Genomic DNA, 144,179 nt, shown 5'->3' with positions numbered 1-144,179 from the left:
GTGATAAAGGTGGACTATATATATATATATATAGTTTGTATTAGGTGATCTAAGCTTTATGGCAGATGCAATATGTACTTACACACATACATACGTTTGAAAGTGCGCAGGGCTATTTTTTTTTCAATTAAAACTTAAAATAACAACGTTAAAGATACTAAAAATAGCAAACAGTTTACCTTTAGCATTTTCCCCTCGCGTATACGCCACGAGTTTTTCATACATTGCTCCAGAAGCTTCAGACAAAGAATGGCTTTCCATTGTTGTACTAATCCACGTGCTAGCAGCATATTGTCGTTCTTCGTATTCCTAATTAAGCAGAGCACCAATATTAGATAACAATTTACATAATTGTGTTATGAAGTGGTAACAAGATTTTTTTTATTATTATTTTAGTTTTTCATCCCGAAAAATAAGCAAACCGACTCTGAACTCGTAGCTTTAGATGCTTTGGTCATAACTCCAAACAGCACAATCCTAATAAAAATTCAGGTTATAAAATCCAAAGACACTTGGCAGGATGTTGGTTTGCAAAGGCTTGTAAGTGCAACTGACGAAAAACTAATTGGTATTAAGTTAAGTTTTCTTATGTTTTCTTATGTTTATTATCATCATTAGAGTTGTAACTCTTCTATATTAAAAAGATTAAGAAATATGTGAAACATTATATTTAACTGCTGAAAACGTGCTTTAATAGGCGTTATAAATAACTGACCAACTTAAGAGTTTAAATATGCATGGAAATGCTTACCGAACTCCTGCTAATCACTTGGTAGGTGGGACATTCGACTCCTCGTCTCAAACAAACAGCGAGACATCCAAGGATCTAAAAAAATGTTAAATAAGTTGCAAATAAATTAAAACCAAAAAAAAAAAGATTCTGCTAGAAATTCAAGCCATTGTGTACATAAAATATAAACGCTTGACTACCACGAAGGCATTCTGAAAGTAATTCTATCGTCATGATAGTTCCTCACCCAAAACAGACATGTCAATGAAATACAAAAACACAAACAAAAGATACTTGATTTTCATACAGTATTTCTCAACATAATCTCCCTTCTTCTTTCATACATTTCTTATACTAATTCACAAGTTTTTCAAGGCTTTCGTAGCAACCTGAATTTCTTTGGGTTGTTTCCGAAGCCATTCTCTCACTGAGGGGCGAATTCTCCATGCTTGCTATGCTTTGTGCGCAAGCTCATTACTTGAGAAAGAAATAATATTTATTTGTTAATAAAATGCATGCATTTATAAGTTCCATTTAGGCTTTTATTTTTGTAGACAGAAGAAGTCTTAAGCTTGCGCGGCAATATTTGAGCTTTGTGTTGTGTATCGAATGCCGATGCTTGTTCGTCTAGTCCATAGGTTCCCAAAGTGGGCGGTACCGCCCCCCCCAGTGGGCGCTGAAGCCTTCTAGGGGGATATAGTCGGATCAGAAGCATTTGGGGGGGGCGTTCAGGCGGTCTAGGGATCGGTGGCTCTTTATAGAAGAAATGAATAATATATATTTAAAAATTAATTATTTTCGTGATTTTGCGATTAGATAATTATTTAAAATTTAAATATTGCATTTTAATTCATCTTATGCCCGTCTTACACGATCAATTTTTTTATCAATTTTCTATTTCAATTATTTAATCATTTGAAAATTTACCATGTCAGATAGAAATAGATGTTAATTTTCTATGTCAATGAGAAAATTGAACGTGTCATACAGGATATTTTAACTTCTATTTTTTTATATACTTAAACAATTTATTCAATTTTTGCTATTGTAAAAATTGATCATGCCATACAGGCTTTAGTCTCATCCACGCAGATGAGTCTTAACTAGTAGTATGTCGGTCAACTATTACGTAGGTAATTCACTCAATTCAGCATGTTTTGAGAGGAATATGGGTGCTTGCAGTGACTTGTTCAAAGCACGAGTACGATTGTATCGCAATCAAGTCAATGCATGCAAGTCGATTCGGACGAGATTTCAAATCTATAAATACCAGGGGTTTAGGAATAAGTTTCATTATTTTTTGTGTGCTTTGCCAACAATCATCAGTCGAAAGTGTGATAGATAAGTGGAGTCATACAAAGTGTAAATTAAATCTTTTATTTTGTGAATATTTTTGTGCAAATTTTATTACTTCATTATGTCTGAATATAAGAAGAAATGTCGACAGTACAGTTACTGAGTATTTGAAATATGGTTTTATTCAAACTGTTATAATGGGGGGGGGGGAGGCGTTATAAAATTTATGTCTTGCAAAGTGGGCGGTGGCCCGAAAAAGTTTGACAACCTATGGTCTAGTCAAAGCTACCTTGGCTTGCTCGGTTGTCGGAGCTTCCAGGTCCTCGCTCCAGCACTGTAATTTCATGCGTGCACATAGCCATTTCCGCTCCCTTCACGTCGTCTTAAACACAGGCCATATGTAGTCAAAGTAGCTCTAGCCAGCCTTTACAAGCGTGCTCGGGAAAATTAAGTTACAACCAACTTTTTATGACGATGTTATTGATCAGTTCATAAAGAAGAACCGTGGAGTAGAATTTGTATTCAAGTAGCTAAATTGAAAAAGACTGAATAAAAATATAAAAAATCAGCTAACGTCTTTTATTCCCTTTATAGGGAGTAGGTGAGGCCTTTATACCCTATCTAGCTTTTGGAGACTGAGTGGGCTGTTCAATCTCCACCAGTAGCCAATCAGAGATAGCTGGCCCATGTCTATTACTAATTATAGCAGCCACCGATGAAGAGACTGGCAAACAAGTGCTGCCATCTCTTGGTACCTAACCCTAACAAGATATGTTACTGTCTAAAATAATGTGGGTACTACGGTCGATTTTCTTCAGTTAACGGGATAAAAAAGCCGAGTTTCCGGGAGGAAAAACCCGCTTGCCCATGCCAGAAATCGACTAACTCGGGAATCGGTCGAAGAATGGCTTAGAAAAAGTTCCTCCAGTCGGCGACTAGACTTGAACTTAAGTCTGACTTCAAGCGACCAAGCGCAGAGGACGCAAGCGCCACTTCCACTGAGCTACACAGGCCTCAAAGACTGAATATTATTTGTAAAATAAATGTTGCATTTGTATGATTAAATGTACATAAATTTCTAAATATATAGTTTTAAATGGTCAGTAATTCATTATTTCGCTAATCAGACTTCAATCATACCTCTCACTCCCTGAATAATAACAAGAGCAAGCGTGAATTTCAAGACCAGCATTCGCCCCTGCTCTCTTCTGCTTGGAACGATTCGTCATTGTCAAAATGGATAGTCTTGAGCAGTGTCTTCAGTTCAGGAAATAGAAGTACAATGGAACCTAACCCGGCCTCTACAGAGGATGTTTGATCATTTCAAATCTGATTATTTTCGCAAACGCAATGCCTACCCCTCAGTCTGAAATAACGATTTATTCGTTATTTCACTTTTCAAGGTCTTCAAGCATAGTTTTGCGAATGTATTGTTTCCACTCTCATCTAACAGTACTAGTGAATGACATCTTTACTTCCCAAAAGACAGTGGGCATACATCTTCATGGGAAAGTTCAAGTTTTTAACTTTTTTTGACTTTCCGTGAACTTCATTCTCTTCTCCTTGACCTTTTCCATTGACTAAATCCCAAATCGTTCAAGGCCCTTTTACTCGTAACCATTTAATGTTTACAGCAAGAATAGAAGAAAGATATCTGCAAAAAACTCTTTCTTCATTTGTTTGAACATTAGCTATGACCATCACAAACTTGTTAATCTTTATCGTTAAATAAGCATCAGTGCACCTCAATATTTCAAAAGATGTTCTAAAATTAACTTAATAACGTTCTGAGCGATTTAAGCAAAAAATCGTCACTTACTGGAACAAAAAGAACATTTCACTGCCGAATTCGAACCTGTAGACCCCCTTTTTTTTTGTTGGGAAACAGCCAAAACACTAGTGGAGCCTTTTTTTTTTTAAATAAAAAAAATTAAGGCCAGAAATGGAATGACCCCGTAGTCCTCGTGCACTCTAATAGCAAAACGGTTAAAATTTCTGGCTTCTAATAAAAAGTAAACGAAAAAAATTCAAGCAATCGCCAAACGTAGGGTTCGAACCCACAAACTCTGTGCTCTACCGACTGAGCTAGCCGGGCGCATGGCGTAACACACTCTGATAATTGTTCAATTAATAAAAATAAACATAACAAATAATCGATTAGTTAGCTTAAGTTTAGGAATTTTACATTTTAAAATTAAAATTTAAGTTCTAGAGGAAGAGGAAGTGACAAGAAAATTGGGAGCAATTAGGAGACCATGGCGTTTTTCTTTTTCTTTTTTGTTTCTTGTGGATGGGGGCGGAGTAACCTTTAAGAAATATATGTCAGTTTTTTTAGAATTCCTTGTTTGATTGAAACATATGTCCATAGTAACATTTATTTATTTTTAATTAGAATTATAACCCAAATATATAACTAGGTTTGCCTTTTTATTTTTCATCGAAACGATCTTTTTCTCCCTAGGCTTCTAATAAAAAGTGACATAAAAAGAACACCTTTCAGTGGACCCTGTAACCTCTAGAGTGCGCGTCCCCTGGGTGGCGGATAGGGGAGCTCACCAAATATTGGTGGGTGGTCCGAATATAAACTATAAGGACTCGTTGACCAACAAGACCATAAGGGGCAATCATCTTGATTGTAAAGGGAAGTGGATCTACCCTCTTCTTCCTCTACTTTGAGTAAGATCCACTCACTTTAATCTTTCCTCTAAGGCCTTATCAGCTAACTCTTCTTATTTTAACCCTTATGCTATTAGAATACTCGAGGACTATGGGGTCTTTCCATTTCTGGCCCATATTTATGTCCCTCTAAAATCGATTCTTTCCGCTTCAATATACCGTATTCCTCCTATGGGTTTAAATTTGGAAGAAGGCTACTTCAGAAGCCTTAAGGTAGCCTTATTACTGGACTATCCATCGCTAGGCTAGCCACCTGACATGGAGAACATCAATCTACTTTTAAGCCAACAGAGAAAGGTAATCGAAATGAATATATGGAAAACGATCCTGGAAATGGAAAAGGTAAAACGAAAATGGAAACGACAATATATAATACATATAGCAAACTGAAACGCAAGAGGAATAGCATGTAAAGAAATAGAATTAGACCAAATATTAAAAGAAAGAAATTTTCAAATAGCAGTAATCACTGAAACAAAAAAGAAATTAATCAAAAGGAACCATTAGAAGTGGAAATTTTAATATAATAGTAGAGTCGACAGAGACCAAAGAGCACAAGCAGCAGTTATGATTTCGATTCATAATTCCCTTTCAAAACATTTAAAATATTATAAATTATGGAATGAACGAATAATAGAAGCTAGAATAAAAATAGATAGATAGAGGTTATTTAACAATAATTGGTTTATATGCCCCAGAAGAAGGAAGAGAACAGGATAATATTGAATTTTATACTCAGTTACATAATATATATAATAAAATTAATAAAAATGATTATGTATTAGCAGGAGACTTAAATGCAAGAATTGGAAACACGAAAATTAATAATAATACAGGAACATATGTAGAACATACTCTAAACAGGAATGGTAAAAAATTGATCGACTTTGTAGTTTATAATAACCTAAAAATAATGAATTCTTTTTATAAACATAAAGACATACATGAATATACTTGGGCAACAAGAGAATGGAAATCAAAATTAGATTATTTTATCTTAAATGAAAAGACATCAAAGTTCTCTTTAGATGTGAGAGTTCACAGAGGATATGAAATAAGTAGTGACCACTTCCTAGTTAAAATAAAATTAAGATTACCACCTAAAGGGCTACAAATAACAAGAACAGAAAGAAAATTTAAGGCATTTGTTCATAAAACTAGATTATTAAATGACACAAATATACAATGGCTATATGAACAAAGAATTAACCAATATCTAGATAAAATAAAACAAAATGAATAAGTAGAAATAGAATGCTTAATATAAAAACGATATTAAATGCAGCAGCAAATGAAAGCATAGGAAATACCAAAAAATTCATTAAAAATAAAAAAAAACTGAAGATATTGGACGATACAATCAAAGAAATAATCGAAATGAAAAAACAAGCCTATCATAAATGGTTAAGCAGTAAAAGATTAGAAGATAAAATAGAATTTAAAAGAATAAGAACCATATCTAAAAGAGAAGTCAGAAAAGACATAGAGAGAGTTATGGAAGAAATGTGTTTCTAATTTAGAACATGACTTATATAAAATAAGACCCAGCATTTAAGTACAGATACTAAAGAAAACGTAAAATTAAACACCGAATTGAAATTAGAAGAATTTCTAGAATTGTGGACAGATAAATATTTAAAAAAAAGATAACTGGCAAACATTTAATGAAAATGAAAAGGAAATAACTAAAGAAGAATTAGAAATCAGCCTGAAAGAAACAAGAAACGGAAAATCACCTGGAGAAGATAAGCTAGGTTCAGAATTATATAAATATGCAGGAATAAGGTTCAAAGAAAGACTCCCATTATTTTTAAATAAAATCTACTCAACAAGTAACCCACCAATAGAATAGAAAAAAGCAATTTTGATCCATATCTTTAAAAAGGTAATAGAGATGACACTAAAATTAAACAGGTATAAATATTCTTAATTCCTGTTACAAAATATATAGCAGAATTTTAAATAACAAGCTAATAAAATATTCTGAAAACTTAATTTTAAAAGTAGAGAATGGATTTAGAAAAGGACGATCATGTATAGACCCGGCCTTTTGCCTAAAATTAATAATAGAGAAAAGAAGAGAATACAATTTAGAAACATATATTACATTTATTGACTTTGAAAAAGCATTTGACAAAGTTAAAAGCATTTTATTTAACATATTAAAAGAAAGACAAATACCAAATAATATCCTAAAAGCTATCATAAGTATATATGAAAATAATCAAATACAAATAAGATTAAATTATGAACTATCATATATGAGTGAGATAAACCAAGGGGTACAATAGGGATGTCCCCCTTTCAGTAACTCTGTTTAATATTTATCTAAATTAAATAATAATAAAATGGAATAAAAATTTCCATCAAGATATTAAACTTTCACCAACCGTGAACTTAAACAAGCTCCTTTTTGCTGATGATTAAATAATAATTACAAATTCTTAAGTAATAAGATTACAAATTCTAACTTACAGGAAGATATTTTAAATTTAAATGAGATAGCCAAAGATTATGGTATGATAATATCAACAGAAAAATCAAAAATATGGTCTTTAAAGGAAAAGATCCAGTAACAACTAAAATAGTCGTATATAACAAGATTTTAGAGCAGCTGAATTCATTTAACTTCCTAGGATATATGATCACATATGAAAATGAAAAAGATATAAATCTAAAAATTGCAAAATATTTAAAAATAAAGATGTAATTAACTCTATATTTAAACCTAACCTAGTACAAAAACAAACCAGACTAAAAGTATACAATACGTTAGGCCTACCAGTCTTAATGTATGGAGGAGAAATCTGGATAATAAAACAAAAAAAAAAAAAAAAAAAAAAAAAAACGAAGATTAATAACAGCTGAAATGAAGTTTATGAGAAAAACTGTAAAGTGTACTGTATTCGGTCACAAAAGAAATGAAGAAACGATGAAATAATTAAACCAGGAATCAGGTAATAGAAAAAATTAAAAAATACAGTAATCCCTCGATTAATGCGTCCCCGATTAGTCTGCCATTTTTTTTCGATACCCAAATTCGATTAGTGAGCCTATATACATCTTAAAAATAAATGTTACAGATGTAAAAAATTTTCTGTCTATACATTTTTATGGCTAACTATTTTAAAAAAATCACTCACCAGAATGAAATAATTTAGTTACCGATTTAAAACATTTTACAAAATTATTTTTAATGGCATACCACATTACTTCCATGCACACTATGTATACTATTTTCCAAATTTTTGCCGCCAAAATTTATGTCGTCTGCTATAGTACGCCCACAGATTCGAGACCCTTCGACACTTCTGCGCATGTCACAAAAAGGAGAATCCATTCTGATAATAGGGTATCAATCCGTCTTGTGGAATGAGTTGTTTATTATTACACGTTGGAAAATTAACTTCTCTTTTATGATCATTGTAGTTTTTATAGTGGTAACTATTTTGCTTGTATAACAGTTGAGAAATTTTATCTATAAAGCATGATTTCGCGTCTTGGCGACCAATTTGTACTTCTTTCATCACCTTCAATGATAACGTCCAAGAGTTAATTAAATCTCATTCTGAAGAATTGAGTGATTCCGACCTGCTAAATTTAGATGCACAGCGGGAAGATCCAAAATAATATGAAGAAAATTTAACTACTGATAGTCAGCCAAAAGAGATTTCACAGAAACAATTTGAAAATATTTTTCGTACAATCGAAGTTTTTAAGCAGCAATGCTTAGAGGCTGACCCTGATGAAGAGAGAAGCAGTAAAATTTGCAGAAGACTAGAAGAGGCAACAGGGCCATACCGTCCGTTGTATGAAAAAAAGAAACAAATTACCCGCCAAACTACGTTAGCTCAATTCTTTGTTAAGAAGTAGAATAACAAAATTTATATTCTGAATATGTTTTATGGTCTTCCAACTTCATGGTTTTCCTTTAACTAGGCCCTGAAACATACCTTAATTCTTTTATAAAAAAATTAAGGTTCAAAAAAGAAATTTGAAGAACGAATTATACTTTTTCGTTCCTCAAAATGGATGGAACACGTTGAAAGAATGAAAACAGAAAGATTACCAAAACAAGCCTTAAAGTACATATTACAAACCATTAGGAAATAGAAACAGGACTTCCTCTTAAGAGATTCAACGATGATTTCGAAGACCGGATCTTGCCACTCTAGGCCTAAATCCTTGAAAAGCATGATGATGATAAAAAGAAAACGAAAATAAATGCCAGCGATCGCTCAATGTGGTGTTCGAACACACAACCCCGAGATTAAGATTTTCGCGCTCTACCGAATGAGCTAACCTGGCGCCTAGGAATAGTACTCTGATAACTGATATTATTTAAATAATAAATAATCGATTAGTTAATTTAATTTTAGAAATTTAAAATTTTAAAATTAAAATTTCTTGTCACTTCTAGAGGAAGTTACAAGAAAATCGAGAGGAACTAGGAGACGATTTATTTTCATTTTAATTTTTCATTAAATGAAAAAAGCATATTTTCATTTTAATTTCTCTTAAAGAAGTAAGGGACAGAGTTAAAGAATATGTACCGAACACCTTCCACCTCGAGAACTACAGCTGAGGTAGATAAGTTCACTAGGTAAATATGGGAACTGTAATCAGTAATAAATGAATAACTGTCTGGTTAGTACTGACGGTGGAACGCAGGATTCTTAATCTCGGGCTCGAATCCTACGTTGTGTGTTTTAATTCGTTTTGTTTTTATTACAACCCTGACAAAAAAAAAAAAGTAGAAAAAATGTAATCATCGGCGGAACACCAATTCAAGTACCGTAGGTTTTTCTTTCGACTTTCTTGATGGAGAGATAGTTGTAAAATAATTTCTTTTCATTCAAGCCTAATCACTTTACTGGATAATCTGGACAAATTATCCAGTAATGTGATAATTTTCAGGATATAATAGCTAAAAAGTAAAGAAAAAACTGTGATACAGAATAACTATCTGCCTTTTGCCAATCAATTTCTTGTTCTATCGAATGGAAAAGAAGTTTGGGTTCGTTAGAAAGAGTTCTATATTAAAATAATTAATTATTTATGATCAACCATTTTCCACCTATTTTTTCTCTTGTAATCGTGTTTATATGCAATATCTTATAGAGATTATAAAACTCTTTAAATTCTTATTCTTTTAGCTGATTATTTTAATAAAAATTTTAATATTTGGCTAAATAAAAGAACATACCATAATTTTTCTGGTATAAATGACATATAATAAAACAACACTGAATTCTTGCATTCTTGAGAGATCATCATAGAAGAAGAGTTCTTTTTAGGACTTCCAGGGTAACGAATGGTAATGCTGTAGCCAATGAAGTTTCAACTGAGGCTCGGCTATTGCCGTTACCCAGCCATGACTAGAGCTTTTAGCTCAATAACACTCCATCCACACAGATTTTCTTCATTCAGATGACGGGATAAAGAGTCAAGGACTCAGTCCATCTCCCAGTTCTTTTAAGAACTTTAAGAACTTGCATTCTTGAGGATTGATTGATTTAATCCAATACAGTCGCACTTTTCCTTTTCTTACTTATAGAACTGTCACCGGCTTCTCGGCCGTTTGGCTTACTTAGATAAAGTGTATAGTTTCTGTTCTTAACCGTTAATATCGGTACGAGTCCCATCGGGTTTCACGATATTTAACCGGAAATTTACAGAACTTCGTAAACCCCGGACTGGGGAAATATCAAACACTTGGTGGTGGTGGGAATAGTTAGGCTCCCCATCTGATCATGCCCTCCATTCTGCCGCGTGTGCGTATCCTCGGAATTGAGGTTGACGCCACAATACTGGTAAGGGCGATGGCGAAAGCCATCATAGACTGCGTTGGCGCAGAGAACATTTTTGGATTTACCCCTTATGGGGGAGGAAGATACCAGGTAGTGACCAAAAATATGGAGATCCAAGGGTTTGACTGTGGTAAAGTAAAAGTATCTCCCTTCATGGTTGGGAGCATCTTGAGAACCCTTAAGATACCACGATTTCCCCTAGAATATGCAGAGAACAACGATATAATTCGTAGCGTATTCTCTAAGTGGGGAGTTGTACGGGAAATCCAGGTTCACAATGACGCCGACAATCCTGAGTGGAAGTCAGGGGAGGTAACCATCTCTCTTGAAATGAGGACAAAAGTTCCTAACTTTGTCCTCATAGGATCTGCCCGGGTAATGGTAAATTACCCAGGCGTCAAAAAGCAATGCTTTAGATGTGGTGCCTTCAATCATCTTGGGGCAGACTGCCCTCGCACAAAATGCAAGAACTGCCTGAAAATTGGCCACAACCAAGAAAAATGTGAGGCAGCTTGTTTGAAATGTGGGGTCACTGACCACAGAGTCGACACCTGCCCATCCAGAACCCTCGCAGAGAGGATGGGTGGTGCAGTCACATCAGCAACAAAACCAAGTAATGAAAAGGTCACAACACAGGAAGAGTTGTGACAAGGCGGCATGATCAGGAGTGGCCTCTTGAGGCCACTCCTGATCATGCCGCCATGTCTAAGACAACGAAAAGGTCCCGTAAGGGAGGGAAACCTACCAGAATTGCAGAGACCAGCAATACGATCCCAACAGAAGAGAATGACAATGCAGAAACCATCATGGTAACTCTCACGGACGAAAGCGGAGCTACCACTGCCAATATAGACATCGCCAATTCAGATACAGTAGAAGAAGCTGAAGTAGAGATGGAGACGAACACCAAAACTTCCAAACGGCCATTAAGTCCGCAGGAAGAAGAGCTGACAAATCTCAAAACAGCAAAAGTATCTGAAACCGAACAACCAGAAGTCCCTCATGCAAAAGCAGGGGAGACTCTAAAACATCTCCTTAGAGGTATGCCTGGGGTAGCAGAAAAGTTTAAAGAGGCAATAGATAAAGTAGGAGAACCTGAACTCCTCCTCACAGGGAAATATGGACCCGACATCGTCAGTGCAAAATGGGGTGACCTCTTCGTTGATGATATCAGCAAAATCACCCCTGAGCAAGTAGAGGTAGCCCTGGATATAGACGAGGAGGCAGTTTCGGCGTTCTACATAGCTCTCTGCAAACTAGACATGGCCAAGGGAAGTGAGGTGGCTAAAAGAATCATAACAGCCCACAACAAAAGAAAGGAACAGTAACCACCTTGTGGATTTCTGTGCTCAGCTTCACTGGTTTTTAGCTCCCACAGGTGGGGGAGGACCTGAGAACCCGAGCAGCGAAGGCTTACAGCGAGGCGGTGCAGTTCCTTGTGAGCTGCATCACTCAGGCCAGATCCTTCCTCCATCTCTAAGTTTACCTTTCCATTCCTTCTCCAGATTTATTCTTCTTTGTTTTGTTACATGTTTCCTTTTTAGGATTTTTCCTTTTTTTTTTTAAAGTGAAAAATCAACGACCGTTTTAGAAGCGCCCCTGGGGGGCAAACAGCTAAAACAGGTCAACTGAGGCCTCTTTTACCTACCCTACCACTATGCACTCTATCTTTATTTCCTCTCCTACTATCTGCTGACTCTCAGCCTATCTTACTCTACAGGCCAATGATGAAGTTTGTTGAACTCACAAAATATATAATAATGATTAGCAATGCTGTAGCTAATGAAGTTCTAACTGAGGCTCGGCTATTGCTGTTATAACCCTCCTACGCCATGATCAGAGCATTAATAGCTGAATAACACCTTATCCCTATACTGTCCTCTACAGATAACGGGGAAGATGAAAAGCATTCTTGCTTCTCCCCTTTAAGCCAGTCCTTATAAGGACTACATTCTTGGTTGCAATGTCGGCGTGAGAAAAAAGAGTAGAGTCATTTTTAGGTCTTCCAGAGTAACAGATGGTAATGCTATAGCCAATGAAGTTTTAACTGAGACTCAGCTAATGCCGTTACTCAGCCATGACTAGAGCTTTTAGTTCAATAACACCCCATCCACATTCATTTTTCTTCATTCAGATGAAGGGATAAAGAGTCTAGGACTCGGTCCATCTCCCAGTCTTACATATTCTTGAGGAGAATCGTTGTTGAGGAGATCGTTCCCCCTCCCTGCGAATATTGTTCAGGAGGATCGTTTTTTTTTTTTCCCGCGAATAGTGCGAGGAATTTCTATTGCGTTAAGGATATATTAGGATTTGTTTGCAAAATGCCTTCAAAGATCATGGTGGTGGTGGAATTTGATTATTGATGGTGAATTGTGATAGCAATAAAAGTGATTAAATTGTGAATCTCAAGCTGAGATAAATGCGGGTAAGAAAATCTTTTTTTTTTTTTTTAATTCTTAACAAATAATCATTGATAGGAATATAGACATAGAAAAACTAATAGATGAAACGAAATTCGAAGAAGTATATATCGCGAGTTTCTCAGATTAGGGAGAGTACTTAATAATAACTGACCAGGAAAAATAAAGCTGTATGACACGTTTCCCCGATAACTGTGTCTGATATAATGTCGGCATCGATTTGGAGTTTTGCCGCATCTTCGGGATTTAGTGATTGCTCTGATCCCTGTGGATTAATGTTTAATGCCTGCATGTTCTCATGGTTACGGTCATCGGGACTTTTTCCTTGACAATTATGGGGGAAACATGTCATAGAGCTTTATTTTTCCTGGCCAGTTATACGTTCTCATGGTTACGGTCATCGGGACTTTCTTCCGTGATAGTTTTCAGGGTGTGAGCCTCCGCAATTTGCACACTTTGCAGGTTGTGTGCGTGGTTTTTGGCATTTACTTTATGCATGTTTTCCACCACATTTTAACGCATCGATAATCTGCTTTGCAACAGCGTTGTGAGTGGCCAAATTTTTGGCAGCGATGGCATTGCGTCGCTATTGATTTGTGTTTTAATGATTCAGTGTTTATGACTAAATCACAGATAGTTTGAAGATCAGAGATGTGTTTCTGATCTTTGCTGATTTCTACCAATACTAAAATATATGGTGTTTTCATCAGCTCTGTGAATAGGCTGACTTTGGTAGGTCTGAAGCCTCTGTTTTGGAGATCTGCTTGAATTTCGTCTGTTGTAATTGATTCTGTTACCCCTCTGGGCACAACTTTGAGGTCTTTTCACTATTGAGTGCAAAGGTATGGAATGGTAGCAAAGGTTGCTATTATCCAGTAATTTTGTTAGTTGTCTGTAATCGGTAGAAGTTTTTGGTTGGATGCGAATTCCTTTTTCTATGTTGGTGGCTATCGTAAATGATATTTTTAGAGTTCAGAGTGTGGTGGCAATTGATGTTTAATGATGTTTGTTCCTTAGGATGACTGAAGATATTCTTTCTTTTGGATTTGTATTATTATCAGTCTCCATTTCCACTGGTTTGGGAGTGTCTCTAGCAGCGGATATTTTCCTGTTTTATTTTTAACTATTTGGAAATCCTCTTGTGCGATAGCTGTGTCTGATATAATGCGGCATCGATTTGGAGTTTTGCCGCATCTTCGGGATTTAATGATTGCTCTGATCTGCATAGCATTTCTTCAAAACCAGAAGATACAATTCCAAAACAGCAGACCCATACAAGAACCCACGTCCTCCCATCAAGCCACAACAATCTCCACAACGGACGAAAAGACGGACGCTGAAGTAGCAAGACCAACCTATCTAAATGACCCAAAGCCAAGAATAAACTCAGAAAACCTATCCTAGAACATAACAAGCTGTATAGGAGAAAAGCTTGCTGAACTCCGACAAAACAACCCAACTCAAGAAGCCAAGGATATCATCCTAAAACACACACAGTCACTATTCTCTGAAATCCTTAATGAAGTCTAAAAGAAAATCTACTTCATTATAAATTATCAGCTGGATTGCTAACGGTCTTACCAGCAAAATACAATAATTACAGGAGTTTGTAGCAGAAACCCAAGCAGACATCATTCTCGTAAATGAATCACACCTCCGTCCAAGTGACAAGATCAGAATCAATAGTTATATTATATACCGTACAGACAGATCATATGCAAGAGTAGGAAGCACCGCCATCTTTGTCAAAAGAAACATAAACCATAATACAAACAACCGCAAACAGCACACACATGGCAACTATAGGAATAGAAATACATGTGGAAAACACAATCAGTATCACGATCTTCGCAGTCTACAATCCCACGAATAAAAAACTCCTTGAATCAGACTTAGATGTGATACTAAACGCAGGCAAAGCAGTAATCATACCGGGAGATTTTAATGCCAAACGTTCAGTCTGGAATAGCAGAAACTCAAATATCAACGGAAGAATACTCAACTCTTATACTACTGCACGAAATATAACAGTAATAGGACCCACAGAACCCGCAAACTACGGAGCAAACCCGCCGTCCTGATGTACTCGATATAGTATAGCTAAAAACATAGTGCACAGCTACCAAATACAAGCAATTAACGACTTGAGTTCTGACCACAACCATATCATATTGCAACTAGGCACCATACAGGGGTTAAGTGAAAATACCACCTCAACTGTTAATTGGAATCTATTTCCCTCAGCCCTTCAAGAAAATCTTGGCACAGTACCACATATTACATCCCCTGAAGAAATAGAAATGGCAGTGACATCCTACGAAAAGCAAATATTAACAGCAATATCACAGGTAACAAATATAACCAACCGTACACCGCAAAATGGTCGCCCAGAGGACAACTTCTTATACTGGAAAAAAAACAGGTTACGTAGACAATATCACAGAATAATGGATCCCGCAGATAAACAGGCAGTCGACAGAGATGAACCAGATTCGGTATGCTCTGAAGGATCACCGAAACCATCTCTGGAACAGCAAAATACAACAACTAAACACGGACGATCAATCCTTGTGGAAAATTATGAGATCGCTACATTCAAAACAAAACACTCCTCCTCCAATCCAAGATGAAAGTGGAATAGCTTACAGTGATGAAGAAAAAGCAGAAGCTTTTGCAGACAGCTTGGAAAAATACATCCCTATCGCCAGTAGTGTCTCTTGCTTCACCTCAAGTGATCATTCAAATTATCACTTGAGTTTCCAGCTTTACTCAGCTAATTACTACTTCTTCGTTTACACTACTGAATGAAATGAAATCACACGACAGTAACTGCAGAATAATAATTTTTTAACTGTACCAAGTAGTTAAGTTAATCATATACTAACCTGTGCTGATAGCAGTAATACAGAAACTAATTCCTTCATCTTTTCCGTCTGCAAGGAATTGCCTGTGAATAAATAACAAAAAAATAGTTCCTTATTACACGGGATTACATATTATACAACAATAGCACATCGAACTAATTTATTTTTAACAATATCAGTCACGTATCCTATTACAGATCGTTCAACAAATAAAAACAAATGAATAAAATAATAAACTTATGATTTCAGTTAGGGTACATTTCGCGATGACATATCCAATTGGTCTAAGTATAACATTCAATTTAAAATGAAAATTAAAACCTACCTTAACAGAAAAACAATAATTTTTTAACCCTATATGCAAACTAAGTTAATTTAATTTATAAAGTGTTTAATATGATATTAAAACTTATACAAGTTGAAAAATCGAGGATGTTAAGAAAATTGATGCCTCTGGTTATAATAGTTTTTCGTATTTGCATCGTTCTCTCCATTGTTATTTGGTCACTTTGAATGCAGCGTCCAAAATTTCCTAGTACCTCTTTATCGCCAACATTTGCGCGTAAGTATTTACTGTCGTATTTACCATTTGGACAAGGATAAGAACTCCATCAATCTATCCAAAAGTTGGGATGGTTACGGTTCAAATGATCGGATTGGTCAAAAAAGTGCAGTAGAGCTTCATACTGATGAAGTATGAAGCGCTACTGCACGAAGAAGGAACAAAAAGTCCCGGTAACTCATTCAGCAAAAGAAAAAAAAAGTAAAGTGTGTTTTTTCCACTGCGATCGTTGAATATGTATGCTCTGATTATTTGGTTCCCAATAGGTCTTCGCCATACAATTCCCAAAAAAACAAAATATGAGTATCTGCCCTCTTCTTGTAGATGGCACTGATGAAATATCACTCTTCAAATAGTCGTTTAAGAAACTGCGAAGAGTGTAGATATCTACAAAGTACTTTTTCAAGCGTGCACTATGGTGGCCGAAATATTACTTAAGCTTTTAATTAACATCAGATTCAAATACAACACCATATAATCCAATTTCCCACAGATAACTGTAAATCAATAAAAATTTGTTAATTATCAATAATACTGTGGTCGTCACCAATAGATCTCACATTGGGTCACAAAAATCATAGACGAAGCACATGTTCACCACACCTCGTTTGAAGTATGTTAGTGTTGAACTGCATCTTTTTAGTAAATGTACTCAGTTAATTAGCATCGTCAGCCAATTAAAACATTGGTTACAAGCTCCGAGATCTTAGAACGCTCGCAAAAACTAGACAATTAACTAGACCACTATACATATGCGCTGTCTGAGAGCACCGAAGTTACTAAAAGCCATATAGTGAAATGATCGCATCTCTCGCATTCTTTTCCTATTTTACCAAAAAACAGAATCGTTGACTTAAATCTCCTAGAACCTTGTTCAAAAAAGTATTCGCAGCAAGAAAATAAAAGAAAAGGACTTGACACTATACATCACTTAAATAATCTAAACCTTGTCATTGCCACACTGATGGATCACCTGATGAAGCACTCAACCAAGGAGGAGGAGCAGGGATTTTTATAACTCTACTTGGAGGCGAGGAAACGCAAATCAAAACTACAGCTGGCAAAATAGCTTCAAACTTCACTTGTGAATTAATAGTCACACAAACAGCTCTCAAGTTCTATCTCTCAAATCCAGTAATAAACATTACAGAAGGAATAACAATCTACAGCGACTCAAAATCTGCACTTAAGGCATTAAAAAAATGAAAAAAAAATGAAAAAAACTCACACAGGAAATTCATGAATAACTAACAACTTTAAATTTGAAAAATAAGAACTGTACAGTGAAATGGATACCAGCTTATTTAAATATTGAAGGCAATGAGAGAGCAGAGAGACTAGCCAAAGGAGCAAGATACTTACCTCAAAATTTACACTCACTATCACTAACTGATGCTAACTCTGTCGCCAAAATAATATTGGTAAAACATACAATCAATAAGAAGAATAAAATCAGCGAAATTAATGAAAGTAGATAAATAACCACAATCCTTACCAGACTAAGGATGGAGCATTTTAATGGCATGAAAATTCAGCCAGACAGTTGTAAGAGCTACGAAAGATGCACGAATTGTCCAGGAGTTGAACTAACACCTGCCCACGTCTATTCTTGTCCAGCAATTACCGCTGCTTGACAGAAAATTGACGATTACCTTAGAGAAAAGCTCTACTCCATCAAAGTTCAACAGATTTCCAAAGCAGTTCTACAGATCTACGGGCATATTTAGACGCTCTTCAACGGAATCAACAACGACAACATCACATCTCTCTCTCTCTCTCTCTCTCTCTCTCTCTCTCTCTCTCTCTCTCTCTCTCTCTCTCATAAACAAGAAGGTTCTCTCTCTCTGTTCGGAAAATCAAGTTGATATCGACGTTTTTTTTTTTTTTTTTTGCTTAACATCTAAAGGAATCAACTCCCGAAGTTTGGCAGATTGAAGAAAGTAATTCAAGAAATGGTCTATACATTACCTGTATTAATATTTTGAAGAAATATTAATATTTTATGCTAGTAGGACGAAAGAATCAAACCAGAATAATATAAATTCTGAACCGATTGAGGTTCGCTACAAAGATGTCTAACCAGACCTCAAAGTAAAAGATGATTATTGGAATAAAATGCAGTAATACTCTAATACAATAATAATACACTAAGATCAATAAAGAGCCATATATATATATATATATATATATATATTTTTTTTTTTTTTTTTTACCAAGGAAGACAAATTAGTACTAAGAAATAGAATTTCTTAAGGTGTTAATATTGTAATAATATACAAAACTTGCTCGACCGTTTCCAAGAATTGTCTTGGTATTTCATTTCTTAAAAGAATCGCGAAAGGGAACGTATTTCCAACATTCATTCAGAATGTTTTTCAGAGGTGACACCTAACCGTAATGCTTGCCATAATGGATCAAAATGTATTTTCGTAAACGAATTTTGAGCCTTAAAAAAAAGCTTCGGTTCTTTCTTCAAAATGGTGATTTTATCATTATAATACTCATTTCATGCAAGTAAAAACATATCGGTGACAAGATTATATAAATATTTGCTAAACATTGCTGTCAGTAATGTTTTGCAACTACACTGCATTATACATTAGTAAGAGAGAGAGAGAGAGAGAGAGAGATTTGGGAACTTTACTTACCACCAGCATAGACCGAATCCTTCTGTTTAGCATCCTCTGAAAGAAACTATATATAGTCAAGTCATTTCTTGTTGTCAACAGAAGGTCACATCTAATAAGTGGGATGTTCACGGCCATTCTCTCATGGGTCATCGAACAATTCTTAAATCTCCGGAAGATAACATTTACACAAGCCCCAAGGCGGGACACGAACGGGAGAAATTTGTATTAATTTACTTTTCCTTCCTTCTGTTCCTTGTTGACCGAACAAATATGGCACCGAGTGTGAAAGTATAATGGATGTAAGTTGTTATAAGAACTAAGATGCAGGAGGGGTACATTCTTTAAACAAAAGCCTGCAGCAAACAAGTCAGACGAGTTTTGCTTCTCTAACAACGAGAAAGTATACCTGCACACTAAGAAGATGAAAGCATTGCAGTTTCTTCTTAGAGTCAATAACCTGAGCTGACCAAGAACTTCGGTCTACTTAAAACAAATATTTCCTTAACTGTCTACCCCTTTTTCTTTCCCTCACTTCTGTGCTTTGTTTTCTAAAACTTTTACTTGCCAACTTCCGGATTTAAGAAGCCGCGAAACGTTTCTATAGAGAACGTTTTGCTAATAGAGTAATTGTTAGATTCAAACCCTATAATCGAAGTTATATTTATCACAGCTGGAGATGGGAATTAATATTCAGACATTAATGAAGGTATTTCTGAACATCTAATTAACTCTAGTAGAAACTGAAAATGAATGTATGTGTGTTTGAATAGGGTCATTCTTTGCTTAGTTAACAACGAAAGAGATAAAAAAAAAAAGTAAGAATTTACTTTCTCGGCGAAATATCTCTTGTTTGAGTTGCCTGGTTAATCCCAAATCACTGGAGGGAAAAGAAACAATTTGAATAAATGAATATAAAGAGCTCTAAAATTAATCTGTCAGAATTATTAATCAACCTCTAAAGGCTTTTGTAAATTTTCGGTGTAACATTTATTATTTATTTTTAAAGCGTCACATGGTATGTGTATCATAATTCTTTTAGTGTACTGTTTGTTCAAGAACACCTGAACTCATTTTTTTTTATTTTGTGACCAGAGGGAATTCACGAAAAGATCATCAAACGTTTGCTTAATTAACATGACAAACAATTACTTTTAAGAAAAGGAATGAGTAAAACTATTTTGATATCACCTAGAAAAAAAAAAAGCAAAAGTTCTAAAGTTTCAAAAATGTAAAAATATTTTATGTGCCATTACATAAAAAACTCAGAAAATATCATTGTAAATGTGTGCATTTAATTCATGCATGCTGCCTTAATAATTTCTTAGAGAAATACCTTTAGTGTTATCATAAAACAACACTCGTTTTCTGTATATATATTAAATCTGAGACACATGAGGAATAAAAAATGAAATATCCCAGTGTGATTATTTGGTATGACTATTATTTTTCTTATCCCCCTTTGTACAATAAGCTTTAAGTGAGTCCCTTGGCAACTTAAAATTAGCTTCGCAGTTGAACATCTGTAATTCAGTCGACATCTATGATGTCCTTTGATTCGAAAGACTTGGCTTCCAATCCAGTCTAAAACGCGAAGTTCTTTTATGCAGGATACTGAATTCATATACTGCTACGAAAAATATGACAGAAATAGGACCCACAGAAACCACTCACTACGGAACAACCGACCGTCCAGATGTCGTTGATATAACAATACTCAAAAACATAGCGCACGGCTATCAAATTCAATCAATTAGTGACTTGAGTTCTGATCACAACCCCATCATATTGCAATTAGACACCATACAAGATCTAACTGAAGACACTACCATCTTTATTAATTGGAAACAACTCCAGCTTTATTTTTTCAGCTTTATTTTTCCTGGCTAGTTATTATTAAGTATAATACTTCCCTTAATCTGATGAACTCCCGATATACGTCTTCGAATTTTGTTTCATCTATTCGTTTTTCCATGCCTATATTCCTATTAGATGTTATTTGTTAAGATTAAAAAAGACTTCCTTACCTGAGTTTATCGCAGCTGCTTTTCTATTGCGATTAGATATTCAAACACTTTAATTGCTATCACAATTCACCATCAATCCGACAATTCACTTAAAACAATCAAATCGCGACCATTCCTTTTTCTTCTACGTGTGCTTTCTATACCCAGTGACTACATTATAAACAGCTATTACAAGTATTTTCTGCAACTGAAAATTTGAAAGCGCATGTTATTTTTTGGGAGTTCATGTCCCCCCATCATCGGCCTTTATATTACAAAAGAGTGCTGAGGGTCAGCAAGTAGTGAGACGGGAAGAGATCAAAAGTTTGAGTGGGATAGTAGGAGGCTATAAGGGGTCTCAGTCGACCAATTTAGCTATATAACCGTGAGGTTGCGGCTAAGTCTTTAGACATCATTCTCATCACATCTGTCCTAAAAAAAATGCTAAAAATAAAAATTCGAACATAAATTATCCAAAATAAATAAACAAAAGAGACAAAACGATCACGAAGACATAATGTAATAATGAATTCATTTGGTTCTCTAATCAATACAGAAAAATGGGGGAAGAACATGGCCTGAGTGTGTCATTTTCGTTCTGGTTTCCAGAATATAAAATGCATTTGTTTGTTGTTAATTGAATTTCTCCGCTACCATTCCATCTTGTCTCGTTTAGACCTAGTATTTCTATTTTGGATCTGTCCATTTCTCTGGTTAGTAAGTTAGCTTTTCCACTTTCGTTCAAAGTCCTAATATTCCAGAATCCAATTTTGGTTAAACGTTTTGGGCTAAAGAGGTTTTTTTCTTGGGGTTTCCTCCTGTCAGGAAGAAAAAAAAAGCCAGTGAAAGCCCAATGAGGCTTTCACTGGCTTGCTTCATTTCCCCCAGTACTTCTCCCTCTTGGTTTTGTGTCGGTTTTTCAACAATGGTTGAGGTTTCTGTAGGAATATGTTTTTTTTCCATATTGTGGTTGCTAGCCACAAGTACAACCCTCCTTTTTTCTCACCCGGGCTTGGGACCGGCAATAGCGGAGTTATAATCAGTAAAGCGCCAATTATTTTAGGTAAATGGTTGAAATATGTGAATCCTATTCTTGACTAAAATGTTGATACAAATGCTGATCAAAAATGTTTGTCTTTCCGTCAGGGTTTCCTGTATTAAGCATAAGGAATTTTCAACAGAAAATGATCGTTTTGATTTCATTAATAATTTTTTTTTCACAAATGTGATTAAATTATTCAAGAAAAGCCTTCATATTTTCATAAGTTTACATTTATTTCACCTCTCGGAGTTCAATGTTCGTGACACCACATATTTTACTTTTGAAATATCGCTTTGTTGAAGTCAGCTTATATTTCTTCTTTGACCACTTAAAGTAATTTTATAATCTTCAGTTGATTAGGTCTATACAAGGGAAGGTCATATAGCCGGTCTCATATGGAGTTGGCTAGGTTTTGCATCTTCCTGTTAAAATGCAGACTGGCTGCAATTTAAAAGTTGCTATTTGGCCAGCAATATATTTGAATTGCTAAAAATATAAATTCCTCATTGAAAGTCGAGAAATACCATATAAAACAGTCTCTCCTTCAATTGCAGCCAATCTCCTGCTTTCTATTTCTTATAAATTTGAAACTTTAGATATTATGTCAAAGATTAATACTAAGTAATCAAATAAGAAACTATTGCGTTTTTGCATCAAATAAAGTCGTAATACTTATTTATAACGTGTTATGGCAGTATGAATAAATCTTAGAAAAATAAAACACCCAAAAAGAAAGTTAGCATCTTTCGTTGCATTGAACAATAAATTAGGGATTATATCTCACAACGCAAGTTAGTTAAAAAAAAGTTTGAAATTTACTCAAAGAACATATATTTACATTACGTAAAGTTTCCTTGTACAGCACATCATTAATTTAAAATCTATAACTGTGAACAAAATGTGGTTAAACAGCTGTTATAAGAAGTTATAAAAGAATTTGGAAAAAAAATGGAAGCTTGCAGTTTGTACTTGGTGTAGAAACAAATAAGATCAGAAAAGAAGACCCTTACTTTGCAATTAATCATCACAGTGAGACTTCTGATGCCTCGCATCTCTGCTTCCTTGCAGCAAAATAAAAGAAAAAGTGAATGTCTGGAGTATTTATATTTGCCACTTGCCAGTGGAAAATAAAAACGCCCAGAAATTCTAAGTGCTTTCATAAATATGATAATTAGTTGTTTTAAGGATAGAGGAGAAAAGTATTTTCTAAGCGATTGCAGGGATGTGGGTGTTTTAAGAGTAAGTTTTTTCTATCATACATCGTTTTATTATTTAAGAGCGAAAAAAATAATAATAAACCAACATACTGAAGAACATCTTCATTTATTACTAAAGCAATGAAGTTAGACAGACAATCTTTTTGTTATTATATATGTATGAAAAAGTATGGTGTATGAGGAAAATAGCTGGGAAACTGAAAAGAAAAAAGTGCAGTCTCCATCAGAAGTTTAAAGCGAGAAGCTTAAACTAAACTCATAAATAAATAAATAATAAAAACCATTTATGTCAATAATAGAGCAAAGCATAACTTTTAAAGTACATTTATTAAAACACACACACACACACACACACACACACACACTGCTTGCAAAGAAGTCAACGGACACCATAGTGCGAAGAAAAACAGCCATGGCGCCCACTTTAATAATATGTAGGACCTCCTTTCGCTGCGATAACTGGCAATATCAATAGGAAAATAGCAATCCTACGGGGTATACTTTCCACAAGTATACGATAGCGATCAATGGGAATTTTGGACCATTCTTCCTTCCTTTACGCATGTAATGAGGTCCTGGACTGTTGTGAGGCGGACGTCCCTTGACCTCACCCGATGCTCCAGTTCTTCCCACAGAAATCAATAGTGTTGAGATCAGGGCGCTGTGAAGACCAGTCAAGTGTGGTGAGTTTCGTGTCCGCAAACCACAGTTACAGCAGCCGTATGACACAGTGCATTGTCTTGCTGAAAGAGACAATGATCAGTTCGTAGAAATGCCACAGAGTAGGACGTACGGCGTCCTGTTCTCTGGGGTTGTCCAGAATGTCAAGATACCTCTCAAAGTTCAATGTTTATGACATCACAAACAGAAGTCCGAGGTCAAACCAGGAAAAAATAGGACAGGATCATCACACTGCCACCTCCAAATTTTATAGTTTAGGTAATACACTCTGGTAAAGACGTTCACTAGGCATCCGCCACACCCACATCGTCCATCTGCTCGGTAGTGAGTGCAGCTCCATAACACAGCTTTCCAAGCTTCCACGTCCCACTCCACACGCCCTTAGCACCACTGAAAACCACGCATCATGTTGATTCGGGTAATATGCGCCTTGCATATTGCTAGCCTGCCGTGGAAACCATGTTGTGAGCCTCGATTCAGAATTTTGTGTGCAAATTCATGTTCCAGTAGATGCCCAGAACTTTGCATTCAACGCGTCGGCCGACGAATGGGGTTTTTTACATATTATCCTTCGTAGCACACTAGGGTTACGCTCGGTGAGTCTTCCACTGCGGTTAGCACAGATGCGGGCAGTTGATTCCCTGAGCTTCCATCTCAGTATGTATCACTGATTTTTGACCTGGGATGGCTTTGAACTCTGAACTGAAAAGGTATATACTTATTCAATACCGGAAAGAAATGGACAATGAACATAAGATTGACAACTAGGCGGAAGCTTACGGAAGAAGGTGTGTGTGTGTGTGTGTGTGTGTGTGTGTGTGTGTGTGTGTGTGTGTGTGTGTGTGTGTGTGTGTGTGTGTGTGTGTGTGTGTGTGTGTGTGTGTGTGTGTGTGTGTGTGTGTGTGTGTGTGTGTGTGTGTGCTTATTTTTGCAAATTTAGAAATAAGTGATTATTTACATTCCTGTACGCCCCTCGAGGGCACATATCTGGAATTTGATAATGATGATAATGATATTTACGTAATGAAAAGGATTGGAAGGACACAGATTTTGCTTGTGCACCACATCGCATGATAGGCTAGCGTATCATGCTAGCGTATCGCTTGATACGCTAGCAGCTGAAGAAATAAGAATTTTAATATAGATTTTGTAAGTGAATTTACGTTGCTAATTAATTAAATTAACAATCTTGTAATAGAGAATAAATAAATGATTTAATGTATATGTGCATTAGTCGATATTTACATTCTTTCTACCATACATCGATCCCTTCCCTAATAAATGGAACTGCTACTCCCTGTTCCGGCAACTGGCGCTTCTGATTCTGATGTCATCCTCTCCCCCCAGATATCGGAGTTGATTTTAATCATAGGCATGCAAATAAATGAAACTAGCTGATTATACAGAAGTGCAAAATGACTGCCGATTTGTGTTTCGTTTATTGGTATATACAGAGGTGAGATATTTTACGATTACATAATACAGTGTTCTTTACAGCTTACCCGAGATTTGGGAAACATTAATTCCAAGACCGCCGCCCAACAGCCAAGGATAGCCAACCACACCCATAGAGATCGTCCTTCATAGAACTTTCGGCTTCTAGTCTAACTTCTTCTTCCACATATAGTTTCGTGTGATTTTTTTGTAAGTGTTATTACAATTTTTATATATATACAGAAGATGTTTCTCTGACAGAGACGAAATATCGGAACGATTAAACATGTGTTTAATTATTTCTCTGTACTTTATTTATTATTATTATTATTATTATTATTATTATTATTATTATTATTATTATTATTATTATTATTATTATTATTATTATTATTATTATTTATTTATTTATTTATTTAATTCCATTAAACCTAATTATGGGCTAAAACCACACCTAAGCCTTAATGTCCGTTCTGAAACATATAATTTTCAAACTTCTTTCCAAATTACGAATCAGGCAGAATTTTTACGTTATATCTTTAAAGTACCACATCTACTGATTGTATGCAGTGATTCCTCATTTTTTGCTGGTTAGCTCTGTTCGGAAATTTTCTCAGTTACATTCCTCATATCTTCTTGATCGCTTGCCTACACACAGCACTTCTGATTTTTCGACAAGAATATATATATATTTCTTATTCTCTCCTCAGCCTGGTTGCTGGATTTTTTTTTTTTTTTTTTTTTTTTTGAATATGCAAATATGTGTATACATGGAGCGGTTTGTCTGTTCGTCTGTTTGCGGGATGAAAAATCCCAATTCCCTGACGAAAAACCTCTCCCTCTTCCGTATGAGACTCGCTAACTCTCATTCTTTAAATGTCCTGATAGTGGTTCTTTGCATCCTAGCCCGGATTCGAACCCAAGTCTTTCCAACCAAAAGGCTTTTAAACTGGTTCAGTCTTTAATGTGTCTTTAGAAAAATTATAGACAGAAACAGTAGCAGCATCATACAAAAAATGAAGATAGAAACTTAACATTATTAGCATTCGACAATGCTAATAATGTTAAGCCTTGTTCTACATTCTACATAACACCTGATCTAAGGTGTTATGTAGAACATTATGTTCTACCTAACATTACATCGAAATGTTATGTAGAACTGAAATAGAATGGAAGATTAAAGGTTAGCAAAACAGATATTTCATATGGAGATGGTAAGAAAAAGCCCAAGAGGAAGACCAAGATCTATGTGGATTGATGTGGTGTTAGAACTATTCTAAAAGACTGAAATATAATCTTTGACAGTATTGAAGTTTTGACAAACAGCAGAATAATTCTGAGTATAATTACTAATAGGAGGTTACTAATAATGTAAACTTAATCATGTAGTACTATCATAATGATGAGGTTGATGAAGAAGACAATGATGATTTTTATATCAATCCCACCGAACACAAGTTGGTGGGATTGATATAACCTATGCTATCATTAGTATTTTGAGAAGAGTAAGAATTGGATAATCCAACAACCCTACTCTAGAGACCAAACATGTAACTTGTCAAGTCACTTTAGATCTTCAATAAGAAGGATGATGATGGTGGTGGTCGTACATTGGGTAATGAAAATCAACTACCACTTAAATATTGTTTGGAAGAGTGGAGACTCTATTTTTAATTGGCCAACCAGAAAGGTAATTGTTTTTTAAATGCGAATTCCATCTATAAAAGGTTGTGAACTAGTAGCACTTGACCATGTTAGACTTCCACAACCAATTTGCTTTTTTTGTCGATAAAAAATAGAGAACTCACCTTTATTTGAACGGGCGTTATGAAAGATTTTTCATGTCCCAGATTGGATTCAAATCTGAACATTAATACAGTAACGAGGGTATGAAGCGCCAGTGGCAAGTGTCTAACTTGCGCCCCTTAACCCAAAAATGACAAAAGTTTTGAAAAAGTTAAATGTAACAAGTTATATTTTACTAAATGCAATATGTTAAATACTTACTATTAACCCCATCAAAATGAGTTGCAGTGTGTTGCAGAATTTGTGTGTCTAAAGCGCCGTATTGCCGAAATTTAAAAATACAATAGAAAATAGTGGACTTTTATATCTATTTATTTATTTTAATTTTTTACATTTTGAGCCTCAAAACCTAGTTGCGCCCGTGGCGGGTGCCTCTTTTGCCATACCCTTGTTACGGCACTGCTGAACATTTCCACTGAAGGAAATATCCAGGTTCGAATCAAGTCGCCCTCAGGACTACGCTGCCCCTATTATTACGGCAGGGAATTAACTACGTACGAGTAGATGCTGTGCTTGTATAAGGAATCCTAAACGCTCAGGGCTGCATGGTAAGAGCCTCCATAGCTCAGTCGGAGGCTTTTACCATGCAGCCGGTCTCATACGGAGGTAGATGGTTTTATCACAAGTAAACTCAGTTTTGTCGTCCCTCAGAACAGGCATACCGGTCCGTGAACACACACACGGATCTACAGTCGCAAATACATACTTTATCCGTCATGTTTTTGCACTAGGAGGGCTCAACCTGTCGATTAAGGAACGGGGGAAAACTCCATACGAATATTAAATATATATATATATTGCTTGGTATCATGATGTACTGTTCGTGGTGCAGAAACCAAGTGACAGAAGACTATTTGGGATACCATTTTCGCGAACCAACTACTGAAAAGCGTTGAAGATTGCTCCTGTAGACAATCTTGATTTAATTACTAAGTAATTATAATTTTATGAATTTCCTGTGATATTGAATCCTGTTTTCGGTTTTCAGTACAGAACATATATTACATTTCGTAATATGGAGTATATTATATATTTATCCATCATGTTTTTGCACAAATAATAAAGCTGAAAACTGACTTTTCAAAACTTTCACAAGTAAAAATGGAGCTAAGAAATTTATTACAAAGCTTTTAAAGCCATGCATTACTAATACATTTTAAATGAAATAGTGGACTGGGTTGACAGACGCTTCGATTTTCCGAGATGAATATAAGTCTGAATCTTAACAATTATCATAAAACAAGTAAACAAATTTTTATTTATTTATTTATTGCCAAAATACTAGCTGTAAGAATAAATCTTAACCTTTTCGGGGGAGAAGGAATGTTCGTGTTTTCTTATATAAAATTATACTTTAAAAATAGGATGCTGTAGCATAGAAGTGAGAAATCTGAAAAATAACGAGAAACATAACTTCGATACTGCTGATATCAATTCGCCATATGGCAACCTTTTCATGACCGTTTTTTTTTTTTTTTTCCCTCTCCCGACACAGCTCTGAAGAATATGCGATGATTTTAACAGGTTTTGTATAACTTAACCATGTCGTAAATGTAATAAATAGTTCATCGATTATATTTAACTACATAGTACTAAGGTGCATAGTCTTGTTAAAATCATCAGCATTTTTCAGAGTTGTATAGCCGGGAAAGTGGGGGGGGGATTGTTACTGCATATGGCCTTTTTTTTTACCCAGAACACGTATTTTTCATAGACAAATGATCAAAATAACTGAATTTAAAAAAATACAAATTGTTGCGACAATCCAAGTTGCAATTAGCCTGTTTCTTCATCTGTATCATCAAATTCGCTTTCGGTTTCTTTTACTAACTTTTATTTTGAAAATCGCGCGGAAACATAGATTTTTCATTTCATAATAATAGGCAAATCGTCTATCAAAAATATGTTACTTTTTTTTAACAATCAGCTATCTCTAACGATTGTGGCACCACACATATTCAGATGTATCTTCTTTCTTTTCGTATGAAGCCCAGTGGACTATTATGGCCAAGTAACTTGGCTTCTTATGATCCTCATATTGCCTATGATAGGGGAAGCTGAGGGATAAAAACCCCAAGTTTCCGGGAGGAAACCCTTGCCCCTCTGTATGAGACTGGCTACATTTATCTGAACGACTATCTCGCACCCAATCAGAATATTTCTACAACACTCGATACATTCTGTAGAGATTTTTAAATAGATTTGTCTGTGCAGTTCAGTCCGATTGGCCTGTTGTACTTTGAAAAGACATTTTGGTCAGCATATAAAACACAAAAAATGCCAGAACTTTGTAGAGTAATTTGAAAACTGTTATCTGTGTAACTGTGAAATTTGTAGTAGGTCTTGCTTTATGTTACTGCATATGGCCTTTTTTTTTTTTTTTTTGCGCAGAACACGTACAGGGTACAATATAGACCAGTGCTTCCCAAACTTATGGATGTAAAGGGCCCATTGAAAAAATTAAAATATTTCAATGCCCAAATCGAAAAAAAAAAAAAAATCGCAATACAGATATATATTATTATAATATTTATTGTATTTATATTCAATACAAAACATACACAGCGAATATTGCAAAAATCAAATGCAAATATTATATTTTTAGCATCTTACAAACACATTTGACATGGCACACACTTTCTAAAAACATTTTTAATTTATTTTCATTATTTCACGTTCCCCTCTCAACAAAACTGATTGGGAAGCGCTGATATAGACTAATCCACATTGTACCACATCGTGTAATGCGGAGTACTGCATAGGCGACCACAGCAAAGGAACTATAATAAAAAAATAAATAAATAAAAATAATAAATTCACTAAACTGCTGTTATTCTTCAAAGGAAGAAGCCAGAATATGTTTAGCCTAAATAAATTTTGAAAACTGGTAGGTAGCTCGACTATTAGTAGTCATCAATACTTGAATTCATACCTACGAATGCTTTTGATAACTATGGTGAAGGTATAACAGATAACTGCATCTATATTCTGATCCTAATCTCTAACGGGTATTATTATCCGAATTTTCAGAGCTACAATTGAGTTTCCACAAGGGAAAGGAAACAGTCAGAAACAGATAAACAGATCATATAATTGATGAAAAGTCTGTGCCTATTTCTATTGTGTATCTGTGTATTTTCTCTCTGTCCCTAGGAATTCAGGACATGGAAAACAGTTCAACTTTATTACATTGAACATTACCTAATGAGTACAATAATAGAGTATCTACGAATGGGTGCCAAACATTATCCCAATCTCTGCTCTAGTTTGATGAATGGAAATAAATTTCAGTGGACAATAAACCTTGGAAAGCTATAGCACGGAAGAATAAATGGTCAAATCAGATGGACATGTTTGGGGAATATCAGAACAACGTTATTTATCAGAATGTATCATGTATTTTGTAAGTGTCATGGCGGTGCGGCTTTCCAAACTATGAACCGCGGTCCCCTTGGGAGTCGTAAGTTTTGTTGAGGGGGGGCCCGTGAAATAATGAAAACAAATTTAAAATGTTTTAAGACTAAGTATTTTTTTTAATCTTAAAAGAAACGTACTTAATTTTTATTATTTATTTTTTTATATTTTAATGGAAAAAATCACACATTGGTGTTGGTTCACAAATATTTCTTCCTGCGTATTTCGGCGCTTAATGAATATTAGTAAATACATGCTTATTCATATAAGTTTCATTTCAAAGATATTGATAAGAATCACAATAAAAGCTTACAAACCAAACGCAAAATCTTGAATACAAATTGTATTGAATATAAATACAATAAATATTATAATAATATATGTCTGTGTTACGATTTTTTTTTCGATGGGGGCCGTGAAATATTTTAATTTTTCCAAGGGGGCCTTTACATCCTTAAGTTTGGGAAGCATGGTGTAGAGGATTGGACTATAATATTCCGTTTCTTATTTGCTAAATGATTTGTAATTGTATGGAAGAATTATATTTTATTATTTTATATTGTTAAGTTTTTTTATTATTCACTAGAACAATGTCTCTAAAATAATAAATAAATTATTTATATGGACTTTTTCAATTGAAGGTAAGTTTGCTGATATCATACGGAGGTAGAAGGGTTTTTTTCACCTGGAAACTCGGGTTTTTCATCCCGTGTACAGACAAATCGGCCCTTCAGAACAGACGCAATTTTCAGACAAAAAATACTTGTGGTAGTTGTGGGCGGCATGGCGCTGATGTAGATGATTTGTAGTAACGACTCGGTAGTGGTGGAGACGGAGAGTTGTACAGTGGGTGTCCTCCTGCGATGAGTCTTCGGACTCCTTGGAGGTGTCACGAATAGTAATAATAATTATGTTTAATATGTATGCCGTGCATTCACGTCGTCGTCTCGTTAAAGGTTTTTTTTTTTTTTTTTTTTTAGTGAGCCGGGGGTTAAGTGCTATTCATATATTTAATTCATTTATTTCTATAATCATCTACTTTCGGAAGGTTCACTTTTGCAAATTTTACTGTTTGTTTATTTATTTAGTTAGTTCCTGGCTTATTAACATTAACTTTATTCTGATATCATATTTAATAAATTTTTGTCTAGGCTATACCACAAACTGAATCAAAAATTCACTTATTTTCCATTGTTGGGGAATGGGGAATAAGCCCGGGCTAACTATTTTATTTACAAAGTGGGAAAACAAAGGTTTTATGAACACTCGAGTGCACAAGAGCTCATCTTCAACAGATCATACATTAGGAAATTCTTCTCATAATCTTTCCGATTTCCATTTATGCCGCTAGATGGCGATCGTCATCATTTTGCTTGTTACTTTGCTTTTCTTTGATGGCTGCTTCTTTAAGATCTCGCGTAGTAATAGGTTGGTTACACTCGATTTCTCAACGAATTTGCTCCTCAAAAAATTCTTACCGTATTATACACAGTGCGGTTGAACGGTACCAAGGTAAGTAACTGCAGACAATTCGTTTGTTCAGCGAATATCATTCCATATAGCATTTTTTTTTTTTTTTTTTACTAAGAAGCACGCGGAAAAATGCTTTAGATTACTGGGAGTTTTATAAAACATTTTGAGGAGTAAATATGTTTCTTTTCCGTATCATTTCCCCAGTTGATTGCCGAATAGCTGTGCGTTGATTGTATCTGATTACTTAACAAATATGATCATAAAGTTAATTTATGGAGGTAAGTGAACAGCTTACGACAGTTAATGCATTTCCGCATATTATTTGTTTATACTAAATATGGAGAAAGCATTTTCCTGCTTTACGCATGCTTGAATTTCGAAGTTTCATGTTAACGCATTTGAAAATTTATGCGAAACTTAATGCATTTTAGCAGATATCTTGCCAGATTTTTAGTCAGTATCTTCAGAGTACAAACTACGATTGTTATTATTACGTGACATTTCCATGGGATGCAGGGATTCACGTGCGAATTCATTCTACTGCACAAGACTACATAATCTGTCTAATTCACCACATAACCCACAATCTGCACTATGCTCAATGCGGAAACAGTTCGATTTGTAGCTGAAAACAAGTAATTTAGTGTCATATCATGGCACCCTTTGATGTTCAAATAGGTGATTAATTCAGTAATTAACCCGCCTTTTATGCATATTACGTATTTATGCTTATAATATAACAATTGTAATTTGTACCTGGAGATACTGATTAGAATTCCAGCGAAATATTAGAAACGATAGTTCCATTTGCATCTTGGACAGATTACTCTCTGTTGCAGAATAAAGAAAAAAAATTCGGAAGCTAACAAAGTAATGGGAGGGGTTTGCAACAACAATACTGTGTGCATATGTGTTTTAAATAAAACAGGGAAATTGGTAGTATCAGTCTGAACACTTTGAAACTTTTATTTAGAATTTTGACATTATTTTCATAAACCACAGGAAGTAAATTTCATTGTAGCAAGTGCATCGCCTGATTGCATGTACTTTACCAGGTTTCAGTACTTTTATTATGATTGACAGGACATTTATAGATCATTGTAGCATTCTCATATATATATATATATATATATATATATAATCTGAAAACAAACCCCAACTCAACATCACCAGAGTTAAAGATCGGTACTATCAACGTAAGAAGCCTGAATGGCAAAGAAATGGAGCTAGCTGAGGAATTAGATAAGTACCAGATCGACATAATAGGGGTGACTGAAACAAAAAAGACCAAAACTGGTGAGATCTTTCTGAGCAATAAATACAAAATGTTATATTCAGGCAATGACAATCAAGGAAAAGAATGAGTAGCCATAGTATTCAACACAAAATACGAGGCTAATCTTCTTGAATGGCAGTCAGTCTCAAGTAGAGTAATGTGGGCAAATATGAGAATGGGGAACTGGACAATGAGACTTATTTGTGCCTATGGTCCCACAGAAGGTTCTACTAAGGTAGAAGTGGAGGAATTTTTTGAGGCTTTAGAAAAAGCAACTGACACGATGAAAAAGGAAAAGTTGGTCCTTGTTGGGGATCTAAATAGTAGAGTAGGAAATGATTGTGAGACATACAAAAATATTTTGGGAAAATTTGGAGAAAAGAGCAAAGCTAATAATAATGGCAAATATCTGTTGGACTTCTGCTCAGGACATGGACTGGTTATTACTAACACCATGTTCCAACATAAAAATGTGCACAAATTCACATGGAGAGAAGAGGCTAGGAATAAGAAAAGTCTCATTGACTATGTTATTGTTGATAGTGATGTTTTCTCCCTGTGCAGGACACCAGAGTGTACAGAGGATTTGAAATTGGAAGTGATCACTATTTAGTCTTGAGCAGGATAAAATTGAATTTCATATTGAAAAGAATAACATGTAAGAAAGTTTTAAAGCGAATAAAAGTTGAGCAGCTCTCAGATGTGAACTGTAGACTAAAATACAGAAATATTATTGAAGAAAAAATGAAAGAGTTTGAGAACAGGAATCAAACCTTGGAGATTCAGTGGCAAACTCTGAAGGAAACATTGATTGATTCTGCCAGAGAGGCATGTGGTGAGGTTGTGTGCAAGGATAAAAAAATCAGAACTCCCTGGTGGACACAGGAAGTTAAAGAGGCAGTGAAGGAAAAGAAGAAAGCATATCAAAAGTTCCTGGCAAATAAGTCAGCTTTTACAGAATACAGAGACAAATGTAAGAAAGCTAAACAGTGTGTAAAACTAGCTAAACAAAAGTCATGGGAGGACTTTGGCAAGAATATAGAAAATAAATATCAAGAAGGTGGCAAAATATTCTGGAGGTTGTTGAAGAAGCTTAGGAATGGAGGAAAGAGTGCTGTAAAAGGAATTAGAGATGATAAAGGTGAAATGAAAACAGGAGAAAAAGATATCCTTGAAGTATGGAGTAATTACTTTGAAAAACTGCTAAATGAAACAAGCAGTGATGACAGCACAGTGATAAAAAACACTGACCAGGCATGCAGTCAGGAATACATATCCATACTTGAAGTAGAAAAAGCCATCAAAGGCTTGAAATGTGGAAAGGCAGCAGGAGTAGATGATATTCGACCAGAAATGCTGAAGTATGGTGGTATAAGAGTCTTACAGTGGCTGCACTGCATAGTTCAGAAAGCCTGGACAGAGGGACGAATTCCCGATGATTGGAGTAGAGCTCTCATAGTACCCATATATAAAAAGGGCAATAAAACTGAATGTGAGAATTACAGAGGTATTTCCCTACTGAGTGTTCCTGGCAAGATCTATGCAAGTATACTTGAGAAACAGTTGAGAAGAATTGTGGAAGAACAAGCTGGATTCAGGCCAAATAGAGGTTGTCAGGATCAGATCTTCACTTTACGACAAATAGTCGAGAAAGCATGGGAATATAACAAAGATCTGTATTTAAGTTTTGTTGATTTGGAAAAGGCATATGACAAAGTGCCAAGAGAGAAGCTATTCAATACGCTGCAGTTATATGGTGTCGATGGGGCATTATATCAAGCAATACTTAGTCTTTATTTGAGTTGTGAGTCAGCAGTTAGAATTGAAGGAAGTACAGGAAGATGGTTTAATGTTAAATCTGGTGTGAGACAAGGATGTACATTATCCCCTCTGTTATTCATTATCTATATGGATCACATTATGAAGGAATGTGGTATTAAACCTGATATCAAAATTGGAGATGTTAATGTCAGCTCTTTGCTTTATGCGGATGATGTTATACTTCTAAATAAATCCGCTACAAGTCTGCAAGATTCTCTGACTAAATTGAATAGCTGTTGTAATAGATATGGTATGAAGGTCAGCAATAAAAAGACAAAGACAATGAAAATAGGCAGAATCATTGAAAATGTCAACTGTGTTGTGAATGGAGAACCTGTGGAACAAGTAAAACATTTTAGCTACTTAGGCACAGTTTTTACTGAAGATGGTAAACTAAATATAGAAATAGACAACAGAATCAGCAGAGCTGGTATCGTGGGAAGTCAATTGAATAAATTCATATGGAATAAGAAAGAAATTAGTCGGAAGACTAAATTAGCTGTATACAAGACTGTGTTCAAACCAATTTTAACTTATGGATCTGAGAGCTGGGTCAGAAGTAAAACACTTGACCAAAGACTAGAGACCACAGATATGAGAGTCCTGAGAAAGATTAGAGGCGTGAACAGATGGCATCAATGGCAATATCATATTAAAAATGAGGATATTAGGAAAGAACTTGACATTGTCAGCATCCAGGAATGCGTTAGCAGAGCTAATCTCAGATGGTATGGTCACTTAAATAGAATGGGAGAGGAAAGATTAGCAAAACAAGTGTTCTCTGCCAGGTTGGCAGCAAAACGACCCAGAGGAAGACCAAGATATAGGTGGATTGATACGGTACAAAGTGCCTTAGACGATAGAAATATAAGATCTGATAATGTTGGAGTCTTGACAAGTAACAGACTGATTTGGAGGAAAATTGTAGATAGGAAGTTAGTAATGATGTAATTTTTTCATGTAGTACTGTCATATCCTGTACACCCCTTGAGGGTACATGGCAGGAATTTGATGATGATGATGATATATATATATTAATTCAGTAATTAACCCTCCTTTTATGCATATTATGTATTTATGCTTATAATATAACAATTGATTAACATAAATTAACTTTCCCTCTTTGGAGATATCTGTAGCTAAAACTAATACATGGAATGAGACCACATTTTATATTGAGACTTTCGAAGGCATGGGGAGATGAATTCTGCAAAAAAAAAAAGATTTAGTACCAAAAGTCTGTGATAGGGGAAATTTTGGTGCTGCCGGAGCCAAAAGCAGTCAAATATTTGCAGTAAATGTAGGCAAAAAGGATTATGCAAATTTTACTGTGCATACCATACGTGACAGCAGCGCCACCAATTCCACTTAAAAGGGATTGGGAACGTTCAGGCAGTTATTCGAATGACTGGTGATTTGTTCTCAATATACGTCCTACCTCGCCTCTTTTAAGTTAAAACAACTTAACAAGTAAAGTTGTTTTAACTTAAACAGTGCAATACCGTGGTGGTGGTGGCCCTTCGGGAATTTAGAGGGCTTCATAACCTGCGTACAGGTCCTATGTCAGCTGTAGCACTAAGAGCTATGATTAAGAAGTTCATAGAAACTGGATCACTAGGAGTTAGACCTGGCAGGGGACGGAAAGCAGTGCAAGAAGAGACAGTAACAGATGTTGCTACTATGTTTGATGACACACAGACCAGTACTGGTCCAAGCTCGTGCTATAGCTCGTAAACTTGATATGGCTTATGGTACATTCTGGAAAATCTTATGGAAAATGCTTCACTTCTATTTGTATAAGTTGAGTCGTGTGCAAGCACTAACTACTGCAGATTATGATAAGCGCATGACCTTCACTCTAAAGTTTCTTGCCCGAATGGAGGTCGATAATGACTGGCCTTGGAGAATATTGTGGGGTGATGAGGCTCATTTTTATCGGAATGGGTTGGTCAACACTCACAACTGCAGAATTTGGACATCTGAACATCCTCAACCGATCCAGCAAGTACCACTGCATTCTCCAAAAGTAACCTTGTGGTGTGTGGCTTCACAGCCAATTTCATAATAGGACCATACTTTTTTGAGTGTATTACCCCTATGGGTCTTGTAACCTGCTCCATTACTGGAGAGATTTATTGATGAATGCTGGAAAATTTTGTCATTCCTGCATTACAGCAAAGACAATGTTTGGACTCCATAATTTTTATGTAGGATGGAGTATGGCCACACATTGAACGTTCAGTACAGTGCCTTTTATGCCAGCATTTCAGTAATGAGAGGATTATCAGTCAGTTCTTTCTGACAGCATGGCTACCTCGATCCCCGGACATCACTCCATGTGACTTTTGGCTGTTGGGGGTATTTGAAATCCATTGTGTATGTTGGTGGCGTTCCCAACTTGCATATCTTGAAAGAGAACATAAAACGGGCTGTTATGAACATCCAATCTGACTCTCTACACTCAGCTGGAGAGCATGTCGCAAACTGGATGCAATTTGTTGTACATAAGAGAGGTCAGCACATTGAAAATCGTGTATGTGGTCCAGGGGACCCTGATTCTGATGAATAAAACATTTCCATATTTTCCATCAATCACTGCATTAATTTCTGTGTCTCTCACAAGTTGTTGTTGTTTTAGTTTAATTATTAGTATTATTCTTATTATCATTGTAATGTGCCACATATCCAGCTGGAATAAGTGGCATGGCTGTCACTTACACCGTCGAAATGTTATTATTCCATTTTATCTGCCTTTAATGCAATCATGGGGAGATGATTTCCACGAAATCATCTCCCCACATCTTCAAAAGTCTCGATATAAAATTTGGTCTCATTCCGTTTATTGGTTTTAGCTACAGATGCCTCCAAAGAGGAAAAGTTATTTTATGGCCACCCTGTATATATACACACACACACACACACACACACACTAGTGGCCATAATTGTGGAAACCTTTTGGAAAAAGTGTATTTCTGAGGTTTGATGGCTCATAACACCACTTTTGTTTGGAGTAATATCATAAAATTATATATCGATGGAAAGTTAATTTTATCAAGAATGCAGTGGCGTACTCAGGATTTAATCTTGGAGGGGCCGAGTTGAGTAGACGTTTTGCGAATACACACTACATGTGAATACACACGCATACGACCTATAACTGAGCATCTGCAGTGATCGCTAATTCATAAGTAGCACACAACATAAATAAAAAAAATGAATTTTAATTAGGAAAAGCTTTTTGGAACTTTTTTTAGTGTTTCTTCCTTTTCTTTGGGGGGTGCCCGGGTCCCTTGCCCCCCCCCCCCCCCCCCTCTGGGTGCGCCACTGCAAGAATGTAATGCAATAACTTTTATGAAGGATTTTTTTTATTAGAACAGCAGTTATAAAGAAGAAAAGTGAAACACATAAAAAAACGAAATATACAAAAATTCTCACAATGGGAGTTAATGCTTAGCTGGGTAACCGTTAGCATTAATTGCGGCCTTACAACGCCTTCCCATGGAGTGAACCAAGTTTTTTAGTTCTGCAGCTGTTATAATGTGAAACCAAGATTGAATTATTGCTTCTATTAATTGGGTTTTATTGGCAAGTTGCTTCTGACTAACAAGTTTCATTAGTCGGCTCCATAGATTTTCGATTGGGTTAAGGTCTGGGCTATTCTCAGGCCATTCCAGCAGTGGAACATGATCATCTTGAAACCACTTTTTGCACACAGCAGCAGCAGCAACATGACATGGAGCTGAATCCTGTTGAAATATAAATGCTTCATTATCTTGGAAAAGATCACATGCAGAAGGCTTCAGTTTGGGTTCAAGTATTTCATTTATGTATTTTTGGGCATTTATATTCCGTTAATCAAGCAAATTCTGCCCACACCTTTTGATGTCATACAACCCCAGATCATAACACTAAGTGGGTGTTTCATGGTAGGTGTAATGCAATCAAGATGCAAATATTCTCCAATTCTTCTCCTTAGGTATTTTATGCCAACCCTACCAAACAGGGAGATTTTGGTCTCATCACTCCAAATAACACTGTCCCATTGTTCTGCTGTCCAGTTAACATGGATTTTAGCCTGGTTTAATCTTTTCAACCTTTGTTTGAGAGATAAAAATGGCTTTTATTCGTGGAATTCTAGCATTTAGACCAAATTCTTGCAGTCGGCGCCGAACAGTCCTTGCACTCGACTTCACATTCTATTGCGCCAGTTCATCTTGTATACACCCAGATGATTTTCTTCTATCACGTAGACACAGTCTCTAAATTCTTCTATCATCACTTGCTGTTGTGCACCTTTTCCTGCCTTTACCAGTCTGGTTTTGTAGTGACTGAGTCTCTTTATACCTCTTCAAAAATTTAGAAATGCCACCTTTGGTTAAGTTTCCACCAATTTTCTTCTAATTTCTTCATAACTGTAGCCTTGTTCACTTAATTGTACTATTTTACATCGCTTTCTAGGTGACCAGTCAACTCTTTGCACCATTTCTTTAATTTTATTATGTTTTACAAGGTCACTAAATGAAAGAACACAAAAAAAAAAAAAAAAAAAAAACTTGATAGCAATCACATAACACACTGACAAATGGCCTTCTCTCAGCTCCAATACATGACATCAATAGCTGAATCCTACTGTGACCTTAGTGGCTCATTGCCAAAACAAGATGACACCTGATTGGCTCTCTAAACGCTCATCTCATTGGCTACCTTCAAATGAAGGGAGGCTACTTCATATATTCTGGTTATTTGGCTATAACTTTTCATAGAATACAGCTAATTGAACAAATTTTGTGGCATTACATTCTTGATTAAATTATCTTTCCATTGATTATATAATTTTATGGTATTACACCAAAAAAAAAAAAAAAGTGGTGTTATGAGCCATCAAAACTTCAAAAATACACTTTTCCCAAAGGTTTCCACAATTTTGGCCATTAATGTGTTTAAATTTAGACATTTAAAACTGCTATATATATATATAGCAGTTTTAAATGTAATATTTTTGAAGCATATCAAAATATATGCATGTCTTTTATTTTCAGATAATGAGTCACAGAACAGTTTTGAAAATTTCACTAAGACAAATGAAAGCCTCTATTCAGAGCATATACCAACTAACCTTTTCCAAAAATGCCTTCTTACTGTTGGATCAGCAGCTATGGCAATTTATGATCCATACAGGGATGGTAAGTTTTCCATTGCATTTCAACTATAAGTTAATTGTATTCCTACCACAACTTGTCATAACTTATTCATATGGTTAAGATGCAATAGCTTACAAAATAACTGGGTACCCAAGGGTCTGGCATGTGTTTGAATAACTGGAATTTGCCAGCCTGATTAGTTATTACCAAAATATTTATCTTTTATGTATATATAATTTTGGTATTGAATATCATTTCTGAAATGCACCCCTCAAACTCTATATAGCATGCTATTTTAAAAGCCTTTCATATCTAGCTGATCTTGAGCTACTACTAGCTCAAGTAGAGGCTTATTTAATATGATAATATCTTATCACTCTGGTCTCAAACTAATTTTTGAACAGTTCCATACTGCTTAAAACAACTGCTTAGCCCAGTAATATCACAACCAACTCTTACAAAATTTGAACACTGCACTACAAGAAATGCATCCTTTGACCAGTTGTAAGGATCAGACATTTTAAAGGAATGCACATGTTAGACATATTATTATGTAACATATGTAATTTCTAAATAGTTGATAATCTGATGATATATCTGCACAACCACATTTCAACTACAGCTTCGACAGCTGCCAAAAAACTTGCTATACTTTTTCACACAAGATACTACTTCACAGCTGCTAACTCTATACAAAGTCCAAACCTGCCCAGCCATGGAATATTGCTCCCGTATTTGGAATGGAGCACCAAAATCCTCTATAAGATTGCTTGATTCTATCCAGAAGGGGGCAATCCAGCTAATTAATGATCTGTCTTTCACAGACATTCAGTTTCTGCCTTGTGCCTCTTCTGCAGATATTTCCATGGACAGTGCTCTGCTGAATTCGCTACTATTATTCTTCCATTCTCCTCCAAAATCATTAAAACAAGAGCCACTGCTAACCAGTATCCTTTTAATTTAGCTTGAAACTCACTGAACCAACTTCACTGTTGCCTGCTTCATCCCATCTGCTTCTATCTCTTGGAACAGTTTTCCCCACTCTACTTTCCCAATAAATTACAATCCTCAACTATTCAAGCAAAATGTGAACAGATTCCTCCTTTCTTCTATTCCTCTTGCCCACACGTGGCACTAGCATGCTATATAGGTCTTGTGGCCTTTCATGTGTGGATCAGATATAAAATTTTATATATATACAGGGTGTTCGGGATAAATTTGACATATTTATAATTAATTATATTTTTCCGTAAGTTACATGTATTAACACACACTTCTCTTCATTTAAAAGTTTGGACCCTTCTTCATTCATATACAAGATGTCAGAAAGGATGGATAGCTGGAACCCACCTGAATCATGGAAGAGAATAACTTGTATCATGATGATTCGTGCCCGCCATCAAAATAAGGATAATACGACTGCTGCCCAATGCTCCCTGAATACAGTAAAAACAATCAGGCATGAACTAGAGACTTGCAATGGTGACTATGAGGATGTAGCAAGAAGAAAGATCCCTAGCAGACGATCTGATTGCGTTCATACAGCAGAATTCCTCGCAAATCTGCAGGAACAGGTGTTGAAGAACCCTGGCATTGGAATTCGGGCTTTGTTCGTGGAGTTGCTAACTGTAGTCAAGCCCTGGATAACAAGGGTAGCCAATGGTAGGCCGTATGTATGGCAGCAGGATTCGGCCCCTTGCCACACCTCTGGGAAAAGTCAAAAATGGTTGTCTGAAAATTTCTACGACTTCACCAGTCCAAATGTTTGGCCTCCAAACTCCCCAGACCTTAACCCCATGGATTATTTTGTATGGGGCGCAGTTGAAAAAGACACCAATCGCACTTCCAGTAATACAAAAGCCCAGTTAATGGATAAAATTAAAACAGTTTTTGCGGCCCTTCCCAGGGAGACTGTAGCATCAGCTTGTTCGAGGTTCCGAAGCAGAATTGAAGCTGTGATCGATGCTAATGGTGGTTATTTTGAGTAAATCTTGTTGATAGTATTGTAATTAACTCTGCCTGTAATGTTTTTTTGTCAATTCATTAAATTTAATAGATACAAAGAAGATTTTCTTTTTCCTTACGAAACTGTCAAATTTATCCCGAACACCCTGTATATATCCTTGTAAATGCATATATGATTTTTTTTTTCTTGCTACCATGCTCCTCAGTTGTCTTGTAATCCTAGCAGTATCAACACGTATATGGTCTGAAGGAAAACATCCTTATAGTGGCTATATATTTAGACAGCTAAGACATGTAGAAAAAATGAAATTTATTAAATTCTGTTATGAGACTATCACTTCCCAAAACTTGGAGATTTGTATACAGTCAGAGTGGTTAAGGTTTGGATGAGATTGTAAGTTTTCATATATTTCAAGGGAACTGCTGTCTACCAAGGACAAATTACCAGCTCTCTCTCTGCTAGATGTCTGTCATGTCCCTATTCATACAGACTTTTACTTTGGATAGACTGTCCATTTTGCTAAAATTATAATCCATGAACATCAGGATTACATTAAATTTTTAGAATCTGACAAGTCTGGCCTTGCTTTCCATGCCTTTGACACTATATACTGAATTCTCTGGAACCAAATTCTCTTCTTTGAAACCTTATAACATTATCCAAACCTTAACTGCTTTCTGATTGTATGCCATTCTCCAAGTTCTGGAAGTGATTGCCATTAACTGATGATAATTTTTTAATATTGATTAGATTATTTAACATTTAGTTACACAAACCCCATTTGTTCCTTTTAACGCTAATAGTGAATTCTCCTGTCACTCATCTGACCAAAACACAAGCTAGTAAGCACGTGCTGTGTGACTCATCTTGTGTTTCATGTTTTGAATGCAATTAACTGATCTTCTCTTCTTGATGACGTCCATGTAATATTAAACAAAATATATTGACACTTTATTAAATTCTATTCTTTCTACTTGTGAACCATCTATAAATATAACCACTCATATGACCAAAACACAAGCTAGTAAGCACATGCTGTGTGACTCATCTTGTGTTTCATGTTTTGAATGCAATTAACTGATCTTCTCTTCTTGATGACATCCATGTAATATTAAACAATATATATTGATACTTTATTGAATTCTATTCTTTCTACTTGTGAACCATCTATAAATATAACACTTGTCAGGATGTTGTGAAGATACTTCACTTACAAACTTTATTTGCTTGTATACTTGGATAAAAGATTAGACAAGAATATAATTTCCTGCATCTTTAATTTAATTGTAAGGAGTTTTTTTTCAGGACAATATACATGTTGATACTGCTGGGATTGCATGTGACATATCTGAGGAGCATGGTAGTAAAAAAAAATCCACTTCATATGCATATTTACAAACTATAATATCAGATTATTACCTAGTCAGAAATTTTTAGCACTATTTCAAAGGAAAAGAACTTGAAAGGGCTGTTGAAAATACCTTGTCAGTATTTTTTTCTTTTCTTCAAAGCAAGCCTGTAACAATGATTTGAAAGGTGAGAAACAAGCAATGAGAGAGGATATGAAAGAAGTGAAAATGAAGAGTAAGAAAATAAATACTTTTATTCTGCTGCCTTGGTATAATAAGACAGAATTGAGAAGGGGCCACGATTGCTAATGAGTTTATGAGAAGATTGTGCAGTTTATAGACATGGAGTGAATTTGATGGATGAAAGGACTTGTACATGCCTGATGGGCTGCATTTGGAGTTACATGTTTGGAAAAATTGTTGTTCATTGAGAGTTTGGTAGTGTAAAATCAGGGAAACTAGAGGTATTGGAGGGGAATAAAACCAATCAAGCATTTGTCTGATCGCCCTTGAACCAAAGGAATTTGAGTGCAGGATTGAACGTATAAAAATAGCATTCCTGGGATAAATGAACGTGAGTTCAGAAATGACTGAACAGCTGGGTGTAGTTCCCAGACTTTGAATCCAAATGGGCTGGTAATGACTTTATTATACAGGGTGCTTTGGGTCCAAGGGAATGTTGAAGTGCATGTACACGAATGCCAGCAGTACCAGAAATTAAAGAGAGGAGTTTGGGGTATTGGTCAGCTTGGCTTGGCCAAAAATTATCAGCATCCTCTCCTCATCTAACACTGTTTTTTGATGGGTCATAGCAAGCTCCTTCCTGCACAATATCACACAGCACTGACAAATTAGATTGCAGTCATGTAAACAACAGTTTTAATGAAAAAATATTGCTGACAGGCATTAGCAATTTTGTATAATGCACAATAGCTTCACTAATAAATATATCATCCACGATTTTTGAATGAAGAGGAGTGATTCAATAAAAATCAAATAAATTATAAAAAATTTATAGTTCCCTTGTTTTTCATAACAATTCGTACATAAATATTCGTATTTCTCTGTTGCTGTTCATTTGCTCCTGAGCATGTATATGAAGCCATATGCTGCTTTGGCTTCATATGCATACATTTCTTTATATATTAATATTTCATCTTGAAAACTTTACACTGCAAATTAATAATAAGAGAAAAATTAACACAATTTTAAAACAAATTTCTCCTAACACTAACTGCCTTAATACATTTTAGTAATAATGCATAAAAAATATTATGTTTAAATATATTTGAATAAATTTTACACTCCAATTTACTGTTATCACAGTGTCATAGCTGCCTATTTTCCTCTTGGTGTCATTTCAGATTATATATATTAATACATAGTTTCCTTTACAATATCGAGATAAATGTTTGTCCATTTTGCAGTTTAAGTTAATGTAATTGGATCTTAAAAACCTCTAAAACATATTTTAGAGGTTTTTAAGATTCTAAAACATTTGAATTATGTTAAGTTGCGGTGTTTCTGAAATTTTCTAAAGAAATGATTAGTCTTTATGATGTAATGTTATTTTCTTGTCCAATTTTTTTTTCCCCCTCAAACAGTTTATCATTGTTAAAGCATGATCCCCTATATAAGCATAATCACTAAAAATGGATACAATATCAGATACATATATATGTCAAAAAGTCATTACTGAAGAATTTAAAAATATTTATTGCACAGAGGAGAGGTAGAAAAATACTTGGGTATATGGCATCAACTTATTTAGAAAATAGGTCAATTTAATAACAATTTAATTTAATAGGAAAATATGATTTTAGTAGTCAATTGTTTGTGATATACTATAATAGCATTAATTCGAAATTATAAATAATGAGTATTTCTGTGATATTTTGTAGATATGGTAGCAGTTTTAGGAGAAACTACTGGTTGGATAGCACTTCAGAGAATGCATAAGAAAATGAAATCTGATCCAGAAGGACAAGAAATTCTCAGGTCTGGTGGGTAACTAATTTTTAGGGATGCTTACTGTTCAGCTGATTTTAAGAATTTTTTTTTTTTTTAATTTATTCAGTTTATGCAGTTCTTTAACTATATTTTATGTTGTAGGAAAGATTGATTTCTATTTGGGTTTATAGGTTCGAATTTATTTCAAACTAAGTTATACCAACTAGTTTCGCCAACTATAGCTGTTGGCTTCGTCAGGGTAAAAGAAATATAGATGTAAGGCCATTTAAACTCTAAAACTGTTTCACTAAAACTTTGAATGAACCGAATATCATTGCATTTTTACAAAAAAACAGAACGCGTACATCACGCATATAGAGCGTGTATGATCTCACTTGTTATAATAAATTTAGTTTAATCCTTTATCCAAGTGTAAGCAAACAAAGTTTTGTGCCTGAAAATATCTTCAGGACTGGGGTAAGGTAGTGCAACTCCGAGCAAAGGTGGACCAAGCTCTCATCACTCCTTGTCTCAGTATCTCCCATAATGCAAAGCACATCTCCTTGCGGGCATGTATACCGCTATGCATTAAGGGAAGGACCACTACCCAGACCAGTTTCAACTTTATTGAGGTCTCGTCAGTGGGAGGCAGACCCAACCGTGGAGATACTAAGGCAGAAGCAATAGGAGAGGTCATATCTACCTATAGGATTTACCTATATACTTACACTTGGATAAAGGATCAAACTAAATTTATTATAGTCTAACCAAGTGAAAAATAAACTTCCAACATCTTTCTCTAAATCCAGAGTAATTCAGTAATAAGGTGGTACACCTGTTGGCAATTCCTATAGGTAAATATGACCTCTCTTATTGCTTCTGCCTTAGTATCTCCACGGTTGGATCTGCCTCCCACTGACGAGACCTCAATGAAGGCGGTCTGGGTAGTGGCCCTTCCCCTAATGCATAGCAGTATACATGTCCCGTAATGCAAAGCACAACGGGAGATACTGAGACAAGGAGTGATGAGAGCTCGGTCCACCTTGCTCGGAGTTGCCTGGTGTTGCACTACCTTACCCCAGTCCTGAAGATATTTTCAGGCACAAACTTTGTTTGCTTACACTTGGATAAAGGATTAAACTAAATTTATTATCGTCTAACCAAGTGAAAAATAAACTTCCAAGATCTCACTTGCTATGTAGGAATGTTCTATAATTTGTAGCAAAATTTAATTCTGGCAAGTTTAAAGATCTAATGTGGGTCTTCCAGATCTCAGGCAGAATTAATCCTTGGTTTCTATTTAGGTTTTGTTTTGAACGAATAACTGTTGTGGCTTTTTTTATGATTCGGGAGTGGAAATCCTCCTCTAAGTAGGGCATGGAGCTTTTGTCCCATTCTACGGTATGTATTAGAGAAATGAAAAGCTAACCACTATTTGTCTTCTCTATTATTGTTCACATCTCCTATGTGTTCCTTTTTTCCTGATTTCAAAACTTCTAGAAGCCTGGCCAGTATAGTTCAAGCTGCACGAGCAGGGGATGTTGTAGACTCCAGCATATTTGTAAAAAGGATGACTGTCTTTTGGAGATCTTAAGAATTGGTGGATGGTCTTTGAAGGTTTAAAAGTTACTCGTATTCCATGTGACTTGAGGAGTCTGGCAATCTTATTGGAAACTGTCCCTGTATACGGAATTAAGATAGTGGAATTATAATGTATATCTTTAGGCTGTCTTTGTGTGGGGGGGGGGGTCACAGAAAAGTATCTTGTTGATCAATTTAGGATAACCATTCTTTCTAAGGTTATTTGATATCAGGGAGAGTTCATCTTTGAGGTCTTTATAATGAGAGAGGCTCTGTTTTTTAGCATGTGTACAATGCTAAGTTTCTGAGAAATATGGTGTGAAGAAGTGAAGTGCAAGAATCGACCTGTATTGGTTGGTTTGCGATAGACTGTAAGGCTGATGCATCCATCTGTTTTTCTTAATTAAAGTGTCCAGAAATGGTAATTGGTTTTCTTTCTCAAGTTCTGAAGTGAATTTAATTTTGTGGTGCAAAGAGTTGATCTTGCTTAGAAACTCGAACAGATCCTTTTCAGTGTCTTTCCAAACAATAAAAATGTCATCCACATATCTCTACCACACTGCAGATTTTAGGGTCTAGTTAAGATAAAATTTTACTCTCAAATTTCTCCATGAAGAGATCTGCACAAGGTGGTAAAAGAGGGCTTCCCATTGCAAGGCCTGATAATTGTTGATAAATAGTTTTATTCCATAGGGAAAAGTTGGATTTTAAACAATGATGGAACAGAGAAGTGATGTCTTGGGGGAAGAGGCTTCTACTTTTGCTACAGATGTTACATTTTTGCTACATTTGCTACAATTATAGAACATTTCTACATAACAATAAGTGGGATCATACACGCTCTATGCGCGTGATGTACGCATTCTTCTGTTTTTTGTAAAAATGCAATTATATTCGGTTCATCTACAGTTTTAGCATTTAACTGGTCTTACATCTATATATCTTTTACCCTGACAAAGCCAAAAGCTATAGTTGGTGAAACTAGTTGGGATAACTTAGTTTGAAATAAATTCTGACCTATAAACCCAAATAGAAGTCAATCTTTCCTATAATTCTTGTGGTCAAAAATAACCATTTTATCATTATATTTTATATTGTTTGAAAAAGCAAGATCTCATGAATAACCATAAAGAAACTAAAGATTTTTTATCACTACATATGTAAATAAACAGCCACACTTATACACTACTCATCTGAAAATTAGAGAAAAAAAAATAACAAAAAAATAGATTTTTGTTAGATTTTTGATAGGAACAAAGAACTACTTCAAACTGAAAATAATCAATTTGAAGTACATAGTTCACTATTAATTTAGGTCATTCATTCACATAAATTACTTATTTGGTCTTTTAGGTTGCTCATTCATTCATTTACATTGCTTGGTTTTTACACCCCTGTTTACTGTTATAGCTGCCAGTTTTCTTTCTCCCTCTTGCTATGAAATCTCTAAATTTATTTTGGCCTGATTCCTCTGAAAGGCCTGAGTAATAAATTGCAGATATAATGGTTGCCTCTACACTGTATTTTAATTGCATTTGTTAATTTTGTATATGTTGAATTATTTTATTTATAATGATTTCTACACAGAAATTTTTGTAACACTTGGATCAGAGTTATCAACTATTTTGTTAATTATTGTATCACCACAAATACATAATGGGTAATGTATCCACCAGTGGGAGTGATTGGAAACTTTCTTCCTTTTAAAAATAGTCAAGAAAGTTAACATCCTGTTTATTCATGATTGTATTATAATTTTAATTCAATATAAAATCTAAGTACTGACATACCTTTCTTTCTGAATAGATTACAGCCACAAAAATTTTTCAGTCCTACACCATACCTCATGATTAAATGACAATAAGGCTGCATTCACATTGCTTTTAAGCATTTTTCTCTTATATCTGTCATTTGTGTGCTTTTTTTTTTTTTTTATGAGAAGATGTGTTCATGTGTTGAGTGGCATCCTGAAGGGCTAACTTCACTTGAAAAGCTAAATATATGTTTGCTTAGTCCTGCACTCGGATCTTTTTGACCAAAGGACGTATTGCCAGTCCGATTGACCGAGTAGTTAGTATATCTGCTCTCCAACCAACAGGCTGCAGGTTCAAATCCCACTATGGGAATGAATGTTTGGAGTTGTCTTTAGATGGGAAATGAATTTCATTGCAATATTTGGTCTCTGGAGAAGGGTTTCTGGATGATGTAAAAAATGATCTAATAAAATAAAGTAAATCTTCATAGTGGAATCAGAATAATATGTTTTATTTTAATAATGAATTTTGTCTATGTGTATATAATTTTAAAAAAAAATTATATACACATAGACAAAAAAAAAAAATAGTACCTTTTTAAATCTGCTAATCTTTCCTATCACCCATAAAGGGGAGAGATATAGACCATTGGATCCGTTTAAAGTTAGGACAATTTTTTTATGTTGCTTCTACCGCCATAAAATCAGTAATCATAAAAAAAAAAAAAAAAAGTATATATCTGCTATAAGTTTTATAGAAAAACCTTTCATGGGTGGGAGCTATATAAAAAAATAAATAAAAAATAAAAAGTTATTCTTCTGATTGCACTATAAAGATTTACTTCACTTACTATCACACCATATTATGAGGTCATTAAGTAGATGGGTCTCAGCTGAAATTTTGTTCTATTGTATAAAGAGAAAAAGAAACATCAACAAAAGGTATTTTTTTTTCCACCTTTGGAAAAAGATATGAACTATAAGCTCACAGATGAGCTTTGTTGTGTAGTGGTAACCTATAGCACAGATTTAACAACAATAAACTCCATAGGAATCAAAGCAATATTATTTTAATGGAAGGTTTACCATAATCAATTTGGTTTGCTATGATATAGAATATCATTGATGCTTTGGTTTAGACTTTTAGATAAATGATTGAGGTGGTTTTTTTTTGCAAAATGCATAAGCACTGTTAGATTTGTTTTGTCCATCTATACCCAAATTAACTCTGGACTCTTAATGGACAGGGGTTTCTAAAATTCCATATTGGAACTCATTCAGATCATATTATGATTTAAATAAATAAGGCAGAATAGGGTGAGAGTGAAATTGATGTGCAACCTCTTTAAGTAAGAGATCTAAGAAGATGATGATGTGGAAGGAATATCATGAGAATAAGAATGATAGGAGTTATGAAATATACAGCACAGACCAGAAAAATTATGATATTGTGCAGAAAGCTAAATAGGAATATGAAAAGAAATTAAAGAAAGAATGAATATGGAAGAATAACTTTACTATGTAGATTGTACTCTTTTGTCAGAATCTGATGAGATCGTTCAATTAACGAGTGCTCACTTTGCTATATCAAGCAGATGTATGCAACATGGTGCACAGTGCTGCTACTACTACTACTACATTGGATAAAGAAATAGGCATTCAAGTATGAGGTAGAGCTATTGCATGATCTGGATAAGAATTCGGCAATAAGGACAGATGGAATATCATCACATATGCTAAAATGAATGTTCAGCCGAATTGGCTAGGCCTTTCACATGTTTGTATAACTTGAGTCTCAGCTTAGGAAAAATACCACAGGAATGGAAAGAATGTATGATAGTTCCATTGTATGAGGGCGGCACAAAAGCCAGTGTCTAACTGCTGACCTGTCAGTATCTCTGTAATGGTGGTGAAGATTTTAGAGAAGTTGGTAGAAGCTTGCATACAGAAATAGGTAGACAAATGAGCTATGTTCTGCAAGGAACAGCATGGATTTACTAAAAGGAAGTCATGTTTTAACAATTTGTGCATATTTTATAACCATGTTATGACTGAGTTGGATAAAGAGAATGGATGCCCTATAATATTGATAGGATATCACATAAAAGGCTGTTATATAAACCGGAGAATGTGAATTAGGAATACAAACTCTACTTGAGTAAGTGGATGCTTGATAGGTAGGTATCAAAAAAGTGGTATATAGTGATTGAATCTGCAAGATTTAAGGTGACTAGTGGGTGTATCCTAGGGATCAGTTCTCTGACCAATGTTGTTCATTCTATACATTAATGACATTAGGAAGGATCTAACAGGAGATGTTTGGTTGTTTGCTGATATTGCAAAGATAAGCAGGGCACTCAGAGATGCTCATATCTAGCACTTACAGAAGATTTGAATAGGCTGATAATTTGGGCAAATGATAATGTCAATCAGGTCAGTGTTAGTAATTGTAATTACAGTTATGCATTTTGGTGTGATAAGATTTTCAGAATATTATATTAGCTGGATTATGCTACAAGAAACTGATAAGGCTAGGGATCTTGGTATGATGGTGAATTGGAATTTGAAATTCAGTGATCATGGCTAAAATTGCAAGTACAACTCAGAGGATAATTGAGGAAGACTCTTCTAGGTTCCATGGAGATTGGAAAGGGTGTAGAGAAGAGTTACAAAGATTATATTGGGATGATGGAATGCAGATTATGAAGACAGATTGAGAGTATGTGGACTGCAGAGTGGTTAACAGGAGAAAGAGGGTTGACATGATTATGATAGAGGTCTATAAACTTCTGAATGGGTATTATAGGCTATCATCTGGTGAAAATTTTCATTATTTTGGAAGGTGGGGAAAACACAGGGATATCCATGGAAGTTAAGTTTGTTTGCAATTAAGAAAGGAGTTAGAACTCGATTTTTCTCTCGCAGATTAGTGAGTGGAATGGTTTGCCTCTTGAAATGAGAAGTGCATCTAGTGGGAATGATTTTAGGAGAAGGTATGATAGATTGGTAATGTATAACTTCTCTTGATGAGTCCTTGACTCCCTGTAGGTCTGAGATAATAATAATATAAATTGATGCAGAGTAAAATGTGTAAAGATATGTTAAAATTATAGAATACGTTTCTGTGCTTGAGTTTTAGTTTCAATAAAATTATATTTATTGGTAAAATTTGGAAAAATTATTTAAACTAATAGATAGTAAAGTCATTTCAGTTTTGATTTTAATCAACCCATTTGTAGTGGCAAAATTCACCAAATAAATATTATGTATCTAGAGTATGTAAGCCAAAATTAAATAATTTCATAAATACTATACTGTAACTTTTTGATACATTAATTTTTTTTTTTTAAATTATATAAATTTTTACAGGGATCATGATAATTCTTATGAAAACAATAAATCTTGATAACTGAAAATTCAGCTTTCCGGAGTATATTAAACACAGTCATGTAAACAATTATAAGAGAATGAGCACAGTGTATATTTGGTCGTGTATGCTGCACAGCAGTGATTGTTTTCATCTTAGGTTCATAATGTGTTTGTGAACATTTTCCCCCCCATTTTAGGTTAAAAACAGTTTGAAAGGTTTTTTTTTATTATTATTAAGCTATTTGTTGGCGAAATTACTTTAATTAATAATTAAACCTAAGTAATTATAAAAATTCCATTAATTAAAATAATTCATTTGATTATTTAATTAAAATGAGTGATTAATTAATTTGAGAAACTGTATTCTGAATGCGGATGATGTTATACTTCTAAATAAATCCGCAACAAGTCTGCAAGATTCTCTGACTAAATTGAATAGCTGTTGTAATAGATATGGCATGAAGGTCAGCAATAAAAAGACAAAGACAATGAAAATAGGCAGAATCATTGAAAATGTCAACTGTGTTGTGAATGGAGAACCTGTGGAACAAGTAAAACATTTCAGCTACTTAGGCATGATTTTTACTGAAGATGGTAAATTAAATATAGAAATAGACAACAGAATCAGCAAAGCTGGTATGGTGGGAAGTCAATTGAATAAATTCATATGGAATAAGAGAGAAATTAGTCGGAACACTAAATTAGCTGTATACAAGACAGTGTTCAAACCAGTTTTAACTTATGGATCAGAGCTGGGTCAGAAGTAAAACACTTGACCAAAGACTAGAGACTGCAGATATGAGAGTCCTGAGAAAGATTAGAGGCGTGAACAGATGGCATCAATGGCAATATCATATTAAAAATGAGGATATTAGGAAAGAACTTGACATTGTCAGCATCCAGGAATGCGTTAGCAGAGCTAATCTCAGGTGGTATGGTCACTTAAATAGAATGGGAGAGGAAAGATTAGCAAAACAAGCGTTCTCTGCCAGGTTGGCAGCAAAACGACCCAGAGGAAGACTAAGATATAGGTGGATTGATACGGTACAAAGTGCCTTAGACGATTGAAATATAAGATCTAATAATGTTGGAGTCTTGACAAGTAACAGACTGATTTGGAGGAAAATTGTAGATAGGAAGTTAGTAATGATGTAATTTTTTCATGTAGTACTGTCATATCCTGTACACCCCTTGAGGGTACATGGCAGGAATTTGATGATGATGATCTATTCTGAATAGAATACAGAATTGAGTTGATGGACATAAGCTTCTCTCTGATGGTGAGCATGGATTTGTGAAGGGCAGGTCTTGTTTTAGCAGTCTGCTTGCATTTTATAAGGTGATGAATGTGTTGGATAAGGGTGATCATATACAGTGCAAATATACTTTGCAAAGACATTGGATAGATTACCACATGACAGATTGGTGTATGAGCTGCAGAAGATGAGATTGGATAACAGATTGATTAGATGTATTGAAGATGGTGTGCTTTGCTTCAGGGTTCTGTTCTTGGGCCCCTACTATTTAACTTATTTATTAATGATATTTCATGTGGATTAACTGGGGATCTTCAAATTTTTGCTGATGATGCAAAGTTAGGTAGAATTGTTATGTTAAATCTCTACAGGAAGATTTGAATAGACTTTTAGCTTGGACCAATGATTGGGAATTGTAGTTCTAATATTAATAAATGCAAGGTGTTACACTTGAGGGTGCAGATCATTGGCGCACCCAGGGAGGGAGCCAAGTGGCCGTGCCCCCCCCCCAAAAAAAAAAAAAAAAAAAAAAAAAGAAAAGAAAAAGGAAAAGAACACTAGAAAAATTTCCAAAAATATTTTCCTAATTAAAATTCCTTTTCTTTGTTGTTGTTTCTTTTAAAAAAAATTATGCTTTTTATGTCTTCTATTTCTATGCTACTTACGAATTAGCAGTCACATAAGGTGGGAATACCCTATAGCTCTCATGCTGTAAACTCAAGACGAACGAAGTAGTGCTCGGGCGCTACTTCGTTTGCCCGAGCCAGAGGAAGTCACGGATATCGTGTATTGGCGATCACTGCAGATGCTGTCGCAGCTCGTATGTAATGCATAGTGTGTATTCTCAAATCGTCTACTCAACTCGTCCCCCCCTTCTTCCCAGATTAAATCTTGAGTACTCGGCCCCCTCCAAGATTAAATCCTGAGTGCACCACTGTTGCAGATATAAGATATAAGAGGTATAAGGAATATACTGTATTGATGGAGCTGTGGTTCAGAATCGTAGGATGATTGTAGACAGTGGACTAAAGTTCCAGTCACATTGCTAGTGTTGTGAAGACTGCACATCATATTATTATTTCTTTTTTTTATGTTGACCTCACACAGGAAAGGTCACATGACCTATAACACTATAGTGCCATGTGTGGTCAAGTGAATAAGGATAAAAATATAGCCAGTTGATATGTTTCTTAAAGAATGGGAAGTTTTATTCATTAGGATAAACAGTGTGGGGCAATTGTTCCAAAGAATAGAGGTGGATGGAATGAAGGAAGTTGATGAGAAGTTAGTTCGGTGTATTTGAAACCGGACACACTGAACAGTGGCTGCTCTAGTTCTTCTATGGTTAGAAGAAAGTGGAGGAATTGTAGCAGCCAATTCAGAGAAGGAATGCCCTTGAAAGTACCTATAGGACAGAACACAGTGCTAAAACAGAGTGCCTATGATAAAGTGACTGAAAGGAGTCTGTGAGGGAAGGGTCATCTATTAAGTGGATTGCCCTCTTCTGAATATCATGAAGAATTCTTAGAGAGGTCTTGAATATTCCACCCCCAATATGGAAACAGTACTTGAAAGTTGGATGGATCTAAGACTTGTATGGTTTTAGGAGGTGATCCTTTCTTTTAGCGTTATACGGTGATCAGCATTCATTTTTGAAATTATATATTCTACAACCGTGTTAGAATAACTCTTTTTATTATCCCGATGTTTTGATCATCATATCAAGATCATCATCTGGAGCATACATAAATATACTAGACAAGCTGCATTACATTTCAAACCGTAAGCTAGAGAAACAATGATTTCATCACATGCTACTCACTGGCATGACCTCTAGTGAAAAAAAAAAAAAAAAAAATTACATCAAGCTAATTTAATTTTTGATTACATGAATAAATATTCTTGCTTACAGATTGTTTTCCTTCCAGTAACAGTGATGTCCTATTTCTATTATTACAATTGTTATTTTTTATTAAAAAAAAAAAATTATTTATAAATTACAACATGAATAAACTTCATCATCATCATCATCAAATTCCTGCCATGTACCCTCAAGGGGTGTACAGGATATGACAGTACTACATGAAAAAATTACATCATTACTAACTTCCTATCTACAATTTTCCTCCAAATCAGTCTGCTACTTGTCAAGACTCCAACATTATCAGATCTTATATTTCTATCGTCTAAGGCACTTTGTACCGTATCAATCCACCTATATCTTGGTCTTCCTCTGGGTCGTTTTCCTGCCAACCTGGCAGAGAACACTTGTTTTGCTAATCTTTCCTCTCCCATTCTATTTAAGTGACCATACCATCTGAGATTAGCTCTGCTAACGCATTCCTGGATACTGACAATGTCAAGTTCTTTCCTAATATCCTCATTTTTAATATGATATTGCCATTGATGCCATCTGTTCACGCCTCTAATCTTTCTCAGGACTCTCATATCTGCGGTCTCTAGTCTTTGGTCAAGTGTTTTACTTCTGACCCAGCTCTCAGATCCATAAGTTAAAATTGGTTTGAACACAGTCTTGTATACAGCTAATTTAGTGTTCCGACTAATTTCTTTCTTATTCCATATGAATTTATTCAATTGACTTCCCACGATACCAGCTTTGCTGATTCTGTTGTCTATTTCTATATTTAGTTTACCATCTTCACTAAAAATTGTGCCTAAGTAGCTGAAATGTTTTACTTGTTCCACAGGTTCTCCATTCACAACACAGTGACATTTTCAATGATTCTGCCTATTTCATTGTCTTTGTCTTTTTATTGCTGACTTTCATACCATATCTATTACAACAGCTATTCAATTTAGTCAGAGAATCTTGCAGACTTGTAGCGGATTTATTTAGAAGTATAACATCATCCGCATAAAGCAAAGAGCTGACATTAACATCTCAATTTTGATATCAGGTTAATACCACATTCCTTCATAATGTGATCCATATAGATAATGAATAACAGAGGGATAATGTACATCCTTGTCTCACACCAGATTTAACATTAAACCATCTTCCTGTACTTCCTTCAATTCTAACTGCTGACTCACAACTCAAATAAAGACTAAGTATTGCTTGATATAATGCCCATTGACACCATATAACTGCAGCGTATTGAATAGCTTCTCTCTTGGCACCTTGTCATATGCCTTTTCAAATCGACAAAACTTAAATACAGATCTTTGTTATATTCCATGCTTTCTCGACTATTGTCGTAAAGTGAAGATCTGATCCTGACAGCCTCTATTTGGCCTGAATCCAGCTTGTCTTCACCAAGCTTTTCTTCCACAATTCTTCTCAACCGTTTCTCAAGTATACTTGCATAGATCTTGCCAGGAACACTCAGTAGGGAAATACCTCTGTAATTCTCACATTCAGTTTTATTTCCCTTTTTATATATGGGTACTATGAGAGCTCTACTCCAATCATCGGAATTCGTCCCTCTGTCCAGGCTTTCTGAACTATGCAGTGCAGCCACTGTAAGACTCTTATACCACCATACTTCAGCATTTCTGGTCGAATATCATCTACTCCTGCTGCCTTTCCACATTTCAAGCCTTTGATGGCTTTTCTACTTCAAGTATGGATATGTATTCCTGACTGCATGCCTGGTCAGTGTTTTTTATCACTGTGCTGTCATCACTGCTTGTTTCATTTAGCAGTTTTCAAAGTAATTACTCCATACTTCAAGGATATCTTTTTCTCCTGTTTTCATTTCACCTTTATCATCTCTAATTCCTTTTACAGCACTCTTTCCTCCATTCCTAAGCTTCTTCAACAACCTCCAGAATATTTTGCCACCTTCTGATATTTATTTTCTATATTCTTGCCAAAGTCCTCCCATGACTTTTGTTTAGCTAGTTTTACACACTGTTTAGCTTCTTACATTTGTCTCTGTATTCTGTAAGAGTAAAAGCTGACTTATTTGCCAGGAACTTTTGATATGCTTTCTTCTTTTCTTTCACTGCCTCTTTAACTTCCTGTGTCCACCAGGGAGTTCTTTTTTTTTTATCTTTGCACACAACCTCACCACATGCCTCTCTGGCAGAATCAATCATGTTTCCTTCAGAGTTTGCCACTGAATCTCCAAGGCTTGATTCCTGTTCTCAAACTCTTTCATTTTCTTTTCAATAATATTTCTGTATTTTAGTCTACAGTTTACATCTGAGAACTGCTCAACTTTTATTCGCTTTAAAACTTTCTTACATGTTATTCTTTTCAATATGAAATTCAATTTTATCCTGCTCAAGACTAAATAGTGATCACTTCCAATTTCAAATCCTCTGTACACTCTGGTGTCCTGCACCAGGGAGAAAACATCACTATCAACAATAACATAGTCAATGAGACTTTTCTTATTCCTAGCCTCTTCTCTCCATGTGAATTTGTGCACATTTTATGTGGAACATGGTGTTAGTAATAACCAGTCCATGTCCTGAGCAGAAATCCAACAGATATTTGCCATTATTATTAGCTTTGCTCTTTTCTCCAAATTTCCCAAAATATTTTGTATGTCTCACAATCATTTCCTACTCTACTATTTAGATCCCCAACAAGGACAACTTTTCCTTTTCATTGTGTCAGTTGCTTTTTCTAAAGCCTCAAAAAATTCCTCCACTTCTACCTTAGTAGAACCTTCTGTGGACCATAGGCACAAATAAGTCTCATTGTCCAGTTCCCATTCTCATATTTGCCCACATTACTCTACTGAGACTGACTGCCATTCAAGAAGATTAGCCTCATATTTTGTGTTGAATACTATGGCTACTCCTTCTTTTCCTTGATTGTTATTGCCTGAATATAACATTTTGTACTTATTGCTCAGAAAGATCTCACCAGTTTTGGTCTTTTTGTTTCAGTCACCCTATTATGTCGATCTGGTACTTATCTAATTCCTCAGCTAGCTCCATTCTTTGCCATTCAGGCTTCTTACATTGATAGTACCGATCTTTACTCTGGTGATGTTGAGTTGGGTTTGTTTTCAGATTTGTTCAGTAGCTGACTTTCGCTGTTCGCCCTGGTTCCCTGGCGAAAACAACGGGGGCCTTGTTTAACCGGGCGACGCCCCAGCCGGCATGAAATTTTGTCATGTTGTACCATCATTTTTATTTTGGTTTAACCAATAAGAATACAATTTGGTCGGCTAAATCCCAAATTGCCAGCCCATCCTCGTTCGTTCAGTATCAAAGTAGATACCCAACAGGGTGCACCACGAGAAGGTGAGGATTGGACATTAGGTCAGAAGCCCTGGTCGGTTCTCCGCATTCCTTTAAAGGCTATGTGAGGTCTCCTCTCAGTATACAGCTTTGACCCTTAAACTTTCTTATAGATTTTTTTTTTTCCCCATTCCCCAAGAATTTACGGGCTACCGAAAATTCACAAAGAAAACACACTGTTAAAGCCTATAGTCGAAGGATTGATAGCCCAACTTATCACTTAGTCAAAAAATTAGCGGCAATACTCAAGGAGTTGGTAGGTCATTCCCCTCCTATATCAAAAACACACAACACTTCATAAACATCATCAAAGACATTACATTAGAAAAAGATGATCTATTAGTCAGTTTGACATCTCCTGTCTTTATGAATGTCCCAATCAATGACACAATTCTTCTTTTACAGAACAAATTTCCTCCATATATTAAGGCGCTCTTTGCGCATGTATTACATTCTGGCAAATGTAATACATGTTTGTATGGCAAAATGCTTTCTACCTACAAAAAGAAGGCACAGCATGGACTCGCCATTCCCCCCCCCCCCCCCCCGATTGCTAACTTTTATGTGGAACATTTTGAACAACTTGCTCTAGGTTCCTCCCCTTTAAAACCCAAAGTTTGGTTCAGATACGTTGACGATGTTTTCGTGATTTGGTCTCATGGCCGCTAGACTCTTTCCTTAGCCACCTAAACAAGCAACGCAAACGTATACAGTTCGCAGTTGAGATTGAAAAACATAGCAACAGCCGTTTCTAGATACACTTGTCACACGTCTTCCCTCTGGCAATCTTTCTTTCACTGTTTACCGAAAACCGACACATACTGGCCAGTATATACACATAAACTCCTACCACCACCCAACATAAAACTAGGTGTCATCAATACTCGAAAAAACAGGGCTCTGAAAATCTGTTCAGTGAACAGGCACTTAAAGACAAATTTAAAGTGATCAGCAATACTTTCCAAAAAAAATGGGTACTGCCAAAACACTATTAACAAAATTCTCTACAAGACCTCGATAAAAAACAAAGACAAACCAGACTACAATAAAACTATAACCATTTCCTACATTAAAGGGACATCAGACAAAATAGAGTACTACAAAAATACAACCTCAAAGCCACTTTAAATCCCTGCAAAATTAAAAAGCTTACTCAACTCATCCAAAGACCTCCCCACCGCTGACCCACCCTGGAGTATATTGTATTCATTGCACCTGCAACATACCATACATAGGAGAAACAGGACGCACAATTCTGATCAGACAAAAAGAACATAAACAACACATCAAATATAATAATTATGGTGAAGCTGGCCTCTCTGATCATGCTCTGAACACTTTACATAGAATTGACTGGAATATATCACACCAAAACATGGTATGAATGCAAATTTAAGGAAGCTTGTGAGATCATTATCAACCACCCCAATCTAAACAATAATGATGGTCTAAAAATCCCATACATATGGGAGGCATATATTCGTCTCATGAATCCTTCCTCTCTAAGAACAACTATAAACAGGACCCTAGAAAATCCAGGTTCCTAAATCCATAATAACTTTAATACTGAAAAATAGGACATCACTGTTAAAATATATATTTATTTATTTATAAATTACAACATGAATAAACTTCCTTATAGATTTTTTTATTTTTTTTATTTTAAATCAAAAATAACAATTGTAATAATAGAAATAGGACATCACTGTTACTGGAAGGAAAACCATCTGTAAGCAAGAATATTTATTTCGTTCATCGAAAATTAATTTAGCTTGATTTTTTTTTTTTTTTTCACTAGAGGGCATGCCAGTGAGTAGCATGTGATCAATTCGTTGTTTCTCTAGCATATGGTTTGAAATGTAACGCAGCTTGTCTTGTATATTTATGTATGCTCCAGATGATGATCTTGATATGAACATCGAAACGTCGGGATAATAAAAAGAGTTATTCTAACATGGTTGTAGAATCCATAATTTCAAAAATGAATTTTAGGAGGTGAAAGGAAGAGAAGTAATGTTTAGAACGGAAAAAACAACAAGCTTTTTAGAGACTATGGAGGCTATGTGAGTAATAAGTTTGTTCTAGGATAAACTGAATGTGACAGTCAACCCAAGAAGATAAAGTTGATCTTGAAGGGAAACTAGAACATTACGAAATATGAGAGAGGATGAGGTAGGATTTTTCTTGTGTGTAATAAGGCAGGCTTGATTGTCTTTTGGCATTGAAATTTACTACGTTGTCTTCATTCCATTTCAGGATGTTGAGGAGGTCAATGTTCAAGTCACTGGTTATGGAAGATCTTGAGGCATCTAACATCAGGGTACTGCAGGATTTATTGAATGATGAAGAGTACTGTTATCAGCGAAGCCCCTTGTTATCTCTCCACCTTCTATGTAACAAAATGTTTTTCAAACAATATCTTTTAATACCCTTGAGAAGTTTATAGTCGTCTATCATATAATCCTGCTTTCTCCTGTTTACCAGTATCTGCAGTCCACACACACACTTAATCTATGTTCATAATCTACATTCCATAATCATGATGTCATCTTGTAACTCTTCTTTGCACCCTTTCTACAGCTTTATACCCTTGGAACCCAGAAGACCAAATTTGCATATAATAGTCCATTATAAATCATTGAACAGAGTTAAATAAGAAAATTAATAAGAAAAGAAATCATATTAAAGGAAGTGAGTAAAATTTAAAAAGAACAGAATTAAATGGAAATTAGCAGTAGCCTTTTATGATTATATGATGTACACATAAGATATTTTAAGGTATGTCCTATCTTCAGAATTAAATTTAAAAATGCAAAAAGAGAAATTCAGCATAACAATCATCATCATCAAATTCCTGCCATGTACCCTCAATGGGTTTACAAGATATGATAGTACTACACGAAAAATTTACATCATTACTAACTTCCTATCTACAATTTTCCTCAGATCAGTCTGTTACTTGTCAAGACTCCAATATTATCAGATGTTATATTTCTGTCGTCTAAGGCACTTTGTACCCTATCATACCACCTACATCTTGGTCTTCCTCTGGATCGTTTTGCTGCCAACCTGGCAGAGAACACTTGTTTTACCAATCTTTCCTTGCTCCTCTCTGTTTAAATGACCATACAAAGATTAGCTCTGCTAATGCATTCCTGGATGCTGACAATGTCAAGTTCTTTCCTAACATCCTCGTTTTTAATATGATATTGCCATTGATGCCATCTGTTCACGCCTATAATCTTTCTCAGGACTCTCATATCTGCGGTCTCTAGTCTTTGGTCAAGTGTTGTTAAAACTGGTTTGAACACTGTCTTGTATACAGCTAATTTAGTGTTCCGACTAATTTCTCTCTTATTCCATATGAATTTATTCAATTGACTTCCTACTATACCAGCTTTATTGATTCTGTTGTCTATTTCCATATTTAATTTACCACCTTCACTAAAAATCGTGCCTAAGTAGGTGAAATGTTTTGCTTGTTTCACAAGTTCTCTGTTCACAATGCAGTTGACATTTTTAACGATTCTGCCTATTTTCGTTGTCTTTGTCTTTTTATTGCTGACCTTCATACCATATCTATTACAACAGTCATTCAATTTAGTCAAGGAATCTTGCAGACTCGTAGTGGATTTATTGATAAGTATAACATCGTCCGCATAAAGCAAAGAGCTGACATTAAAATCTCCAATTTTGATATCATGTTTAATACCACTTTCCTGTGATCCATATAGATAATGAATAACAGAGGGGTCTCACGCCAGATTTAGCATTAAACCATCTTCCTGTACTTCAATTCTAGCTGCTGACTTACAACTCAAAGACTAAGTATTGCTTGATATAATGCTCCATTGACATCATATAACTGTAGCGTATTGAATAGCTTCTCTCTTGGCACCTTATCATATGCCTTTTCCAGATCTACAAAGCTCAAATAGATATCTTTGTTATATTCCCATAATTTCTCCACTATTTGTTGTAAAGTGAAGATCTGATCCTGACAGCCTCTATTTGGCCGGAATCCAGCTTGTTTTTCACCAAGCTTTTCTTCTACAATTCTTCTAACCGTTTCTCAAGTATACTTGCATATATCTTACCAGGAACACTCGGTAGGGAAATACCTCTGTAATTCTCACATTCAGTTTTATTTCCTTTTATATATGGGTACTATGAGAGCTCTACTCCAATCATCCGGAATTCGTCCCTCTGTGCAGGCAGTGCAGCCGCTGTAAGACTTTTATACCACCGTACTTCAGCATTTCTGGTCGAATATCATCTACTCCTCCTGCCTTTCCACATTTCAAGCCTTTAATGGCTTTTTCGACTTCAAGTGGATATGTATTCTTGACTGTATGCCTGTTGAATGTGCTTTACCACTGTGCTATCACTGCTTGTTTCATTTAGCAAATTTTCAAAGTAATTACTCCATACTTCAAAGATATCTTTTTCTCCTGTTTTCATGTCACTTTTATCATCTCTAACTCCTTTTAGAGTACTCTTTCCTCCATTTCTAAGCTTCTTCAATAACCTCCAAAATATTTTGCCACCTTCTTGATATTTATTTTCTATGTTCTTCCCAAAGTCCTCCATGACTTTTGTTTAGCTAGTTTTACACAATGTTTAGCTTTCTTACATTTGTCTCTGTATTCTCTAAGAGCATAAGCTGACTTATTTGCCAGAAACTTTCTGATTTCTTGCCTCTTCTCTCCATGTGAATTTGTGCACATTTTTATGTTGGAACATGGTGTTAGTAATAACCAGTCCGTGTCCTAAGCAGAAATCCAACAAATATTTGCCATTATTATTAGCTTTGCTCTTTTCTCCAAATTTTCCCAATATATTTTAGTATGTCTGACAATCATTTCCTACTCTGCTATTTAGATTCCAACAAGGACCAACTTTTCCTTTTTCATTGTGTCAGTAGCTTTCTCTAAAGCATTAAAAAATTCCTCCACTTCTACCTTAGTAGAACCTTCTGTCGGACCATAGGCACAAATAAGTCATTGTCTAGTTCTCCATTCTGATATTTGCCCTCATCACCATACTTGAGACTGCCTGCCATTCAAGATTAGCCTCGTATTTAGTGTTGAATACAATGGCTACTCCTTCTTTTCCTTGATTGTCATTGCCTGAATATAACATTTTGTATTTATTGCTCAGAAAGATCTCACCAGTTTTTGTCTTTTTTGTTTCAGTCACCCCTATTATGTCGATCTGTATTTATCTAATTCCTCAGCTAGCTTCATTTCTTTGCCATTCAGGCTTCTTATGTTGATAGTACCGATCTTTAACTCTGGTGATGTTGAGTTGGGGTGTTTTTTCAGATTTGTTCCAGTAGCTGACTTTTCACTGTTCACCCTGGTTCCCTGGTGAAAACAACGGTGGCCTTGTTTAACCGGCGACACCCCAGCCGGCATGAAATTTTGTCATGTTGTACCATCATTTTATAATTTGGTTTAAGCCAATAAGAATTGCAATTTGGTCGGCTAAATCCCAAATTGCCAGCCCATCCTCGTTCGTTCAGTGTCTAGGTAGATACCCAGCAGAGTGCACCACGAGAAGTTGAGGATTGGACATTAGGTTAGAAGCCCTGGTCAGTTCTCTGCATTGCTTTAAAGGCGATGTGGAGGTCTCCTTTCAGTTATACAGCTTTGACCCTTAAGCACCCCTAAAAAGGCATTTAAAGATAATGCTAATAAATAAATGAAGTTTAATATATCTGGTGGCAAGGCTTATTATGTTGTTTGTTCATAAGAACGTTATTTAAGGAAATTACAACATATATTAATATTAATTAGAATAACTTTCAATATTTCTGATAATTCAGCAAAGTCAAATTGTCATCATCAGAGAACAGTGAACAAATTTGTACATACATGCAGGCACTACATTTAGAAGCAAGACTGAAGCAGAGCAACTGAGGTGAGCATGAAGTCCTAAGAGTAGTGTGCTTTGCTGCTAAGTTGAAGTTCTTAGGATGAATGCTTCCCAAATTTGAAGAAGTTATATATAGCCAAATTTGTTGAAGTTTGAGTAGTCCTTAAGATTGAGGTAGAATTCAGGAAAAGTCTTTTATATTTAATATCTTTTTCAGAGTATCCTGTGGTCAGGCATAGTCAGCAAGCTTTGAGTGGCCATAGTAGCGAACTGGATGTATTCCTTGTGTTCACTGATCCTGATGCTGGCTGTCTAGCAAACAAGTGCACTGTACATAGTAGCTACCTGTCAGATCTAGGGGCTGTGGCTGATCTTTGTGGAGAGCGGGTGATGGATGCCATTTCATTTGATAAATAACCTGTCAATCAGTATGAACACTCTGATGCCCACATAATGAGTCTTGAATGTATCAGTTGTATGTATGCATATAAAAAAAAAATAATAGCTATCCTTGAGTGTGTGGGGGGGGGGGGGTTGTCCTAATATTATCTTTACACTGTGTTTCTCTTTCATCCATTTTTTTTCCGACTGAAATTGATATCACAGAAAAAGTGTGACATCTAGCTTGTTCAATTTAAGAATAGGGATAAGAATAATATGTAATTTATTATATTGTACTTTAATTGTTCTGAAATAGAGGGAAAAAAATGGAAAATTTAAATTAACATTTTATTTTTACAGAAACAGACCACGAATAAATTCAGAAACTGTCAATCTTGATTATTTGAAAACTCTTCCAGAAGGTACCTTTGGACAAGAATATAGCAGATTTCTTACTGTAAATGTGAGTGAAATTTATGTTGTTTGAAATATAAGATGGACAAATGGCTATGAGTTTAAAAAACATAGTATGCATTTGTTTTTTTGTTTACTGGAAATGAAACAAGCGATTAGCTTTTATGACCACCTACATTGGATTACGGGCCAGTTTATAACTTAACCATGTCTTCTCACTATCTACCTCTCTAGTGTCGCTCCTCCGTCACTTTACCTTAACACTGCCATGACTGTAAAATCAGTTAAAAACGAACCCTTATAGTGGAAACATATCTACTAAAAGAAAGTGTCTCTCAGTTTGCAAAAAAAGTCAAAAAATCTTCTCTGCCACTTGCTCATCCCCAAGAAAACCGGAGACCAGACCTGAGCACAATAGTCCAGATATGGATGAATCAAGGCCTCATAGAGTGAAATAACTTCCTTATCTCTACTTATTAGGGTGTTCTTCAATAGCCAAGTACTTAAAAGAGTTACTTTAGCCACCTTGCCCTCATAGTCAATGTCCTCTAAACTTTAGAGGACATATTGACTATTTCTTGGAGTACAGTTCCATCACTGTGGTACACAGCTTGTAATCATTTTATCCCAAAATGTATAACTTAACATTTCCAAAGATGGGAGTTTTATCTTTTGCTCATGACAGCCTGTTGAAATTGTCCTGCAAGCTCTCCACATTGCCTTGATTAACTATTATTCTACCTAATTTCGCATCATCACAAACAACTGAATATTTCCTTTCAGGTTATTTCCTATATCATTTATGTACAAATTAATGGTAGTGATCCCAGCACTGAACCTTGTGGCATACCACTGGTCACCTGCTTTTGCCTTGATTCTGCCCCTCTATATACACCTCTTTTTGATATCTGTCCAGCAGCCACCATCCAGTGATCCAAATGCTGTGAAACTTTCTTATAATATGACCTCCATCATTTATTCTAATTTGTGTAAAAGAGTTCCATGTGGTATTCTCTCAGATACCTTTGCCAAATCCAGCAGAATCATCGTGTAGCCATTTCCTTTATCCAAATCAGCTGTTACTCCATTATAAAAAAAAAAGTTAGTAAATTACTATGGCATGACCAATCCTTCATAAAGCCATGTTGGCTCTCGTATAGTATCATATTCTTATCCACCCATTTTTGAATTCTCATTTTGACCAATTTTTCCAGTACTTTTACCACCATACCTGAGATACTGATTGAAGCACCTTGCTATATGAAGAAATGCTGGATTCTCTATAGACGATTCGATCTTGATGAAGGCTCAAGCGGAAAAATTTGCTGAACAATTTGGATGCTCTGATTTTATATGTAAGAATGATTGACTGGATTGATTTAAAAACCAACATATCATTATGTCTGTTTTTAAAAAGACAAATTGAAATTGTGTTTATTATTAATTAATATTGTTTTTAACTACAGAGCAATAAATTTTGTTTAATATTAAGTGTATGGTTTTAAAATTATGGACAAATAAATTGTGTTTAATATTAAATGTATTGTAGTTTATACAAGCATATTCATACAAATAATATCTAGGTATGTAATTATATATAATTTTTTCTAAGACTTCCTTTGTTTTTATTAATATTTTTTATCGAGTTATTGAAAATTTTAAAAACATATGAGGTAAAGTTAACTCATCACTGATATAGTGAGTAATGGTTGTAATAAGAAAATTTTGTCCATCCTGTTATAACTGCTCGTTATAACCAAATTTGACTATGTATGTGTGTGTGCAGGATGATCAAAATTAAAGTATTCCTGTTTAAGGCCTTGTGGAGCACCATCCAGTGATCCAAACACTGTGAAACTTTGCAGGAATACATTGTACTGCATGTGGAAATGACATCTGTTGTAAATGCCAAATGCATGGAATTCACATATCACACAACTCAGCAGATGCCGAGAAGGTTTAAAAAGATGGAAGTGGAATTTTTCTCCTTTCTAGTTACTCATACCGTCCACACTGATGGCACTAACCTTTGTCTTAACATGTTTTGCTTGTGAAGCTGTACTATCTTAACAATTGTTATGCTGTTGCTGCACTCTGCAAATTTCATTGCCTTAACAAATGTCGTGAGGTCTACTAATTGTATATGCTCTTCAATGAATGGTTATTCATTTTGAAGAAAAGTGATCATTGGGAGTTTGACCTTGCAGAGGTTGCATACCAATCAGCATACCAAACAGGTGAATGAAGTTGCTACTGCTGCTGTGGAGCAGACCGTGAGGTGTTGGTTCCTGCAGTGCACATGCTGTATCAAGAAGCAGGGATGTGCCTTACAGCTGTCTGGAAATGGTGGGGGGGGGGGGGGGTGGGGGGGGGGGGGGGTGGGGGGGGGGGGGGGTGGGGGGGGGGGGGGGTGGGGGGGGGGGGGGGTGGGGGGGGGGGGGGGTGGGGGGGGGGGGGGGTGGGGGGGGGGGGGGGTGGGGGGGGGGGGGGGTGGGGGGGGGGGGGGGTGGGGGGGGGGGGGGGTGGGGGGGGGGGGGGGTGGGGGGGGGGGGGGGTGGGGGGGGGGGGGGGTGGGGGGGGGGGGGGGTGGGGGGGGGGGGGGGTGGGGGGGGGGGGGGGTGGGGGGGGGGGGGGGTGGGGGGGGGGGGGGGTGGGGGGGGGGGGGGGTGGGGGGGGGGGGGGGTGGGGGGGGGGGGGGGTGGGGGGGGGGGGGGGTGGGGGGGGGGGGGGGTGGGGGGGGGGGGGGGTGGGGGGGGGGGGGGGTGGGGGGGGGGGGGGGTGGGGGGGGGGGGGGGTGGGGGGGGGGGGGGGTGGGGGGGGGGGGGGGTGGGGGGGGGGGGGGGTGTCCTGCTTCAATTCTAACTGCTGACTTACAACTCAAATAAAGACTAAGTATTGCTTGATATAATGCCCCATTGACACCATATAACTGCAGCGTATTGATTAGCTTCTCTCTTGGCACCTTGTCATATGCCTTTTCCAAATTGACAAAACTTAAATACAGATCTCTGTTATATTCCCATGCTTTCTCCACTATTTGTCGTAAAGTGAAGATCTGATCCTGACAGCCTCTATTTGGCATGAATCAAACTTGTTCTTCACCAAGCTTTTCTTCCACAATTCTTCTCAACCGTTTCTCAAGTATACTTGCATATAGCTTGCCAGGAACACTCAGTAGGGAAATACCTCTGTAATTCTCACATGCAGTTTTATTTCTCTTTTTATATATGGGTACTATGAGAGCTCTACTCCAATCATCGGGAATTCGTCCCTCTGTCCAGGCTTTCTGAACTATGCAGTGCAGCCACTGTAAGACTCTTATACCACCATACTTCAGCATTTCTGGTCGAATATCATCTACTCCTGCTGCCTTTCCACCTTTCATGCCTTTGATGGCGTTTTCTACTTCAAGTATGGATATGTATTCCTGACTGCATGCCTGGTCAGTGTTTTTTACCACTGTGCTGTCATCACTACTTGTTTCATTTAGCAGTTTTTGAAAGTAATTACTCCATACCTCAAGGATATCTTTTTCTCCCATTTTCATGTCACCTTTATCATCTCTAACTCCTTTTACAGCACTCTTTCCTCCATTCCTCTTCTTCAACAACCTCCAGAATATTTTGCCACCTTCTTGATCTATATTCTTGCCAAAGTCCTCCCATGACTTTTGTTTAGCTAGTTTTACACAGTGTTTAGCATTCTTGCATTTGTCTGTGTATTCTCTAAGAGCACAAGCTGACTTATTTGACAGGAACTTTTGATATGCTTTCTTCTTTTCCTTCACTGCCTCTTTAACTTCCTGTGTCCACCAGGGAGTTCTGATTTTTTTTATCCTTGCAGACAACCTCACCACATGCCTCTCTTGCAGAATCAATCAATGTTTTCTTCAGAGTTTGCCACTGAATCTCCAAGGTTTGATTCCTGTTCTCAAACTTTCATTTTTTCTTCAATAATCTTTGTGTATTTTACTCTACAGTTCACATCGGAGAGCTGCTCAACTTTTATTCACTTTAAAACTTTTTTTACATGTTATTCTTTTCAATATGAAATTCAATTTTATCCTGCTCAAGACTAAATAGTGATCACTTCCAATTTCAAATCATCTGTACACTCTGGTGTCCTGCACAGGGAGAAAACATCACTATCAACAATAACATAGTCAGTGAGACTTTTCTTATTCCTTGCCTCTTCTCTCCATGTGAATTTGTACATTTTTATGTTGGAACATGGTATTAGTAATAACCAATCTATATCCTGAGCAGAAATCCAACAGATATTTGCCATTATTATTAGCTTTGCTCTTCTCTCCAAATTTTCCCAAAACATTTTTGTATGTCTCGCAATCATTTCCTACTCTGCTATTTAGATCCCCAACAAGGACCAAGCTTTTCCTTTTTCATTGTGTCAGTAGCTTTCTCTAGAGCCTCAAAACTTTTTTCCACTTCTACCTTAGTAGAACCTTTCTGTGGGACCATAGGCACAAATAAGTCTCATTGTCTAGTTCTCCATTCTTATATTTGTCCTCATCACCATACTTGAGACTGCCTGCCATTCAAGATTAGCCTCGTATTTAGTGTTGAATACAATAGCTACTCCTTCTTTTCCTTGATTGTCATTGCCTGAATATAACATTTTATATTTATTGTTCAGAAAGATCTCACCAGTTTTTTGTCTTTTTTGTTTCAGTCACCCCTATTATGTCGATCTGGTACTTATCTAATTCCTCCGCTAGCTCCATTTCTTTGCCATTCAGGCTTCTTATGTTGATAGTACCGATCTTTAAATCTGGTGATGTTGTGTTATGGTGTGTTTTCAGATTTGTTCCGTAGCTGATTTTTCGCTGTTCGTTTCCTTTCATAATCCACTTTTCTTTTCTTACACACACTAGTTACCCTTCTGAACTGTGCTTTATACTGTTCGTGGGCCTGCAGATCACCTTTCTCCTTAAATTCCCTCCACTGTTGTTTCTTTTTTTGCAGCTCAAGCTTAATGGTGTTATTTATCCATTGAACTCCTACTTGATTTACTATTCTGACTATAGGTATACAGTCAGCCATTACCTCCTTTACCGCTTCCCATACACTATCAACCTCCAGCCCTTGCAGTTTTACATGCCATGGCACTGAACCAAGCAATCGCCTAAGCTTGTCATACTTACCAGCCTGGTAATTCCACATGTACCCTTTCTTAATTGAAACTTCCACGCATTTAGCCACCTCCCAGGTCAAGACCTTATGATCACTCTCACCAGTTGGTGGCAACGTGGTCATATTCAATAGAGTCAAATTCTCAGATGCAATTGTTAGGTCAAGCACTCTTGAACCCCTAGTATATTCCATTACATGCTGTCTCAGGTAGTTATCCCTTAACTGCATAAAATCCAATTCCTTCCTCCCATGTGTCCTCTCCTCCTTCCACTCGTTGCATCTATTTGCTTATGCATACTATCTCCACCATCTATTCCATCACCTGGTCTATAGCAGCACCCAATTGTATATTTTGTTCTGCTAGTCTCAATCTCACACCAAATAGCCTCAAAAGTGCTCTTTTCACTATCCTGCAGCTCAACTTCTATTCTCCTTGGCTGCAGTTAATCAGCTATCATCAATAACACTCCTCCCCCATTTTTTTCTCTCTGTCCCTCCTGAACACACTATACCCTTTCACATTCTATCCCACTAGCTATATCATCTTCTGTCAGCCATGTCTCACTAATGCCAATAGCCTGTGGCCAGGAAAAGCCAACCAAGGCCAAAAATTCTTCCTTCTTGTTCCTAATACTCCTGGCATTATTATTCATGAAGTGCAGAAGCCCGTTAGTCCCACCCCTATCTTGATGCCTTATACTAACTATCCCATTTTGATTTGTTGTTCCTTCTTACTAGCTCAGGCATATTATACACATTCTTACACTCAACTGCCTCACTGATGTCTGCATATCCACTCCCCGCTAATAGCTCTAGTTTCCCTGATTCTGCGCATCCACTTTCACTTCATTCAACAACACTTTTTCCAGTCTCCGCACACCAAATCCGTTCAGATGCAACCCATCCATCTTGTATAAGTCCTTTCGCCCATCAGACTCACTCCACCTGTCCACAAACTCCACACCACTTCTCCCATAACCTGCGCATAGAGTCATTTGCAATTATGGCCCTCCATCTCAACTCTTCTCTGTCATACCATCGCAACAGACTCATTATCTTAACTCTCTCACTCTTTTCTTTTGCTATCTAGTAATTCCTTTAAGTCCTCTCTCATAGCAAATTTTTCGCCTTTTAAATCATTCGTTTTCCTGCCACTACTATCATTTCTTTCACCCTCTGCTTTTGCACTCTAATAGCTTCACTTACATCTGTAATTTTCGCACCCGGTAAGTATGATTTTGTCAAACTCTCGTCTATTACACCTCTTACTATTGAATCACTGTACAACACTCGCTCCTTCATTTTTCTTACACTCCTGATCATGCTCTTGTTTTTTTACAACCCATTTGCTTCTTTCTGTTAGCTGATGCATTCGGTAAACAATTTTGTAATCGCTCCAGCTGCCGCTTTGCCCTATGTATCACTCCGTGCAACCGTACAATCTCCCTCATTGCAACTAACTCTTCATTTTTTTTATCAGTCAAACCATTCTCTTGCTCTGTACTTTCACTCTCACTTTCAACACCACTCTCTCAATGCTATCTGGCACTATATTCCAAATTCCTATCATATCACTATTTTCTATCACATTATGGCTTTCATCTACTACATTAATCTTGCGAATTGAGACACTTCAGATCCTCGCTTTCCTTACACTTTCAGCACACATTCCCACCACTATCATTATTGAACCAAACTCCAGCCGCTCTCGGAAAAACTTACATCCCGCAGATGTTATACTGAACAAACTCCCTTTGGTTAAAAATTTTTTTAAACAAAGACTGCAATGATTTGGACGGCATTGTCTTTCTTCTCATTGGAGCCATATGCTATGCTACGTATCTATCGTATCTTATCAGAATACTAATTTAACACTAATTAAAACACATTTTATGCCAAACAGATTAACTCCACAATATACTATAATTCTGGCACAATTTTTAAACTGATAATGCTATTTTTTTAGAACTAAATAACTTATCTTTTGCAGCTCTTCAAACGTAATCCTACCACCAACACGCCCCCTATCCAGAATGAGAGCTCTAGAATGAAAGCTATCCCTATAATAGTGAACAACATGCACTCCCCAACAGCTACTGTACTGCAGATGCAAAAAAACAAGTAGTTTTATTGTATCACTGAATAAGGTACAGAGATTTCAGTCTGTGTAATATATTTCTCAACGAATACTGCAAGTAGAGACAACTCGGATAAAAATGGCACTACCTAATGAAACTCATATCCTCTCTCACCAAAACTATGTTGCATAGACTTGAGCAAAACATTTTGTTGTAACAACAAACACAGTATTTAACTAAAAACAGTTGTCCTAACATTTGTCCATATTTTCAATTAATTGAAATAAGTGTTTGCTCTATTGCATTTGAAATTTTTGATGTTTTTAAGACATATCACAAATCCTAACTTCAAATAATTCTACCAAAAGAGTTGAAACTAATATGCCATGTAAACTTTGTGTCAGTGAGCCTGCCCAATATGAAAGTAGCACACAAACAGTAATGAGAAGTCCCATGAGTGTTATAAACATGCAAAACACTTCCCAATGTGAACGTGTTAAAAAGTGATAACAGAAAAGATGCTTTTAGACATACATTAGGAAAGCTATTTGTGTTATTGATTTGTTGATTTTAAAATTTTGGAACATAATTTTGGTAGATATAAACTCCTAACCTGAACTCTTAAAAAGATAATAAATTACAAGAGAAACTTAAAAGCTTAAAATAGATTAAAAAAACATGGGAAGTTTTTTTTTAAAGAACAAAACAAAATATATACTGTGTGATATAATGAATGAGCAGAAAATATAAAAATTATAGTGTATGGGCTGTTTCAACTAGAAGTCATCTTCAGAGGAATTAGGGAATATTTATTATTGGAAAATTTTCTTTGGTTGTGGGACTGAATAATCGATTTTTGAATTTATTAAATGCATAGATAATTTTGGTTTTTCAAACTCTGTTAATTTTTTTTTTATTTATTTATTTATTAAGGTAACTATTCTTGGAAGAAAATTTGTGTATTCATAAATTGTGAAAGAATAACTGACTTCCTAATGGAGTCTGGGTGATCTATGGTCATTGGATCTATTAACATTAAATAAAAAAAATTATGGATTTTTCACATTCTGATTCTATGGTGAATTTTAGTCTAATGCTAAAAAAAGTAATCCTGAGGGGAAGGGAAGGGTTTAATTAGTTAGACTCCAGATGTGACAAAAATAGTTCGGCCAATTGTCCACTAATATTTTGGCCCATTGGGAGTTCAAAAATTTGGATATAGATATCATTGTTAAATTAAAAAAGTTTCCTGAGATCATTAACTTTACGAGGGTTAGAATATCATTGGGGTTAACTTTGTACATTGAATCTAAAGTAAGGTCATCTAGATGTCGTTATGAGACATGTTGCATAACTTATTTTGTGAATTTTGACTTGTCCGATTATACAAGGGTGGTCTGAATAGTTCTTAGCCTCAACCATAGATGGCAACACTATCAGTAAGAGATTTCTTTTTCTAAGTTGGCACATCTGTCATAAGCATCCATGTGAAATTGCAAGTCATTCTATCAAGTAGTTTGTTTTATACAGCTGTCTGAAGCAAAAGTGTTGTCTGTATCCCTCGAAATGGATAACGTTGAGTATCGTGCAGTTATAAAATTCTTTGTAAAAGAGGGTTTAACTCCAAAAGAAATTCATTCGAAGTTTATAAAAGTTTATGGGCGCTCTTCTCCTTCATTTTTGACAATTAAGAAATGGGCTGCCAAGTTTTAACGTGGCCGTACCAGCCTTGAAGATGATCCACGTGAAGGACATCCAAAAAGTGTAACACCACCAGAAATCATTGATCAAGTGCATGATATGGAATTGGATGACCGGCAAGTCAAAGTGCATGAAATTGCTGAGACTATAAGCATTTCAAAAGAACGTGTAGGATATATTTTACATGAAGAATTGCATGTGAAAAAGCTTTGCGCAAGATGGGTGCCGTGCTTGCTCACAGCAGATCCAATTTCTGAACAGTGCTTGGAGCATTTTAACAAGAATAAAACTGATTTTGTGCATCAATTTATTACTATGGATGAGACTTGGATTCACCATTACACAGCAGAATCCAAACGCCAAAGAAAACAAAGTCAGTTCCATCAGCAGGAAAGGTCATGGCATTGGTGTTTTGGGATGCTAAAGGCATTTTGTTTATTAATTATCTTGAAAAGGGTAAAACAATAACTGGAGAATATTATTCTGATCTTTTAGCCATACTAGACAAAAAAATTCGTGAGAAAAGACCCAGTTTGCAGAAGAAAAAAATAATCTTTCATCAGGACAATGCCCACAAAGGTGTTTTGGCAATGGGAAAATTAAGGAATCTGCACTATGAACTGTTGGAAAATCAATCTTATTCCCCAGATTTGGCTCCCTCTGACTTCTATCTCTTCCCAAAACTAAAACTCCTCCTTGCTAGTTCAGCGTTTTTCTTCGAATCAAGTTGCAGCTGTAGAGGGATATTTTGCAGATCTTACTGAGAACCACTACAGGGAAGGGATAATGATGCTGGAGCATCGCTGGAATAAATGTATTAGTCTTAAGGGAGATTATGTTGAAAATTATAAATAATTTTTTTCATTGTTGGGCCAAGAACTTTTCAGATCACCCTCATATGTCATCCCCACCAAACCAGCACTGATGCAGGGTGATGACCTCTCTAAATCCTGGGTGATATGGCATGTGCTATGCAACCATCATTTGGCAGTTAAGCAACTCTTCAATGGTGAACATCTCATCTGTGAAGCGGATATCTCTGTGTCTGTTTGTGTGCTGCTGCTGGAGACGTGCCTTTGATTTTATCACCCTCTCCTGCATAAATTGTGGTGTTAAGAAGTGTCCAGTAGAAAGACAACAGGCTCAGCCCCCAGGTAATCAGTTAGTACACATGATATCATCCTATGCGAAACGTTCATCTGTCATGACATCACTTTGTGTTCTCACAGAATTATTCGAAATATTCCATCACAGCCCTCACAAGCTGTTGCATCCTAATGCCATGTGGTCAACCTATTCTTTGGCAATCATATACATCTTCTGTATCATTATAATGGTTAATAGTCTGATACACAAAACATCCTATTCTGATCCCAAGTGTTTTTAACATGTTGAAAATATCATGTGGTTGCATTCTGCAACCTTATGAAGTACTGTTTCAGCTACACAGTTCTCATAATCTCCCTACTGCATGTTAACCAGACAGGTAGACCTCTCTCTCTTACTACTACTACTGATAAACATGGAAATATTGGCTACACACACACACACTGGCACTAGCGGAACCGGGATTGTGCAATTCCGTGGGCAGCGTGCTGCTGTGCAGAAATTATAACAGTATTTATGGCAAGACTGTGTACTATCTCACAGTCTATTTCAGCTTTTTTTTTTTTTTTTTGACATGTACTTTACACTGCTCCATATTGGCATCCATCATATCATTTCCCTTTGCACTTGTTAAAACACAACCAGCATCTTCTGATGCTTTTAATGGCTATTCAAGATCCTTTGTACGTCATCATCAAATTTCTGATATATACCCTCAAGGGGCGTACAGGATATGATAGTACTACATGAAAAATTGACATCATTACTAACTTCTTATCTACAATTTTCCTCCAAATCAGTCTGTTACTTGTCAAGACCCCAACATTATCAGATCTTATATTTCTATCGTATAAAACACTTTTTACTGTATCAATCCACCTATGTCTTGGTCTTCTTCCTGCCAACCTGGCTGAGAACACTTGTTTTGCTAATCTTTCCTCTCCCATTCTGTTTAAGTGACCATACTACCTGAGATTAGTTCTGCTAATGCATTCCTGGATGCAGGCAATGTCAAGTTCTTTCCTAATATTCTCATTTTTAATGTGATATTGCCATTGATGCCATCTGTTCATGCCCCTGATCTTTCTCAGGATTGTCATATCTGTAGTCTCTAGTCTTTGGTGAAGTGTTTTACTTCTAACCCAGCTCTCAGATCCATAAGTGATTTGAACACTGTCTTGTATACAGCTAATTTAGTGTTTTGGCTAATTGCTTTCTTATTCCATATAAATTTATTCAGTTGACTTCCTACCATACCAGCTTTGTTGATTCTGTTGTCTATTTCCATATTTAATTTACCATCTTCAGTAAAAATCGTGCCTAAGTAGCTGAAATGTTTTATTCGTTCTATAGGTTCTCCATTCACGATGCAGTTGATATTTTCGTTATCTTTGTCTTTTTAATACTGACCTTCATACCATATCGATTATGACAGTTATTCAATTTAGTCAGGGAATCTTGCAGACTTGTAGCAGATTTATTTAGAAGTATAAAATCATCTGCATAAAGCAAAGAGCTGAGATTAACATCTACAATTTTGATATCAGGTTTAATACCACTTTCCTTCATAATGTGATCCATATAGATCAGTGCTTCCAAAACTTATGGATGCCAAGGTCCCGTTTGGAAAAATTTTAATATTTCACGCCCCCCCCCATCAAAAAAAATCATAATACCGACATATATTATTATAATATTTATTGTATTTATATTCAATACAATTTATATTCAAGATTTTGCATTTGTAAGCTTTTTTGTGCTTCTTATCAATACCTTTGAAATGAAAGTTATATGAATAAGCATATGTTTACTAATATTCAAGTGCCGAAATACGCAGTAAGCAAAATTTGTGAATCAACACCAATGTGTGATTTTTTCCCATTAAAATAAAAAAAGAAATAATAAAAATTAAATAAGTTTCTTTTAAGATTTAAAAAAAAAAAAAAAAAAGAACTACTTAGTCTTAAAACATTTTAAATTTGTTCATTATTTCACAGTCCCTCTGAACAAAACTTATGGCCCACAGTTTAGATAATGAATAACAGAGGGATAATGTGCATCCTTGTCTGACACTAGATTCAATTAAACCACCTTCCTGCCTTCAATTCTAACTGCTGACTTTCAACTCAAATAAAGACTGTATTGCTTGATATAATGCCTCATTAACACCATATAACTATAGCATTTTGAAAGCTTCTCTCTTCGCACCTTGTCATATGCCTTTTCCAGATCTACAAAACTTTAAATACAGATCTTTGTTATATTCCCATGATTTCTCAGCCTTCTGTCGTAAGGTGAAAATCTCATCCTGGCAGTCTCTATTTGGCCTGAATCTAGCTTGTTCTTCACCAAGCTTCCCTTCCACAACCCTTCTCAACCGTTTCTCAGGTATACTTGCATATATCTTACCAGGAATACTCAGTAATGAAATACCTCTATAATTCTCACATTCAGTTTTATTTCCCTTTTTATACATGGGTATTATGAGAGTTATTCTCTATCCAAGCCTTCTGAACTATGCAGTACAGCCACTGTAGAACTTTTATACCTTCATACTCTGCTTCATCATCATCACTGCATCATCACTGCTTGTTTCATTTAGCAATTTTTCAAACTAATAACTCCATACTTCGAGGATATCTTTTTCTCCTGTTTTTATGTCCATTTCTTAGCTTCTTCAACAACCTCCAGAATATCTTGCACCTTCTTGATATTTATTTTCTATGTTCTTACCAAAGTCCTCCCATGACTTTTGCTTAGCCAGTTTTACACAGTGTTTAGCTTTTTTACATTTGTGTCTGTATTCTCTAAGAGCACAAGCTGACTTATTTGCCAGGAACTTTTGATATGATTTCTTCTTTTCTTTTACTGCCTCTTTAACATCCTGTGTCCACCATGGAGTTCTGATTTTTCTATCCTTGCAGAAAACCTCACCACATGCCTCTCTGGCTGAATCAACCAGTGTTTTCTTCAGGGCTTGCCACTGAGTCTCCAAGGTTTGGTTCCTGTTCTCAAACTCTTTCATTTTTTCTTGAATTCTGATGCTTTTTATGGCTATTCAAGATCCTTTGTACTCCAGTTTCAAATGTACTGAACCTGTTTCCCCTCTTTCTCTTAATTCCATCTGCCTCTGCCCTGAAACAACTTTCTTCATAAAGTGTGCCCCAGCAACTGGATAGTATCTCCTGCTTGCCAACCTAAAAGCTATGGGTTCAATTCCCACTGTGACATAGATGTTTGTGAAAATCTTTATAGGTGGTATTTTCTTCTTACTTCCTTAGCTCACCCACAATACTAATGCACCATACATTAACATCATTAATATATTACTCCTGGCTTATTTATAAGTGTTGGTAATTCTGTAATCAACAATTTTTATTAGTTTTTTTAAATATATCTAATATTTTAAAAAATTTAATTAGTACATTCTTTTTAGGCAAAGGCAAAAATATTTATCTTCTTATCTACCATGGGCAATTCGTTGTGGATCTAATGCCAAATTTCTGATGAATGTATACTTTGAAAAAAGATGGGAACAGCAAATGGAAAATCTCAGAAGGGAACTGAATATTGAAACTCCTCCTGAACTGTAGTACACTATAGTTTGATAAACTTGTATTCTACTAATATATTGAATATAATAACAAAATGTTTCAAAGGAAACTGAAACGTTTTTATATTAAATAATTAGTGACACAAAATGTTTATTTTGTGTGCAATAAGTTAAAATGTTTTTCTGTTTCTGTAAATATATACATTTACATGTATAGTATATGCTATGTACATATTAATATAGTAGAAAATTATGTATTAAAATTTCACTTAAAGATATTATATAAGCTTTTTCTTGTTTCTTTTCACAACCAGTACTCAGCAAACAATAAAAACATTGAATTTCTCTTGACTTTTCCCAAAGCAATCAAATGTCTTTAGGATAATTCATTCATTTGCATTGCACACTTTTATTTTTTAAAGTAGATTGGTATTAAAAACATAACCTTATCATTGGTATTATGTACATTACTATATATCACATGTTACAGTAATTCACATAATTGCTAGTTCCAAATTGGAAGCTGGACTTATGTAGTTACTGTTTTTATTTATAGCCGCTTAAAATTTGATAATTGCACAACATATTCACTTTCTTTGAAGAAAATTATTTTTGGATTTGTATTCTTTACTTGAAAAGGCAATCCTCTTAATTGGAGTTGAACAAAAGTAAATTGTGAGATCAACTTGAAACAGATGAACTATTACCAGTGTTTCTTAAAAGGAATCTTCAGTACTGTTAAGAGTGAACTTTATCTCAGCTTAATGGCTAAAACCAATTTAAAAAAAAAAAGAAAACATTTTGTAGCATGCTTAGAGATTGCAGTCATATGGTTACTACAATTTCGTGACATGAAGGGGGCTGTATGAATCTGAGGAACATAGAAAACTCCAGTCATGCCTTCATTTGTGGTAATGCCACAAAATTCTTTTTTTTTTTTTTTTAACCTAAGGGTAGTGATATGAAATTTTTTAAAAAGTCACATTTATTTATTTATTTGTGTGGGGTTCCCCCATGATCCTTTGACAGGGAAAGGGAAGAGAAATCTGCTGGTGAGAGTGCCTATATCTGTTGCACATGGTAAAGATATAGTTGCTCCTAATGACTTATATACTATACAGTGAAATGTGATACTGCTCTTCCCCCCCCCCAAGTATTGGAACCACTATTTAATTAATTAAATACTAGTTCCAGTGTTCTGCACTTAGGGCATGGACAGAGTATTGATAAGCAGTAACAAATTAATGGAATCATTCTGAATGGCAACCATATACTATAGTTGACATCTAGAGGGCACTTTCTTAATACTTGTTTCGTGGATACTGATGGAACAATCTGAATGCTACAGCCTACGTGAACGTTGTTGGTGACCATATACATTCTATTATGATTACGGGTTATCCATTTCATAACAGTTACAGCAGAATAATACACCATTTCGCAACATGCGTTACTTTCAAGAATGAGTTCTTTGAGAAGGATTTGTTACTGGAGCAAATGAGGAATGTGATTTGACATCCTTGTGAAACTTTGGACACCTCATTGAATCCATCCTCTGATTCAGAATAGCATCAACTTAAGGGGATGCATTGCTAGCAATTAGGAAGAATTACATCCCGAACTAGCCATTCAGTACTGCTCAATGTTATAAATATACATAAAAATTTTTATCATGCTTAATGTATGTGATATTACTGATTGAAAGAAGTTTCTCTAGTTGTAATAACATAATGAAGGTACTCTTCAGAGCTGGGTTGACCATTCATTTTTGTTATGCATTATTCTTTTCACTGGTTTAATTTAATATAAACAGATCAGACAATTTATGTTATAACTTGTAATTAAACTACACCCCCCCCCCCTTAGTTTTCTTTCATGAGATTTCAGCAATTTTTCCTAATACTATTGGCTGTGTCTGGGATTTTTTTTTTTAAATTTAATTTAGTTTTATTGATTTCGAAAAAGCTTTTGATAAGGTCTAGCACAATGAACTCATAAACATCTTAGAGCAACTAGGCTAGATGATAAGGATGTTAGAATCATTAAAAACCTCTACTGGAGCCAGACAGACATCAGGACAAGTAATATCAAAATTAAAGGAGATGTGAGACAAGGATGTATACTATCTCCACTTCTGTTTAACATCTACTCTGAAGTCTTATTTCTGAATGCTTTAGAAGGAAAAAAGGAAGAAGTTAATCATAAATGGCCAATTATTAATAATTGCACAATGCAGATGATACTGCTTTAATTGCAATAAATATTCAAGTTCTTCGACTACTCCTAGAATGTGTCAACAAAGAAAGTACAGAAATAGGCCTAAAAAACAAAACAAAAAAAAAAACCTTATAATAAGCAACAACCCTTCGATAACAACTGACTTAATTCTAAAGTCAGTTGTTATCGAAATATGGTCTAGTTTACTGTATGGAGTTGAAACATGGAGGTTAAAGCAAATACAAAATAAAAAATAAAAAAAAACTGGAAGCCTTTGAAATGTGGATATTTAGAAGGATGCTCAAGATCCCATGAACAGGAAAGGTGAAGAATGAAGTAGTAGTACTGAGAAGAATAAACAAAAATCGAGAATTAATCAATATTGTGAAAATAATCAAAACTGCCTACTTAGGACATCTAATGAGAAACCATAAATATAGCATTCTCCTGGTAATACTAGAAGGTAAAATCAATAGGAAGAAGAAAAATATCATGACTAGACATAAAAATAAAACACTGGACTAAACATCAGAGCCACTAAAGACAGAAGTAAATAGCACTTGAAGAATAATTTAATGTTATTTATTTTTTCACAAACTGATCAGCAGCAGTGAATTGTCTACAGTAGTCTTCCCCCTTATCTGCAGGGGATAGGTTCCAAGACACCCCTTGGATAGTATCGAACCCATACATACCTATTATTATCCAGCCCTCCATGGAGTCAAAAGACTCATCGTGAGAGGTAGTTCTTAGAAAAAAACCACTCATTGACCATTCTTGCTCTAACCACTTTCTCAGGCAATGCATTCCATAGTTCACCCTCCACGCAAAGAAGCCACTCCTCACCCTCTTGCTCACAGCTTCCTACAGCAACTAGCTCACAGCAACTAATACCTATGATAAAGTTTAATTTATAAATTAGGCACAGTAAGAGATTAACAACAATAACTAATAAAAAAAATAGAACAATTATAACAACATACTGTAATAAAAGTTATCTGAATGTGAATGGAATGTTAAGAACCTCAGCATACGTTTTTATTTATTTATTATTTTATGAAGTCGAGAACTTTCGCCTTTCATAGTTAAAAGGAAGCACTTTACGGCTTCTCTTTGGCAAATCCAAATTGCCAGCATCACTACTCTTGCACTTTGAGGCCATTATTAAGTGAATTAAGGGTTACTTGAACATAAGCACTGTGATACCATGACAGTCGATCTGATAACCAAGAACTACTCAGAACAATTTAAAACTTATGAATTGTCTATTACTAAAAGAAAGAGCCATATGGCTTAATTTTGGTGATGCAAAATTACATCGGTAAAATTAACATGATCCACCTTAAGTAGGAACTCGGGGATGGCGAGGATTGTATTCTCACAAGTTCTCAAGTCAAGTTACGAAATTTTCATACCTTCTACAAACATTCGACTTTGAAATTGAAATAATATTGCATCTAATATCCACTTTGCAGATATAATTATAGATTATTTATTTCTGGAATTTTCTATCACCTGGATTGACCACGGATAAGGGTGACTACGGTAGTTCGTCATGATCTAGGTTTCTATGGAATTTGAGTGGCATTTACAAGCATTAATTTTAGATTTTTCGAAAAATCACGATTTGGTATTTGAAATCTAGAAAGTTAATTTTCTTTTTTAAATAAATCATTCTTCGTCCTGATTTTTTTTTTTTTAATCCACTCTGAAAGTTGTACTCAGTCTGATGGTTGAAAGTGATCTTTTAATGACACAGAATTCTTAAGTTGTTTCTCTCTTTCATAAAAACAATGGTTGGAAGTTAAACGCTTGGGTGAACGTTGGGTACTGTACAATTAAAGACCCTGTTTAATCTAGGGACCATCCATTGTTTCCCTGAAGCAGAACAATGAATGGTTCATCAAGAAATGGGTAAGCCATTGTGTTACTCTACATATCTTGGGAATAGAACGGCTGGATGTTAAAGGAATTTACAAGAAGGTGGGAGTTCTATAAAATTGACCAGGTAGATAAACAACACTAGTTAGTACTGCTTTTTAGTGAGCTGATGACATATGTTTGTGTGTGTGTGTGTGGAAAGAGGGATTGCAACCATGCACACCAGGGTAGGTCCTCTGGTTTCCTTTACCTATTTCTTCTCATATGCGGTTTGGGTGATGACCTTCTGTGTATACTCATTATATCGTTTTCAATCAGCCAGTTTCTGCTCCATTTGTGGGTACAGCAGGAAAACAGTTTTCCACAAGCTAGCTGCCAGATTGTGCACAGGACCAAATCCGATGGTAATGCATCTCTTGGAGGTTTCCTGATCTGAATAATCCTGCTGCTGCCATTTCGTGTCTGGATGGAGACCAGTTCTATAGTATGCAGGAGGCGCTGTCCGAGGCCACGCTTGGACTGGAGTCTGGGCACTTCCTATGTGTGAGTTATGTTCACAAGTCCCTCACCCCAGCTGCATGCTTCTTCTCTTTGTATTCTGAATCAACCACCTACACATGAAAGACAATCATAAAAAGCACTAGTTTTAACTGTGGATATAAAATATCTCCCATAAAAAATAACATTTTTTTTTAAAAAAATATGAAAAATAAAACAAAAAAAAATTGAAAGAAATAATAAAAATATACCTCAACCCACTCAAAATAATACCAAACCTTTTCCCAATAAGAAACATATTCATTTCACCAACATCCATGGAATTAATACAAACGTTAGTGACAGACATCAATTACACACATCAAAACCTTGTATCTTTTTACTAACAGAACTTCGGTTGGCATTCTCCACGACCACGGTCCACCTCAACTCTTCTAGCTCCATCCTACACAAGTGCATTTTGCAAAAAAGGCAGAAGGTGTGCTTTTGTGAAATCTGATATCACCTGTCAAAGTCTATCCAACTTAGAACAACTCTGACAATCCTGCTGCCCTTTTTGACTACCTATCACTAAATATCGATTTCTTCCAAACTAATTACCCAAATTGTGAGATTGTCCTCCTTGGAGACTTTAACGCCCATAACACCAACTGGCTCCCTCCTGCAACTTCACAGATCAAGCTGAATCATTTGCCATCAGTCATGGCTTAACACAAATAGTCAATCTACCAACCAGAATATCAGACAATCCTCATCATTCTACCAACATTCTTAAGCTTTTCTTAACCAATTCTCCCTCCGAATATACTATGGATGTCTGCTCTCCCCCCTCAGCAACTCTGGCCACACTCTTATTCAAGTCTCCTCTTCAGTTCACCCTCCACCCAGCCAATACCATATGGAAGTATAATTCTGTCAACTGGAATGATCTCCAGAATTTTTATTCTGCTTTTCCATGATCAAATTACTGCTTTCACTCTCATGGTCCAAACACATGCACTGAACTGCTAACTGAAATAATCCTCACTGGAATGAACCTTCATTCACCACTCCACTGCAAACATCTGACCTGTATCCAAGCCCTGGTACTCAAAAAATGTGCCTCTGCCGTCCATGATAAAAATGCAGCTTATGTTCAATGGTTTTAAATTAAAATATGCAGCTTCTCATTCAGCTTACATGATATGTGTAAGCTGAAATTGTAAACGTGAAAAAAGTTGTTAACGATTACAAAGCAGATTTCATAAGAATGAAATGCAATAAACTCACTTCCTGCTCAACTGGCAGTCAAGCCTTTTGGTCCTTTGCTAAAGCTGTTGGGCATAACTTCTGCCCTTCCATGTTGCCACCTCCTCTTGCATCCTGATGGCACTGTGATAACCTCACCCAAGGAAAAGGCAGTCCTTTTGGCATCAGTTTTTTTTCCCTTCAACTCCTGTCTGGACAACCAAAGAAAATCATTTCCTGCACACTTCCACAAACTACCCACTGTATGCACCCTCTAGAATTTTCTCCAAAAGGACATCAGAAAAACTGATTAATTTTGATACTAATAAGGCTCTTGGTCTATGGTATTCCTCCAGTTGTGCTCCAGAATTGATACCCATCCTCTGTTCGTCTATATAAACTTTCATATTCTACTGGCATCTACAAAATCTCATGGAAGCAAGCCCATATCCAGCCTATACCCTAAATGGGGGTTGACAAAATTTAGTCAACTTTCAAACTTGATGAGAAGTTTATCAACAACCAGCTTCTTTATTACCTGGAAACTCATCAATTAATTATTGATCACCAATAGATTCTGCCATTCTAGTTATACGGCTGACCTCCTAACTAATCTCACCTACCTTTGAACTCAGACTATGGAAGGATTTGGAGAAACTCATATTATCGCTTTCGATATTTCTAAGGCATCTGATGTGTTTGGCACTGAGACCTCCTGAACAAACTGCTATCTTATGGCCTACCTTCTACACTCTGTGATTGAATTACCAGCTTTCTCACTAATCGTTCAGTGTGTGTGTGTATCAGGGTAGATAGCTTCCTCTCATCACATTTCCCCACCAATCTGTAATGTCTCAGGGTTCTGTGCTCCTATCCACACTCTTCTTTCTTTACATCAATTACTCCTCCTTTTTCTGACTTCAAATCCTATTTACAGTTTGGCCAGTGACACTACTCTTCATTCCTCTGCATCATCCAATAAACCCTGCAATACTCTAATGTCACATGCCTCAATCTTCCATAACCAGTGACTTGAACACTAGCCTTCTCAACATCCTGAAAAGGGGTGAAGACAGCTTAGTAAATTTCAATGCCAAAAGAAAGAGCTCAAGCGTGCCATATTACCCACAAGAAAAATTCTACCTCATCTCTCATTTTTGATGTTCCAGTTTCCTTTCAAGATCAACTTTCTCTTCTTGGTTGATTGTCACATCCAGTTTATCCTAGTTCGAACATATTATTCACATAGTCTCCTTAGCCTCTAAAAAGCTTGATTTCCTTTAGCATTCTAAACTTCTCTTCTCTTCTTCTCAACTCCTAACACTTTATTAGTCTCAGATCTATCCAACCTTGGAGTACTATTCACACATTTAGGGTGGAGCACCCAAGACTTCTCTAAGAATTCTTGATGATATTCAGAAGAGGGCAATCCACTTAATAGACGCCCCTTCCCTCACAGATTCCCTTCAGTCACCTTATCCAGGCGCTCTGTTTCAGCGCTGTGCCTTTCTATTGGCTGCTACCATTCCTTCACTTTCTTCCAACCATAGAAGAACTAGAACAGCTGCTGGCCAACATCCATACACTGTCATGCTTTGAACACACAGAACTAACTTCTCATAAGCTTCCTTCACTCCATCCACATCTAATTATTTGGAAAAATCTCTCCCCTACTGTTTTTTCCTACTGATTACAACTTCCCACTCTTTGATAAACATATCAGTAGGCTGCATTTTTCTTCTTAATCACTGCCTGCACATGGCACCGTGTTATTATAGGTCTTGTGACCTTTCATGTATGTAGTCAACATAAAAAAAAAATGCTTTAAATGCCCCTCATTTAACCGGTTTTGATATAAGACGAGTCTCAATTCTCTCCTTCTCTCTCTCTCTCTCTCTCTCTCTCTCTCTCTCTCTCTCTCTCTCTCTCTCTCTCTCTTTATTTATTTCCATTTCTTGTATCGGTGTGTGTGTGTGTGTCCTTTAACACTTTATACCCGAAAGAAGCAGACAAACTCCCTTCAGCCCTAACTAGCTTTTTGAGGATCGATGGGTAGTCGGTCTCCGTCCTTCAGCCATCACTTGTAATGAGTTCTAGGCTATCAATGAATAAAGGCTCAGTATATATTTTATATTTGAAACAGTAAGTTCTACGACCGTCTTTTTTTATTGCAAATTAAAACCCGAGTTTCTTGGATGGAAAACCCTTCTTAGTATACTTAAGGGATTTCAACGAAAATTCGTCGCCGGGAGCCTTTTTTTTTTTTCTCTGGGAGGAGGGGAGATTTTTGTTATGTTGCTATGCTTGTGCCTTTCCAGTTAGCCATCCTGTAGTACAAGCTGCTAAGGTAATAGACCGGTGACGAAGTGGGATTTGAAAATTTGAAGTACAGGTTTTTTCCCCTCCCTCACGTTAATTTAAAGTAAGTCGAGTTTCCGAAGGGAAATTTAACTTAATTTCCTCCCAGAAACCATGATTTTTTTATTCAGCAAAACAGGCAAACCGTGAAGAAGAACGAACAAAGTTTTGAGCATACTTCAAAACAACCTACACAGGTACAATGTAGAACTAATTCAAAACAATCCTACATTAACTATCCCGTTGCCCAGTATATTAATGAGGCCATTGCCACACATACTATTGCATAAATTATTAGATTAAAAACAAAAATCTCTGCCATCAATTTCTATTGACGAAACGTTAAATTTTCTGCGATACGTCATACTACACTGGGGTGGGGGGATAAAGAGTGACAGTGTATTACAAAAATTATCTTTCTATTGATATAAAAAATAATCATATGATAAAATGTGAGATTGCAAAGCCATATCCTGCATATACCATTTGTAACAGTCTTTAAGGGAATTAAATTTTCATGAAATAAAAATAAGTAGGATTCTTTTTATTTCGGATTATTAATACGAAATGAAATACATTTCATTGTATTCTGAAAATGAATGTATGAAAATTGAAAGTAAACCTAATGTGTTAACATTTTTCTTTTATCATTCCAATACTAATTGTTTGGCTATTTCGGTGCACTTAATATTATTTTATTGAAATATAAAAGAATCATTCTGGTTCATCCTTGTAGTTTCAACAGTGTACGTGTGTCAATAGTATTTGTTTCATACTATTTGCATTATTACAACTGCAATTTTCAATAAGTCCGGTCGCCGGTAGAATTTTAATATTACAGGGCGTGTCGCCCTGTAATATTAAAATTATAAATTTTAATATTACAAAATTATAAACTTGCAGAAGTTTAACTTCCTTCAAATTGCGAAATGGCATTTCCTGCCCTTCGTAGAAACTGGGAAATACTTCATTCTGTTTAGTTTAAAACCGAGTTGTTGGGATTCAAGTTTTTTTTCTCTCGATTTTTTTTTTTTTATTTCGGTGAAGTGTGAACAGGGCAAGAAATTTCATGTTTTGCAGCCATGTGAAATACTCTTCACACTGCCTTTAGTGATATGTTTAAATGGGTTGAAACGCTGATTCGTACAAAATGGAATTGGAACTATTATTATAGTGAAAATATTATTTTATAGGACGCTCAGGTAAGTTAATTTTTGCGTTTATTTTAATAATTGTAACAGCCATTTGAAACTTGTAAACATGGCATTTCCCCTGCAGTTATCTGAAGATTTAGAATTTCCATGTTTTATTGTGTTTTGCTTTCTAGTGGTCTAAAAATGTTTTACTGTAGTGATATATCGCCAGAATTTTATTTTATTTTATTTTTTTATTATTATTTTGTGGGGAGAGGACGTTTACAATACTTGAAAACACATATGTATTATCCTTTCAGATAAATACAGTTCATTTTTGAAATATAACTGGAGTGTGTGGGGAGGGGGTGAAAAAGAGAGGAATATTGAAGCAATTAAGTCGACATTAAATTAGTAGTGGACCGATTGACGAAACGTTAAATTTTCTGCGATACGTCATACTACACTGGGGGAGGGGGATAAAGAGTGACAATGTATTACAAAAATTATCTTTTTATTGATATAAAGTAATATGAAGACATTCACATAAAAAAATATTTAAAAAAACTTGAGAGGGTTTTAATGCTAACTATACTATATATCACTGTGATGTGACGTTACCCTGTTTAATATTCCACGTCTTTCCTATTTCATATGTAACATCCCCCCCCCCCCCCATAAGGCTTTTGTTTCAGTTTAAAAAAAAAAATAAATAAATAAAAGCACCTTGTATCATTAAATGCTAGAAAAAAATGAGTTGGGCAATATAAGGGAATTTGTGCGCGGATAAAATTTCCAAAAATTTATTCGTAATGAACTTGTTTTATACACAGGGACGCACCAGTAGTGTCCTGTACCTGTGTACAAAATTTGAGTTGGCGCCCCTATACCCAGTAGTGTCCGGAGCCTGTGTGCAAAACTTTAGTTGGCGCCCCTATCCCCCCCCCGCTCAATAAAAAAAAAAACACTTTAAAAAAACGTGTTTTTTTTTTTTTTTTTTAAGTATTTCCTCCTCTTTGGCGCCTGTGTGCGTCGCGCCCCTGTTTATACAGTAATCATACTTAAATAATATTGAACTTTAAGAGAAGAAAAATGTATGGGAAAAAAAAAAAAATCCAACTTAAGGGGAAAGTATACAGTGAGAAACGTCATGGTAGGTGTACTTGTAGTAAAAAATTGTCTAATTTTTCAAATTAGGAATTTTAGAAATGTGAAACTTTCACAATTTAAACATGGTTGATTAGTAAATTTGCGAAACTGTCGAATACTAACAAATCCTATTATTGATTTGTCATGTGATAGATACGCATCATACATTTTTTATAGTTTATCGATGTCTTGGATTTTTAGTTTAAATTGCGAAGTAAGGCTTGGCGAGTCTACTGTAATGATTTGCGATAAAAGGGAAAAGGTGTTATTATTTAAAACAACCCTCAAGTACAGTTAGCTTATAGCTACGAACTATTTTAACATTGTACTTTCTTGAACAGTCATACACTGGCTTGGGTGGGGCAACTGAGTGGTGATTGCTTATCTTTATTAATTTTAAAATCCACTTTTGATTATAGTTAATGTGTATATCATGTTTAAAATGTTTTTCCTGACGTGGATATTCTTTATCATAATACGCATTATATTTTACAGACCTATTTGGTGTTAATCGGAGAGAATAAATGTGAATTGGGATTGCGCCGGAATATACAAATTGGAGACAAGTGTATGGACATGATGGCTTTCACCTATTTTTAAATCCCCCCCCCCCCCCTCATGCTGTTCGTTTTAGCATCCATTAGATCGAAAAAGTACTTGTTTGCTGAACTGCTGGCTGATCTAAACATTTAGCGAAATTACATGGTTATGAGAGTACAATTTCATATAAATTTTGTAAGGGAAACCTTCAAGTTGTCGCTGATCTAATCAACTTAAAGGTAATTATTTTGATACTAAATTCCGTTTACATTACTATAACTCTAGTTTGTCTTATTTTGTTTCGAGATGGAATTTCTTCCGATAAAAAAAGTTGTTTATATTTTTTAGATGAACAACGAAGTTGTTTCTCCACCTCAAAGAATCGACCCACTACCAGTGAATGCAGAAGACACAGATCCATCGGTTCCAGTAACCTCATCAACACCGATTTCTTCCACACCTGTCACCCCTCTTCTACCTTCTTCGGCCACTACTGCCAGCATAAGTATAGGTCGTATATTTGTTTATAATTTTTCTCCATCAAGAACAAGTCAGCCATGTAAAAAGCCGCGTCCAAGCACTGGCTCGTACGCTATTCGAACTCTTAGCGGCAGCAGTGGACCCTTCTGTCGCATATGCCATGAAGGAGAAGAAGTAGAAGGACTAGTGTCGCCTTGCCATTGTGCTGGTAAAACGTTTTTAAGTTCGCTATGGGAAATTATTATTACTTTTAGTAGCAGTTTACTATATTTGATTTTAAAAAAAAATAAAAAAATAAAAAAACATTTTTATAAACTGTTTATTTTAGAATCAGATTTGTTCCCCAATTATGGCCAACCATTAAAAATTTAAAGCCAATGCTTCATCATTAAAGGGTATTTTTTTTTAATGCAACGCCTATAAAAATGATCCGTACAGGTACACAATAGCCCGGATGTGCTCATTTTAGTATCGATCGTTAAGGGATCGAGTTAATTCCTCATATATCCAGCTAGTAAATAATTTGAATACGTGTAAGTTTTTTTTTTTAACTCTTTCCCACAGCGTGATTGAATTGCATGCATTCTTTGCATGAGAGAATAGATAGCATTTTATAAATACCCAAATCGCTTCTTCTGTTTCTCCTGTGTGCACTAGTCCCTGACTCTTATCTGATTATATTCTGTGAATGTGTCCCACTGGATTTTAATTCACAACAATTGTCATCTGTATATTGTCACGCTTAACATTTCTCTTTGGTGGTTGGTCATTACATCAGTTGCTAATCAGCTTTAAATTTACAGTCCATTCTTAATTAGCTGACTTTTTAAAATTACACGGCACTTTAATACCGTTTGTCTAAGGGTTAGTAATCCCAGTGGGATATTTTCTCTATAGACAAACGATGGTACATTTGCAATACGTTGCAGGGGTGTACAGTTCTCACCGGGTGAAATTCTTTGCTACCTAAGACTTGTACAAAACATCCTCGCCACAGAGGGGTTCGAATTCAGTGTGAAAGCGAAGACATTTATCTATCCACTCATTTGAGTCTTTAAAAAAGCCATAAAAATAGTAATTTTTTTTTTACTTTTTTTTTTCTTCTTCTCGTGAACTGTGATTATTTTGACATATGGATACATAATAGAAAAATTCTAAAAATCAAGTTGACTCGATTTGATTTTTAGAACTTTTCTATTATATATCCATACCGAAATTTAATTACTGTTCTCAAGTATATTGGTATCGAATGAATGTCACTGAATACAGCAAAATCGAACTGAAACGTTTTTTTTTTTTTCTGTACTCAGTGGTGTGCTGGAGTAGGCTTGCACAAGCCGATTGTTACATTTTCAAGAATTTTCTTAACCGGTGTTAAATCGACAATGGCTATAAAATGTAGAGCGACACGCACTTCGTTTCACAATAGCTAGTTACGTGACAAGGAAAATCCAGAAGGGACGCGCTTTTTCGAACATCCTTCGTGCTTCCTTTTCCTCTTCTCTACGAGTCACGTATAGGGATTATCTCCGCTAGCAATTTTACAAGCATAAATATTATTCAACAAACATCTGCTTAATTTTATCTCCACCGCTTCTTCTTAGGGTGATGACATTCCCGTGCTCGACGTTTCTAGGGGTTCTAGAATTGTTGTGAACCTGATAAGGTCATTATCTTAAGAAGAATCGGCTCAAGTAAAATTAAGTGGTTGTTTGTTAATGGAATGCGTTTATATATGAGCGAGCCCGTTAAACATTTATCAGCATACACCCGTGGTTGTACTGCATAGTAGCTTTGTTGTGAAAGTAGCGCTCTTACAAAAAAAATAAAATAAATAAAATCTCATTTTTGCAAGGGGAGCAGACGATACTCCTTTAGTCCTGTTTGAAAATCGCCGGTATGTTTTGCGTATTAGACAACAGATATTCCTCATCTTAATTTGTATTTATTCGTGCGTATTTCCATTTCAAATTTTCTGAGAGTGAGGAATCTTACTTATTCAATGACTAACTGGCTCTGGATTCGGCTGGAGGAAGGGGGTTATAACTTATAACCGGTTTACGGTTTATACATTTGGGAAACTTGAGGATGGTATCAGAATAGAATGGTCTTTCACAGGAGCCTTGAAATAAGGTGTGGTGTAACTTGCGCAGCCATCTGCCGACAGACAACAAATTATCTGATTCCGAACTATTCGTCACACAATATTTCGTATGAAACAAGTCTCCCCCCCCTCAAAAAAAAAAATAAAATAAAATTCCCGTGGTCTGTAAATCCTGCTTCAGTAACCGTGGCTACTATATCTTTCAGAGCAACCTATCTCCACAAACGGCTTTTCCGTATAACTTACACGACTAAATGCAATTTTTAATTATTCTAAATCTTATTGCGAACAAAAAGAAAATCTCAATGGAGTGAGTACCACTTAGGCAATATGGAAGGGTTATCCCAAAATCTCTCCCTTAAAGGAAAAGTAGTTATCATTTTTTTTTCTTTTTTAAGCACATGGTGTTTCGGCATCTCACTGATATTCTTTGTTTTCTGTCCTGTATTAGGAATTTACAATATGGAACCCACCCAAGCTTAATTAAATAAGCAATAAGATTTGTCTTATTTGTTTCATACGAAATACTGTGTGACGAATAGTTTGGAATCTGATAATTTGTCTTTCAGCAGACAGCTCCCAAGTTACGCTATATTTTATTTCAAGGCTCCTGTGAAAGACCATTCTATTCTGATACCATCCTCAAGTTTCCCAAATGTATAAACCGCCAATGCACATCTGCGACCAAAAAACTATTTCGAAAATCATGTAGTTTACAGGGCAGTTGGACAAAAAAAAAAAAAAAAAAAGCAAAATTAAATGTTTCATTAAACAGTTTCATGTAGTTAGTCAATATAATTATTGTTGATGTCGCTACTGAATATCATATGCACTACTGAATATGATATTCAGTAGTGTATTATGATCTCTATAGTTACCAAAGCTTAGTTATATATAATGAGCCTCCGTAGCTCAGTCGGTATTACGAAGCCCTTTGGTTGGAAAGATCTGGGTCCATGACGTGAAGAACCTTTTTATCTGATCTCTTTCGACTAAAGGTGAGTTAGCCGGTCTCGTAAGGAGGTGGGGGGTTTTTTCATCCTTCAAAACAAGCAAACCGGTCGCTACAGTCATAAATACTTATGGCAAGGAAGGCAACGGGAAACCAACCACCTTGTGTCATATCTACCTAATAATCAGTTGCAACCCTCTCAAAGAGAGGATGTATATATAAAATACGTACTGTATTTCGCAAAATAATGATAATTAAGATTAGCAACACGAGCAGATAGCAATTCTCTTTAAAGTTATTTGGAAAAAGAAAAAGTGAATAGAAATGAAACTCAACTGTTAGCAATGCATGAAGGTGGAAACAGACTGCCTACCAATTTCTGAAAGTTAGGGCTAAGAATTTCATCTATCTCTTTGGGAAATTGAAAGCATTACTTGAGTTTTTTAACGCGTTTATGCCTTTCATTCCCCCCCCCCAAAGGGCATAAACAGTATCTTTTCGCGTAACTTTCAGAAGTCAGTAGTTCAACTGACAAAAATGCAGTGTGTTAAACGGAAAGAGACTAACGAACTGTCGCCACCCAATGCGTGACTAATCCTAACTTATTTGTATGTTTATCGTACGTGTTTCACAGCCGATTTTTCAGGTTTAAAAATCTGTTGAGTTAGTAACCCGGAAACTTAATTTTATTGACTTCGCATGGTTTCCTTAAATATGAAAATGTCATTCTTTGTATCTTTTTATTCTTCATTCTGCTCTAAGAATAACCAACCCCCCCCCCAAAAAAAAATATATATATATTTTTTTTTTTTGCCTTCCGAGCGAGAAATTTATGCACCCATGTGAAACGTTTTAACACTAGCCGATTGGCATTAGATTCTTTAGCATCCGTTCCAGAGATAATCATTTATAATATTTTCTGATGCTTCGAAATCAGAAGTGGAATTACAAAACAGCATGCACAAGAGTATGAAAAGCAGAAAATGATTTCTGATGGATGATTCATGGCCTTTTATAATTCTTGTAATAAAAATAATCAGGATCTTTAGTCACTGTATCTCTCTTGATAGTAGTTTCACTCCATTTCGAAATTACTTTAAGCATAACTTTAGTAGCGAGACTAAGATTGCCCCTCCCCCCACCAGAGTTACTACTCACTTTTCCATTTTATACGAATTAATAACGGAATCTAGACAGAAGCGAAATATGGCAACTTAAGTGTTACACACGAGATCCATTTTTTTGTTTTTATCATAATCAAAAATTTTACTAAAAATGTAAATACAATTATGAAGCTTCCATGATAAAAGTTTACACCAATGCAAACATAGAAATATGGTTTCTGAACTCGATTCTTTCTCTTCAAGCAGTATAGAAGCTATTATCCACACTCTTGCTCGGCTGGTAACATATGATGAACAGACAAAGCGAACCTAATTAGGTATTCTTGCTTTTTGCTAGAAACACCGAATAATATGAAATGCTCTTTTTCACGGTTTATTTTTTAGGTTATTCGCGTATTTTTTGTGAGTAAAAGAATCATTGTAATATCTGCTGAGGAAGATTGAATTAATGTCAACTATTGCATATACGTCACAAATTGAACTTGTTACTAAATAGTAAATTCAGAAGCAGGAGTTTTGTTTAGAGTCAGGATTATTATTAGAACTGTGTGTGTGTGTGTGTGTGTGTGTGTGTGTGTGTGTGTGTGTGTGTGTGTGTGTGTGTGTGTGTGTGTGTTTTTTCTCATTGTATATGAAACAATCCCCAGCCTCAGCAGCTCAGTTAAAATGATTTTACAAATACCTTTGGTACTCTTGTGCTGTAAAAGCCTACTTTAAGAGTATAGTTCCTTCAGTTTATAGAGCTACTAATTTCTATTCCTACCCACACATTCCATGACTTCATTGCTATAGTAGAGTGATATTGATGAGACTAAGTAATTACTTAATACAGTTAATGAGTTTTTTCCCCTACTTCTTAGGAAGCTTAGGACTGGTGCATGTGTCTTGTATGGAGAAGTGGCTTAGTATTGCTCATACTACCAAGTGCGAGATTTGTGGTTTTACCTTTCGCGTTCATTTGTCATATCCTCCATTTTCAGAGGTAAGCAATTTAACTATCGAAATAAGATTTTGCATGATATAAAGTACGTGGAATTTATCAATGTTTTTAAAGCAAGAATGAAGAAATTGTAATGCACTTCGCTATTAACAGCTAAACAAACTATGTATCTATCCATATATTCAGTAAACACTACTGAATGAACGAACACGTGTGTGAAATACACTATCTACAAATAATTGTCCGGACACCCCTGTTGTTTTGAAGTTATGGAACATTCCAGGTTTGTTAATAACATAAAAACCGGCACAGATAATAAGAAGCAGTATTCCATCGTAGCAGTTGAATACAGGTGATATGACAACACATCTTGAACTCAATGACTTAAAGAGAGGTGTCATCGTTGGCTCATATTGATGGCATGTCCATCCGTGCCATTGCTGCTCAGCCGGAGCATCCAAAATCAATGACTGGCTATGTGATCAACAAATGGAGACGTTCTGATATCACTAGTGCAGGAAAACACCTAGGGCGACCCCGAAAATGACTGACAGAGATAGGAGGGTGTTAAAACGGGTGGCACGCAAAAACCGGCTACAATCGACACAGGCCATCCGTGATGAGTTCCAGAGCGCCAGTAACACCATGGTAAGACTAATATTGTACGAAGAGAACTCCGTTTACTGGATTTCCACGGAAGAACAACATCAACAATAAAGGTGGGTCGTCTGGCCTGGTGAAAAGAGCATGTGAATTAGACAATTGACCAGTGGGAAACTGTACTCTGGAGCGATGAATCAAGATTCACCTGTTTTCAGTCTGGGGTGGAGACAGCCTGGTGAAAACGCTTTTTACCATAGTGTGTTGTACCTACAGTAATGTTTGGAGGAGTAATGGTATGGAGTGCATTCAACTGGTTTGCAGTGGAACCACTGGTCGTTATCCGTGGTTCCATGAAGGCAGCTCATGATTATCCAGAATATCAGTACCTTGATATTCTGGATAATCAATTGCTGTCTACACTGGAGTTTTTATGAAACGGACCAGTGTTACTATCAAGACAATGCTCCATGCCACAGAGATGCAGCTATTATGGAATGGTATGAAGAGATGGGTGTTAAACGACTGCCCTGTGCAGAGTCCTGATCTCAATCCCATCGAACACCTTTGGATTGAATTGGAGCAGCGTTAAGATCCAGAGCAGCGCGTCCTAGACCTGTCGCTGAACTCGGTGTTGCTTTGATGGAGGAATGGAGATAAATTCCACCTGATGTCTGCCGCACATTGGTAGAAAGCCTCCCACAGAGGGTGCAGGTGGTGATCAAAGCTAAAGGTGGACATACCCGATATTAGGGTTTGCTTGCTGGTATCAATTGTAAATTGCTAAAGTGTCCAGACAATTATTGGTATGTAGGATAAAAAATTCATTCGGAGTGGAGATTTATAATCAGGCAAGTGATAAAAATCAACAGCTAAATTGCAAAATCAGTTAACTCAAATGCTAACCAGTCGAAGTTCACATCCATAAATATGTTTCAACTTATTGTTACTGACAATCAGGCTAGGATCACCGAACGGTGGCAGTTGTCTTTCATACACTTTCCCCTAAAAAAAAAGCCTCCATTGATAACTTTGGTATGAGCACTGGCGGTTCGTGACTTGAAATCGTGGGAGTGCTGCAACTTCCGAAATATACAGTACACACTGTAAATACAGTGTACACATGCATGTTTGGATAAAATATCAAAGTTATGGTAAAAATTAAAAAAAAATAAATAAACATGAAAAAGTATTGTTTATTATTGATAAAGTTATACAGTTTGGTATAATTCAAAATTACTTAAAAATAAAATTCATTTATCATAACCCCAATAATGTTCTAAAATAAAAACTGTGACAAATGTTATGTCTTTAATTGTAATGTCCAAATATTTAAAGAGACAGAGAAAACACGATAAGCACTCTACTACTGGCGCAAACTGTATATAAACAACAGTGGAACTGCTCGACGGACAGTGCCGCATTAAGCTAATAGCTCGCATCTCACTATGACGTGCATATGCTTGCGCGCTTAGCAATATGACACTGTGGTAAACACGGTGCTGGCTGCTAGCGTCCTTCGCCCTCCTAAGTGCTACAAGATGGATTTTTATTATATTTTATACAAAATAAGAGAATTGTATAGGATTGTTCATGATAAAATTAAATATTACAAGAAAATATAAATAAATTAATAAATATATATATAATCGAGAAAAATTGGGGTGCTGCAGTTCTGTAGTGCCTTTTTTGTACGAGTCGCCCCTGGGTATAAGTGAACGCTTGAAAAATGAAAACTTGGTTGCATTTTTATCTGTCTTCAAAAAGTTGGGACTAAAGGAGCTTCCGTACTTTTTAGGGTTAAGGCACTTTACTTTTGAATTCTGACATTAATGATATATTAAACATTTTTATAACTTGTTTAAATTGAGTAGAACTGTCATTAAGTTATAAGTTTATTTTTCGTTTGTGAAAAGAGCGATTCCTATTATAGGTATTCCATATGCGTAAAATTGCGCATACGGATGTCTTATAATTACCAAAACAAGCCTTAAAGTACAAGCCATTAGGAAAAAGAAAACCAGGACGTCCTCTTAAACGATGACTTCTAAGGCCGGAACAGGCCATACTAGGCCTAAATCCTTGATACGTATGATGAGGATGTCTTATAGCAAGCTTCCTCCTGTTTCTACCCGGTAAGCATTCTTCCAATGGTCGTTGCCGGAATAGCGCTACGCAGAACTGTGTGTTACTGTAAGTAAATAGTAACTTATCTTGTGACTCCCTGATTGTGACAGAGCATCGGAAATTGTCATTTTAGAGAAATGTTGCCAGCCGGAGTCGGATCTATTCTTAGTCGCATTACTTTTCTTTTCCTGTTTCCTTTCTGGACATCCTCCCAAAAATAGTCGGATACCAGCGTTCTTCTAACAATAAGCGTTCCATTATAATAAATACTCTTACGGTTTAATTTTTTTTTCAGCGAAATAATGAAAGCAAGTTTTTTTTTTCGTAGTAAATGCCTTTCTGTATAAATACTTTCCTCTATTTTCAACTATAGATATAATTAACAGCCTTACCTTCTGCAATGAATAGAACCTTGCTACTAAAGTAAGTTGTGATCGAAAGACTGCTTAGTTTCTAAAATAAGCCCCTAAAAAAATAGCGAACCGAGCTACCTATGAATCCACAACAAAATTTATAGGCCTAGGGTGTTCTGCAAATCTAGCCATCGCAATTTTCATTTAAAGCAAAAACTAATAAAATAGGCTCAGATTTTCGAAATTAGACCTGCACAGCGTCAAAAACATATTAAATATGTGGATTTGTTTTTGGAAATAAATCTAAATAAAAAATGTAAAGCGGCCTTTGGATATACAGTCATCGCCATATGTGAGATAACTGAGCTGCTTAAAACAATTTCAAAATACGAAATATAATCAATTTTTCCACTTCGATTTTGACATATATGAACAAAATTAGCCGAACAGGTACACGCGCGCGCGCGCGCGCACACACACACTCTCTCTCTCTCTCTCTCTCTCTCTCTCTCTCTCTCTCTCTCTCTGTGTGTGTGTGTATATACATACATACAGGGTGTTCGGGATAAATTTGACATATTTATAATTAATTATATTTTTCCGTAAGTTACATGTATTAACACACACTTCTCTTCATTTAAAAGTTTGGACCCTTCTTCATTCATATACAAGATGTCAGAAAGGATGGATAGCTGGAACCCACCTGAATCATGGAAGAGAATAACTTGTATCATGATGATTCGTGCCCGCCATCAAAATAAGGATATTACGACTGCTGCCCAATGCTCCCTGAATACAGTAAAAACAATCAGGCATGAACTAGAGACTTGCAATGGTGACTACGAGGATGTAGCAAGAAGAAAGATCCCTAGCAGACGATCTGATTGCGTTCGTACAGCAGAATTCCTCGCAAATCTGCAGGAACAGGTGTTGAAGAACCCTGGCATTGGAATTCAGGCTTTGTTCGTGGAGTTGCTAACTGTAGTCAAGCCCTGGATAACAAGGGTAGCCAATGGTAGGCCGTATGTATGGCAGCAGGATTCGGCCCCTTGCCACACCTCTGGGAAAAGTCAAAAATGGTTGTCTGAAAATTTCTACGACTTCACCAGTCCAAATGTTTGGCCTCCAAACTCCCCAGACCTTAACCCCATGGATTATTTTGTATGGGGCGCAGTTGAAAAAGACACCAATCGCACTTCCAGTAATACAAAAGCCCAGTTAATGGATAAAATTAAAACAGTTTTTGCGGCCCTTCCCCCAGGGAGACTGTAGCATCAGCTTGTTCGAGGTTCCGAAGCAGAATTGAAGCTAATGGTGGTTATTTTGAGTAAATCTTGTTGATAGTATTGTAATTAACTCTGCCTGTAATGTTTTTTTGTCAATTCATTAAATTTAATAGATACAAAGAAGATTTTCTTTTTCCTTACGAAACTGTCAAATTTATCCCGAACACCCTGTATATATATATATATATATATATATATATATATCATCATACGTATCAAGGATTTAGGCCTAGCATGGCCTGTTCCGGCCTTAGAAGTCGTCGTTGAATCGTTTAAGAGGACGTCCTGGTTTTCTTTTCCCTAATGGCTTGTACTTTAAGGCTTGTTTTGGTAATCTTTCTGTTTTCATTCTTTGGATGTGTTCCATCCATTTGTTTATATTTTTTAATTTTTTCTATTACTGGTTCTTGGTTTAATTCTTTCATAACATCTTCGTTTCTTTTGTGATGAAATAGGGTATACTTTGCAGTTTTTCTCATAAACTTCATTTCTGCTGTTGTTAATCTTCGTTTGTCTTTTTGTTTTATTGTCCAGATTTCGCTTCCATACATTAAGACCGGTAGGGCTAATGTATTGTATACTTTTAGTCTGGTTTGTTTTTGAACAAGGTTTGGTTTAAATATAGAGTTGATTATACCTATTATTTTTAAATATTTTGCAATTTTTACGTTTATATCTTTTTCATTTTCATGTGTGATCATACATTCTAGGTAGTTAAATGAATTCGCCTGTTCTAAGATCTTGTTATCTATTACTATTTTAGTTCTTGCTGAATCTTGTCCTTTAAAGGCCATAGTTTTTGATTTTTCCGTTGATATTATCATGCCATAATCTTTGGATATCTCATTTAGATTTAAAATAGCTTTCTGTAAGTCATCTTCAGAATTTGTAATTATTTGGTCGTCTGCAAAGAGGCGAGTGTTTAAGTTAACTGTAGGTGAAAGTTTAATTCCTTGATGTAAATTTTTACTCCATTTTATTATTATTTCATTTAAGTAGATATTAAAAAGAGTTACTGAGAGGGGACATCCCTGTCGGACCCCTTGGTTTTCTCTCTTGCAGAGAGATAAAAACTTATAAGTTTTTTACCTTGGGTATATACTATGTTAAAGATACCAAGCAATTTTATAAGCTAGGTTTTAAATCTTTTTTCCCAAGTAAGTCAAGTTGGCGCCTGAACATAGTTCAAGTGTGAGGCAACTCGTGGTAAAGGTGGAGTAAGATGAGGTCACTTTCCTTAGTCTTTCCCCTAATGCAAAACATCATGCATCTCCGCAAGGGGATGTGCTTTGCATTAGGGGAAAATACTAAGGAAAGTGATCGATCTTGCTCCACCTTTACCACGAGTTGCCTCAGACTTGAACTATGTTCAGGCGCAAACTTTACTTGTCTGTTTGCTTATTTCGGAAAAAGAATAAAACTTAGCTTATAAAATTGCTTGGTATCTTTAATATATATATATATATATATATATATATATATATATATTTTTTTTTTTTTTTTCTTCCCCTCTATTTAAAGAAATTGGAAACATACTTAAAGTATATTGCATTAACTGACAAGGTGCATTGCTATCTATCTCGTGTTGAAACATTTTTAGTACATGTCTTTTCTATTATAATACAATTCGCATTTAACAAAATCATTTTCTTTTATAGTGGATCCGGTACGCATCAAGCGCCGCCTACCATCGAAGTTTAATAGGAGATGGCCTGTGTTTCTTGCTCCTGACTCCACTAGCACTTATAAGTACTTTCTTGTGCATAGATGGTGCTCGGAGACAAGCTTATTTGAGAAATCATGTGGAAATGGGATGTTTGATAGCATTAGCAACTTTCTTGATAGTCATATATTGTGTATGGACCAGCTTAACTATAAGGTTAGTGAAAAATGCAGTAATCGATATTTACGTAATATTTACGTCATTTTCATTGTAGAACCACACTGCATAACAGATCTATATAGAACTCTACAGTATGGTAAGAAAGATAATTTGATCTGCCAGAACCACAGTTGGCGTACATTTTCATGTGATGTTTTAAAAAATCATCAAATTCACTTAAATAATTCACTTAAAAGCAGTAAATTGCTTTGCTGGTTTCTGAATAAATTAGCCACTCTCATTTCTCCTTTGTTCCATTCGCCTTTTTACAGTAAAAACGTGATATATTTACATTGCTGATTAGAATGCTGATGAAACTTCATCAGCATTCTATCTGTTAAAATGCAATTACCCCCCCCCCCTAGTCGTTAACGGAGTATTGCAGTTATGTGCAGTGTATTTCTTGGATTGACCCTTTTTTGCTGCACAATTTACTTATTGTGTCTCTTTCCAAATAAAAACGAATTTCACATCTGCAAAAATAAATAAACAAAATGTTTGTTTGCATTGGAAATATTATGTCAAATATTTATATTTTTTTAAATAACATTCATTGCAATAAATATGACATTTTGCTTCCTTTCCTCGCAAAATAAGATTATATGGGTCGCACATTTCAATTTTAGGAACGATTTATTTTATTTTATTTTTTGAAACAACAAATGGTGTTAAACTGCATTACTCGGGGTTTCCAATTGTGAGTCTTTAATTTATATCCAAGGGTATTTTATCAGAGATTCTACGCCTTTTGTCTTTTGCTTAAAACTGCAATAGTACAATTACTTTGGAAAAATAACGAATTCAAACAAAAAGAAAGTACCAAATGTTATCTAGCAATGTGTGTGTGGTGATAATTTTGGGAGGGGGAAGTTAGCCGTTAAAGGCAGAATTAATTCTGCTATGAAAATTTTGGAAATAAAATTTCACTTTGATGCATGCACCTACACGTTTCAACAGATAAACTGTAGGGAAAATATCACTACTTCAAAACTGCCGCATAATATCGAAATTAGCCGAAAATATGTACATAACAGTTGACTTCATGACTGCCGTTTATTTTGATTTGTAGTGAGTGATTAGGGGGGGAAAAGAAAGTTGAAATGCAAAAACCAACAGATTACTTTATAAAAAATTATGCATTACTTCGAACTAAGATTATGAATAAAATAGGAAACTTAATTTGGAACAGATGGAGACTGTATTCATTTTTAGATTTGGATTTTCATGAATTTATAAAATAATTGTTTGACAAAGATAATTATCTTCAATCAAGTTCTTGGAGAATTTTAAAATGTATTGGCGATTAAAATAATTAGCAAAAAAATTGATAGTGATATTGATCTTCCAAAGTGATACAATATGAAGTGAAGAAAGTATGAAAGGATTCCTTATTTTACGCTCGCATTAAAAACTATAATTATACGATAAAAACAAGCAGCAAAATGAATATAACTCATAGGTATTTAGTCTGATATAACTTAGATTCCGGTTACCGAACCTACGTTGCTGTAGGCCACAGAACGTAGCTACTACGTACGCCAGGCAGTGGCGTAGCTAGGGTGGGTGCGGAGAGACTGTATTTTAAAATTTTTAATTTTAAAATACAGTCTCGAGAACTCAGTTCTAGATATTGTAATACTACTGCGAATTTTCCTCTACAATTGCTGTAAGTGTTGCTAGTTGTGAAAGGAGTTTTTCTAAATAAAATTTGATTAAGAATTACTTACATTGCTATGAAATAGACTTCGTCAATGTTATCGACGATTTTGCTAAGAGAAAAGCAAGAAAAATAAAATTTTAGAATGTGTAAGGCAAAGTTTTACTTCAAAAATAGCGATAGTGTTTTAATTTATTTTCCTATACGTCGTTTTGACTTTTTGTAGTATTTTTGGTGTGTATTGAGAGGGACGGCAAACTCTGGGATCGCCCCGGGCGGCAACAGCTCTAGCTACGCCACTGACGCCAGGTAATGAAGTTAAGTGTTGTTTTCAGCGTGAAGGATTATCGACCTTCTAATGGACATGACCGTCAAACTACACTGTTATCCATGTTCTTTCAGCAGTTGGACAGAATATTATCCAGGTTTGCTGGACGTGTATATACGTCCAGCAAAGAAATGGTACGCTTACATACATGAATTTTATGGAATACAGAGTTCCTGTTAGTTTTATATTCTAAGGAAAGAACAATGTATTTCAAATGAAAGCGGGAAGCCCCACAAATTTTTCCGCGGCCTCTAGTTTTTATATTATGAATTTAATATTTAAAAATAAGTATTTTATTTAGCAACTACAAGTTCGCTGTTTTTTTATTGTTCTTTGTGAGGAGTAAGGTTTTAAAATGAAGCCCCCCCCCCTAGAGAGTGAGGCCCCATCTTGCGCCTAATGGTAAATGCGGCCCTGACTAGACTGTAGGATCTTTTTTTCAGCCTGTTTTAGATTAGTCGGCCTTTTGGTATCGGGTAATTATGGTTCCTCTTGGAAATGGTTTTTATTCGTCAACTGAAAACTCGACCATAGATACCATTTCAGACAATATGCATTGTTACAGATCATGAGTATAGCAGCTCTCTGCCATACTGTTCTCACAAAGTGCCTACGAAATCATGAATTGTTTTGTGCCGGCTATCACACAGGTAAAAGTGCAGTTTTGCTGTACCTCAACCATGGAAAAGTTATTCAGGGAGGAAACAGCTTCGCCTGCTTCCTTTTGATTTTTCAGTCGTATATAATGTTGAAATCGAGATATTGATCAGTTCAAGGATCGTTTCCTTTTTTAATAGTTGAAAAAGATTTTAACTTTGTATTATTTCAATTCCAGATATTACTACACCAGTTGGACTCATTGGAGAGTAACTAATCCACATGTCAAGCTGTTAATGATTAGACGATGTTCTTCAAATATTCCCACCAGGAGCACTTCGCTTCATACAACAAATGAATCAAGTTTGTCTAGTACTAGCACAGTGGATAACACACAAGTCAGGGACTTCCTGGTTAGTCGTTTACAGCAGTCTGCAGTTCATGAAGCAAGACCTGGCCTTAACGAAATAACAAATGGAGTTCGTAGGATGGGTGACAGCGATCAGTCAGACTATAGTTTAGTATCGCCGTTCACAACACGGGTGTGACCTCTATTGGAATCGGAGAATTCCATGAAAAAATTCGACTTTGTCATTTAATACATTCTGCACAATTTCAGCAGGCTTTAAATATTTTATCAGTGTTACTAGTTCCGTCCTTGTATTTATTATTTATTTGTTCTTGTATTCGAAATGTTTAAATTTTAAATAAAATATATTTGAACATAAATTGTTTCAAATTTAGTGAACATCTCGTATTATTCCTTTTTCCTATAGTCAAATGGCTTATATAGCATCGATTCCCCATGCGCCTACGAAAGGTTTATAGTATATTTAATAAAAGTACGCTAACGATTAAATAATCCTAGAATCCCACGCTTGAGACCAAACATGCTTACCGAGTCGATTCAATCTCTGCCACAATTCTCTGGTTAATTACTGATCAAACCAGACTATATTTCTCGTTATAGAGGAGAAAGAAAAATATATATTTACAATGCTACTTCCCTTGTTATACCCAGAAACAAAGTGTCATACTGGCACTCAAATATAAACAAACACATCAAGTAACAAAGGGGGGGGGGGGGGAATTGCCTCAGAGTACTCCTAAAGAATAGTTATCTTAATATTCAATATTTTGCAAAGGCCGTCAAACGTTTGGGATCATATATGATTAAACAGACTTCAGAGGTGCAGGTTCTTCATTTTAAATGACGCATATAAAATTGCTAAGTTATTAAAGGAGAATAAAGTAAAATTCCCCTTCATGCTATGACAAGTCTCCATGATACTAAATTCGCCAAGACAACCTCATTCACCACTTAAGAGTAAAGGCCGTCTCTCTTCACTGTGTACCGCTTAATTAGTGATAGCCTTGGGCCATCTATCTCTGATTGGTACCAGTGGGGATTGAACTGCCCACTCAGTCTCCAATAAGTTAGATAGGGCTAAATGGCCTCGCCTACTCCCCGTATACGGGAATAAAAAGGCGCTAGCTGGTTTTTTTTTTTTTTTTTTGCCACTAAAACTGCAACGAAAGGGAAAAAACCAACATTGAAGAGGAAATTCATTTCTCTCGAAGAAAAAATTTAAATCTTGGATCGGTTGAAAATTGGAGAAAAACCAGGAGTTGTTGCAAGGACTCTGAATTTAAATGAATCAACAATTCGAACAATCAAACAAAGTGAATATAAAATCCGAGAAAGTGTTATTGCTGGGTCAACGGTAAGTGCAAAGCGCGTCGCTCGTGTTCCCGATATTCTAATAGAAAAAATGGAGAAATCTCTAATGATTTGGATAGAAGATTGCACTCAAAAAAAAAAAAAAATCCTTTGCATGGACACCTTATTAAGCAAAAAGCTCTCAAAGTTTATAAACATTTAAAAGAACTTGATCAAGATTCTTCAGAAGAAATCTCTCAGCATGGATTTTCTGCCAGTAAGGGTTGGTTCGAAAACTTTAAAAAGCGGTTTTCTTTGTATAATCTTAAAATCCAGGGAGAATCAGCATCAGCAGATGTTGAAGCTGCCCGGAAATACCCAGCACTACTTTTAAAAATCATTAAAGAAGGTGGTTACAGTGCAGACCAGGTGTTCAATGCGGATGAATCTGGGTTATATTTGAAAAAAATGCCAAAACGCACCTATATTTCGAAAAATGAAATATCAGCTCCTGGATTCAAAGTTTCCAAAGATAGAATTTACTCTACTGTTTTGTAGTAATGCATCAGGTGATTACATGACAAAACCAATGTTTATTAACTGATCTGCAAATCCTCGTACGATGAAAGGGCTCGACATGTCCATCCTGCCCGTTTATTGGCGGGCCAACAAAAAGGCATGGGTTACAGCTAGCATGTTTGAAAATTGGTTTATCAAGTGTTTTGTACCCGATGTAGAAAGTTACACAAAGAAAAAGAATATGGGCTTCAAAATTCTACTAATTTAAGATAACGTACCAGGCCACCCAACAAATTTAAGCCATCTGAATATTAAAATAACTTTTTTGTCCCCCAATACTACTTCACTTATTCGACCAAGGAATAATATCAACATTTAAGTCATATTATATTCGGTGAACATTTCAATTAATTTTGGAAAAAATGGAATCTAATCCAAACATGACACTGTCTCAAGTGTGGAAAGAGTTTTTAATATTGATTGTGTAAAAATTATATTTCTCTGTTCATTAAGGAATTACAACTCTCTACTCTGAATACTTGCTGGAAAAAAATATGGCCCGAAGCCGTAATAGAACAAAATTTCGTACCTCCAGTGGATGCTGAGCTACGTCCTATAATAAACGTCGCACACATTTTTGGTGGAGAGGGCTTTTGCGATATGGTTGAAAACGAAATTAGTGAATTAATTGATGGAGAAACAGATTTAAATGAGGAACTGGTACAATTGATAGATGGCGTCGAACCAAATGGGGAAAGTTCTGGCGAAGATTCTGATTGTGATGAATCCGTTAAAGAATTCAGTTTAAAGAAATTAGCAGAAGGATTGGACTTGGCTAGGAAGTTATTTTACGGATAATGATCCCTTAATGGAGCGCTCGGGAAAATTCACGAGACAATTGGATATTTGTTTAGCACCATATTATGAACTTAATAAAAAAAAATTGCAAACGTAGCGGAAAGCAAAGTCTTATTACTGACTTCTTGATGACTAAACCAGCCCAAGTATGCAATGAGAATTATACAAATGATGTCCAAGAGATTTCAAGTGGTGACGACCTCCGGCCACTTAAAGAACATCTACGAAATGTTATTTCTGAAGACAGTGATGACGATTAAAAATTAGATAACTATTGGAGTTCAATGTTCATGGCACCACAAGCAGACGTCCGAGGCAATCTTGGAAAAACAGACCCATAACATCACATCGCCACCTCTGAATTTCATAGTTGGGGTTTACGCACTTTGGTAAAAGACGTTAACCTAGCATCTGCCACATCATTCCATCCGCTCAGTTCAGGGTGTAGCGTGATTCGTTGCTCCATAACCCGGCTTTCCAAGCTTCCATGTCACACCGTTCCTGCTCTTTGCACCACTAAAGACGACGTTGCATGTTGGTTTGGTTAACGTGGAGCTTGCTTACCACAGAAACCCATATTCTGAGCGTCAGTTCTGAATGTTTTTGTGCAGATTCGTGTTTCAGTCGATGCTTGGAACTCCGCTTCAAAATGTCGGCGGACGAATGACGGTTTTTATATATTATCCTTCGTAGCACCCTACGTTTTCGTTTGGTGAGTATATATTATTATTATATACCACCTCCAGGCAGTCCAAAGACTCATCAAGGGAGGCACCTACTCTACAACTATCTGTATCCACCAACTGCAACTACCTTCATCATCTACACCAATGCCATCTACTGCCAACAACCACCACTAGTATTTTCACAGACAATCACAAACATCCATGCCCTCGGCGGGATTCGAACCCACATGTTTTAGAAATTATGGCACTATCTACATAAAAATCTGAGGAAGCATTTAAAAGAATCAGATTACTTACATGAACATTTTTACATTTTGCCTAGTGTATCATGGGCATCTTCAGTATGAGAAATGGGGGGCAATAGCACGAGCATATAAGTAAATGAAGTATAGACAGTCCCTGACTAACTTCCTCATCAAACCGCATTGCTTATATATATATTTACAATATGTTTATGCAGTAGTGCCTTAACATGTTTTAAAGGTTATTTCTGTTAGTTTTAATTCACAGGATGCACACAAATTAGATTTCAGTATGTAATTATTAATACAAAGTAATATATAATAAAGTATAAATAGTATGACAAAATGAAAAAAAAAAGAAGTAGTTTAATTTGGACGTTTAAAATTTCAAGAGATGACTGAATAGCTTCTTGGTCATCCACTGCGGGAGGCAATTGCACTTGACTCCTTGCGCTTCCATCTCAGTGATATCATATTGTTGACCTGGGAAGGCCCAATTTGCCGAACAGTATGGCATCCGATCACAATGCCTCTGTCAAACTCCGTCAGTTCCCTTCTCGCAGCCATTTCACCCGGACACAGTTGTAATGACATGGGAGCATTATCTTCCTCCAATATACTAGCTACAAACACTTGATTGGTTATATGGCATGATTTGCTTTGCCTATTGGAGTGTCTGTTGACTTCTTTAGAAGCAGTGTATTTGAGCACTGAATGCACAGTAATATCAAAATCCACCCGTCCCCCATCTTACTATCGACCATGTTCACTTGCAGGAATTCGCAGTACCTTGAAAACAATAAAACGGAAGTTGCTCAGAAAACAGAGGAAGCGCCTGCTTGGTGAATTTCAAAAGAAGTTATTTTTCTAGGACTTGCACCTTTCAAACTCTCCCACAACAGACTGGTTTTTGTAACATTTTGTGTTGAGGGATGACTGTCATAACCTAAATAAAAGGTGCACATAGTGTTTAATGTGAATGGTTTGTTAGCAAATTTCATGCTAAATAAATATCTAAATAATCCTGTAACAATTCTTCCATATTATCATAAATGTACTTATGCACACATCTATTTAGATACGTATCTGATCTGTTTTAAACCGAATCAAATTGCAATTATAACAAGTCACATTTTGAATATCCTAAATACATTTTGTGTGAATCTGTTTGCTAGAAGTGATTTTGGGGCATCCATGCAATGGATGCCCCAAAATCACTGCTATAATTTGCATATCTATAATTTGCACTATAAATCCATCTATAATTTGCACTTTTTTTTTAATTCTTTCTCTGGTCTAACCTACTATCTGCACTATTTCCAACAACTTAAATCTTCCCAACCTATTCGACTCTGTATCAGCAAAAGTCGAATTTCAGCATTTCAGTCCGGCTATCAATACAGCAATATATTTTTGGAGAATATTCACACCCAACTGAGTTTCATTTTCCAAGGTCCGCTGACCAAACAAGAAGAGATGAACTATCTCCTATTGAGAATGATATACTCATATTGTCTATTTATTATTTATCCATCAGAATATCAAAAAACTTTGTGAGCCATTTGTAAGACCTTCATTCGATGCAGTCAAATACACCTGATATTTCCGTAATCAGTCTTCCTTCGAAATATATTGTCACTTTTCTTGCTGTGTACAATCTTGTGGGCATTTCTTCTTCTTCAGTGATGTTTCCTCGGATAATCAACATATTGTTTTCAGAATTACAAGAACTTGTGATGATTCTCAAAGAATTTAAATGTTATTTCCGCTCTCTCCAAACCAAATACTTACTCTGATGTTACAGACATTAATATCGCTGAAATTCGTTCATCCCTTACAAATTAATAAAATTGTTCATAAGGCATATTCCGGTAATTGGACCACATTTTTTATGAACTTCTTAACCACAGAAACTTCCACGTATAATAAAATTGTTTTTATCCAAGCCCTAGTATTCCAACGACTATACCAACACGATATTAAATAAGCATACTCTAATAGGCTTTGCAAGAAAACTTCATTTTGATTCTCAGGCTACATTAAAGATCAAAACGGCTAGGGAAGGAATTGAAATCGGACTTCGAAAGTATGGGAAGAAGAAAACTTACTTGTGCAAATGGAATTCGTATCTTATACTATTGGGCACAACTTTTACCATCTGTTTCTGCCTCATTCAGATGACACTACTAAATCACTTAATCAAAACATCTCTCAGCATTATTATCTGCTTCCAACTTCTGCATACGAAACCAAAGCAAACATCGTCCACCAGAGAAGCATCCAGTACTTCAAAAATCTTTTTTGTCCTGTGAATGTTCATATATTTGCACTCAAAAGTAGTTCTGCACCAAATCTGTCACCCATTCTATAATTATATGTCTAAAGTCTTTCATATTCGGCTGGTATCTTTACGTTACTTTGCATCAATGTGGCTGTCCTAATATGCTCTCCATTTCAAACATTATGAAACTCTGACCCAATTCCCTCACACTCAGTCTTCTCCAAAAGAATGCAGAAATCGTCAGCTATCAAGTTTTTGTCGTCTGTATGAAGGACACAATTAACTCTCTCTCTCTCTCTCTCTCTCTCTCTCTCTCTCTCTCTCTCTCTCTCTTTCTCTGGTATGTCAATTCGAAGATTAGTTTCTGAAGGAATGCTATTTTACTCCTCCTTTTCCATATTTTAGGCCTAGCAGCTCGTTACGTTAGTATTAGGCATGTCCTATTACGATTTTGGAACCGCGACCGCTTCGAGGATAGGGTGGTTATCCTATGTCTTCCGGTGTTTCCTATTTCTGTAGATGCGTGAGTTCACGGCGCCAGTATGCCTGTTCTGGGTGACGAAAACCAGAGTTTCCGAGTGAAAAAAATCATACCTCCATTTGAGACCGGCTAACTCACCATCAGTTGAAAGAGAGCGGATAAAGATTCCTCACGCCTTGGACGGGAATAGAACCAGGTCTTTTAGACCAAAGGACTTTGTCTATATCGACTGAGATATAGAAGCCTGCTATTTTAACTAGGCAATGATTATAGAACAAAAGGTTTTTCCCGTTGCCTTCCTTGCCCAAGTAAGTATTTATATATCTGTATATATGCGAGTTCACAAGGCTGGGTTGCCTATTTTAAGGGATAAAAAACTGAAGTTTCTGGGAGAATAGCCCTCCTTCACCTTTGAAAAGTCCTTATTAAGGTTCTTTGCGTCAATGACGATATTCAAACATAAATCTTCCCAACCAAAAAGCTCTGTCGAACCTACTGAGCTATCTTCGAAAAGCTAGGGCTAGATGGACCCGCCTACATTTTTAGCGGGAATAAATGACGTTAGTGGTTTTTGTTTTAAATAGTTTTAATTTTTTGGGGTATTATTGTGAAAAATTGACAAGCTTTTTTTTCAAGGAGCGGTAGTTCAAGTTTATGAATCGCCTGGGGGTATGCAGGAACTGAACGTAGCCAAGAAAATCTCACAAGAGACATTTATCTTAATATTATTTTTTAAAAGTGGTTTCACATAAATAAAGGAAACTAGCAGTTATGAACATTGAACGAAACACTGTTTAATAAGTTCAAATATGCTTTGCATGTGTGAAACGGTAATTTAAAAAAAATACTATTTCTATAAAATACTATTCTGCTAGGGGTGGAAGAGTGGTGAAGCGCAATACATAGTCTCTCCCACTCAAATGTCAACCTCACCTTCTGGTGGCCCATCCTGTTCTAAAAGTACAAACGAGGCACTGGCGACCGAGTATGGGTTTTCTTACCCACCCTAACAGAGCAAATGCTGGTAGATCTGCCTGTTCAGAGACACTAGGCAGCAGCCCTACCACTGGACTTACCCAGCGACAGGCTAGTAAACTGTCCTCTTGCAAAATTCAAAATACTTTCAAGCTTCATCAAAAGAAAAGCTGGACGGACTATTAGGGAAAAGACCACAGTTCAGGAAACAGTAAACGAAATTGGAAAAAGAAACACATAATGAAGATTGCAACATGGAATGTGAGAAGCTGAGAAGCATTGCACACAAAGGAGAACTTGATAAACAACTAAACAAAGCTAACAAAAAGATATGTATAGTAACAGATGATGATGATTAGTTTCCTTTCATCCATACTAGGGAAGTGACTATGAGTAAGATGGTTTCCCGTTGCCTTCCTTGCAGTAGTATATCCTATTGCTCCTGAATCCTGTATGTTCACAGGTCCGGTTTGCCTGTTTGTCGGTTGAAAAACTGAACGATAAACTGGGGAAAAAACCCTACTGTCCACGCCCAAGACCGGCTAACTTGGCTATGACTGAGGAAGATCTTTCAACTCCTCACGTCTCCGACGGGAATCGAACCTATGACACTCCTTCCCCAAGCCAGTTCACTTCTGAAAGCCGCTTGACTTTGAGTTGTTTTAAAACTTTCTTACAGATTCATCTTTTGAATATAAAATTCAATTTTATGCTACTCAAAACTAAATGGCAATAACTTCCAATTTCAAATTCTCTGTTATATTATTTTGTTTTGAACCAGTGGAGGCACATCATTATCACCGGCGCACCCAGAGGGGGAGGGGGAATTGCCTTCCCCCAAAAGAAAAAGGGTAAAAAAAACACTAGAAAACTTCCAAAAATCTTTTCCTACTTAAAATTCATTTTTTTAAATTTATCGTTTCTTCTATTTCTAATACTAATGAATTATCGATCATTGCAGATGTTCAGTCATAGGTCGTATGCGATGCATAGTGTGTATTCTCAAATCGTCTACTCAACTCCCCCCCCCGCCAAGATTAAATTCTGAGTAACCACGTGGACATAGTAACAAAAACAAAGAAAAAACAAAAAGTACAGAAGAAAACTATATACAAATCTACAGTGTTGTAAAAAAGGAGCAAAATTAGGTATAATGATTATCGTACATAAATCCATAAAGAACAATATTGTATATTACAACTATGTGAATGAAAGACTAATAGAAATTAGACTTAAGACATTAAGAGGCCACATAACAATTGGTGCATATGCACCAGCAGAGGGAAAGGAAGAAGACAGTAATATATTTTATAAAGAATTACAGGATGCCATAGATAAAACGAACAAAACTATTTACTATTAGCAGGAGATTTAAATGCCAGAATAGGAAACAAAAAAATGCAAAACAAACATAGGTAAATCTGGCGAAGATGTATGTAATCAAAATGATCGCAGACTGCGCGATTTTTTCATTTATAATAATATGAGAATAATGAATTCAGTGTTTAAACACAAGAAAATACATAACTATTCTTGGTCACCCAGAGGATGGAAATCAGTAATTGACTACTTTATCGCAAATTTTAAATTAGCGAAGGTAATTTTAAATAAATGTAAGTCCATATCGAGGCTTTGAATTAAACTCCGATTATTATATGGTATCAGCAAAAATTGGATTTAAACCAAAGTGGCTAAAAACGCATAAAATTGAAATTTCTTACCGACCAAGCTACAAAATTTCTTCATTGCAGGATCCCCAAGTTAGACAATATCAAAAATGCACAAACTCAAAAACAGAAACCATAGATACATAGGCTGATCGTATTTCCTAGACACAAAAACGGGACGAGGGTTATGTAAAAAAAAAAAAAAAAAAAAAAACAGCTAACGCGTTTTTATTCCCTTATATATAGGGAGTAGGCGAGACAGTTTTAAGCCCTATCTAACTTTTTGGAGACTGAGTGGGCAGTTCAATCTCCACTGGTACCCAGTCAGAGATAGCTGGCCCAAGGCTATCACTAATTAAGCGGCACGCAGGGAACAGATACAGCTCTACATGTGCCCATCTCGTGGTCCGTAACCCTAACACTCGTATTTGATGTATGAAACAATGTGGGTTCTACGGTCGATTTTCTTGAGTTTACGGGAGAAAACACCTTGCCCGTGCCAGAGATCGACTAACTCGAGAATCGGTTGAAAAAAGGCTTAGAAAAATTTTCTCTAGTCACCGACTAGACTCAAAACCAAGTCTTCCTTCGTGCAGCCAAGCGCCATGGTGTGCAAACGCCACATCCACTGAGCTAAACCGAGGGTTATGTAACATTCTATATTCATGAAAAAAGTAAGGTGAAAAAAAAAAAGTTTTATTACATAAACATTATTTACGCCAAGTCTTTTGCAACCACCAAAATTGGTGTTCGTGTTATCTGCACACAAAGCAACAATTTTGTTTTGTAACGCAAATTTGTCACTTACTCTCTTCAACATAGCACACTGTATGTCGAATATTTCACAAGGTAAGGAAATAGTCTATAATTTTGTCTTGTACACCACAATTTGGCAAAAAAGTACCGCACAACGATTAGAAAAAATTTGATGTGTTTTTTTGTTTGATGCATCTAAACTGACTGTAATGCTTTTTGTTTTATTCAAATCCTCTATTATTCGCCCAATATGCATGGTGATAAAACGTTGGTAATTCTTGCTTCTGATTTGGTACATGCTGAAGAAAATTTTGGTTCACAAATTTTATTTATCAATGTCGACAAGCAAGGAGCTTGTGTTGAATGCAAACGCCACTTCTACGGAGTAGAAGTGGCGTTTGCATTCAACACAAGCTCCTTGCTTGTGTTGAATGCAAAGTCGTCGTAGAATGCGTTTGCATTCTACGACGCTTAACCGCACGAAGAAAGACAGACTATAAGTTGAGTCTAGTCGCCGACTGGAGAAACATTTTCTAAACCTTTTTTTATACCGGCTCCCGAGTTAGTCGATCTCTGGCACGGGCAAGCGGGTTTCTTTTTCCCGAAAACTCCGGTTTTTTGTTCCGTAAACTCAAGAAAACCCACACTATTTTCAGACATTGAAAATATTGTATTAGGGTTAGGGACAAAGAGACAGGAGCGCTTATTAGCCATCTTCTTCATTGCGTGCCGATTATTTAGTGATGGCCTCTGATCAGATATCTCTGATTGGCTACTAGTGGAGATTGAACTGCCCATTCAGTCTCCAAAAGTTAGATAGGGCTTAAACGGCCTCGTCTATTCCCTATACGGGAACAAAAAGGCGTTAGATGATTTATTTATTTATTTATTATTTTTTTTTATGTCGACAAGCAGTCATTGGCGCGAAAACTTTGTCCGTGACATAGTATAATAAGCAACAAGAGCTTCACTTGCTGCAATTTTATCGCTTTCACTATCACCGTAAACAAGCTGCTGTTTTTAACTGAAGTCTTTTCAGTATCCTTATTTTTCGGGCTACATAGATGTTAGTTCATGTCGCTACTTTTGTTCCATCACTACACAGTGTGTCCATTTTAATAAATTTGAATTCTTTCTGGAGATCGCCATTAAAACTGCAGTTTCACCTCTTTGACATTGCTAGGATAGAGTTAAAGCTTTAAAAAATATGAAATGTAAACCACCAGCATTGAATCCGATTAGCATACAGGCAAAACAAAAACTAATGCTACAGAAGAACATGCAACCTGTCTGAGACGCGCAAATGTTGCCAACATGTATTTATTATATTTTCTGAATAAATCACTACAGATATTTATATTTAGTATCGAAGCACTCCGTGCTTACACAAATTACTGGTATCATTGATATTGATATACGATTATAGGTTATGAATAATAATTTATGATTGACCAATATTAAAGGATTTTTATCGTTTTTATTAAAAACGGGACAAAATTGTCATTTGTTATTAAAACGACAGCCGGGAATATGGAAAAAAAAGGGTATACTGTCCCGTTCAAAACGGTTCGTATGGTCAGCCTATATATGCATCAAGTAACATAGAAGACAAATGGGATAATTTGAAACAAATTATCACAAAAGCAGCAAAAGAAACCTTAAGAATAAAACGCAAATAGATTAGAAAAAGTGGAATACGAGACTAGAGCAAAGAAATAGAAAATATAATAAAAATAAAAAAGGACAGTTACCAGAAATGGCTAAATTCCAAAACAATAGAAGAAGAAATAGATTATAAAAGAAACACTGCAATTGCAAAACGAGAAGTAAGGAAAAAACAGAGAGAGAGAGAGAGATGGAACAATTTCGTAATAGAACTAGAAAAGGATTTATTTAAGCCACAACCCAAAACCTATAAAGTAATAAAATACATGAATAAAGAAATAAAAGAAAAGATAAAATTACAAACAATAGATTTAGAAAAATGGGTGACCTATTTCCAAAATCTCCGGATAGATGAGAACAATGAAATAAAATTTTATAAAACAAAGAATGATATAACAGAAAATATCACAATGTTATAACTGAAAACTGCAATAAAAAAACAGTTAACGCCTTTTTATTCCCGTATAGGGTGTAGGCGAGGCCGTTTTAGCCCAATCTAACCTTTGGAGACTGAGTGGGTAGTTCAATCTCCACTAGTACCCAATCAGAGATAGCTAGCCCAAGGCTGTCACTAATTAAGCAGCTTGCAGGGAAGAGAGAGGGTTCAAGAAGTGTCGCCATCTCGTGGTAGCGCCTTCTTCAAGCTTTCCAATAATTCTCCCCACATGAAATCATCTAGGTGATGTTTTTAAGATATTATAAAGCATCAAAATTCTACTCTAAAACGGAAAAAGGCAAAAGGCTACTCTAAGCGAATTTTGCAAAATTCGCTTAGAGTAGCCTTTTGCCTTTTATCCTATTGAATGCTACCACATAACCCCTTGGCTCGCGATTGGAATATTTTTATTTGAAATCGTCAGTTATACAAACTGTAACAAGTTGATTCGTCTGCATTTGCGGTTGTAATCTTCAGAAATAGTGTTCTGCTTAGGTTTTGGACATAATGTATACATAGAGTGATCAAAAGTAAACTATCTCTATTTAAGGACTTGTGGGGCCCCATCCAGGGATCTAAATGCTGCGAAACTTTGCAGGAATACATTTTGCGATATGTGAGGAAAAAAAGTACTTCCAAAATTTACCATCAGAGGTATTGTAAACACCAATACATGGAATTTGAACATAATTCAACTTGGCATGTGTCATGAGGGTTTAACCTGGCATTAGTAAGGTGGGGGTTACAGTTATTTCTTTCTATATCTTTGGGGTCTGTGACACCCCATCTTACTAATGCCGGGTTAAAGATGGACAGTGGATTTTTTTTCTTCATTCTGGTTGTTAATACCATCTACAGTGATGACATGAACCTTGCACCAATTATACTTTGCTCATGAAGCTGTACTACCTAAACAATTGCTATGCTGTTGCTAAGCTCTGCAAAATTCGTCGCTTGAAGAAATGTCGATGAGGTCTACTACCTTTATTTGCTCTACGATGAATAATTATTTTGAAGAAACGTGATCGTTGGGAGTTAGAACTTTCAGGTGTCGCATACCAGTCAGTTCACAAGAAGTCAGTGGTGTTGCTACTGCCGTTGTGGAGTGGGCCATGAATAACAGTGGTGGTTTCTGCAGTGCACGTTCTATAACGAGATATGGATATACTTTACACAACTGTCCGGAAAATTCTACGGAAGATTCTGTATTCCTACTCATTCAAGATAACCCTGACGAAAGTTGAGGACTTTTGAAAGGCAACTGACATTCGCTTTAACATTCCTTGCTCGACTGCAGTTGCACGCTACGTAGCCGTGGATGATTTTGTGGGGAGATATACAGCTCCGTTCATTTTCACTTCACTTCATGTGAAAGTGAGCGAAGTTGTGAATACCCACAATTGCCAGGTATGGTTATGTGACCAGATATCCAGCATTATGCTGTACAGTACAGCATTTTCCAATACTATACAGCAGTAGTATGTGTACAGCAAAACGCACAGCATTTAAAATATTTTATTCACCTTAAGAGAAAAAGTAAACTACGTACATACATTGGTTGTTTATTCTGAAGAACTTTTTCATGTAAAATTATTTTGATTATATGCCAAACTTTTATATTAAAGTTCAACAAAATTATCATCGTCAGTCAATGTAATCTGAATTTATGTAATACCAACGTTTTATGTTTTGTTTTTATTACTATAATTTACATGGTGTATGTTTAAAACCACGCTACCGGCCAAGACGTCTATAGACGTTCACGTTATCATGGATGCGAAGTGCTTATTAAAATTGTAATACCATTGTTATAACAATGAAATATATGATGGATACGAAGCGTATGCGGATGCGTATTTGATCCATAACGGCCGGTAAGGTGGTTAATGCATGTAATTTGTATTCTGTTTTGTAAAAACATTACCTATTTTACTGTACAATTCACAACCATCTGCAACAAATTGTAATTGGGCTAATGCCCGTAATAAAAATTATTATTATTATCATCATCATCATCATCATCATATGACAAAGTTTAGATATGATATCTGTTGCTTTTAAATTTCATTCATAAAATAAACAATTATAAATATGTACAATTTAAAAGGTAATTTCAGTTATTGTTACTTTGAGGTCTTTCAGTACCTCACTCATATCAATACAAAATCAATTGCGGAGCAAAGGAAACCACGAAACAATATATACCGACTATGGTTAAAGTAATGGTAATTTAAAGAATGATATTTTATTGTATGTTTCAAAATCAAAGTTTACCTGTAGACATTGTATTACAATTGGTGTTTTTGATATCATAGATCCCAAATATTCGCAGAAGTGATACTTTGCTATATCTTTTTTTATCTGTTTAAAAATTGGAAACTTTATAATTATTTTTAATAATCAGATTTAAACCATGTCAGTAAAAGAAAACGAAGGGATTGCAAACTGACAGGTAATTTTAAAAATGAGTATCCGTTTATTAGGGAATATGAACAGGAGGGATATGTTTCATGTACAATCTGTTTGGGAAACTTTTCTGTGACCTCTGGAAGAAAGCGAGATATCACAAGGCATTTAGCTTCTGATGAGAAAGCTCTGCAAGCAGCTTCTTCATCTGTAAATATGACCAATTTTCTCCGTCAAACTGAATTTGGGACGAAAGAAAGAGAATTAGCGATTGCAGAGGCTATGTGTTTTCTTTCTATACCATATATCACAATCAAACTTTTAGATCCATGGACTGCGCATCCAAATTGATCCTCAAATTATTCGATAGCAAATTCACATTTGCAAGTACAAAAGCATAAGCTATCATCAAGAATGTATTAGCACCACATGCATTGAAAGAGCTTGGTAAGGAATTACAAAACATAAACTTTATATCTGTGTTTTCTGATGCATCAAACCATAAAGATGTAAAACGTTTTCCTACTATCATTCGTTATTTTGATTCAAAAAGTGGTGTGAAGTATAAGATTATTGATTTTCTTTCCCCACCTGGGGAAACTGCAGAGCTTATCAGCAATTCTATCTTAACTGTTCTTGAAAAAAACAATTTATCTAAGAAGGTTATTGCATATTGTGCTGAAAACGCAAATACAAATTTTGGTGGTGTAACTATAAAAGATATTAACAATGTCTTCGCTATATTGAACAGAAGTTTAGAGCAAAGTATTATTGGAGTAGGTTGTGCAGCTCATATAGTTCACAATGTCATTCAAACTGCTGCTGATCTTTCAACACTAGACAGAGTCTATTGTAACTAAAATTTATAGCCATTTTTATTTTAACACTGTCAAAGTAGGATCTTTGAAAGAATTCTGTGAAGAAGCAGAAGTTGAATATCACAAAATACTAGGCTACAGTAAAGCTAGATGGCTAGCTTTAATGCCTGTGATTGAGAGGATTCTGAAATTATATAGTCCATTGAAGTCATATTTCTTATCCCTTGATAAGTGTCCAAGAATAATTGAACTCTTGTTCAATGATAATACCACTCAGTTGTGGTTATCATTTCTTCATAGTCAGGCATCAATCTTTGAGCAGCAGTCAGAAACATTGAAGGAAATGATTGTACAATAACGGAAGTCTCAGATGCAGTGCTGGATTTATGTATAAGCTAAAAAATCTACAGCTTAGGGCCTCGCAATTTGCCGGAGCCTCAAATAAAAAAACAAAAGGACCAGCTGATGTAATTTAAAATAGTAGGGGGCCTCTGGGTTTTGTATAGCTTAGGGTCTCAGCAAATTTAAATCCGGCCCTGCTCAGAGGAACTTGATATGCTAAAAGCAAAATACATAGAACGTCTCGGCTCAAACTAGGTTCCTATTTGCACAAGAAGACAGTTACGAATTCTAAAATAGAAGATGATGGAAGCATAAAAAATTGTTTATTTCTCATTTTAAAACTTTTTACAGTAACTGTTTGGAATATTTGGGCATGTGGTCATCCCAGTTCCTGGAAATTAAGATATTTAAATGGATGAACACCTTAAAAATAGGATATCATGGCATGATTTTGAGGCATCGTTGGAGTATATAGATTCTAATTTTGGGGAAAAAAATCATAGAATATATGAAAATAACCTTTTTGATGAGGTTTTTTTTGTTTAAAGAAGTATATAAATCCGCTCTGCTAATGCCTTTTTTTAAATTCCCGTATAGGGAGTAGACGAGGCCGTTTAGTCCTATCTAACTTTTGGAGACTTAGTGGGCAGTTCAATCCCCGCTGGTACCCAATCAGAGACAGCTGGCCCAAGGCTATCACTAATTAAGCGGCACGCAGTGAAGAGAGACGGCTCAACAAGTGTTGCCATCTCGTGGTCCCTAACTCTAACACAATATATTTAATGTCTGAAATAGTATGGGTTTACGGTCAATTTTCTTGAGTTTACGGAACGAAAAATCCGAGTTTCCGGGAGAGAAAAAAACCCGTTTTTCAGTACCAGAAATCGACTAACTCGGGAACCAGTTGAAAAAAGGCTTTAAAAATTTCTCTAGTCGCCAATTAGACTCGAAATCAAGTCTTCCTTCGTGCGTCCAAGCGCCGTGGTGTGCAAATGCCACATCCACTGTTTATATATATACAATAAGTACATAGAATGCTTATTTCAGTTAACAATTTTCATTTACAACATGATAACATGCTCAATATCTATTTTCACCTAGAGTCCTGTGCAATCTTTTGAGCAGTTATTTTGCCACTTAACATAAGTTACACACATTGAAATATTACAATATTTTTACCTTATCTGAATATCATAAGACATATACTTCCTCTTATGCCAATAGATATATTCATTATTATACAATATTTCTGCACTTATATATACTTATTTACATTATGTGTTTCGTTTTTTATTCAGGTATTTTCCCCTTTGAGTGAGTTCTATTGGCTTGTTTTTCATGTTTTTTTCTTTATGGTGGATCTTATATTTTCATTACTTGTGTTTTCTTCATATTCTTCAGAGATAAGGCCTGTCTTCTTCCATTGGTGTTTTATTATCTTTTTTCTGTTTATTGTGTCTGTTATTATTTCATTTAGTTGTTTGTTGACTTTTTGCATTATATCTGGGCCTGTATCTCTTCCATAAATTCTGTCACATCTGTATGTCCAGATGGAGTACATTGTTGTTATAATTATAATTGCTTCGGTTATTGTTATGTTTCCGTCCTTCAGCCAGAATAGTGTGTGTTCTGTGACTGGTTCTTTGTGTTTTTTGAAAGTGTTTTCCGTATTGGAGAGGTTTGGGGGCAGTATAACATTATGTGATATAGTGTTTCTGGTTCAGGGCAGACGTAGCATTTGGCTGGGGCTTGAAGTGGAATACCTTTGTATGTGCACCACATTCTGGTGGGTAGGCAAGCGTGGTGAACCTTGTAATAAAATGTTTTTAATTTCGGGTGTAAAGGTAATCTGAATGCCTTTTTGAGTACATTGAATAATTTAATTTTACCTTTTTCAAACTCTCGGTGTTGTGGTGGTGGTATAACTGCTCGCGTGAGAGTAATATGTGCAATTTTGGGTCTCATTTTGAGAAAATCGTTTATAGCTATATGATTATTAATGAATTTGTACCCCCTCCACAACTTCAATGAACATTTTTTGGTATTTTGCCATTCGATTGTGGAAGGGAACAAATTATTTGGTGGGGCATTATTCTTTGCATGTAGTGTATGATATGTGCACTCCATGCTTTGTGTTCCGAGTAAGCTCTCTCTATGATTTTTGTTCTTGCACTTAGAGTTTTTAAATGTACATTTATTAAACCAAGTCCTCCAGCTTCTATATCATGAAATATTGTACACCTTCGTATGGGTTCGTATTTCGAATCCCAAATAAATTTTGGGATTCGAAATACGAAACAAAATTAATTATGGACTGCAGAGAAAACACAAAACTTGAGACAATAAAGGCCATTCTTATTGTGAAATATAATATGGTTGATTCCTGTGAAGATTTTATGGGTGAAATATCAGAGGATGATGAATTATTGAAAAGAATTCATTCTTCCGAAAAACATGTTTAAATTGTTCATTTGGAGAGTTTTAATAGATATTCATTGTATAAGATAAATACATTTTGTGTGACATTTACTTTTGCACACATTATTAAGAATTTAAACAAAAGTTGCTTTTAATAAATATCTATTCATTGTATAATACATAATACATAATAAATATCTAATATCCCAAAACATAATACATTTTTTGGGATATTTACTTTTGCATCCATTATTGAGAATTTAAATAAGTTTCTTGATAGTAACAATATTATTAATTAGTAATAATAACAAGAATGAAAGCAGAATATTTTATTGAAAATGTATGATTATGTTTCTGTTGGGATAAGAAAAATACAGCAATTTTAGAATATAAGCCTGGAGGGAAGGAAACCTGCAAAGCAGGAAACAAAAGTTATGCAACCAGTGGAACATGTCGAGCATTGGTCCTTGGATAATTTGGTCACTATAGGATATGGGCTACGCAAAACCCGCATACAATTCAAAAAATTCCTTGGCATTCGCCCAGAGTTAATGTCTATTGCGGGTTTACAGTTTCGTTTATCGTTGGACCATTCTTCTTCGAGGACATTCACCAGTCGAGTCCTGTGATCTGCTCAAGTTTCTGCCAGATTGTATGGCCGCCTCGTTCATCTGATCCGACTCCCTGTGACTTCCGGTTATGGGAATTTCTCAAAGACAGGGTTTATTGGACTGATAATTTGATAGCACTGAAAGTCAGCATAATGCAGGATATGCTTTACATTACTCCCAACCAGCTGCATTCTGCCTTTGAATATACTGTGTAAAGGATGCAATTTGTGATATACCGGGAAAGGCAGCAGATTTAACAGTACAGCTTGTGAATGCATAATGGAAGTAGATAAAAATGTGTTATGTGTGCTTGTATCGCTTTTCTCCTCATTACATACATACCTTCATATGTCTTCATATTTCTCCTCATTACATTACATACCTCCACTGCGAAATTGGATAAACGAAAGGGACATACTTTGATTAGAGACAACCCGAGTTCGACTCTCCTCATGACGACAAGAATCATTATATGGGAATGGTGTTTCCGCTCATAACAGGTAGCCTGAAAAAAGATTGCTTAAAGTTCGATTTGTAGTAGTCGAGTAGAGGAATTTTTTTCTTACTCTTTTATGTTTGTATTCTTCACTTCAGTTTTTAATTATTATTATTATTTCGTGCCACCTCCAAGGAGTCCAAAGACTCATCGAGGGAGGGCTTCAATTACTACACCTAACTGCTACTACCATCGTCCTCATCTGCACCCACTAGGATTTTTACGTCTGTAAATTGCGTGTGTTCTGAAGGCTGATTTTTCTGTACGCAGGATGAAAAATCCGAGTTTCCGGGAGAAAAAAACCATACTATTCCTGTATGAGATCGGCTAACTCACCTTCAACTGAAAAAAAAAAAAAAACATAAATTAATTCTATCTCTCAAAAAGTTGCCTGTTGAACTCGTGGTGCTACAGGAAATAAATAGGAGCGTTAAGGTTTAGGGCGCCGAGTTAGCGGCTATTGTCAGATGTACGTACTCTCTCTCTCTCTCTCTCCCCTGAAAATCTTTGATTCATTAATTAGTTTGGACTCGTTATCAGTGGACGCCTGAAGGATGGAGATTGACTTCCCATCTGTCTTTAGCTCAGAAAGTTATTTAGGACTGAAGGAATTCCGTCTATTCCATTTGGGGATTGAAGGGCTTTAGAAATTTTATTTTAGCAATTTTTTTTTTATCCCTTCCTACAAAGAACTGTTCATACTGATTTTTTTATTTTTTTTTTAAATTGGAGCAGAAGTAAGTTTTGCAGTGGATTGTTATAACTATACAGCTATGTGTTTAATAAATAAATCTCCGCGTATGACATAACAACAAAACATATTTTGATGCATGTATAAAATATCATATCTCACTAATAAATTTAAACAATTTTCGCATTTCTAACTAGCGACATTTTTGAATTTAAATATAGCAATACTTACATCAGATTAAATGAAACTATGCTTCACGCAATGTTGCTATCGTTTATTTTTGTATGTGTGCGACTGTAACTGAAATTACTGTATATATAATGATTTAACATGTGGTTCTCTGTTTTTTAGACTGTTCTGTATATGTCTCTTTGGTTATGATGTCTGCAAAGCATTTTACGATTATCCCGAAATTAGCACTTCGTAGTGTTCGATTCTTAAATAATTTAAATTTACAAACAGCAAAATACATTGCATATAGCAATGGGAAAGTAACTTTATGTATATTATATTCAGACATAACAAATAGGTATTTGAATTTTGATAAACAGCGGAGAAATGTCACACAGATAAGCGGGCTGAAAAACTCACCAGATAAAGTAGAATTTACGAGGAGAAAGTCGGCATTAAAATATATTTTGTGGAAGAAATATGTAGCAAAAAATCAGTGTTCCATTGAGGCTTTTATAGAGATGGCAAAGTTGGTTGTCAATTCAGATAGGCAACTTCAAGTATTTTTGCTGAATCAGTTAGCCTTTAAACACGAAGATATTGCATGTGCATTACACTTCATAAGGCAGTGCGATATTCCTAAATATCTGATACCACTTAAATGTATTAATGAGAGCCATCTTCAGAATGCAACTGCTGGGATAAGTGGACAAAAAAATGAGGATACATTAGCAAAAGAAACGTTTCTAACACTTCCAATAGCGTCTTGCAATATTATAATGGTGCAGACTCCAGAGGATTTTGTTAGGTGTTTTGAGAACATTCATCATATTTCAATAGTGGCAATTGATGAAGAATGGAGACCTCACTTGGGATTTTGGCCAGAAAGAATTTCTATTTTACAATTAGCTACATATGACAATGTATATATATTGGATTGTTTTACACTTAGCTCTGTCTTAAAACAGGAGCAGTGGGATTTAATTTTTGACCATGTTTTTTGCAATCCCAGTATACTAAAATTAATATTTCATGATATGAATTATAAGTTGATTGAACATTTAATTCCAGCTGCTGAGAAAAAGTTCAACAAAGTAGAAAGAATATTGGATATGAACATATTTTTTAAACATTTATATAACAATTATCCACAGTTATTAAGTTCTGTGACGTTTAACTTTGAAGACACTCACAGTTTTATGAACTCACAGACATGTCAAGTAAACTTGAGTGATTTAACAAAAGCCATACTAGGCTTGCCGCTTAATAAACAGGAGCAGTTTTCTGATTGGGAAAGAAGACCTTTGCGAAATTCTCAATTAGTATATGCAGCTTTAGATGCACATTGCTTGATTCAAATGTATAAAACCCTTCATCTTAAAACTACAGAACTTGAGATTGATTTTGAAGATATTGTTGCAAAATTTTTACTGATGTCAGTAAAAAATTAAATATCCCGAAAATAAATTCAACAGCAGAAACAAATTTCTCTTCTGTTAATTTGAAATCATGATTTATGGGATAACAGTAATTAAGAGACTTGTTATTTTATGCATTGTTTCTATATTTATATTGTTTAAATTATTTTTTTTTCCTCTCTGAACTAATAAAAATGGTCCTTTTGCAAATCCAATCATGTATATATATTTCATGAATGAAATCAAACTGAAAATCCAAATTGAATTTTTCAAGTGGCTTATGATAATTGTGATACATGATAAGCAGTGAGTTCACTTTTCATTTTTTTAAATATGAAAATAAAGCATATTTAATGATAGTTGAAATTTGTTATTATTCAGAGGTCCCCATTTAACCATGACTTACTGTAGGATGTCCACTCTGAATGTCACAACCACTGACTTTGGCAGTGTTTTTCATATCTTCCTTTACTCATTCCAAACAGATATGCCCATCATCTGCTATGGAAACATATTTCATCACCGAGAACCAAGTCAAAATTCTTGCTCTTATATTTGTTTACAACTTATATAGCTGTGCTTTTGTCCTCTCACAAGTTGCCACCCTATAAAACATCTGTTCAGTAAATGTGTTTCGTCTTCATAATTCATACATCATAATCATCATCTGTTTTCTCCTATATGATAAGCTGCTGAATTTACACTCCCATGTAATATCCTCAAAGCTAGACAAACAGAAAGTGGTGTGAATCGATCTCCTTCCACTGTAATGTCCACTCTTGCCTGGAGTACAGTGTATTGGGACTAACCATTTCTTGTCTAATGTTTACTTTTAGATCATCTAAATTGAGATGGCTATTTGTGTAAAACATCTTGTTAAAAAAATCAGATATTGTCTAGTCTAGAGAATGCATAGGATCAAGACTTTTGCTCATGGTCCCATTATTAAAAAAATGGTCCTAAGTGATTCATGTATGAATTGTGGCATTATTGTTTTGTAAACAAGCTTCTCTAATTACTTAATGTTTCAATATTCTGATCAGTAAACTCATAGTAAGCAGTAGCTGTCACAGTTGGATCAAAAAAATACATAAAGATTGCATTCTGACATTAATCAAAAAAAAAAACTGATCCCTTCCAAATATTATTATTATTATTATTACGGGTATCTCCATGGAATCAGTAGACTCATCGCAGGAGACCCAAACTAGCAAAACAATATCTGTCATATCTCTTCTTGAATTCATTTACAGACAAAGAGTTCACAACTAAGTCAGGCAATGAATTCTACTCATTCACCACTCTCCAGGCAAAAAACCTTGTTCTCACACCCTTGTCAACCACACTCTTCTTTAATTTTCAGTGATGACCTCTTGTTCTTCCATCACTATCACACAGCTGAAACATTTCCCCTGCATCAATCCTATAAAAACCTTTCAGTAATTTAAATGTTTCTATCATATCCCCTCTTCTCTGCCTATCAACCAACCTCTGCAATCCATAAGCTCTCAATCTATCAATGTAGGGAGCATTTTTTACGTCACTCACCAACTTAGTCACTCTTCTCTGAACCCTCTCCACAGCCTCCTCATCTCCAAGGAATCCAGGTGACCAGACCTGAGCACAGTAATCCAAATGTGGAAGTATCAACGTTTATAAAGGGGAATAATAACCTCTTTATCTCTGGATGTCAGTGTGTGTTCCTCAACAACCCAGTACTCCTATATGCAATCTTGGACACCTTAGCAATGTGTCCCCTGAACTTCATCTCCCTATCTACCAACATCCCTAAATCCCTAGCCTCATCAATCTCTTGGAGTACTGTTCCATCAATGTAGTACACAGCTGGTAATCTTTTAATCCCAAAATGCATGACTTTACACTTTTCCACATTGAACTGACATCCATTACCTTTTGCCCATTCTACCAGCTTATTTAAATCATCCTGCAAACTTTCAACATCAGATTGATTTTTTATTGTGCTATGCAACTTTGCATCATCAGCAAACAACTGTATATCTCCCTTTTAGCCATTTCCTATATCATTTATATACAAATTAAACAACAATGGCCCAAGCACAGAGCCCTGAGGCACACCACTGGTCACCTGCCTCATCCTGGACTTGGCTCCTCCATACACCACTTTCTGCTTGAAAAAAAAGAAATTGAGATTTGTTGATGTACAAAGTGTATCTGTTATTGTGAATTAACGTATCCTAGCAAGTGAAATCATGCTTTGTTACACTGCAAGCAAGTTTACAAAATATCTTTCATCATACTTTATAACAGATGGAAAAAAAAAAAGAGCGACTGATATCAGAATATCAATTTGATGTGACAGTTTTCAAGTGATTTGCATGAACTTTCATGCAAAAGTTCACTGAACCCTAGCAATATCTTCTTTAGAAACTGATAGGCTATTAGAACATGCTTAATTACAAAGAATCCTATAGGTCAGAATCTGTCAATTGCTCTTTTCATAATTGAATGAGATGGTGATGGAGCTGTAAGAAATTTTGCTATTAGGATTTCTTTGGCAGCATAACTTCCATTACTGAAGGATTGCTTCACAATTGTCACTCTTTCTTGAACACCTATTTCTGTGCTATACATCATATTGTCCAGTCACACATGAACTGTTAAACAAATGAAAATAATCATTAACAACGCACAACTATATGGGCAATAAAAAATGAACTGTTCTTATGTATTACTGCATTACTTTATGGATATACCTCATACAGTTATTTATCAGCAGTTGTGTGCATGAGATGTTTGCTACTACTCAGTTATTATGAAAATTTATAACTACGTGCTTCACTATTGTTCCTTTTAATTCTTTAGTTAATACAAGATAGTAAGGTAAGTCTCTTAATCAGAGGATTAGAGTTTGGTAATATGATGGTCATTTCCTGTTGTTAAACCACACATTTATTTAATAAAATACATTTACAGGCTTTCAATATAATCTCTCCATTCTGTCTTATCACTACAGTACATTATTTAGGTAAGTCTTATATTAGTGATGATGATGACAGCAGATGAATTGCATCCAAAAAGAGTAGGAGAGACTGGTGTGCAGGTGACAGTTCATTTGAGGCAATCTGGTGTGAGATCAGTAGGGCAAAATATACAGTTGGTTGCTGCTGTAGGCCAGGGATGATATGGAGGATATGCAGTACCAAGTTTGCACAATGAATGCAGGTCAAGTAATTATTATGGGAAGGACTTCAACTATAGAAAGCAAGAGAGAGATTGGAAAGTGGAAATATTACATGGCAAAAAAAAGTAAATTGAATTTTTACACCTACTGAAAGATAATTACTTGAAGCAGCATGTGATGGAGGGGACTCAAGAGCATGAACATGTTAGATCTGGTCATAAGATCAGAAGATTTGGCCATAACCAAATGGCCACATTATCTCTGATGGGGAGGAGTGATCATGTGGTCTTGACTTGGGAAGTTGCAAAATGTGAGTTACAACAGGGTATGACAAATCCCAAGATAGGTGATTATGACAAGTTTTAGGAGGTCGCTTGAAACAGTGCCATGGTCTGCAAAGGAAGGATGTTAGTAGTGCATAGGAGATAATCAAGGTGATTTGGATTATGAAGGGATATTTCTCCTTATATATATATATGAAAGGAGTATTCAGTTATGAATGGGTATTTCACCTTTCTCTTTATATACTCCCCACAAGAAAATCTAATATATACGAGGGACGTCCAGAAAGTAAGTTCTGTTTTTAAATATTTTCACTGCAGCACTGTGATCACAATGGTGCACATGCGTGCTGAATTTATTGATTCTTTAGCAAGGCGTTGTTGCCATTTTCAGACATTCTCACAGTGCGTACGCTTCTTGGTGTGCATTTATAATGTCTAAGAAAATCGAATCACCCACCGCATGTGAAATTAGGTCAGTTATCCGTTTCTTGAATGCGAGGAACGTTAAAGCAGCTGAAATTCATCGGCAAATTATTGAGGTTTATGGAGAACACGCAATGAATGATTCAGCACAAAAACTCGCCACCTTCAGCTGGGAACAATTCCATCATCCCCCATATAATCCTGACCTAGCACCCAGCCACTTTCACCTGTTCAAACATCTGAAATCTTTCCTTGGTGCCTGCCAGTTTCAAGACAATGAGGAGGTCAAAGAAGCAGTCAATATAAGGTTTGCATCACAGGCAGCAACCCTCTATGATGAAGGTATACAACTCTTGGTGCCCTGTTATGATAAGTGTCTGAATAATGGCAGAAATTATGTAGAAAAGTAGTGAAAGATGTTGACTTTAATTTTCAATAAAGTTCTTTTTTTGTAAGTATATTTTTGTTTCTCTGACAGCACATTGGAATATACTTTCTGGATGTCCCTCGTATATATAATTATGTATATATGTATAATCTAATAATAAAATCTCATAAGGAAAAAGGTGATCAGCAAACTCACAAACAGGACAGAAAGGTAACTGGCATGGTAAAGAAGGAAAAATTAGATTATGAGAAGAAATTAGCCAAGCAGATGAATGAAAATCTTAAAGTGCTCTTTTGCTATATCGCAAGTAAAAGGAAGAATAACAAGTGTTGATGGTAGCAAAATGACAGAAGCAGATGAAATAGTTGAGTTACTGACTGACCACTTTGCAAGGGTCTATATCATTCAAGTGTGAGGATATTGCAGGAACTGATGTGAGAATAGACATTGAATTGATGTATTTAGGATATTGCAGAATCTTATTGCTAATACAGCCATCAATGTTTGCATGCATTTAACAAGAATGGGCACTCAAGCTCTGTATAATATTATATTTAGGAGGATGAAATACTTCATGAATTACTCATTTAATATCTCAACTATGCCTACCACAGTGGTTATCATTCTGCCATTTCTAACTAGATTTCATCCTTCCATAATCACTTTTTTTCCCTACTGGCCAGTTAGTAAAACTCCATTTTGTTTTTCTTTTCCTCATTAGCTGATTTTTTTTGCTCATGCTACTTTTTCTATCTTTTCCAAATGAGTCATCTTCAGGCCTCATGCAACTGATTATTACCTCTTATCTCATGATACCTCCATAATGCCCTTTTTTTAAAAAAAAAACAGATTATATACATACCCGTTTCATTACTCCATTTCACACCTACTTGATTTAACTTCCTGACTCTTGTAATTCATTCAGAACTGTGTTTCAAGATACATGTCAGAGCTATATGGTGCAGAGGGAAGCACACCTGACATCTATAACTTCCCATAAGATCATATAACTTTGAAATACGTACCCTCACAGTGTTATGCAAATTGTGTGATAGCTGACCTAATATTCTGTATTATATATTCTTCTGCCATTTTAAAGTCTTATTTCCCAGAACAAGAACATTAGAAACAGAAAATGAACATGTTTTATGTCTGGCTTACAACCGATATGAAGGCTGTTACAATCATTCCACTGGCAATAGAAATCTAGTGAGCAAATTTTGAAATGATCCTTGTGAATTATACTTTAAAGCTTTTTTTCAGGAAATCAATAGTTACTTTAAGAAACTATCTGATAGATAGTCAGTTATTCAGTTGTTCAATGAATGCATCACAGTAACTTCCATGGCAGATCTCTTAATTATATTATTCTTTACTAGAAATTATATTCTTGTTTAATCCTTTACCCAGACATAAGCAAAGAAAGTTTGCACGTGAGACATCATCACAACTAGTAATGATGAATCACTAGTTGTGATGTATATAGAGGCTGTTGACTTCACATCAGTCACCTCAGTATCCTATGATTGAAAAACGCAGGGACGAATGCTGGTCTTGAAATTCACGCTTGCTCTTGTTATCATTCAGGTAGTGAGAGGTGTGACTGAAGTCTGATTAGCAGAACAATGAATCACTGACCATTTAAAACTATATATTTAGAAATTTATGTACATTTATTCATACTAATACATTTATTTTACATATGATATTCTATACGATCTTCTATTCTATATTCTATACAATATATCATATGTAATATCATAATATCATATGATATTACATATGATATATCTCTCAGGGGACCCTTTAAACCCCTAGAGAGCGCGTCCCCTGGGTGGTGGATAGGAGAGCCCACCATGTGTGTGTGTGTACATGTGCGTGCGTGTGTGTGTATATATATATATGGGGTGGTCCGAATATACTGAATAAGGACTCGTGGACCAACAGGGCCATAAGGGGCAATCATCTTGATTGTAAGGGAAGTGGCACTCCCATGGATCCCTAGCTGGATCTATCCTCTCCTTCTTCTACTTTGAGGAAGATCCACTTACTTTAATCTTTCCTATAAGGCCTTATCAGCCAACTCTTCTTACTTTATGACCCTTGTGCTATTAGAGTACTCGAGGGCCATGGGGTCTTTTCATTTCTGGCCTTACAACTATGTCCTCTCTATAAACCTTACTATATTTCTTCTATAATCTACCCTTTCCCCTTCAATATACCCTATTCCTCCTATGGGTTTAAATTCGGAAGAAGGCGAGTTCAGAAGCCTTAAGGTAGCAGCCCTACCACTGAACTATTCCATCGTCAGGCTAGTCCCCTGACATGGAGAACATAACCATACTTGTAAACTGACAGAAAAAGATAATCGGATTGAATCTATGGGAAACGACCCTGGAATGGAAAAGGGAAAACAAAAATGGAAACGACAAAATATAATACACATAGCAAACTGGAATGTAAGAGGAATAGCATATAAAGAAATAGAATTAGACCAGTTATTAAATGAAAGAAATTTTAAAATAGCAGTAATCACTGAAACAAAAAAGAAATTAAAAGGAACTATGAGAACTGAAAATTTTAATGTGATATACAGTGGAGTCGACAGAGACCAAAGAGCACAAGCAGGAGTCATGATTTGGATTCATAACTCCCTTTCAAAACAGTTAAAACATTATAAATTATGGAATGAAAGAATAATAGAAGCTAGAATAAAAATAGATAGAGGCTATTTAACAATAATTGGTTTATATGCCCCAGAAGAAGAAAGAGAACAGGATAATATTGATTTTTATAATCAGCTACAAAACATATATAATAAAATAAATAAAAATGATTACATAATTTTAGCAGGAGACTTAAATGCAAGAATTGGAAACACGAAAATTAATAATAATATAGGAATACATGGAGAACACACTCTAAACAGAAATGGTAAAAAATTGATTGACTTTGTAGTTTATAATAATAACCTAAAAATAATGAATTCCTTCTATAAACATAAAGACATACATAAATATACTTGGGCAGCAAGAGGATGGAAATCAATATTAGATTACTTCATATTAAATGAAAAGACATCAAAATTTTCACTAGATGTTAGAGTTCACAGAGGATATGAAATAAGCAGTGACCACTTCCTTATTAAAATAAAATTAAGATTACCACCTAAATGGCTACCAGTAACAAGAAGAGAAAAAAAAAATTGAAACATTTGTTTATAAAACTAGACTGACACAAATGACACAAATGTACAATGGCTATATGAACAAAGAATTAACCAGTATCTAGATAAAATAAAACAAAATGAAGAAATAGAAATAGAATGGCTTAATATAAAAATGATACTAAATGCAGCAGCAAATGAAAGCTTAGGAAAGACCAAAAAATTCAATAAAAGAAAAAAACTGAAGATCTGGGATGATACAATCAAAGAAATAATCAAAAAGAAAAAAGAAGCCTATCACAAATGGTTAAGCAGTAAAAGATTAGAAGATGAAATAGAATATAAAAGAATAAGAGCCATAGCTAAAAGAGAAGTCAGAAAAAGACATAGAGAATCATGGAATAAATTTGTTTCTAATTTAGAACATGATTTATATAAAATAAGACCCAATGTATATAAGATTTTGAAACACCTAAATGCAGATAGCAAAGAAAACATAAAATTAAACACTGAATTGAAATTAGAAGAATTTCTAAATTACTACACAGAACTGTGGACAGACAAATATTATAAAAAAGACAACTGGCAAACAATTAACGAAAATGAAAAGGAAATAACTGAAGAAGAATTAGAAATCAGCCTGAAAGAAACAAGAAACGGAAAATCACCTGGAGAAGATAAGCTAGGTTCAGAACTATATAAATACGCAGGAACAAGATTCAAAGGAAGACTCTTATTATTTTTAAATAAAATTTACTTAACTGGTATCCCCCCAATAGAATGGAAAAAAGCAATTGTGATTCCTATCTTTAAGAAAAGTAATAGAGATGACCCTAAAAACTATAGAGGTATCAGTATACTAAATTCATGTTACAAAATATACAGCAGAATCTTAAATAACAAACTAATGAAATATTCCGAAAACTTTATTCTAGAGGTACAAAATGGATTTAGAAAAGGACGATCATGTATAGACCCAGCCTTCTGCCTAAAATTAATAATAGAGAAAAGAAGAGAATATAATTTAGAAACACATATTGCATTTATTGACTTTGAAAAAGCATTTGACAAAGTTAAAAGAAACATATTATTTAACATATTAAAAGAAAGACAAATACCAAATAATATCCTAAAAGCTGTCCCAAGTATATATGAAAATAATCAAATACAAATAAGATTAAATCATGAGCTATCATATACAAGAGAGATAAACCAAGGGGTCCAACAGGGATGTCCCCTTTCAGCAACTCTTTTTAATATCTACTTAAATGAAATAATAATAAAATGGAGTAAAAATTTACATCAAGGAATTAAACTTTCACCTACAGTTAACTTAAACACTCTCCTCTTTGCAGACGACCAAATAATAATTACAAATTCTGAAGATAACTTACAGAAAGCTATTTTAAATCTAAATGAGATATCCAAAGATTATGGTATGATAATAACAACGGAAAAATCAAAAACTATGGCCTTTAAAAGGACAAGATCCAGCAAGAATTAAAATAGTATTAGATAACAAGATCTTAGAACAGGTGAATTCATTTAACTACCTACGATGTATGATCACACATGAAAATGAAAAAGATATAAACGTAAAAATTGCAAAATATTTAAAAATAATAGGAGTAATTAACTCTATATTTAAACCAAACCTAGTTCAAAAACAAACCAGGCTAAAAGTATACAATACATTAGCCCTACCGGTCTTAATGTATGGAAGCGAAATCTGGACAATAAAACAAAAAGACAAACAAAGATTAACAACAGCAGAAATGAAGTTTATGAGAAAAACTACAAAGTATACCCTATTTGATCACAAAAGAAACGAAGATATTATGAAAGAATTAAACCAAGAACCAGTAATTGAAAAAATTAAAAAATATAAACATAGATGGATGGAACACGTTCAAAGAATGAAAACAGAAAGATTACCAAAACAAGCCTTAAAGTACAAGCCATTAGGAAAAAGAAAACCAGGACGTCCTCTTAAACGATTCAACGATGACTTCTAAGGCCGGAACAGGCCATACTAGGCCTAAATCCTTGATAACTATGATGATGATGATGATATTCTGTCTTTTTAAATTTAGCTACTTGAATACAAATTCTACCCTATGGTTCTTCTTTATAAACTGGTCAATAACATCGTCATAAAAAGTTGGTTGTAACTTAATTTTCCCAAGCAACATGCACACTTGTAAAGTTGGCTGAAGCTCACTGGCTGGAGCTACTTTGGCTGCGTATGGCCTGTGTTTAAGACAACGTGAAGGGAGCGGAAATGGCTATGCGCATGCATGAAATCACAGTGTTGCAGTGAGGACCTGGAAGCTCCAACAGCCGAGCAAACCAAGATAGTTTTGATTAGACGAGCAAACATCGGCCTTCGATACACAACGCAAAGCTCAATTATTGCCGTGCAAACTTAAGACATCTTTTATCTACAAAAATAAAAGCTTAAATGGAATGCTTATAAATGCATGCATTTATAAGCAAATAAATATTACTTCTTTCTCAATTAATGAGCTTGCGCAGCAAGCATGGAGAATTCCCCCCTGCAAAAACGTTATGGAAAGGTCACCACCTGGACTGGTATCATTGAGGCTTTCTTTCCATAGATGAAACTTTCATTGAGGTTTCATCTATGGGGGTCAGACCCAGGAAGATGCCAAGGTTAATTTATAGATATATCTGATCCCCACACAAAAGGTCACAAGATCTATAGCATATCAGTACTATTTGTGAGCAAATCAATTAAATTAATGCAGAAGTCATATCTTTCTAACCAAGCAAAAAAACTCTGATCTAGTATTTAATAATATGGTGGTACACCCAGTGATAAGCTATGGAAATTTTAATAAAGGGCTCGCATCATCGAGCAAAAAAAAAAAAAAAAAAAAAAAAAAAAAAAAAAAAGCCATATTTCACACAAAAACTTTTATTAATACAGCTTGTGTACAAATTCCAATCAAAAAGCATGAGAGAACAATCAACCTCCAATTTAACAAAGGCTATCATTTTTAAACAAATATTTCATGATCTAAACATGAAATATTTGCACAATCAACTGTGTTAATTTATCTTACATGAGAAAAACATTTTTTAACTATCAAAATATAATAAGAATGAAATCTTTTATAATCTTTTATAAAACATTTGATTGGCTACCATAAGGGAGAAGGGTAAAGATAGCGCATACGCTTATTTTTTTTTCAAACTTGGGTGCATTCATTATAGAGTTGAAACAATAATTCCAAATAATCTATACACTGCCAAATAGACTAATTTTTGCTAGGTTACCGTTATGAGTTTGTCGCTTAATGTTTCAAAAAAAAATTTTTTTTGAAAAAAAAAAGTAAACAAGAAAAACAAGGGGCTTGCAAATTTGAGAAAAATTTAACAAAGGGCTCGCGCAAGCCCCTTATAGCTCACCACTGGGTGCACCATTTTACTTCTAAGTGAAAAACATATTACTTCTGCATTAATTTAACCTTGGTGTCATTCTGGGTCTGGTTTCTTCTGAGGAGATCTCACTGAAGGTTGAAAATTGTCTGGGTAGTGACCATTCCCATGTTTTTGCATTATAGGATACTGAGGCAATTAATGTGAAATCAACAGCCTCTATATGCAATAGGACTAGTTGAAAGCTACTTCACACACAAAGATACAATATGTGCAACTCAAGCATGAATCTCGGATCTCTCACCACCTGATTCACACTGCCTCTCAAGTCATTCGTGCTTACCATTACAATCATCTCATCCATCCTTTCACCCTGCTTAATTGCCATACCCACACTTTCTATTGTTCCTTCAGGCAAACACTCCTCAGGCATCCTATCTTGCACACCATGGATCATCGATTCTGCATACATCACACCACTTACCACTCTGTTACTTGATTGCTCACCTGCATTCCATCTCTCTATCCTTGGTTCCAGCACTCCCTTGCATTCTTTTCATTCCCTCTCTTCTACTGTTTCTATTCTCTCCTCTCCTCTTCAGAGAGGGAAGATAATGTGTGTTGCCCAGGTATATTAATGATGAGCTGAATAGAAAAGCATTAATAATGAATAGCATGATAGCCAGAATGTGTCAAAAGAGAGGCTTGGAATATGTGGATGCTTGGAGAGCTTTTGAGGACAGAAAGGAATTGTATGTGAGAGACCACTTGCATTTGAACGAGGAAGGCATCCAGAGAGATTGCCTGTTCTCTGAACGAGTCGTTGTGTCAATGCAGGGAAACTAGAATTATCAGGGTGGATGGTAGCAGGGGTGGCCTCTTGTGGGAATAGGTGCTTAGGAAAAGGGGGAATATATCAGGTAATGCTGAGTCCAGTGAAGTCTGGAGGGGATAATGATAGGTATAGAAACAGTGACATTTTTATTCTTTATACTAATGCCAGGAGTATAAATGTGGAATAAAGGAGATGAATTGGTGGTACTGATAGCATCAGCCTGTCCAAAGATAACTGGGATCTCTAAGACGTGGTTGACAGAAGAAGATATAAATAATAATAACAGGAATAGAAGTAGCAGATTTTTCAACAGGATAGGAAGGGAAAACATGGTGGTGCAGTACTGCTTATGATAAGTAATGACTTATGTCCTCTCAGAATGGAGACTTTGGAGGGCAATGACTGTAATGGGTTTGAAAGCATATGGTGTGAAGTAAAGGTGGACAAGACAGGATATTTAGTGGGGTGTTGCTACAAGCCAAAGGGTGAGGAGCAGGAGATGTTTAGGCATTTGAGCTTGGCAGGTGCAAGAAGAATTATTGTTATAGGAGATTTTAACTACAACAGTATAAATTGGGAAGAGGAAACTGCATGTAGTAATAAGGGAATGGAATTTCTAGAATTCTTGAGGGACAAATGTCTTAGCCAACATGTAGTAGAAGGAACACAAGGTGCAACAGTTTTGGATTTGGTCATAGCATCAGCGGAGCTGATTATAACTGAGATGGCATCTCTCCCCCCCCCACCAGTTGGAGAGAGAGTGACCATGTGGTTTTGACTTTGAAGATGAATAGACATGCAGGGGTATCAAAGAGAAAGGAATGTATTATAAGGTGGGTGATTATAATAGTCTTAGATCTCAACTTGAGGCAGTTCCATGGAGGGAAGAATTGGAAAGGCAAGATATCATTAGTGCTTGGGAAATTGTGAATGAATATTTCGTAGCAGCAGTAGTAAACTGTGTTCCACGAGTGGAGAAGAGGACACAATTTGGTATAAAGTGGATGACAAACAATATCAAATGGGAATTGTAGGTAAAAAAGAGGTTATGGAAGAGATATAAGGGAGGGGGGAGTAGATGCATGAAGAATATAAGACTCAGGCCAGGAGAGTGACTAGTATTGTAAGAAAGGCAAAACTGGAATATGAGAAGAGATTGGCCCTAAGATCCAAAGAAATTCCTCGGGAAATTTTTAGCTATGTGGCTAGTAGGAGGAGAAATGACTGTGGAAGAATGATATTGTGGGATAAAAATGGAAATAGAGTGATTGATGCAGAGGACATAGTGGAGTTGTTCAGTGAACACTTTATTGGAGTAGTTCATCCTGGAGAAATAGGTTTTAAGACTAGACAGATAGGGCAGGTTTGAGATTTAGAAGTGCAAGAGGAGAGTGTGTTTCAAGTACTGAGTACTCTGGGTGTCAATAAAATAACGTGACAAGAGCGGTTGACGAGGGAAAGACATTCTGCCATTTTTTTGGATTTTGCAAAGGCATCTGACAGGGCATCACATGATAAGCTGATATTTAAGTTGCAGCACATGGGTTTAGATGTCAGGTTAGTGAACTGGATTCAGGATTGGCTATCTGATAGGTATCAGAGAGTTGTGCATGGTGGAGCAATATCAAGGAGGCAGAAGATTACAAAGATTAAACAATACTGGGACCTGTATTGTTTAACCTTTATATCAATGACATTGTCAGTGGATTGCAGGGAGATATTCAGTTTGCAGATGATGTGAAGTTAGGAAGGGTTATTAGTAATAATGCAGATGTGGCAACCTTGCAAGAGGAGTTGAATAAACTGGACAGATGGGCAAATGAATAAGGGTTATCAGTTTAATGCAGCAAAATGTAAAGTCTTGAAGTTTGGGATGCATCGATGGGAGGCAGCATACTCTGTTGTAGGAGCTGTACTGGAAGAAGTAGGGGAGACAAGAGATCTGGGAGGTGATGATTGATAGAAACCTGAAATTCAGGGAACATATTGCAAAGGTGGTGAAAGTAACCCAGAGGATTGCTGCAATACTGAGAAGGATGCTGACCTGCAGAGATAAGAGTTGTCATTCCATTGTATAAAGCCCTGATCAGACCACACTTGGACTATTGTTCTCAAATTTGGTCCCCAGGATTTGAAAGAGATAAATTAACTGTGGAAAGGGTACAGAGGCAGATAATAAAGATGGTTTCAGAACTCTACACTGTTAGTTATGAGGACAGGCTGAGGGAATGTACTGAGAAGGATGCTGACCTGCAGAGATAAGAGTTGTCATTCCATTGTATAAAGCCCTGATCAGACCACACTTGGACTATTGTTCTCAAATTTGGTCCCCAGGATTTGAAAGAGATAAATTAACTGTGGAAAGGGTACAGAGGCAGATAATAAAGATGGTTTCAGAACTCTACACTGTTAGTTATGAGGACAGGCTGAGGGAATGTGGACTGGTAGATAGGAGAGATGATATGATTGAGACTTTGAACTGTTGAGATAGTTACAGGGTTGACACTAGGAAGTTCTTTCGCTTGGTGGAACAGGGGGAAAGGAGTGAGGACAAGGGGCCATCCCTGGAAGTTGTGAAAGGAAGCCATGAGCAAGAAGGTGAAGTGAGAGTACGAACGGTCAATGAGTTCAAGGAGTGATATAATAGACTTTGCATTTTCTAGGAAGGGCCTCCCACAATGAGTCTTTTGACTCCATGGAGGCCTGAATCATAATAATAATATTGAGCTAGATCAAACAGGCAGGATTCTAGGTTTAGTATTCTCTGACATGCGGTATTAGTTCTGTGAATGCATCTGTTGCTCTTTTTGATGGAATAAATTGTGTAAGGTGTAGTTTGGACAGTTCAGATGAATGGTGGTGGTTGTCATCAGCTGAGAATTTCATTGAGAATAATCTGGTTTGGATGACTGTAAGTGGTAATATTCTTAAAATAATTTAAAGTGCCGTTAAGCCATAAATTAGTGAAGTGGCTATGGAATTTTTTGTTTGTTTGCCAGTGTTATTATTATTATTATTTTTTTTTTGTTGTTGTTGTTGTTGGATTTTTGTCACTTCTTTTTTTTTGATCTTTTGTTATTTTTATAAATTTTGGGTGACTTGCAGTAAAATTTTATTTTAGTAATAAAATATGTTGCCCTTCATCGTTGGTAGAAGAAAGAGTAAAGAGTGGGGTATGCAAGGGGGGGTGGAGGCAATAAACTCACAGACATACCATTCACACTAAACCCAGTCTCCTGCCCACGTTGCTTTGACAGGTCTCCCTGCATACTGTCATACTCCAGACATGATCGGATAGAGTAAATGGCAGTAGGAGAAGTCTCTGTCCACTGTCACTCCAAGATCTCTCATCTCCTCCACCTTCTTTCAGAATTTCTCTATTAATTGTATGCTCTGCATTGTATACTTTGCCTACAAAATTTCAGTGCCTCTGACATGAACTTTATAACATTAAATTGACAGCTCTGCTCATTTCCCCACTCACATAGTCTAATGAGATACTCCTGCAAAGCCACAACATCTGCTCTGTTTATAGTTCTTCCCAACTTTGCATAATCAGCAAACAATTGCATATCCCCAGTTAACCCTGTCCCAGTATCATTAGCATATAAGTTAATGGCCCCAAGATGGATGGATCCCTGCAATACTGCACTAGTGACTTCCTTTTTTGAGATATCATTCCCCCCATGTACGTTCTGATACCTGACAGCCAATTACCTATCCAACTCACTAGTCTCATATCCAGTCCCATCCATTTCAATTTAGTTACCAGCTTGCCATGTGGAAATCTATCAAAGGCCTTTGAAAAATCCCAGATAGAGTTAGAAGACTCATCGTGGGAGATCCATTTATCCACACACGCCATCATTCACACAATGCCTATCATACTTTGTCTTAAATTCATTCACTGCAAAGCGAAGTATACCAAGTTAATTCCCTATTATCAACCTAATTCAGAATCGTAGTCCTCATGAAACTCTCAACACCTTATCAACAACTCCAGACACACAAATTTGCTTATAATTTGTAACCTCCATCTTACCCCCCCCCCCCCCTCCCTTTGTGAAGTAGAACACTTTTTCCCACTTTCCACTCCTTTGGGACTTGCTCTGTTTCAAGACCCATGTTAAACAAGTGTGCCAGAGGTGCCGTTAATTCCCTCAAACATTCCTTCCAAACACATGACAATATATTGTAAAATCCTGCTTCCTTATTAACATCAAGTTTACTTTATTTTTCATATATCTCCTGTTTGCTCCCCATCAATTCTTTTCACCTTTTCACCATACCCTCTTCAGTTCATCTTCTCAAGATGTTGCCTTTACAAGGATGAAATACGAGTACCCTGATAAACTGCTCATTGAATACCTCAACTATCCTGCATCAGTTACCAATCTATCGCTGTCATGAACTAACATCATTCTCCCATAGTCATTCTTTCTTTTACTTGCCACATATCAAAATAACACATTAGGATTTTTCTTGATTGGCTAATTTCTGCTCATGTTGCACTTTTTCTATCTTTTCCAACAAAGTTGGAAAAGACAGAAAAACTTCTTCTGTCTTTTTTTTCTGTTTTCATGAAGTCTGTTTTCATGAAGACATGAAAACTTCTTCACAGAAGTTATCATGTGACTGGTGGTAACCCAGGTGATCACTTCATGGCCACTCTCACCAACTGGAAGAAGATTAGATACTCCATTCACAAGCACATTCTCTGATATAATCAGAGATATCACCATAATTCAAATTTACTTTAATATCACCATAATTCAAATTTAGTTTAATATTACCATAATTCAAATTGCCCATAATGATCACCCTTCTCTTGCTCACTAAGCCAAGTTGACTATACATTTCTCTACCCTCAACATTCCCCAGCCTATAGCAACACTGCAGTAAATACCTCATCCTATCAATCTTCACACATTCTGCTTCAAAACCACTGCCACCATTTTTCTCTTATATCTCAACCTTGTGTGGGCATAATTCTCCCATTATCATCTGCAGCACTTCTCCACCCTTCTTGCTCTTCCTATCTAAAAAAAAAAAAAAAAACATCACACCCTTCCATTTCAATTCCTGTCAGGATATCATTCTGATCTAACTGTAATTCATTTATTCCAACTATTTGCAGGCTAATAAATGCAATGCAACAATTTCATCTACCTTATTTCTGATACTCCTGCCATTCACAAATAAACATTGCAATTCATTTCTAGATTTATAAATTCCTATCGATGCCATCTCTCATCTGTGACTTCTCATCTGCTTCTGTCTGCTCACCATATGCCCCTTTGTTCCATATATCTCCCAGACTCAACTACTCTCCATACATCCCAGCCCATCCCATTCCTGTGCTGACCATTCCCATACTTACATTCATTACTGCTTTCAGAATCTACTCTCCTTACACCGTATCTTCCTGCCCCTCCCCATTCCCATGTCCAACTTGTATTCCTGTTCTCACATTCTCATCTTTCACACTATCATCTCCATTTACAAACATTTCAGTTTTACCTGGTCCACTCTCCCACTCATTTACATCATCTCTAACTTCCTCTGATACTTTGTTTGAATCACTCATTGTACTTCCTCATGCCAAAACGTTTCAGATATAGTCCATTACTCTTGTACAGTTCTGTTCTTTCCTCAAACTCATTGTATACATTCACAAACAAGTGCTCTCTTTTCTCTTCACACATTTTGCTAATATATTATTCACAATTTTTGCTCTCTGTTTCAACTCATCAGTGTCATATCTGAGCAACACACCAACTGCTCTTCCTACCATACTGTTGTCTTTCACTTTCTTCAATATCCATCCTCACGTTCTCTGTATGCCCAACGAAATCATTCATTCCTACTACCACCACCACCACTAACTCCATCCACACTTACTTTCATATCCACAGCATCAATCATCCTGTTCATCCTCCTTCCTGGAGAACAGACAAACAGACCTTGTGCACCCTCTCATCCACCACACCTTTTATAATAGGATATAATAGGATATAATCTTTTATAATAATAGAATTTAAAATTCTTTGTACAATGCTAATCTTGAATCATTTTCCACTTCTTTATTCCCTACTATCTTTTGATTTATTCTTTTGCACTCTTCCATTAGTATCCACATATATCTGATCTCATTTTGCATATGCTCACTTCATTTCTCATCTTAATAATTTCATTCTTCAATTCATACATTCTAGCAACTATGCTCTTCTTCATACTGGCATTCACTCCTACTTTTGTTCTGTTAGTTTTGCAGGATGAAAAACCCAAGTTACCAAGAGCATAACCTTCTTACTACCTCCATATGAGATGATTCACTTTCAATTGAAAAAAATTCTTGTATCAGTTCTTTGCATCCTAGATGAGATTTGAACCTGGTCTTTCTAACCAGAAGGCATCATCGTTATCATTACCAATTGAGCTAGAGAGGATTTCTTACATGAGTTAGTTCATGGGGTGTTATAGAGTA

General features: G+C 35.8%; 3 protein-coding genes across 4 annotated transcripts; all 3 read left to right on the top strand.

Annotated features, from left to right (window-relative positions):
- The first annotated feature begins 31,966 nt into the window (after window positions 1–31,966).
- Window positions 31,967–79,264, top strand: Coq4 (Coenzyme Q4). Its single transcript, XM_090396661.1, is given in 6 exon segments — window positions 31,967–32,097; window positions 40,195–40,338; window positions 45,513–45,609; window positions 65,359–65,461; window positions 78,885–78,890; window positions 78,892–79,264. Coding segments are annotated over 6 exon segments (618 nt in total). The 5' UTR covers window positions 31,967–31,979; the 3' UTR covers window positions 79,042–79,264.
- An 8,984-nt stretch (window positions 79,265–88,248) lies between these two features.
- LOC150103988 (E3 ubiquitin-protein ligase MARCHF2-like) lies at window positions 88,249–105,081 on the top strand. 2 transcript variants are annotated; one of them, XM_090397023.1, is made up of 6 exons: window positions 88,249–88,384; window positions 89,960–90,243; window positions 90,353–90,692; window positions 95,525–95,646; window positions 101,629–101,849; window positions 104,673–105,081. In XM_090397023.1, the coding sequence occupies exons 3-6, from the start codon at window positions 90,353–90,355 to the stop codon at window positions 104,980–104,982; spliced, it is 993 nt and encodes a 330-aa protein (XP_090253149.1). In that variant the 5' UTR covers window positions 88,249–88,384; window positions 89,960–90,243; the 3' UTR covers window positions 104,983–105,081. The 2 variants fall into 2 exon arrangements, with proteins under 2 accessions (XP_090253149.1, XP_090253150.1); XM_090397024.1 differs by lacking the exon at window positions 88,249–88,384 and having other exon boundaries at window positions 89,888–90,243.
- A 17,713-nt stretch (window positions 105,082–122,794) lies between these two features.
- Window positions 122,795–127,152, top strand: LOC150103987 (exonuclease mut-7 homolog). Its single transcript, XM_090397232.1, has one exon. The coding sequence runs from the start codon at window positions 124,820–124,822 to the stop codon at window positions 126,062–126,064; it is 1,245 nt and encodes a 414-aa protein (XP_090253358.1). The 5' UTR covers window positions 122,795–124,819; the 3' UTR covers window positions 126,065–127,152.
- The last annotated feature ends 17,027 nt before the right edge of the window (window positions 127,153–144,179 follow it).

The sequence above is a fragment of the Typopeltis vanoorti genome, chromosome 8 (assembly GCF_054136105.1).
Source record: "Typopeltis vanoorti isolate ZY-2024b chromosome 8, IOZ_Tvanoo_1.0, whole genome shotgun sequence".
NCBI classification, from domain to species: Eukaryota; Metazoa; Arthropoda; class Arachnida; order Uropygi; family Thelyphonidae; genus Typopeltis; species Typopeltis vanoorti.
Note: the sequence above shows the minus strand (reverse complement) of the source record. Positions and strands in the feature narration are given on the sequence as shown.

Excerpts from the sequence above, each read along its gene's own strand:
- LOC150103988 (XM_090397023.1), top strand. The coding sequence starts at position 90,353 with ATGAACAACGAAGTTGTTTCTCCACCTCAAAGAATCGACCCACTACCA. Across the intron at positions 95,647-101,628 it reads CATATCCTCCATTTTCAGAG|TGGATCCGGTACGCATCAAG; the intron begins GTAAGCAATTTA and ends TTTCTTTTATAG. Across the intron at positions 101,850-104,672 it reads TGGACCAGCTTAACTATAAG|ATATTACTACACCAGTTGGA; the intron begins GTTAGTGAAAAA and ends TTTCAATTCCAG.
- LOC150103987 (XM_090397232.1), top strand. The coding sequence starts at position 124,820 with ATGATGTCTGCAAAGCATTTTACGATTATCCCGAAATTAGCACTTCGT.